Raw genomic sequence first — 144,179 nt, forward strand, 5'->3', positions numbered from 1 at the left:
ATACTGTCTATGAAATTGTGGCAAACTAAGTTGTTCATTAGTAAGAAAGACAAAACTTCAGATGGTTCAAAGAGCTAAACAAAACCCTCTACCAGTTAGGACTTAATAGATTGCAAATATGAGGGTTAAAAAAGGAAGAAATAATGAGAGAACAAAGGAAACTTACCAAAGAAAAAAGGAGATTGGGAGGGCAGGAGGAAAACAGAAGTGAAGAGATAAGCAGGTGGTGGGTCAATCTGAAGGAGTGTGCATGTTGGTTCAGATTTGCTCAGCCTCAACTAGAGATTAGAGTAGCATCAATTGCCTCCAAAAGATGAAGGCTCAGAGGAAGGGTGTGGTTGATGCTGGGTTTAAAAAAAACTAAATTTGCATTGAAGTCCTGAATGCCTGAATGCATATACCTGATTCCAGGTATACTCCAAGCAAACAATTTTAAATTTCCTCTCAGACACTCTGTGTGGTGTTTCATGGAGTCTCCAAAGTCAGCATGGCTGTTTCATTGTCTTTGTTTTCCCCTCAGTAAATAGCAAGACTATCTGTAGAGTAAATCAGCTCACAAATACAAAGTCATCTTAATATTCCCATGCCTTCTATACCCACAACTAATCCATTACTAACTCCATTTGGTTCAAATTCTAAGTAATTCATTGAATTATCTTCTTTTTTCCATTACCACCAGAATGTTCTTGCTGCAATCTTTTCTTTTTGTCCTGGGTTACCACAGTGTCACCCTAGCTGGCATTCCTGCTTTTATTTTTTCTTTCTCTAAACTATTATGTACTATCACCATACCACTAGACTTTTAAAGGAAAATATAAAATCTTAATTGTCTGAAATATATTTAAAATATAATAAAGATAAACACAAACTCTCCCATGTCTCCATTTATGACTGACCCTTGAAACTCCAGCTATTTGGTACAAAAATTTTCTAAATTGCCATTGTCACTAATGCCAACTTGGCCCAGGCTTTCCTCCCAGTCTGAAATGCCTTAGCCTCCAATGCAGTCTAAGTAACTTCTGCAGGCTTGAACTGAATTTGAGTTCCAGGCAACCACTTTGTTTTCTGCCTCCAGATGAAACTATGCCAAGTGGTATGTCCTCTCTACTCTGTCTACCTAAAGCTGGAGCTTCCAGCCTATGCGATTGTAACTGTATTTGCATCCATGTGTTGTTATCGGTGACCTCATTTACCTTTTCTCCTAATGATATCGGAGGTTCATCCTGAGGACCAATCACATGCCAAGTAACTGACCCAGAATGGAAACTCATTGTCACTGAATGCTGAATGTGTTGTGGATAAGTGCTTCCCCATACAAAGCTTTGTGACAGTCAGCAGCCTCAAGCCTAAAGGGCCAAGGAGCTTCAGGAAAAAGGCTGCCAGCAGCACTCGGTGGTAGCAGAAGCCCTCCCTACACCCCTATGCAAAGAAACAAAAAAGCAGCAAGCTGCCTGTTGCAAAGATGGCTGCATTAATCAGGGACAAGCAGAAAGTTTTTCACCAGGCTCTGTGGAGACAGACACTGGTGGACTTGACTGTGAAGTTCTGGAAGCTTTGGGGTAGGTAAAGGTTATTATTATTATTATTATTATTATTATTATTATTATTATTATTATTATTCCCCATGTGCTCCTTCAACAAAGTTTGGCAGCTCTTTTCTGATTGATTCCATTTTTTCACGTTGTTTGCATACCGCACCCAGCGAATCAGGGCCCTGGCAACTCCATAAATTCAGACCTTCTGGGACTGCAACTTCACAGATGCTGCTGGCCCTAAGAGAAGAAGAAAAGAAGAAGAGAGACCAGCTCCCAGTTTCTAGCGCCTCCCCAGTCCGACCCCGCCCCGCTCACCCCAATCCCTGGCCTCCAGCTCCCAGCCACGCCCCCAGTAAGGGTGTGGCAACAGGTAAACAAATTCTCTGGAAGCTCCCTGCAAGGTTGTGAGCTCACCTGTGGTATGGGAAAGTGTACCTGCTTGCTGTAGTGGCAATTACAAGTTCTCTGTGCTGGTACCGAGACCTGAAACCAAAGCTGAGCTGCCTGTAGTGTGTGTCCTTGAGGAGACTCACAAAGGTTTGCTGCCATTCTCTACATCATACGGGATGGCATGAGTCCTTAGTGAATAGAGTCTACCCCATGAGGACAGAAATGTCTGCAAAATTACTGATGGACCAGAAACTATTTTCAGTCCCTGAAATGAGTACTTACAAGACAGAGTCAGGATTGTAAGGATGCTATGGCACAAGTTGTGTGTTCACTGCTATGGCTGATAAAATATGCAATTAAGGCTGAACTTTCTGCCAAGAAAGAATTCCACACAGGGGAGGGGGAAAAAAGTAGGAAAAAAAGTGTGGATGTTGATCTCCTCATTAGTGTCTGGTTTAGCAGGGCAAGCAGAGGAAAAGGAAGGTGGGCTGGAGATGTTGGCTTGCTGTTCTAATAGGTGATCAATGATAAATGATAAATAGGTGCAAATTAAAAACGAGTACAATTTAGGACTGTGTTAAAAGACCCTGCCTTGAATCCAAAGGCTTGGAACCCATGGGAAGAATCAAACAGTGAGGAAGAGTGGAAAAACCTTCCTTTTGAAAGAGAAAAATCCATGATTCGGTGTGCAGATATATGGAGACCACTTTGGGCCCAATTGAAGGTAGAGTTAAAATGAGTTCACCAGACCCAAGATAAATGATAAATAGGTGTTTTATTGGGGAACAACTTACACAGATAAGAGAAAATAACTGCCATGTCCTTCCTGCTTCAGAAGATGACATCTCTGCCCTTTTGATGCTCTCTGTGACCCCAAGAAAACGTGCACCTGTAGCTCCTCTCCCTTTAAGGGGTCTCATCCGAACATGAAACCACGCCCAAAGAGTGTGGCCACTACTACAAGTTCACTGGAAAGGCAAGATGCGACTACTGATACAGATGTTAATAATGGTCCAGTACAAGAAGCTCTGCTAATCAGCAAACTCCGGATCAGGGCAGCTTGAATTGGGAAGGGCTTTTAAGACAGAAAAAACGGAATCTCTGACAGCTGGATTACGACACTGTCAGACATAGGGTGGGTGGGAGAAAGTTATGTGAACTGAAAGTGAATAAATTGAGTGATATAAATACTCATCTTCCCTCCCCCCCCGAGACAAAAGCCATACAACAGGAATCAATATGATAGACATCTATCCCCGAAAGATTGACTCAGATGCACCACTGGGGCAATTGACTGTATCTGACTGAAGTCTCCATAAGTATTAGGGACCAGTAGACAATAGTGAAAGAGTTGAAATTACTGAGAGCACAGGGCATGAAAGAAGGAGTGTTTGATACTTCTTCATAGGAATGTCTTTAAAAAATGAACTTAATTCAGCAGAGACCATGAGACTGCTATCATGTTTTTTCCAAATTGAAACATTTCTACCTGGAGAGAGAAGGAACACATGAGACACAGGAACCTAAGGAACTTAAGAGGTTCAGGAAATTCATGAAACTTGTAGGACTCAAGAAGCTACAAGACTACCAAGGATCCGACTCAAGACTGTGTAAGAACTGAATAGTTTCTGGGATGATGGTGACTGTGAGTGTTGTGCTACTGGCATCTTGGGAAAATAGTTACAAGGATGCCATTGCCCCAAGTCACTACCCAAGGGCTTTTTGGTGATGTAGCTCTCTTTAAGTCACCTGCTCCCCTATAAGCAATCTTCTGTCCATATTCCTCAAGCAACCTCAACAGATACACAACTTGCCAAGTAGATCAGAGAAGAACTATTTCTGTTGTCTTTCATTGGTGCCCTGTCCAAGGTGAACACAAACTTGTTCACATCTCCACATAATAATTATGGTTATAATTGAGTAACATGAACAGGTAAATCCGTTGATCTATACTATAGATTATCTATTGGCACATTGAAATGTAGTTATCACATTCCAAATACTAACCATCACTCATTTTGTTAAGAACTCCATTAATCAGAAGATATTTTAATAATACTTAGCTAATATTGTTATACATAAATTCATTAAAAAAGTTCAAATAGCTAATATTCATTGTACACTTACTACATGCTAAGCAGTGCATTAACACATTGCATTCTGTATATTATATTTCATTTAATGGTATTCATATTTAATTTCCTCAAAACAACTGACACATTTTCTATGTTCAACAGTATATTGGTATACCCTTTCTGAGTAACAATTTATAGTATAATCAGTGACTTAAAGCAATAGCTATTCTAGTGAACATGTCCACAGTCTTACTCAGATGTAGGCCCCGAATACTACATCATCTACCTGCTAGACAAGATAAGCCCACTGGGGAAATAGTATTATGACTCTAATGAGAGTAACAAATTGATTTTTGGTTAGATTTCAGCCCCATTCCACAGGAGGAAATGTGCACATTGTACTAAAAACCTGGTAAAAGGCCCAGGAAGCTACTACTGGGCACAAACCCACTTTGTAGCATGCAAAAGGCATCATCATCGTCTTTGGTCAAAAAGATTTGTTTTTGCAGTGGGTGAAAATTACTTCAAAGATTTATACCTGGTTAAAATGATGAGAATAATTGACTGCTCGATGCTAAATACTAAATGAGTACTCTATATAATATCTTCCCCCAAGGACAAGGGAAGGCAAGAGAGCCTTGGAAGAGTATACGGGCCTGTATAGAGATTGGGGGCATGTAGAGCACTGTCTTCTGGGAATGGAATGGCCACTGCACTTGTGAACTAACAGTAGATTTGACTACCTGAGTAAGACCTACACATGATAAGTTCCATCAACATTTCATCATGGAACTGGAAGAGAGAGCTATTAAACCCCATTCTGCATTTATACATAATTTATATATAATTAATAGATTCTAGGGGAGGAGGAGACATTTTATCAGTGGTGTAGTCATGAATAAGTTTCCCACGTCCTTGCAAAATAACCCCTCACTACGTTCCTGTAAGCAATCCTAATTAACCTCATTGTGTCACAGAATAAATTAATAGAATGGGGAAATTTGGAAAGAAGAAGGGGGTCGGCAGGAATGAGAGGAACAAAAGAGGGTGACAACAGTGTTATCATACTGTATCATGTGAGTATGTGAAACTGAAACTGCAGTGAAGCCCATGACTGTATGTATTTCATAGATGATAATAAATAGAGATAAGTGTGCATTCTGTATGTCAGAATTCTAAGCAGAGTATAACTATGTCCCTCGATAACAATTACATTTGAATCTTTCTGTTTCCTCCACTCTAACCTTTGGTCCTGTTTTTTATAGTTCAAGTGGGTAGATCAGATCCATTGGTATAAATTTTCCCATTTAGATTAATTCAAGATCAAGTGACAAATAATAATTACACTTTCAAACCCCGTTGTCAGGAAACATAATGGAATCACAAAGGAACATTTCATCCTACTTTTACCTGGTGATGACACTTGGCAGAGGGACTTACACAAGGGGAGGATCATTAAGGACTATCTTATGATCCTGTATACCAGAGCTAGTGAGGGACCTATTGTTAAAGTTATGTTATATACCTAAGACCAAACACATATGAAGCTCAGAACCAGGAATCAAATCTAAACCCATACTATTAAAAAATATACTAGTAATGCCAGTGTTGACTCTTGGCCCTCAAGAAAACCAGGCATGTGATGTGCAAGTGGAAATGTACACCTCTATTCCTTCATAGTAGTTCCTTCATTTTTAGAGAACTAGACATTTTCTCCATCTTTTAAGAAGTATCCAAGTGACTAACATCATGCTATCTTCATTCTCTCCAGAGATGCCAGATTGTTTTTCAAGTCTAGCTCATAGTAGGTTATTCCTCTACTCAGATTTTGAGTAATTTTCTCTCTTTTGCAGCATCTAATCCAGTCTGGTTCCACCTGACTATTTCACCTTTATTTCTGCTGTGTCCTACTGTGAGCGCACTGGTCCCTCCGCCTATGTACAGAGTAGCCCAAGAGCTGTGCAAATTGCTTACTTGGCCTGTGTTTGCCTCTTCCTCCACATTTCTCCTTAAGACTACAGCTTTTATCTCTTCCAGGAACCCTTCCCAACTCTTCCTGCACACATTCATTCTCTCCTAGGAATTCCTATTACACTCAAAGTCAGCAGCCATCCATTAGCATTTAATTATTCTCCAATTTTTTATGGATGTTTGTTCTGGTTTCTCAATCAGTTTTCTAAGTTGCTTTGAGTAGGGACTTGACTTTCTTGCTGTTGTCTGACTGCCTCCACACCCTTGAGAGCTATACACAAATCACAATGTAAGCACTCATCACATATAGGTTGACCAACTGATGGATGGAGTTCTCTCAAATTGGATTCTTCTTTCTCAACCCAGGGAATTTTCCAAATGTTTAGAAAACAGCTTAAACTCATCCAAAGATGCAAACTGTTGTCATTATGCATTCAGTCTGGTTTTGGACAGTACCAGGAATCTGTATGGCTGCATGCCTTTTCATTCTGGAATAGGCAACTTCTACCCTGGGGCTAACGGCACCAGCCCAAGCTTACAGAACAAACTTTTCCAACATTCCATTAGACTGAATGTTGTTCCCACCAATTACTCTGAGAACTTTGTTTTGATTAGGAGTAAGAGGACATGGTATCTGAGGATTTAGGTTTATGAACAAAGTTAAAACAGGGAATTAAAATTTGTTTGCTTTCTCAACAAAAAGATTAGGATATACAATGCTATATGTTGCTCAAAAGATGCTAGTATGAAGGACAGAACAATTAAATTTCTTGTGTGTGCTCCTAGATTCAAAATTTGTTTTCAGTATCCTGAAAAATAAGCATAATATTTATAAGAACTCAGAAAATAACTAATTCTAATTTCTCATTATCATTCTTTTCCAAGAAATGTATAGTTTATTAACTCAAATTTACTTTTTTGTGATAAGACCACCCAAAAGAATATTCCTTACATCATTTGATAAATTGTTTCAGAGAGAGAGAGAGAGAGAGAGGTAGGAGAGAGAGACAGCAAGGACACTAGACTACAAAGGGATTCCAACCTTTGAAATCCTCCAAGGCCTCCCTCAGTGTGATGACCCGTGTGAGCATCAGTAGGCTAACAACAAAGAATAACAAATCCATTGCTTACCAATCTGCAGGGATTCAATGCTGCTTAGAGATAGGGTAACGAGAAAGTAATTAACACTTTTTGGGATCCTTCTATAACTATAAAAATAAATAATACAGTCTAGAGTTCATGTTTAACATGAAGGTGAAAAGTATGTCCAATCCCAACCTCAAATGATAGCTGAACACTTTTTCGAGGTCCTCCAAGACATTTCTTCTTGCTTTTGTTTATTGGATAGCATTAAATTTGTCTTCATTTCTAATCTCTTTATTTCTAAATACTGCCCTCCTTCTAGCGAACTTATCATATTCTATTGATTCTAATGAGATGTTTTCAAAAAGACGCATACAAGCTACATTAGTAGAAATACAACGAGAAGATTTAATTCTGAACTTTCACACATACAGACTAGCCTTGGTTGCTCTTGGTTTGGGTCTTGGAGGAGCAGGAGGCAGGGTAACAAGCAGCAGTGGTTCCAACGTTTGTAAAATTCAGCAGGCACAAAGTAGTCTGGCTGTCTCATTTCTTCTTCCTGGACATTCATTCTATCACATGAAGTCAAATGATTGACATTTTGAGGACAATGAGAAACGAGACAAACATTTTTTTAAACATCTGCATATTGGACACCGTGGTAGAAACCTTAGTATTTTTATCTGCCGCCAATGATTGAGGTGGGCATTAATACGAACATATTAGAGATGAGAAGACTGAGCCTTATGGATGACTAATAGCATAAGCAATAAGAGATGGTGACAGAATCCGAACTCTAGTCTTCTTAACTCTAATGTGTCCCTTTTGACCATGTCACACTAATGAGTATGAGTTTAATGCCGAGCTAAGCTGGGATGCAAGAGATATGCAGCAGACAGAACTAAAGCACTATTTTTTAGAGTTAAATACTCTCAGCATACTAATGAACTCAAATAGTCCAGCATCAGCAAAATAGCACTCTTAGAATAATTATTCACTAGCTTGTCTGACACACAGTCGCTGTTAAATCCCCCGTCACTGAGTTCGGAAAGAAAAAAAGGAATGCTCAACTAGAAGTGCCATTCCTAGTCTCCCAAGTTTTCATTTTATTTTTCAGCTCTTCTCTGTCTATTTCTATTTATTTCTATGATGCCTATCACCATGGTGTCAAAGTATCCAGACAAACATATTAAACTAAAACAAAACATATGAGGGGACTGAAAAGTTAAGCTTCCCAGATCTCACTCCTCTGGGGCTCAGTTTTGTTGATGGAGAGATAACTGATTGTGCCAAGGTACCGCATGGCCATGCTGGCAGTGTTAGGAATGGGTCTTGCTGGAACTTGGCTACTATTTATCCACAGACATGCAATTTGCTTTTCTATTTTGGAACTAGAGATGGGGAAAGGAAACCCCAAAGAGTAAGATATAGAAAGTGATCCCTTATGATCTCATAGATGCTCTACCTCTAAAAATAATACCCAGAACCTTCAATATACCAGAGTGAAAGCAAGATGTTTAGAAGACTTGAAAGCTGCGAATCATCTTAATTATTCCATGTCAGCCGCTTATCTAGGCCATTCCACTGCTTTATTTATTTACATAACAGGTTGTTGCTAAAATAAAACTCTTCTCTGTGATCAGGCTACGTGCATGAAGTCTACAGAACTCTAAGGCAGAGAGTCCCAATATTTCTTCAATGGGGAGCAAAGAAAGCAGTAACAGCATGGAGGTCTGTGGTTTGAGAGAATAAAAGGTTATGTAGAAAAGGAAGATATTTACTATTTAAATATTTTATACAGTTAATGTCTTATCCCTTAATGTTTGATCTCATGTGTCTTCCCACTTACATTACTACAAGCATGATCAAACATAGCACACACTCACACACACACACACACACACACACCGTTCATTAAGCCCATTTGTCTTCTGGAGTTGTTACCGCTTATTTAATACTCTACTGTCTCATTTCAAAGTTACATTAGTCATGTCTAAATGGTTGAGATAGAGACGCCCAGTATTCTCACTCACTTCTGAATGAAGTACAAAAGTGCAATGATAATCTTTCATTAATTTGTTTGTTCATTCAATTTTGATGTGTTGTGACTTATTGTTTATGTTCTAATAAATCTTTCATGAAGACCAGAGAAGTGGAGCAGCTAGCCACTAGAGTCCTTACCTTTATAAAATCCTCTGACTGAAAAGAGACCAAGTTCCTGTCTCCTCATGCCTATATTCCTCTCTTTGCCCAGTCATCTCATTTCCTGTCTGTCTGTACAAACCTCCACACCTCTACGGTTAGCTAGTGGCTAGCTAGCTCCACCCTCTGATCTTCAGGCAAGCTTCATTAAATCATAAACAATGCAAAGAACTCTAGCAGAATGATATTTTCAAAACAAAAATTCCATCTTGCAGTTTCATTGGCCTTCTAGTTTGTAAGACATTTTTGATTTAAGAACTCTCTGTAGCCCTGTGGGCTGTGATGGAACCAATTTCTGCCTTTCCCAGATTTCTCTGTCCCCAGACAGGACAGTTCTAGGACAAGTCTCTTAGGTCAATCCATAACCAATTCATGAACTCCACCAATAATATTCCCCTTTGTGCCTGGAATCTCCCTTCCAACACACATTTGACAACTTTAGCTGACTTTGTGATTGTAAATGTAATGGATGCTCCTCAATAAATGTAGAAATCACTGTAGTTTAAGGAAGAAGAGAGAATAGTCTCACCTTTCAGATCCTCAGATCCTCGCTATAGCATCTCATATGTTTCCCTTTCCCCTGTCAATTTGCATTCCCCTACAGATTGTGACAATTTTCTATTTATCCTAACATATATAAACAGTCATGTTTGCATGCGTGTACACATGTGCATTTTTCCTTTAAATTTCTTTATTTATCCTTACTTTGGATTCGCAGAAACAGATTTTGATATGCATTTCCTGCATAATGAAAATCAGCTATGAACAGGTTTCTAGGGAACTCCTCCTGGTAGTTCTGCTATCTATCCTACATCACACCATCTTTCAGTCTTTGTTATGTGACCTACCGTTTTAGGATCAAAATTTATTGAGTTGCTATTGATACTAGAATCTTTCAAAAATAACAATTGTTATTATTTGTTTATAGCACTAGATACAATTATGGGGAATGCTGAATTTCAGCTAATTTAATGGTTTTTTGTTTGTTTGTTTTTTGTTTTTTGAGACAGGGTTTCTCTGTGTAACAGCCTTGGGTGTCCTGGAACTGGATCTGTTGGCCTCGATCTGATCTGCCTGCCTCTGCCTCCCGAGTGCTGGGATTTAGGCATGTGCCACCACCCGCCAGCCGATTTTTGGTGTGGGTGGTCATTATTATTTGACTTTTCCTTTATTTTTTACAATCTGTTTCTTTGTCAATCACCTAAATGCAGTATTAAATAACATATTAAGTTAGATTATTGATGTAATATTCATCACAGCCTATTCTTAAGTCATGACTGAGGAGTACCAACCTTTTTGATAAATCAAATACCTCATTTTGTCTGTTCTGTTCTAAAGCACAGCAAAATTGTGTTGTCATTGTTTCATGTCTCTGTAGTTGTTAGTATTATGGAGAAAATGTCTAAAATCAGACAAAATTTCCTCCTTCCTGTGTACATTATTCCACTTACTACAGCGATTTTCCTCTATCAAGATATTTTTAAAAGATTTTTATATGGATGTTATTTTGGTGTGGTTTCTTTCCTTTACTTTTATCCCAAACAAAGTAAAAATTTTCAAATTCTGTAATTAAGAGTTATTTCCATTCCTGGAACTTTTATTCAGTTAAGATTTCTTTGTAGTTACTATTGTGATCCCTATAGTCTTGTTCATCCCTTAGAGAGGATATTTTTTAAATCTGTTTCTTTGTCTAAATGGATAATTTTATGTATGCCTATACTGTGTCTTCATCAAATCTCCCCTGTATCCCTCCCTCCCCGGTTTTCACTTTGCTTGCCACATGTATGGGATTCTTTTTCTTTACGATCTCCTCTGCAGGTTGGGAAAAGTGCACAAGACTAATCCCTGCACCCCTGAATTAATCTCTGCTAAGTCAAGTCTCAATTCACTATGTCAATTAGGGGATGAGTGTCACATTTTAGGTTTCTTTGTAAAAAGCCTCACCCCTGCCATTTTAGCTTATGACTTCATTTCTATGTGTTCTCGTTCATACATAAAACTCTTCTTAAATTCTGTCCAGAGGCAGATACGTCTAATGACTGGGGTTCAGAGACACTCAGAGCCCCATTGCCCCTTTAGCCTTCGGAGCGACAGAATGTGTAAAATGTGGAAACACGGATCCCCAACTGTTTCTTCCTTTCCTTTGTGTTCCTATGAGGCTGTTAGTTATTATCCGTGACACAGTTTTACGCCACCGTAGGCCCACTCAGCAAACCCACATTCACCATACCTAGCTGCTTTTAAATAGTTAGAAGCAGTTGAAGAGTTGAATGTAGCCACAGAGGTGTTGACTCAGGAGGCATAACACTAAGTGAAACAAGCCAGATGACGGGGAGCAGACAGAGAGATATGAGGCAACATGATGTTCTTACTTTTCCTTCTCTCTTTTGTTTCTGTGTTGTTGTTTTGCTTGTTTTGTGAGTTCATTGGGCATGCCCTCATAATTCACAATTACACTGAGAAGGGTTGGCAATAGATTTTTGTCAATCATGGTTTAAGGGTTGTTTTACTTTTACCTTTCATGTTTGGCACATTTCTGAACTATAATAATTACAGGAGAGTGTGGAGATGCTTCAAGAGGATGCTAACTCGATGTCATTTTTAATTGAGAAATGTCTTCTGGTTTCCAAAACCAGCTAGATTTATCTTTCAAAGCAAATGGCTTACTCATATAAATGGATGTGTATTGCATTTAGTTTTCTTTATGAAAGAATTATATTTAATTATAATATTCCTGTAGATTTAGAATTTTGCTGTGATTGAAGTAGATAGGACTGTAAGTTATGTTAAATGTCTGTCAATGTCCTTTAAAATATGTTTTAAAAGTTATACTGCAACACCAGTTGAGATGATGCAATGTATTTAGGCAGATAGTCTATGTGAGATGTTCTAAAGATAAATGAGCAAAGTGTATGCCAGTTTCTTTCTTAGCTGAACATTTCCCTAAATGAGTGCATGTGATTATCATCACTAGTCATTTGGTACTTCCAAATCCTGACAGTAGACTAAGGAACTATGAGGAAATAAATATATGGTGTGTACATGTACAAAGAGACAGGAACGTCAAGGGTGAAGCTGAAGGAGCTGTGGCTTGGAGTATTAGGACCTGAAATCAGGCATTGCAAATCCGGTAGCAATTAATATAATCTGACCCCTTATCTCTAAGATCCTCACTTTCTTAATCCTTTAAATGACTTCATTATGAATAGCCATACCTCATGGTTTCTTTCTGAGGAAAATGAAAGTATATAATTATTCATCATAAGAAAGTGAGGTCATAACATCAGAGGTAGTTCTTACATATACTGCAGCACCGAAAACGGCAAACCGAGTGAAGTAAAACCAGACTTGGGAGGACAAATGTTGATTGATTCTACTTATTAAATATCTGCAATAGATGAATTCACAGAAACAAGAAGTAAATTCAAAATAAGAAGACCTTTAGGAGAGAGGGCTGAAGGGAGATTGCTTAGCAGACTGCACGACCATGCTCATGTAATTAACACCACAGAATGTTACACTTACAAATCATTAAAATGGTCAGTTTTATTCTTTATGTATTTTGGTACACTAAAATATATTTAATGTCAAATTTTACTTTTTAATGTACACATATACCTTCAACTATTTCCTAGAACTAATAAATGAATTTAGGTTGGAGTTATGGTAATTTGCATGGATTACCACAAACAAGCTAATCAAATAAGGGAGATAAATAGTTATTATAAATATCTTACAAGCACTCATGTAATGACGTTCATGTATTCAGTCATTATAGCTATAAAAATACTTACGGGATAATTATTCATCCAACAGAAGAGAAATCTCATCTATCATTTAAAAGCAAGTCTTCCAGATACGGAGTATAATTCTCCTGCCCTAAAGAGACGCAAGTGATTATCTATCAAAAACTACTCCATATGTGAGCATCCCACTGATAGCTAGGATGGGAATGAATGTTGCAATATATATCTCTGTGTTATCACCACTCAGGAAGCATGAGTCATGAGAGTAAAATGAAAGGCTCATCTCAGAGCCCACTCGGGATCTTGCTCTCACCTGAATTCCCTCAAGTGTGGTGAGTTCAGATCGTCCCCAGTTTTATCAAAGCCCTCTCACCTCATGAAACCTGAGGGGAAATGCTGTTGGTTTTCCCTTTTGGCTCTTTTCTTCCAAAATCCAGCATTATCACTCGAACTATCATGAAGCAATCTCATTCCCAATGGGAGTGCCTGACATCACCATCCCACTTCCCGTTGTTCAACCTCTCAACAGCTCGTGATAAATGCACATCCTAAAGCAAACACAAAGCTCAGATGGTTTCAAACTAAGACCGGAGAAGGAAAGAGTCACAGTCAATTCCCCAAACTCTCATAATTTTCATTTGCTGAATATTTTATCTCAGATGAATCATTTTATTTGTTGTAGTCACTTCTTTCCCAGTTTGATAAGTTAATTTAAACTTTATTAGCCCAGATTGTAGCTGATTTACTGTTTTATTTTTTTAGCTGTTCTCCTTGGTTCAAAAATGATCTCCTAAATAAAATCTTTTATAATACATTTAATTCAACACATATTTTGGAGAATCATATCCTATAAAAATAGTCTAGGAGATAATGTTATAGTGAAGGTGGAAATAGTAATGACTATTCTCAACCCTAAATATTTAAATCATAAGGGGAAAACATACTCAGATAGTATAAGTAATATAATTATGACAATCTTGCCAAGAAATGTATTCTTTATGATCGACTTTGTAGCAGGGTTATAGTGTTTATTATCAACCCTTTAACGTAGTCTATTAAAAGGTTCTCCAGGGTAAAGATAATCTTAGTTCTTTTCTTTTTTCATCCCTGGAAGCAATGAAATTGTTCAGACAGAATTTCAGACATACCTTGACTGGAACAAGTATGTTTTAGATTGTGCTCCCTAGTCAGAAAATATGTTCCCAGGTTGCAAAGATATTTTTAAGTGCTTATTCATAATTGTTGTATTCAGGCTGGAGAGATGGCTCAGCCGTTAAAGCCTAGGCTCCCAACCAAAAACATAATGTTGTATTCATTCTGCAAGATTGATCCAGTAACTGAGAATTCACGGCATGATGACTACATGCAGCTGGGTACTGCCAAATAGACCATGTTAGGTGCCAGTTCGAATCCAGCTCTCCTTAGCAACAGGGTACACTGAATGAGAAACTCATTTCATTCACTTACCAGGGTAGAGACATCAAAGCCTAACATCTGGGATTTTAAAATGATTAAATAAAATCACATCAAGAATTAAAAATATGCTCACTGAGCCTTGTTTAGTAGGAGACTTACACAGATACCCTGTTGCCATTAATAGTAGCACATACATAGTGACTGAAGATGGCTTGCAATTATAAACGTGCTTATGTTTAACGTATGATTGGTCCTCAGAACAACAGCAACTCTGAACACGAGAGATGAAGAAAATGAGGCTCTGATGCATGTGAAACCCTTGAGTGGAAAAAATAAGAGATAGCCTTGGAAGCTGACTGTCTAATCTTGAGCAACTTACAGTCATTCCACAAACACTTTTCCAATGAGAGGCACAACTGTGACTTTCTGAATCTGGCATAAGTACCAGATTCCAATTTATTTTCTACTGGGGAAGATGATTTTATTCCCAACAAGAATGTGGAGTAGAAAATCTGTCAAGTTTGGTTTTGCTATAGTTGTTGATGCTGCTGTTATTTGTTTAGAATAGTAGCCAGTTGCCTTCACCTCTCTCCATCTCCTCCAATGAGAAAAAGAATGAAGATGCCTCTGGCTGGTGAGGCTAAGGCCTAGGGTATAGCCTGTGCTGTTTGATAATGCAAACCTTCCCTCTTCAAACACAGTCACCTCTCTTGTGTTGAGAGCCTCTTTTGAGGAAGCTTGTTGCCCATCAGATCTGCCACCAGGTGGGAAAGTTCAACACAAGGAGAAAGAGGAAACGGATTTGATGATGCTTCCAAGCTATCTGAAATAATTCTAATGTGATGAATCATTTTTGTATCATATTTCATTTGACTTCATCAAAGAGCAGGCAGAAGAATGATTAGGAATTGATTTCAAGTTCCAATGATAATTGAGTTTAGCAAATTGTAAGAGTTTTTAAAGCTTCACTTGGGAAATGAATTGCAACAAATATATGAATGGCCATTTTGTGTCCAGAATCCATTTTTATTGTGTTCTGTTTCAGGTGTGTCTTTTGAAGCATAGCTATAGATGAAATACTCTGTGTACCATCTACTGTAATTCAGCTTTCATTTCAGGAAAAAAAGGGGGAAGCTTCTAAAAGTATTAGCTACTTCTCTGTTGCTGTAATAAAAATACCATGGCCAAATGCAACTTAAGGAAAAAAGGGTTGATTTTGATTTACAGTTCCAGAGAAGGCATGGCATGGGAGTAGGAAGCCAGCTGATCATATGTATTTGCAGACAGAAATCAAGCTACACTCTCTCCAAGCCCAATCCCAGTAAGTTACTTCCTCCAACAAGACTTCACCTCCTAGAGATCCAACAACCTCTAGAAACTTCCATCAACTGGAGACAAGTGCTCTAGTATCTGAGCCTGTGAGGGATATTTCTCATTCAAATTGCACATAGTACGAGTTAATTTTCAACATATAAGTCTCTGTGTGTGCCTGTCTGTGCATGTATAGATATGCATATATGCACACATGCAAATAAATACAAACTGAGGATTCATAACCTGGAAATTATAAATTCTCCTAAGCCCCAAAATTCTTGAGTACCAATGTGTTGCCACAAATGAAAAATTTTGCACTGAAGGTGACAGGTTTTAATAAAAATAAGCACAACAAAAATATTGCAGAAAACAGTCTCCAGACTTGTACAAAGTATATATAACATATAAGTTGGGGTAAGGCCGTAAAGATGATTTGCTGTAGAAAAGCCCTTGTTACTCTCCTAGAGGACCTGGGTTTGTTTTCTAGCACCCATGTAGTGGCTCAAAACCATCTCTAACTCCAGTTCCTGGAACACAACACCTTCTGGCCTAGGCAGGCACCAGGCACACATGTGGGGCACAGACATACATGCCAGGAATACATACACATATAATCTACAATAACTTATTATATACATTCAAATGTATAAATATGATGAAAATGAAATCTGAAGATTTATCACCCTAAGAACTTCAGATACATATGTAGCCTGTGCATAAACAGAAAATGACAGAGTGAGCCAGTCAGGGAGGGAAGGAGGAAGAAAAGATTAAAGGACAGTTTGTAACCATTTAAGTGCTGGCTCTAGAGTTACTAGCTATCCGATTTTTTTTTAAGTTACTAAACATCTTCAAGACTTAAGCACACATCTGTGAAGTTAAATGTCAATCATCCTGTGATTGATCTGCTAATAAATAAAACAACTTAACATCATGTTTCAGATACAATGAGAAGTCACTAGGGTTGTTATAGCATTGTAGCAACACAATTCAGTAAACTGGTCAGCCATTCTTGTCTATAAATAGTACAAAAAATAAAGTAATACAATTTAGTAATAATGAGGCCAGCAAAAAAAGCAGACTTTGTTTTTAAATGCATTAAACATTTTTGGGGGGGGGGGGTTCCCTGACAGGGTTTCTCTGTATTGCTTTGGAACCTGTCCTGAAACTCACTCTGTAGACCAGGCTAGCCTCGAACTGACAGAGATCTGCCTGCCTCTTCCTCCCCAGTGCTGGGAGATCAAAGGTGTGTGCCACCAATGCCCAATTAAAAAGAATAAACTCTTCCTTTTTTTCTTTTTCTTTTTTGTTTTTCTTGTTGTTGTTTTTGTTGTTGTTGTTTTTCAAGACAGGGTTTCTCTGTGTCACTGTGGCTTTGGAGGCTGTCCTGGAACTAGCCCTTGTAGATCAGGCTGGTCCTAAACTTTTGCAGGGCAGTGGTAGCACACGCCTTTAATCCCAGCACTCAGGAGGAAGAGGCATTAAATGTTTTTTTTGTTTGTTTGTTTTTTTGGTTTTTACGAGACAGGGTTTCTCTGTATTGTTTTTGAGGCTGTCGGTCCAGCCCAGCCTCGAACTCACAGAGATCTGCCTGCCTCTGCCTCCCGAGTGCTGGGATTAAAGGCGTGTGCCACCACCGCCCGGCGGCATTAAATGTTTTAATAGTACTTTGCATTACAATTTTATTGTCATTATTTTTCTTTGTTTTGGAATACTTTTAATTGTGAACGTGGCTTATAACTCTTTCAACCCTCCAATGACCATGATTATTACTGACCCTCTCAACTGTGGCTAATTTCAGATGTAGCAGTTAAGTGACTATCACTGCTTTGGTTCCTAATTACTGAAGATACTGTGATAAAATACACACTTGGTTGCTAGGATACACAGCTTTAAGGAAGCATAGATATCACCATTTATGCCTTGTTGGGCTCTGTAGACTAATGCAGAATAGGCATAGTTTAGTTGGCAGGTGTCAGAGAACCCAGCAGCAAAAGAAAAACAGAGACTGCTCTTGTGTTTAAAGCCAACCCTAGTTTCCTTTTACTCAGTGTTACTGTGTGTTTGAAGCCATATGATGAATCACACAATAGGGAGATTCAAACGCAGGTATTCAAAATAATATAAACAATAATTAAGGTATCTTAGGAGGAAGGTTACTCATCATGGAAATCCTTGCAACAGATGAGCCAGAAGAGCAGAGAGTTTGTTGTAAAGCTCTGTCTCCAAGTAATGTCAGAAACTATATCCACTAAGTCTTACAAACATGACGGCCTGAACATGAGCTGAACAAGGACACCAGCAATAGACTTGCTAAAGTGGCCAGGAGAAACGCCCAAGAGCCCTCAGGCCTACACAAGAAATAGTCTTCCCTAGGGAAGAGCACACCAATTGGTTATCCAATCCCAAATGCTCAGACTTGAAAACATACGTATGTGTAGCACTATACAGACTGAGAAGGCTGTAGTAAGACTATATGCATACACACATTTATGAATGTAATAAGAATTAATGAAAAAAGAGGCTATGAATTTTAAAGAGAGCCTTTTATAGAAGGGTTTGGAGGGAGAAAGGGGAAGGGATAAATGTACTTATAATCTCAAAAATGAACCAAAATGGAAACAGGAATGTTCGTGTCTGTTGTTGGTATCATGTTCCTGTTCTATGTCTTCAGAGAGACCCTACAGAATTACAAAAAAAGAAAAAAAGGTCATGTCTAAAGTTGATAACTACAGTGAAATGTTCTTACCAGACTTCAAAAGGAGAGTAAGCAAGAAGATAAATATTCCATAATAAACCATAACATGAAAATATTCTGTTTGCACGTGTGCTTGTTAAATTTTAGCTAAATTACAAGTCAGGTAAGACTTAATTAAAAGTTACCAAAGAAAGCTACAAAATTGAATAAAATGAGGAATGAACATACCCATTAAGTGTAAGATCATCTAAATTGCTATGCGAATTAAACATCATACAAACGCTTGACTATCCAGAGAGATATTTGTAAGCATTGAATGTCTATACCCCACTTCATATTTTAAAGAAAATTTGGATGATTCTCACAATGATCCTGTTTTCCTCATCTTCTCTCATTTGATGGGTTTCACAGCTCTGTTTGCTTTACAAATGGGAAAGCCAAGGAGCTAAGAAATTAATTCCTCATGATAGAAGTATCGAAGCTACAAGTCTTAAAATCTCAACATCCAACATTGAGATCCTTTTCTTGTGAGAAGAGGGAGTCTTTTGTTTTGCAAGCACAAAGGGAAGGACATCAAAACATATAGGTGTGTTCTACCTGTACAACTCTGGGTGGGTGTCGAATTTAGGATGCATGGGCTCCTCACTGACAGAGGCAGAGATAAAAAGTCTTCTGGTCTCTCTGGTGCAGGTTGTGGTCACTATCATCTTTGAAGTCAGAAGAGGAGGCATGGGCTGATTGGATCTCTAGGTTGATTTTTTATTTTACCTGATGTGGCAGAGCTAACTTCAGATCTTAAAAGGCCTGTCAGACCCACCTCATTGTGGGTGTTTTAAATGAGGCCCCAGCTGAGAGAAAGACATCATGCCATCTAATTTACTTCAGAGCAAAGAAAGATATTTTGGTGGTGGTGACAAGGTAGAACACACATAAAAATGAAATTTTGTTCTCTTTAAAATATTTATCCAAGTAATAAGTTTACAACAGTTGCTAGAAGCTCATTAGATTCTAAGACATCACCCATAAAATGCTAACAACATTATTCTTAAATATAAGAGATCATCTACTTCATTGATGAGTTTAAGACAAAATCAATTCGGTGCAGCCATCTGTCTTAGTCTATCCCTTGGGAATAGAGTTGGAATGGCTAAATACTAGTAGAAAAGTTAAAACTGCAAAGTAACAAACATCAGAGAATTTAACAAAAGCCAAAAAAAATGGTAGGTAATTAAAATTCTAGTTCATACCAGTTTTCACAGAATATTCTAGAATTCAGGTTTTACAATTGCCTAAAAATTATTTGGGCTAAATTGAAGTCTTCTTACCAGTTTCCTTTAGATTCTGATTGAGGCTGGGTTTGAGACTCAGAGGCAGGGTCAAACACAGAGTAAGAGTCCCAGACAGGATCTGAAGTAGGAAGGAAAAGTGAATGAACTAAGTCTAGCTTCATCGTTTTTCTGTACTTTTGAAACCAGCACAAAACATAAAAATTACACATTTTTAATGGGTGCTCCCAGTGATGTTTCAGTACATTTGTGTATTATGTAATGACTAAAGCAGATTAAGTACATCTCCTTAAACACTTATCACTTTTTCTTGTGAAAAATTTCAATTTCCTCTCTTACTGTTTCCTTACTGCACAATATTTAGTCAGCATCTTGAGATGTCCATGGTGAAGCATCACACCAGACTTCCCAGTCTTATAGAAAAATAACGTAACAACCACTGGCCAATCCTCAACCTTCAGTCTCACCCAACCCCACCCTCCATCTCTGAGACCCACCACTTTATTCATAGTGTCCATATGATCAACAATTTTAAAATCAAACATGAATGAAATCATGCAGTAATTCCCTTTCTGTTTCCCCTTTCTCCCACTGAATATCATAGTCCCTGTCTCTGTCCATATTGTAACAGATGACTGGCTTTCATTCACTTCATAACTAAATAACATTCCATACTATATACTTATTCATATGTCAGCTGATGAACATTTATGTTGATCCCATATTTTAGTGACTGTAAATATTGTGTCGGAAAAAGTACCTTTCAGCAAATGGCACTAGAGAAATTGTGTATCTTCTGTACCAGCCAATGACTAATGCAGGTCACTTAGTTTCCTTCAGATACAGGCAAAGATTCATTCAGAAATCTTTTTTCCCATATTTTTATTTAACTTTTTACACATGTCACTTTCAGTTCCCTCTCCCTCCCCTCCTCCCCTACCCCACAATCCTCCCAAACCCTCACCCCCACTCCATCCCCCCTCCACTCCCCAGGGAGGGCAAGGGCATCCATGAGGGATTTCCAGAGTCCGTCACATCATCCCGGGAATGGCCCAGGTTCTTCCCCACATGTCCAGGCTGACAGAGCATCCCTCCACATGGCATGGATTCCCAGAGTCCCTCTGTATGCCAGGAATAAATACTGCTCCACTCTCCAAGGTCCCACAGATTGCAAAGGCCTCCTCTCTCTCACCCAGGTTCCGTGAGAGGGTGTCTGGATCAGTCCCATGCTGGCCCTCCAATCATCAGTCTGGGGTCCATGTGATGCCCATTGTTTAGGTCAGCTGCCCCTGTGGGCTTCGCCAGTCTGATCCTGATTCCCTTGGTCATTGCTCCTCTTTGCAATTGGGTTCCAGGAGTTCAATTTGGTTCACAGCTGTGGGTGTCTGCCTCTGTCTCCATCAGCCACTGAATTAGAGTTCTAGGATGGCATATAAGGCAGTCATCATTCTCACCATCATGTGAGGGCATTTAAGGTAGCCTTATTGCCAGTTGGTGTCATTCCTGTAGATCTGTGAAGATCTCACTAGTGCCAGATTTCTCCTCCAACTTATAATGGCTCCCTCTTTTATGGTATCTCCCATTCGTTTCTCCTCTATTCTTACCCTGGCTCAACCTTCCTGCTCTCCTGTGTCGTCCTCTCTCCTCCTCTTCTCTCCCTCTCTTTTTCCCATCTCCTTCTGCCCTCCGCTTCTCCCCCTCCCCAATATAATTAGGAAATCTTATAGCATCTCAAATAGAAACAGAGGGAAGGGTCAGGCAAAGGGGTGATATTTTTGTCCTTAAGAAATGTATGAAAATAGAGCTTGAAGTCAGAGTCTGTGATGCCTCTGGACGTTCCTTTATTGTACAGGGTTGCCTTGGCTATCCTGGGTCTTTTGTTTTTCCATATAAACTTGAGGATTGTTCTTTTGAGGTCGGTGAAAAATTGTGCTGGTATTTTGATAGGGATTGCACTGAATCTGTAGATTGCTTTTGGTAAGATTGCCATTTTTTACTACGTTGATCCTACCTATCCAAGAGCATGGGAGATCTTTCCATTTTCTGGTGTCTTCTTTAATTTCTTTCTTTAAAGACTCAGAGTTCTTGTTACACAGGTCTTTTACCTGTTTGGTTAGAGTTACCCAAAGATATTTTATGGCATTTGTGGCTATTGTAAAGGGTGATGTTTCTCTGATTTCTTTCTCATCCCCTTTATTGTCTATATATAGTAGGGCTACTAATTTCTTTGAGTTAATTTTGTATCCTGCCACTTTGCTGAAGGTGTTTATCAGCTGTAGGAGTTTCCTGGTAGAATTCTTTGAGTCCTGAAAACAGCTTGGTATTGATACAAAAGCAGACAGGTACACCAATGAAATCGAATCGAAGACCCTGGTATGAACCCACACACCTTTAAAAACCTGATCTTTGACAAAGAAGCTAAAACTATACAATAGAAAAAAGAAAGCATCTTCAACAAATGGTGCTGGAGTAACTGGATGCTGGCATGTAAAAGACAACAGATAGATCCATATCTATCACCATGCACAAAACTTAAGTACAAATGGATCAATGACTTCAACATCAATCCAGCCACACTGAATCTCTTAGAGGAAAAAGTGAGAAGTACCCTTGACCAAATTGGTACAGGAAACAGCTTCCTGAACATAACACCAGTAGCACAGACACTGAGATCAACAATTAATAAATGGGACCTCCTGAAACTGAGAAGCTTCTACAGAGCAAAGGACACAGTCAACAAGACAAAATGACAGTCCACAGAATGGGAAAAGATATTCACAAACCCCACATCTACCAGAGGGCTGATCTCCAAAATATACAAAGAACTCAAGAAGCAAGTCTCCAGAACACCAAAGGATCCAATTAAAAACTGGGTACAGAACTAAACAGAGAATTCTTAATAGAGGAGTCCAAAAAGGCCAAGAGACGCTTGAGAAAGTGCTCAACATCTTTAGCCATTAGGGAAATGCAAATCAAAACAACTCTAAGATACCATCTCACTCCTGTCAGAATGGCTAAAATCAAAAACACTAATGACAGTTTATTCTGGAGAGGATGTGGAGCAAGGGGTATACTCCTCCACTGCTGGTGGGAATGCCAACTTGTGCAGCCACTTTGGATATCAGTATGGAGACTCCTCTGAAAAATGGAAATCATTCTACAACAAAATCCAGCAATTCCACTTTCAGGCATATACCCAAAAAATGTACCCTCATACAATAAGGACATCTTCTCACTATGTTCATAGCAGCATTATTTATAATGGCCAGAACCTGGAAAGAACCTAGATGCCCCTCAACTGAAGAGTGAATAGAGAAAATGTGGTACATTTACACAATAGAGTACTACTCAATAGAAAAAAAATGGAATCTTGAAATTTACAGGCAAATGGATGGCACTGGAAGAAACCATTCTGAGTGAGGTAACCCAGTTACAAAAAGACAAGCATGGTATATACTCATTCATATATGGATTTTAGAAATGGAGCAGGTCATTGCCAGCCCACAACCCCACAGCCAGAGAGTCTGGGGTTCAGGGAGGACCCTAAGAGAAATATGCATGGTAATCCAGAGACGGGTTAGGGGATGTGATCTCCTAATTGGATTGGGGGGTGGAGAAGAGGAGGGTAGAAGCAGAAGGGAGAAAGAGAGGGAGAAAAGAGGAGGGGAGAGAAGGACATGGGAGAGCAGGAAGGTTGAGCCAGGGTAAGTATAGAGAAGAAAAGGATGGGAGATACCATAAAAGAGGGAGCCAGTATAAATTGGAGGAGAGATCTGGCACTAGTGAGATCTTCACAGATCCACAAGAATGGCACCAACTGGCATTAAGGCTACCTTAAATGCCCTCACATGATAATGAGAATGATGACTGCCTTATATGCCATCCTAGAACCCTCATCCAGTGGCTGATGGAGGCAGAGGCAGACACCCACAGCTGTGAACCGAATTGAACTCCTGGAACCCACTTGCAAAGGAGAGTGATGACAAAAGGAATCAAGATTGGGCTGGAGAAACCCACAGAGGCAGCTGACCTAAACAAGGGGGAACACATGGACACCAGACTGATGACTGAGGGTCCAGCATGGGACTGAGCCAGACACCCTTCCACAGAACCTGTGTAAGAGAGAGGAGGCCTTGGCAATCTGTGGGACCTTGGAGAGTGGAGCAGTATTTATTCATGGCATACTGAAGGACTCTGGGAACCCATACCATGTGAAGGGATGCTCTCTCAGCCTGGACACATGGGGAAGAACCTGGACCCTTCCCGGGATGATGTGACAGACTCTGAAAATCCCTCATGGAGGCCCTTGCCCTCCCTGGGGAACAGAGGGAGGATGAAGTGGGGGTGAAGGATTGGGAGGATTGTGGGATGGGGAAGGAGGGGAGGGAGAGGGAACTGAAAGTGACATGCGTAAAAAGTTAAAAAGACTTAATTAAAAATAACTTAATTACCCTAAGTTCTTCCTTGTGGTATATAAATAAATGATTTTCTTTTTGGAAAAAAATGTAGGAAAATAGTCAGGCGTTGGTGATGCACGCCTTTGATCCAAGCACTCTGGAGGCAGAGGCAGGCAGATCTCTGTGAGTTTGAGGCCAGCCTGGTCTACAGAAAGAGTTTCAGGACAGGCTCCAAAGCAATACAGAGAAACTCTGTCTTGAAAAAAACAAACAACAACAACAAAAAATACAAAAAAGAAATGTAGGAAAATTATGCTTGAAAACAAATATATAGAAATGTATGAAAACATTTGCTTTTTTCCCAAACATTTGTAAGACCAATGTCAAACATAGGTACATAGCTTTGTCAAAAACCTATAGGCACACATGGACCTAGGACATCGGGATTACACTGATATACGTGCCTTAGTGCTAGAATAAGCAATTTTGAATGATTTTTTTTACCATAAAATGATAAATCTTTGAGTAGATCCATTTAACCTAATTTAAACAGCTCGTGATACATATATACTGAAGCATCACTGTAAATATGTACAATTTTAATTTTTCAATTATCAGTATTATAAGCAACAAGTTAAAGAAAGCCACATCTGGGCCTCGAAGTTAAATCTTAAGGCAACATTCAGCGAACTTAATTGAGCCCAGCACACCAAGGCTTAGCTCAGAGGAGGGGGATGACAGAGGAGACGTTCTCTCTGCTGCCTCTCACTGTGGGACTCTGCCGGCAATGACTTGCTGTTGTGTTCCTTAGTATCTGGAGCACATTTCAGTCATTGACCAAACATGCTCCACATGAATTATTCCAAACCATGTTTACTTACTTGGACGTAAAATCCAAAAGATGGACAAGGAACACATGGCCTCAGAAAGTGGAAAAAGTCCTCTCTGGAAGCCAACCCACTGCGTGCAATTTCTCCTCCTCCAAGAAGTTAAGTCCAGGTTTTAACCCTCTGGCATCAGATGTGGCCACACAACACAATATATTGAATTATGAGACTGATTTTGTGTTTTAGTCAAAGACATGTAAATAAATGAACAGGGTCAACAAACAAAGCTAATGTAAAATGGAGCTTGGACAATGACTTCATCAAGAACAGAAGGGGACTTCTATTGTAAGATAATAGTTCAAGCTTGTTCTTCCCAAGTTAACTAGGATGATCAGAGTGGTTTCGGTCCCTTGCTTTGCTTTATTTTACCCATACAGTATTAATGATTTCCTAGGTTTGGAAATTTTATTTTATTTTTATTTCTGTGTGCGTGTGTGAGGGCATGGGTGTGTGCATGCGTGCGTGCGTGTGTGTGATGTTTGGTGGAGGTATCAGTACCATGCTGAATGTGTGGACGTCAGAAGACATATAGGGGTCAGAGGACAATTTGATGAAGTTTGTTCTCTCTTTCTGCCTTTACATGGTTCTAGAAAACAAATGTAGGCTTGCACCACCAGGTGATATGCACCTTTACAGGCTGTCATTTTTCTGGTCCCCATTTTCTAGCTTTTTGTTTATGCTTTATTTTCCCCCTAAACACTTTCTTGTGGAACTGACAATAGAAAAGGTAACACACTGTGGTTTTTACCTGATTTCCAAGTTCATTCAACCTGAGGTGCCAAGGGTTATATTACTAATGTATAAGACCATGGTGAGAACTGATAATTAACATTTGCAAGATGTTCATATAGAAGGTGTGAGAGCAGCATTAAATCTGATATAGCAGAGGGGTCTTCAATAAGAAACCCTGTTTTATTAGTATACTTTTAATTCCAAGTAAAATTCTGAGTGGGGGCAATGGCAAGGCACTGTGTGGAAATACTTAAACAACAGACATCTGGTTCTTGCAGTTGGATATTTTGGTGGCATGCTGATGATACCATCTTCCCAGTAAGGCACTGTCAATATAGATCTCGGAGTGGAAGCATTTTCTTTAGAGTTTCATTCATTCATGTCAATGTTTCTGTTCATAGGCAGACAGTGCAAGGACATCAAAGCCATGTGGTCAGTCAGAAAACAGTCATCTTTCTTCTTGGGGTCTCGGCTTTGAACCAGTCTTCCCATTTTCCAGATCATCAATGTCAGAGATGAGTTTCTTATTTGGAATATATCTGCAGCCATAACCCCAGAAACTCCCCTCTAGAGCCTTCAAGCCGAAAACAGATTATTATTTTGTTGCATGGTTTCCGATGACTTTGCCTCTGTGATCCAACTCAGTATGATTTCTAAGGTCCATCAACTTCTGGTCCTAGTTCATTAAAGCTTCTATTTCTCATTTCAGCACTTTAGGGATGGGAAGTCCTGGGCTGTAAACATCAGTAAATTTACCTGGCTGAATTTCCTCTGTCAGATATCAGCAGCCTTAGCCACCATGTAAGGACTCCTGGTCCCATGTCATTAAAGCTCCTATTTCTCATCTCAGCAGTTTAAGGATGCGAAGTCCAGGGCTATAAACATCAGTAAACCGACCTGGCTAAATTTCCTCTGTGAGATCTCAGCAGCCTTAGACACCATGTAAGGGCTTCTGGTCCCATATACGCTTTTCACTATAAAGTGGAGAGTATAGATTTTAAGGGGGTCAAACAAGGCTCTGTACAAGGAGGAGGAGTTTCCCTAGTTGCTTTACACTCCACCCTTGCTACAGGGTAAAAAGGAGTAATGTCCAGATGAGCACCAACTTATTGCTGCTTTCCTACCATGTGACTGAAACCTGTTCTTGAAATTAGGGAAGCAGCAAGGAGTAGAAATGTCACTCTTGCACATGGGGAGGGAACAAAGATGTTCTTAGAACTCTATCTGTTAAGAGAAGCTTTTTCTTTGCTAGCCGCTTTGGTTTATCACCCGCCAGTCGCTTGGGCTCTGCCGCATTGTAGTCCCCAAATAACACACAAGACGCTGTATTAATTATGAAGCTGTTGGCCTTGCTTGTTTCTTACTGGCTAGCTCTGACTTAAGTAATTACTCCATAATTGTTAATCTAAGTATGTCTCTTACCGGAGAAATTTCCGGGCCTCCTACCCCATGGCGTTACATCTCGAACTCTCTTGTGTTTCTCCTTCCCAGAGTCCTCCTGGACTCCTAGTCCCACCTATCTAGATTCCTATTGGCTCAACAGTGCTTTATTGACATAAGACTTCCACAACAACTCTATAAGTAAACTTTACCGGATTTAAAATTGGGCCAAACACATTGCTACTCCAAAGTGAAGGTGAGCATCTTACCTCCCCAAGGTAATAGCTGGAAATTCTATGAACTCAGCTGTGGCTTCTCCATTCTCATACAGTCCTATTTAATCATGCCTTCATGTCTACCATGACCATTTTCTCCCTTTAACGTATAAGAGAATTTTGTAGCACACTGACTTGAAATTAATATGGAAAGGGTTATGGTCTAGTCACTGGAAGGACCATAGGAGCCCAGAACTTTTTTCTAAGAATGCCATGGTGTGTGTGTGTGTGTGTGTGTGTGTGTGTGTGTGTGTGTGTGTGTGTGGTCATTCAGGATCATGCATCTCCAACATTTCTGCGGTCCTATTGTCCTGGGGATATTCAACAGGGTGACCAAGTCAGCAAGCTTACTTCATGGTGACTCTGGGTTCAGAACTCTCAAGGGTGGTTATGTCACTCATAATGCTTTCCATCTACTGATTCAGTTACACGGTGAAGGAAGAAACATGTCTTACAGGGTTTGTCTTTATGAATGTCAACAGACCACTGGAGAGTCTCCATTTTTATCCCTCTTATGCTCTGAGGGGCCAAACCTAACAATGTCCTTCAATGCGTCACTCTTCACACATCTCCTACATATACTCAAGCATCTATAATCTTTTCTTGAACAAGCTAAGGTACCCAACCCTCCCAGCATTTTTAGACTGTCTATTACATTGAACTTGGGGGAATTTTATCCTTTAATTTTTTTAATTTCTAAGAGCTGATGTGTTCCGCCGATGTTGCAGTTTTTTATATGAAATTCAGATTCTTAATACTATGGAAAACCACATTGGCATATTTTGGGATTAATTTCCTAGTAACAATGGATTTAATACAAAACATTCATCTATTGTAGCAAAGAAAAAAAGCCAAAGGGAGCAATATGCATTTTGCAGATTCTGCCAAACAAGGCAATGTTTGTTTATGCTTTAGAAAAAATAAATTAATGTGTTTTGTTTACATTTGCATGCATCTTTCTAGAACACATGTATACACAAAACACAGTTGTTGCGTTATTAATAATACTTTTATGAGGCCTTTCCCTGTCAGTCCATATGGCTTCATCTGAGATGATTTTACCTCTATGCCCTAAGAATGAATCTTATAACCCTTTAAAACCCAACTGGTATCAGATCTGGGTCACCTGCTAAAAACCATGTACAGATTTGACTTACGCTGTGGAATGTCTCTGACACTTCATTTTATGACTGTGTGAATATGAATGCACAGACACATACAAGATAAATAGGAGCACATCACACATAAAGATTTATATGGAAATCAATGGGACAAATAAGTATACTATTTCTGAAAACCTTTGACTAATTAACTACTATCAAAATTTCCAAAATCCAAATTAAAGGTAAAATTCATATCTCCTAACTCTGACTTGGTGCATTCTAGAACTTTTTCAGAAGCATAAACTCATCTTGAGGCTTTGCTCAAAGACCAGTTTTCACTATACAGTGAAACAAAAGTCTTGTTTGTGTCACTATTCTAACATAATCCCAACAGTAAGTGCTGGTTACTTTTATATTGTTCTGTTCTTGTGGCTTATCCTCTTCAGAGAAATACAAGAGAGAGAGAGAGAGAGAGAGAGAGAGAGAGAGAGAGAGAGAGAGAGAGAGAGAGAGAGAAGAGAGAAGAGAGAGGAAGGAGGGAGGGAGGGACGGAAAGGGCAAACAGATGTCAGAAGAATTGATATTTGAGGAGGTGTAGGTGTCCAAATAAATAATGATAAGAATGAAATACCATGAGTTAAATTAAGTCTTAGTGTGTGAGTTAATAGGGATCTAAACAGCTAGGCTCAACAGGAGTAAAACTCTTTCCTTTAAAACACAACAGAAACTAATGTGTATCAGAGAAGGGGCAAAAGAGTACAACCAAGCCTGGAACAGTGGAACTTTTGGGTTAGGGCAGTATTTCTAACTCTGCTCTCAACTGCTTCTAGCTGTTTCCAAGTCCTCAGAATATTTCATTCCTATAGGATTTTTGGAACATTAATAACAGTTAATTCACTATTTGGACTCAGAACAGTGATGAGGCCACAATGTACTCAATGAGTAGAAGTAATTCTTAGTGCTTTAAAAAAATGTCTTTATTTAATTTTTGAGATTACAAAATTTTTCCCTTCCCTTTTCTCTCTCGGAGCCCTCCCACATAGCCTTTCATGATCTCCTTCAAATGCATGACTTCTTCTCACATATTATTATTATAGGAATATGTGTATCCATGTATATTTCTAAACGTAAATGCCTTGGTCCATATAATGGATTCATATGTATGTTTTCAGGGCTGAACTTTTGACATTGGACAACCAATTGATGTGATCTTCCCTCCCGGCTTTCCTCAGTTGTCTGCAATTCTTTGCGTAGGGTTGAAGCCTTGTAAGCTTTTGCCATCTGCTTTGGTGTGTCCGTTGTCATCTTTATTCAGCTCGTGTGCAAGCAGCCATGTTGGTGAGATTCTGCATGCATAGGTTTCTACATTATTAAGAGACACAATCTCACACAAAACTCCTTCGTCTCCTATCCCTTACAACTTTCTACCTTTCTTCTGCAACGCCCCCTTTCCCTTCGGTCTGGATGTGTTTGTAGATGTATCCATTGTGACTGAGTCCCACGACTCTGCATTTGGTTGGTTGTGGATTTCCCTAACATAATACTGTCTGTCTGTTGCAAAAAGTGAGACATGAATACTACATATATCTGTGGGCATGGAAACAAATATTTACATGTTTTTGTTAGGGATTATGCTGGTTTAGTAAATTAGTGACTGTAGGTGCTCCTCCAATAACCATGACTTCACTAGCCCTGAGTATTTTTAGCTAAGTTTCCAGTACCAGATACAGTTTGGCTGTTGCTGAGAAGGTCTTAAGTCCAATTAGAAAGCTTTTAGTTACCACCACTGTATTTGTTCATATTATACCTTTAGGGTTATCATGCCGTGCTAGTCACTGACGTGGCTCATAGACGTCATAGCTAGATACAAATGCTGGTTGCCTCCCTCCTTTGTGTATTACCTTTGTACAAAGATGGCAAGCATAAGGGTCCGATTCAGTCATTTCACACTAAGTACAGATGGAGAAATATCACACCACACACCACACATATGTAATTATTTGTCAGCCTCAAATAAAATACTTCTAAGGTGTGTATGGTTTGCATGTGCAAGCAGTCATGCTGGTGAGACTCTGTGGGTATGGCTTCTGACATTACTAAGAGATGCACTATCACACAAAACTCCTTGATCTCCTAGCCCTTATAGTCTTTCTGTGTATGCGTGTTCCCATGTCTGTGAGTACAAGTATATGCATGTAGAAGCCTGAGGTTGACACTAGGAACCCTCCATTGCTTACCACCTCATTTTTCAAGACAGGACTTCTCAGGAGAACATAGAGCTTGCTGATAGAACTAGTCAAGCTAGCTAGCCCTTTCGCTCTTGGGAGCCTTCATGGGTTCGGGGGATCCAAACTCTGAATTCTGGTAAATGGTGAACACTTTACCCAATGAGCTATCTTCCAACCTTCAAATAGATTTTAGGGGCATAGGAAAAGAGCCAGTGTTCAAGAGTACTTGCTGCTATTACGGAGGACAATAGTCCAGTCACCAGCACCGATGTCTAGCTGCTCATAACTGCCTGTATCTCCAGCTCCACAGGATCTGACGAGAGCTGTGCAGTACGGAAGTGCTGAATGTCAGGCAACTGACTTTTAGAAAGAAAGAAGAGGGTAACAAGGATGCTATCTCTGTATAAGCCATTCCATTATATACTCCTTGATTGTTGGCATCATAATCATCATTCCCAGCAAGAGAACACTGCTGTCCTCACTAGCATGGTGGCACATTTGTCGCGTACCTCTGGCATCTCATTTTTATTTCACCGCAATTATGAGATGGTACCTGTCATTTTGTTTCACTGAAAGTTTAAGTAACTTGTCGAAAGGCAAGGCTGAAATTCAAAACTACCGCAATCTGATCTCAAAGTTGGGGTTGCCAAAACACAATGCCCTTGTAGGTCATCTCCTAGTCTTGTCTTCCAAGATTGAAATAAAAAGAAAGTTGTGTCATAGTCTTGGCTCTCATGTTAATGTTCTGACTTAACATTCTTGAGCTGCACAGGAGAATTTTTAGGTTCTGAGATCAATAGTGGTTTTTCATCACTTGATAGGACTTAATGACATAAACAGAAGTCACACCAGTGTGTGTGGCATGTCAGGTTGCATTCTTAGCAGTGTACAAATGGCTACTACATTAGACCCTGAGGGCACTAGCTCTAATACCTTGAAATGGATTCCAGGCTCATGAGAGCAGAATACGTGTCTCAGTTGTTCACATCAGACTGTTCATATTACCAAGGGGAATACTAGATACAAAAAAGTGCCAGTTCAATGGTTGCTGGATAAGTAAATGTGCTCTTGAATCATTAAGTGGCAATCAGCAAGTGTTGTACTCTGAGGTATTAACCTTAAGCAGACATCTCTACCTCTAAGTTCCTCTGCTTTGATAAACTGGAAATAACAAACCTCTTTGGATTGTCATGAGGCTCAAACAAACACCAAAATAGCACTTAGGATGGAGCCTGATACACAATAAATGTTGGATGCCAGTATTACTCCTCTATTTCACCATCCAATCCTAAAGACCTGAACAAAGTAACCAGTAGAGTCTTCAACAAGTCTTGAATTGACAATCTAGAAATAAGACAGACAGAGGAGGGGACCTAAGCAGTAAGGTGATGTCATTCTCCCTAAAGCAGATTCACTGAGTATGAGGGAAGTTGGTCAAATTGGTTGTTAAGGAGAGAAATCAATAAAATCTAGTGACCTATTAAATGGAGGGGAGATCAGTTATTGTGAAAGATCCCAATGGAAGGTCAGGGTATCAGCAGCAGCTGACAAAATGGACTGGATAAGGAGACAATCTCTTTCGCCTTCTCACCTTGTCTACCCACTACCTTTGGCAGTTAATTTTCCAGCTCTCTCTCCTCTCTCAGAATCATACCAAATGTTTGAGATAGTTCAATTTTCACCCTTTACCAATGTGTGGGCCACAGCTGTGTGATCTGTGGATATCCTGATGGCTTACAAAAATGTCTAGACTAAATCATATCCATTGTCTCTATCGTGACACCTTTTCAAGAGTCACCATGTTGAAATATTTAGTGCATGAACACATCCAGATAATGTTAAATTGGTTGAAATAAAATCTGATGATAACCATTGAAAAAGAAAAAAGAGAATGTAGCATCTATCCCAAAGCAAAAAGCACAGATCAGCTCTTTCATACTTCTACCTCACATGCTACAATTCAACTCAATGCTTATCTTAATTCCAATTAATGTCTCATTAACATCAGTGAAAAGGCCGATATAAATGTCTCCTCTTTTTCTTTTTTCCAGTCCCTCTATGGTGTTTATCATTAAGGATAGCATCCTAGCAGCGAACATGATCTTAGCAGATTTTGTTTATCTAAATGTAGTCATAACCTCCTTCACTCAGATACACAGTTATCTTCTTGCCAACCTTCCCTAGCCCTTGCATTTGTATAAAGATGCCTTAGCATTTTCATGGCTTTTATTTCCATTTCTCATCATATGCTACGGAAAAATTGTATCTTCTGTCTAATTTTTTTTGAGAAGCTGATTGCCTGCCAGTTTTGGCAGAGAAAACTAGGAAATAGAGTTTGGCAACAAAAAGGCACCAAACAACAGGCAAAACTTGAGGTCTGCAAAGTAGTGATGCTCTTCAACCTGTTCTATTGAGTGTGAAATTAGATCCTATCAATGTCATACTCACCCCCGGAGCAAATGTCCCCTTGTGACAACTACATGCTGTGCTTCAAGGCAAATGACAGAATAAAATTTCCAATGATTATGTTTCTGGAGCAGAAACGCTCCAAAAGTGTTAACATAGCATTGATTGGCCGTTAGCTAATCTCTAAGTATCTATGGGAGCAAGTGCCCAAACCACCTTCAAGAGCATATGCTGTTGATTGCTGGATGAAAAAAAACAAGCAAAAGCCTTCCAGGGGTTAGCATGGCAGAACCCACGGAGATGCTGCTTCCAAAACTGGAGGCAACAACTCAGATTATGTAAGTAAGGAATATGAGACCATGTCTTTCAACTTCCTTTCCTCGCTCCTATCCTCTCTGCTTTGCCAGTCATGGTTTGTAGTCCATCATCATTTACTAGCCATCTATCAACTCCACACCAGAAGCTATTTTTAAAACTAGAAAACAGGGAAATATGAAGGTGGCAGAAAAGGGGATTTGTGGGCAGATGGTAAAGCCAATAGACTTCAGAGAGTGATGAGCCGCACCTTCGTGATTGCCCAAATTTCACATGTTCAGAGCGTATCACCAGTGTGGGAGTTAGATGGTTGCATTCTTCAGGGATAAAATGGATTAGGAGGGCAGACATCTTATGACAGGGAACAATTCCTTCCAAAAGAAGCCCCTAAAAAGCATCATGTGACAAGTCAGCAAGAAGGCACCATTTATGAGGGGAAAAGCTGGTACCTTACTCAAAGATACTCCATCCCTGGAATGATGAGAAAATATATTTGGTTTTGCATATGCTATGTAGCTGGTGGCATTTTTGTTGCAGCACACCAGTGACAGTAAGCACAGTGAGAAGCCGGGGGGAAGCCACATCCACAAGCGGAGTCCAGTGGATGGATTTATCTCTCAGACCTGAATCTCTGCACATGTGTTACAGGGGGTATCAGAGGCAGCACAATGAAGACCCAAGAAACAAGAATTCTTATATCTTTGAGTTTCCCCCCCCAAATAAAATTTTTGGTTGGGGAGGGTTAGGACTTGAAACATTTAGGAAACAGCAGTAAGCCCTGAGTTTTAACGTAGCTACATTGCCTTATAACACTTTAAAGTGGTGAATTGAACTCACAATAAGCTTCTGGTAGAGTGGTCCAGGAAAGAAGGAGAAATGGGAAGAAACACGGGTAGAGGAAATGTGGCTAGACAGAGAGAGAGAGAGAGAGAGAGAGAGAGAGAGAGAGAGAGAGAGCAGACACGCCGCCAACTGCGGAGTTCTGAGAATCATCATGCAATCATATTTCTCAAAAAATGTATTATCAAAATACTTCTAGTATCATCAGGCAAGGTTTTGAAATTTTGCTTCTGAGTCAAATGGAGCCGGTGTCTCCAGGAAAGGACTTTCCTGCAGTCTAAGAGGTTGTGCTCATCACACACCTCTGGGAGGTGGGTATAAAGATGGAGTGTGTCCACCACGCGAAATTAGTCCTTTCCTTTAAATTCAAATTGCCATACACTAACCCCTGCATTTTCACAGCTGTCCTTTAGGGAAGACACTAAAGTTGCCCAAAGCCATCCACCTGCTGCTTCAAATCCAGTCTATTGATCTTTCTCCTACTTATCTGAGTTGCCAATTTAGTAAATGGTTCTTTAATTTTTATACTATTACTCCTATTTTAATCTCTCTCCTTCCCTCAAAAAAATGTTCTTTGGAATGGCCCCAGCTACAAACAACAATACATGATCTTAGAAGGAGAATTCACAGCTCTTAACGCTGAATCTCTAAAGCCACACCCACTGAAGGAAAAGCCCTTCACATCACACCAGCCCCAAGAAGGTTTTAAACATCCTTTAAACCCATACTTTGAAAAAATAATTAACATGAGCGCTCTCTCTCTCTCTCTCTCTCTCTCTCTCTCTCTCTGTGTGTGTGTGTGTGTGATATTATTGTGTTATTAGACTTCCTGCTGTCATGTCTTGACCTCACCTTCTAATGTCTGAAATAATTTCCCAGGACATGGATTCATTTACTTTAATCATCGAATAATTCATTCACGTACAAATTCACCCAGGAAACCATGACCGAATCTTACTACTTTTGCTTGGTTCCTTGTAGGGACAAGGTCTCACACTGTGGTCCAAGTTGATCAATACTACCGTTCTCTCTTTTTTAATTACCCTCCCATATACCCTCCCTGCCGTTTCAACTCCACGACCTCTTTTTAATTAACTGCTATCACTCGTGTGTGTGTGTGTGTGTGTGTGTGTGTGTGTAGAGAGAGAGAGAGAGAGAGAGAGAGAGAGAGAGAGAGAGAGAGAGAGAGAGAGAGAGTCTGTATAATGTTATCAGTATGTATGTATGTTTTCAGGGATAGTCATGAGACATAGGAAACCCGGTGCACTCTTTCAGGAGGAAGTCCATTTCTCATGCTCTTAGCCTTCTTCAGTTCCCCCTTCCTTGTTAACACACCTGTTGTGCTATCCTTATCCAAGTCCCATTTAAGCAACCATGTGGGCAAGAAATTATGGGTGCAGCTTCTGACATTACAAGGCAACACAGTCTAGCTAGGATTTGATACCAGTCTCCATTCCTCCCAGGTTCCTAAAATGTATGCGTGTTTATGTGATGAAAACTCCAGGTTTGGCTCTTCTCTAGAAGGCCAGGCTGTTTCTAGTTCTGCTCACTTTGAGATAACTGTCTCTATAGTTTTACAATCTATATTGAGATGTTCCCAATATATTCCATTGAGCAAAACAGATAGGCAGATGTACACAGGGACAACATTGAGGTCGTAGAATAATTCATGTATACATATAGACATATACATATCTGTTATACATATATGTGTATATATGTATACATATACACATCAGTTATATGTATATATACATATATAAATACCAGCTATCTGTATGTATACATATATACATATCATATATATATATATATATATTCAAGTACAGAAGGTTGAAAATCGAATCCTCAGATTGGTTCTGACATAGAATCCTTAATTGTGCCAACTGTTTAAAGTGGCAGAGTACTTACCAGAATTTTCCTGACTACCCTTTCTCCACCCCATGGTACTTCCATATGTCACCTACTCCTAGTATTTCAGCCCATTTTTTAGTTTTTGAAATCATCTTTTTCATTCTTTTCCTTTTTGCTTTCTCTTTGCCTGTCCTATGCCCCAGAATTTGTGCTTTTCAGGGTATGGAAATTATTTGCCTATTTAATTAGAATTCTATTAGCATCTAGTAACACATCAGTAATACATGCTGCATGGAGGGATGCATGGATGGACGAAATAGCCTAAGACCTTGTTTATTATCCTACCCCACCCATTTTTTTACTATTAAAGCTTTTAATTTAAACTAAGCAATCCTAAAGTTAAACAAAATTTCTCCAAAATTTTATTGTCAGTTCAAAGGAAATATATATATATGTATATATATACATATATGCGTGTGTGTACATATACATATATAATACAATTATACTTTATCTGTGAAGGTGAGCCAATAAGAATATGTGGAAATAATAACCAGCCTTTTTTATTTGGATAAATACCAGAATACAGCATTTATATGAGAACCCATTTATATGAGAACTTTCATCTTCATCAGAAATTGTCCCCTTGGTATAATCAATTTAGTTATCAACTCAGGGATCTTTGTGAATTTGCCTTGCTGGCCTAAGAGTCACTTACGTTTGTTCTCTACATCTCTTCACAAGGGATGAAGATTTCTAAACTGCATCTCCACATGCTTCAAAAGCCATCGTGTGGACAGCCCACAGTTATCTCTGAAAAGAGTGAGCAAATGGTGTAGATTTTTTACCAGCATTGAAGAAATGCTAGATGCGGTCTCTGTGGTCTTGAAGAGAGGGTACCTTTTCCCAAATAATCACCGAGGACAGGCTTTGATCGCCAAGCACCTGCTCATTTCCTCTCTCCACAGTCTCCATCAAGTCAGCCACAAAGCCCATTAGGGATGCAGGTTTGCGTTTGTCCGGATGAAGTGGTTAGTAATTAGTTCCTTTTGCATTTGGTAATTCTGTTAACACAACTCAGTAGGTGTCTTGTTAATTTGTTCATTACTAGGTGGATGAGAGTGTGCATCTCTTCTGTGAATAACAATTATTCCTAAATGAGGTAATTTTACCAAGACGGTGAGATGTTCTCATTCCTCCCTGGTTTAAGATTATTACTGTCAAGAATGAACAGCTCCCAACAAAGCTAGCCGTGGGAGGCGGAGCATGGTGCTCTCTGGTGGGAAGTGGTGGAGGCAGCTGAATTCTTGTTACCGTCTTAAAGGGAAGTCCACTTAGGAGTGCACAGGGCTTCGGGAGTAAGAGGCTGGACATCTCTGGTGGAGGCACTTCTGCTTCTCACTCAGGTAGCCCAGGCTCTATGGAGTCTCTTTGCAGGATCAAAGAGACATGTCGCCAAAGGGATGTGAGAAGAATGAGCAGTTACCACATCATCCTTGTGGTGGGGACTTGGCCATAGTCCATGGAGTCTTACGCTAGTGGATACAAATTCTCAACATTCTCAAAGTCTCCAAGATCTGTCCAATCACATTGCTGTCTTCTGCTTACTTGCCCATCTGAATCAGAATAGCTACATTCATTCTATTTTTTTTGCTTAGTTGGATTTTTACAGGGTTAGAAAAATCCTCTAATGTTTTTATCAACTTTATGGGTTAGCCCATGAAGTGGGGTAGGAACATCCCTGAAGAAACTCGGGACAGAGTCAGTTTGTAGCCATTGAAAGGGGAGAGAATTCTTCCTTTTTTATTAGAAAATTGCTTTTCATTTTACATATCAATCCCAGTTCCTCCTCACATTCTCATCTTTCAATGACACATGTTACCGCAACCCAGAAAACACACGTGCAGGCTCCCACCTCTTCCTAGACGATCCTACTCTACTATTCCCATATTCTCTGAACAAAAATCCCAGGGGAAATTAATTTCTGATCTTCAGTCAGTGGAGTCCATTCACAATGCCAAATTAAGGGGCATTGACTGCCCATTCAGTGATAGTAGAAGATCCTGAGAGACCTTTTGTCATTCCTTCTACTTTGTCCTTATTCCCAACTACAGAGGAAAGGCTGGCTAACCTACTACAAGCTTTCATGACTTTCATTGTCACAGAGAGGCAGATGAAATATGATTGCCACTGTCTCCTGTAGCATAAAGAACAGGTTAACCCACTGACAAGTCTCATGACTGCTTACAAAGTCCTAGCAAAGTGGGGAGACATGATTGCTTCCATCCCCAGTAGAAGTCATAAGCCAGAGAATCCCTGAGCATCCTGTTTTGTGCCTGTCTCTCTCCCCATTCGCTACTCCAAAGTTAATTCCCCTGTATCAACTGCAACAGTCTCTCTGCTCCCTCCACCTTGAGTACCATTCAGTTTCTTCTTAGAGGAGTTAGAGAAGAGTTTTTGCTTAACTTGACATTTTATTTTGCCCCACATAAAAGAATCACCTTACAGAAAGCTCATTTCCTAACTGTTAGGTCATTTGTTTGAGTTATTTCCACTCAAGGGAAGGTGTAAAAGACAACATGCACTGACTATTTCATTCAGCATAGATTGCCTAGAGATTAACAAAGGGTCTACTTTATAGAAATTGAACTATAACTGTTGCTATTCACAAGTAGTGCATATTTTAAAAAAGGAAACATCAATAAGCAGCTCTCAGGCCACCAAACATTATCCCAACTATTTTACATACTTTTTGGAACACTTAACCCACACCTCCAATAGCCATAAGAAAGAGGAGATCTCCTCTGTTTTAAGAAGGAGAATTCTGAAACACGTAAGTTCGGTATCATGTACAACATGTGTCTCTGTCAGACAACAGCACAATGACGGCTTGCTCCTTCTAGTACCAATAGTATTTAGAGGTTAGGATTTGTTGTCATATTTCCCTGCTATCTCTCACAGTGTTTAGCAAGACATCTTTTGTCCAATCAGCATAACATCCCATTAATGATAAAGATTGAGGATTTTGAGCAAGACAGCATACATCCAATTCCTGATCTTGTAACATTACCTTACACCTTGAAGATTCCATTTCCTCTTCATACAATGAAAATAATCACTCTACTACCTCTAAAGGGCTGGGAGACTCCTGCTTAGCCCAGAGTCTAGAAAGGACTTAGCAACAACTAGATATCAACAGCATAGCTCAATGGCTAACCTGGAGCAGGACAATAGAAGGCCAGTAGTAGGTGAAATGACATTCGTTGTGTGTGAATTTTCAAAGGATGGAATTCTTTTGTTTCACTATTTCCTTCTCAGACCAAGCTAGGAACAAAGCTGTATTCACACAGCATGGCTTGCCACTCACGTATCTCAGTTGTGGGTTCACACTTTAATAGCACTGGAAGTAACAATGAGCGGGAGGTGTTTTATTCCACAGGGCACCGCTAAAAGCAGAACTGAACTCATCTGTGCTTTTGTTGGCCGAGACCTGATGCATAGGCTCCTTGGCTTAAATGGGGAATGGGAATGTGTAAGGGGGAAAGCAAGGCTCGGAGTTGAAGTCTTTACAATGTCATACGCCACAGATGTCGGAAATCTGCTGAGTCCAGCGAAATGGGGACACCTGAGTCAAAGACAGGCTCTGGGAGACATCAACTCTGTATGTTTTCCATGCTGGACAAGAGCCAAGTCCTTGAGAAACTCTGCTGTCATTTCTTTTCACAGCCACTGGCAAACAAGTGTAAAATCTAGCAAGCTGGAGAGACAGGCATGGTGGCAGAGGCTTAGCACCAGAGTTAAGCAGATGAGACAGAAATGTGCTGCAGGACCCAAGGGAACTGAAAGATGGAAGACAGCGAGCAGAGGCCAATCTGCACAGAGGCCTGAAACACTTAGACGTGGCACTCCCTTCCAACGAAAGAAGGAAGTCCAGCTAGGTACCCTGAGTGGGATGGGAGACATGTGGGGCCACCGGGTCTATTTCTCTTGGGTTCCTTCCCACTTTACCATACTGGAAGCCTGCAGCTGGGCCTGAATATAAACTCAAGTTCTTCAGAGGGGGCAGATGTAGAATGTAACAAATTAATGCTAACACATCCGTTCAATTTCTATTTATTGACATGTCATTTTTCATTTTGACGTTTTTCATCCCCAAAAGGGCTGTCTCACCAGACACGGAAGAAGAACGGCCACAAAGGAGGATCTTTTTATAATGCTTTCTGGTTCGTTCAATAGCTGTGCCAAGACCAAACATTACAAGGAGGGCTTTATCCAGATGGATTCAGAGACAATGTGGTCCCACCACAGAAGCCTGTCCCCACGGTGCATGGCACCTGGTCCTATAAGGTGGTGGTGGCAGGGAGGGAGGCAGGCTTTGTGATAGGTGAGAAGATTTCTTTTGCAAAACCACCATATGACAGTCTTAAAGAAAATCATCTGTCTTTGCCAATATTGGAACAGAACTCCAAAGGAATTTGAATTTCCTTACCGATGGATTTAAAAGACCTCCAAAGAGAGGAGCCCAGACTTGGAAACAAGAGCAGCAAAGCCAACTCTAACTTCCTGAAGATTTCAACCAGATAGAACCTCAGTGCTTAGAGATACCTACTCTCAACTGACCAGTCATGACTATTAATGCCCACACCATTAAATATCCCTGTCAAAAAACTGTGTTGATTTCTCTCGGTTTTGCAGATGAATAATTTGGAGCACACAGAGAAAGATGAATAGGTTTGCCTGGGGCCCTTCAGTGAGTCATCTCCAATCTAAGAATTACAACTCTGAGCTCCAGCCTTGCAGCTCTGAGCTCACACCATCACGACCAGTCTTCTTAGATCCCCCAGACAATGGCTTCAAAGTATTTATGGCAATTAGAGTAGGAACACTGTCTCCTATTAGGACACACCTACCAGATTCCTCTTTTGGACCTTGTCACGGTTGTTGCCAGTGAGCACAGAGCAGGAGGCAGAATTTAGTGCTTGAAGTCTTCCAATCTCTAGGCAGACTTCTAAATGGCAGAGATCAGGCCTTATAAGGAGAAAAGTTGGAGATGGGAATTCTCTCTCTGGCATAACTTGGAAGGAGTAAAGTTAGGATGGGGGAGCAGAGAACTAGGCATTGCAACGGTTTGCTCCTTAACTTGAAAGTGACGTTGACTGAGTTTAACTACCATTGTGCCATAACATTGTTCCTGGTGTGATAACCCACAGTCCCTGTGTCAATTCTTTTTCTTCCTTGCAAATGTATACTATATATTAAGAAGCACTTAAGCAGATAAAAATAGAGCTCAGAGATTTCTGCTTCATTTGCTGCCCTCTGCCAGGTAGGTAAGTGGCAACGACATTCACAGAGACTTCCCTGTACTCTAGACAAGTTAGGTTCTAAGGGACAAGGCAGAGGTAGTCACAAACAGTATTTCAAATCTAGCACCAACCTTGACATAGGTTAAAATAAATTCAGTTGTAAAGAAATGCAGGTAGGGACTATGCTTCCTACGTCCTGGAGAGTTTCCATGGTTCCTTCCCAACCACCCTCAGATCTGTGTAGAAAGTACAAGTCCAAAACCTGGACCCATTCCTCAAGAACAGCCTTAGAGTTGGTGTTAGGTTAAACTGTTACACCCTCATCATAGTCTTACAAAGGGTTCTTTAGTATCTGAAGACCGGATGGGTTCCTCCTAGGAATAGGAATTTGAATAGCGTGCCTTCAGACCTCTTCTGCAGCACTCCCAGTTTTTAGAAAGGGAGATAAGATTTCATGTTCCACCCCAAAGAAAGTTCCTGTTACTTTATCAGCTTTAACTTCTCACCTTCTTTTTAATGGCAATTTTCTCTAAAATGAAAATCTTCTTTGTCACTATTTACTACAACTGTCTAAATCTTGCTTCTAGTGCTTTGAAATACAGTAGCCAAGTTTAAAGGTTATATTTCTTTCTCTTTTTTTCAAGACTTATATAAGCAGTGATGAGAAGGTTGGATTTAGTATTCACTGAGAACAATTTGGAGGAAGAAATTCATGACTCAACTCTGGCTGTACCCCAGGAGCACTTTATACTTTGAGCTTTTGCAACCGGGTGGATGCCTTCTGCTCCCAGCCCTCAGAATCAGCCAGCCAGCTCTCCACAATAACAGCCAGGCAGAACTTTATCAAAGAGGCAAACAAAAAAGGCCTGAGAGACGATGCTTCCAGCAACCAGGTTAGCTTTGTTCTGATGCCATTCCGTCAGGCTTAACAAGCAGATATTAAGGAAAGTTTATAGAACATCTAAATGAAAGGGTGTCAGTGGAGACGAGAGCTGCCAGTGGGCACCACACATCACAGCTGGGTGTAGACAGTGCTGCCACTGGCTGAGAGCGAAAGAAGTTTGATACGAGAGCAGCTGCTTCCAACCCCCGCTAGAAGCAAAGCTTAATCATCTGGCCCCTAAGAGTCTGGAGCACAGGCTGGCGCGAGACATGGCAACTGAGAGTACCTGGGTGTGAGCCTCATCATTAGATTAGATACAAATGATTTATTTGCAGAAATTGGTTGCTTGGCTGGTCCTAACCTAGAGTGCCATTTCACATCCAGAACCTGCTTACCTCAGCATGGAAGGACAAAACAAGGAAGAGCTTCAAGGAGGAGATTAGTGATGTGTCTTAAGGCTTGAGAAAGGAGGGACCTGAAAAATCATACAAGTCAGGGCACCCTCTGAAAGAGCAATATAAGGTTACGTGGTTGGGCTGTGGTATGTAGGGCAAGCCGATAGAACTCTTTTATCAATCTGTAGTGACACTAAACTCTTCCTGAGTCCACATTCCTTTCAAGTGAGTGGATTTTTTTTTAATGTGTATGAGTCAAGATGGCTTTAGAAAGGCTATGTGTCCTTCCTTAATGCACCAAAGTGGTGTTTCGGGCTCCATACCATGATACTATTACTCATCCATTCATTCCTCCTCCACCGCAACTTAAAGTCAGCCAGGAAAACAATTGCTATGTTTGCTTCTAAAAGAAGAAGACGAGAAATGGCCCCCAAATGCACGTCTTCCTCTCCTGTTTCAGCTATCCGTCTTTCATAACCAAGGCTGTTGATGCTTTTTGAAAAAGTAGAGGTGTGAAACGCAGGCATCTCCTCCAGAAATCGCTATAAGCCTCATACAGAGAACACTCTCTCGGAGCCCACGTGCAGAGAGCTCTTTGTGCTTCAATCATGAGCATGTTTTCTTTTATTGAGGGAAAAGGCAGGACATAATATTAACCACTTGAAGTGAACAATTCAGTAGCTTTTAGTAATCACAATGTATTATAACCTGTGTCTCTACCATAGTTCCAAAAGCTGTTGAGCTACCCCAAAAGGGAACCCCATACACGCCAAGAAAGTTACTCCCTGACGCACCCCACCCCATCTTCCTAGACCAGCCTCAGGCACCAGCATACTCATTTGCTCGCACTTGCTTTGTTGTGGTGGTTCAGTATTGCTGTTCCCAGTGCCCCCCCCTCCCCACACAGTCATATTGGGTTAGGGGTTTTCTCATGGTCCGACCACAATTAAGATCTTGGGTCTAGACACAAATGCTCCGAAAGACAAGGTCCCCACCACTACAGGATTGTATTACAGCGATCAAAGCCACCACAGTCATGAGCCAAGTTTTCCACAGTCTTTCAAGACAATTGTCATTATTCTTTCTTTTCTGCGGCTGCTGGGATTTTCCTTGAAGCCAAATGATAAACCTGAAGTTCATTTTCCTGAGACTCGCTTAGCAGGTCCATTGGATAGGTAAGAAATGCAGGTGACCACATTGGGTTAAACGCTTGCTTTGTGTCTACAGAAAGATTTCAAATCACAGGCTCCCAAGTCTGCAGCCCAGGCTGCCCCAGCGCCTCGGGGATTTTACACGCATGCACACTAACTTCCATTATCTTCCTCCTATTTCTAGCTCCTCAGAACTTTTAAAAAGAAGTTTCTCTTGGGAAGTTTGAAGGTTTTCTGCAGTTATTTTTGAGATTCTTCAGGAGGAAGACCTAGCATTCCCACCTCAGAAGTGCCATTTTTTTTTCCTTTTTAACGTTTCACTCAAATAGCCAGATTGCAACATACCCTAATTCCTTCTCTTGTGCCTTTGTCTTCATTCAAGGCCAGCGGTTACACAGAATCCAAAAGAAAATAAATCATTTAAAAATATCCCCCCCTTAGACTGTGAAAACACATTGTCTAATAAGGTTCATTTACATTGTTACCTGAGGCCATAGGGAGTTATGCAAAGTATATTGTATAATTCCTGCAGGCTGTTAGTAGGTGTATTTCCTGCATATGTGGAACAGGGAGAATTTCCAAAGAGATCAAGATGCTAAAATAAAAAGTAAAAGATGGGGGGCGGGCTATAAAAATCTTGATTCTGATGCGATGCAGAGGTTTCTCTGTCCTTTCCTATCTATATTTCTATTCGAAACTCTATATTTTCTGCACAACATTTGCACACATCATCAGTAAGTGCTGCTGACAAGACCTAATGTCCTAAGTTTGTGGACTCAGGAAGGATGTTCAGGTCCCAGTTCCTCCCCTTCCCGTTGTCATAGGAAGTTACCATTTTCACACTGTTAAAGCAACATCCAGGGACCCAGCAGTGAGGATCCTTGAAGTCGTGGCTAATTGACAGTTCAGCCATTCACCAGCTGTTTCTAGCATTTTATTCTTTCTTTTGATTCTCAAACACACTGTTGGTGTGTGGAGGTATGGAACAGTCTCTTTTCAACTAGGAAATATCACCAGTCCTTCAACAATTAAGAAAAGGCTGTATTCATTCAGTTTGAGGTTCAATGAACTCAAAAACATAGTGAGAACCTAAGGAGATCCTGGAACTATAATGAACTGGATATTTCCCTTTTGTAAAGGGTAGAAAATTTGAAGTCTCCTGCTGCAAATTCAGTACTTATATATGTGAATGTGAAGGCAAACATAACTATGCTGACTAACACTTGTACTCCAAAACTCTAACTTGAATTCTCATATGAACATGTCTTAGTGACCACAGTAGAACTCCAAGATAATAATTACAGTGATTTTCAACCTGTGAGTCGTGACCCCTTTGGGGGGGTTCAAATGATCCTTTCACAGGGGTTATCTAAGACCATTGGAAACACAGATATTTTCATTACAATTCATAACAGTGGCAAAGTTATAGTTATGAAGTAGCCACAAAAATAATTTGATGGCTGGGACAACCTTGAAGAACTGTATTACAGGGTCACAGCATTAGGAATGTCGAGAACCATGGCTGTAAAATAAACTGAATTGTAAATGGAGTTCTTAATTGGTCTAGGTAATAAAAAGCCAGAGGCTGATATAGAGGGAAATGCTGAGAGATCAGAGAGAAGAAGGAACAAGCCACAGCACACCTTACCTCCTTAGTGTCTCAGCAGACAAGAGAGCCATTTCCTGCATCTCCCTGCTTATATCCTGTCTCTGCTCAGCTACCTCACTTCCTGTCTGTCTGTACAGACATCCAGACCTCTATGGTTAGCTAGTGGCAAACTCCATTCTCTGACCCCAAGACAGGCTTTCTTTGTTCAAGTAAGATATCACACTGGATTTCATGTGGATGAACAAGACAAGGAGAGCTCACAGAAGAAAGACAGACAGGAAGGTGCAGAGCAAAGGTGAGGTGAATCTAGGATGTGCTCAGTAAGTCAGTGTCTTTCAGCCAGTCTCTAGCTCCTATTTCTAACTTAATGTTGACTCAAAGAGTGTCTACACCACCTCCAAACCAACACTCTCATGACTCCACACCCTTAAAACTTAGTTTGTTTCCAGTAGCACATTTCATTACTGGAACTTCTCCTGACTGTGTGTTGTTTGTTTGGATTTTGTTGAGTCAGGGTCTCATGAAGGCCATGCAGACCTGCCCTGGGATTTGTTAGGTAGCCCAGGTCATCATGCATCTGATATGTTAAATATCTTTAAGATATATAGTATATCTTAAATATCTGATTTTCCTTCCTCTACCTCCAGAGCGAGGGCGTTACTGGCATGTGGTATGAGCCACCATGCTAGTTTAAGTGATGTTGAGGATAAAGATGGGGGAATCATTTGTGTTGTTAGCTAATAGTGAACACACACATGTAGAGATTTGTCAGAGTGCAAACGGAGATGAAATTGTTTTGTCCTTGTGAAGCAGGCTAGAGAAAATATTGCTTACCTGGTCTCCAAATATTTTTTTTTTCTCAGCTGATGATTCCCTCACCTTAAAGAAATATCACCAATGGTGGTGAATGTGCCACACCTGAACTGCAAAGCCATATGGTGTCTACATCTTCCATACGGTGTGACCTACCTGATCTAATATGCTAGCTATTGATTCTTAGGTGGAGGGAGAGACGACCCTGTGAGACTTCCCTTGGCATATTTTGCATCTCTTGCCTAAAAGTAGAGTTTCAAAATCAAGTTAGTCAGCATGAGAGAGAGACAAATCAGTCAACACACAGTCTCACTTCAAAGCCCTCCAGAAATGCAATTACCATTTTGCTTTGCTTTGTCTTTTACTCAGTCATTCTTCCTGCCACTCTTTCTTGACTTCCCCTTTTCTTTCTGCTTTCAATACTTTTGTTTGTTAAAGAATATTGATGTGTTTATCTAATTGCTCTTTATCAATAAAAAATGGGAAGTCAGATATAGGGGTAAGAATCTGAATGATCAGAGAAGCAGAGAAATCATCAGTGACCTCCTATCTCTTTGTTTCCTTCCTCCAAAAGGGCCAAGATCCTCTCTAAGCCCCATCTTACTACTTCCTGTCTCCTATCTGGCCTCTATCCTCCAAAATCTCTATGGTTAATTTTGGTCAGCTAGTGGCTAGTTCTGCCCTCTGATGCAAAACAAACATTTTTGTCATAATGCAATCAAAATATCACATAGCAGAATATGCCTAGCATGTTTTTATAGTGTCCTTTAAACATAATTTGACTGCAAATCGGGTAGAAATCATTTGTTTGCAACCCCAGATACCTTCTGAAAACATTAACTTCGCATAAAAAGAGAACTCTGTTACACAGCATGCTCTTCCAGGATGCAATTTGATTAAGTTTCATTAAAATATAGGAAACTACTTCTAATTAACCTAAAAATAAGCATCTGATTACCATCAAGGTGCACCAACTGCACAGAGATAGTACTCAATGCTGGGCTGGCCTTACCCCAGAAGAGCAGAAGGCTGACTTAAAAGGTACAACCACAGATGGCAGCCAGGCAGCCTGACTACTCTCTCTGTCCACACCCACTAAAGTAGCACATGTAAACCAACATGGGTGGAGTACTGGGACAATAATAATAGAAAAGTCACTTAGAAGAAGGCACCCTTTGTCTATGACACGCATGCCTTATTACCCATGCAGAAAGTGAGAAAGAGAGGAGAACAAGTAAGAGAGAAAGTGGGGGGGAGACTATTGACAGTCACTCATCCCATTTCATGTGGTGTGGTGATGATATTCAGGCTAGTGAGTATTGACACACTGGAGACTTTTGAGTCAATGTGGAATTTGACCAGAAATAGCTTAAATTATTATTTTGATAAATAGTATTGCCAGATGCTATAACTAGAAAGGAGTGAGCTATTTTAAGTCCTATTTGTATGTGTACCCCAATTATGGTCATCATGTTTAATATGATGGTAAAGGGTGGAGGGGTACCTAAATCTTTGAAAAGTTTTTTTTAAATGGGAAACATATGATTTCCTTGACTCATCTCTATTTTTAAAACCCTAAGTACACATTACCCATTTGCTGCAGAGATGAATCACAGTGGACATTTCATTTTCAATGAAATCCCATGTATCTTTAGAGCAGGATTGGTACATCAGCAACAATATCAGAAAGGCCATGAATACAAAAAATGTCTCCAAGTATTTCTCCCAATATGAAGTGGGAAACTAAATCCAATGGAAGAACTTGTTAAAAAAAAAAGCCGGGGATATTGGGGGGGGATTGGTGTGAGGGCGTGGGAGGAGGGGAGGGAAACAGAGAGAGACCTGGGATTGACATGTGAAGCAACCTTGTTTCTAATTTAAATTTAAATTAAAAAAAAACTAAATACATAACATAAAAATGAAAAAAATGCCCCAACTTTGAAAAAAATAAGAAAAGAAGGTGTGGGAAGGAGAAGGCAAGTAAAAGAAAGTTAAATATCCTCTTGACTGCAGCCCTCTGCAAGTGTATTGATAGCCTACTAGAACGCAGTATGGTTTGTTGTTAGAGGATCTGGGTACCACTTCTGACTCAGGTACCTAACAACTGGGTGGCCTTCACTAATTTCATCTTCTCACTAGCTGCACTTTCTCTGCTTGTGAAAATGGGTCAATTGCATTGCGTGGAGGTTTTTTTTAGAGGATTATAGGGACTATACAAGGACACAAGCACCATAACAAGGCTACTTATCTATTGCTGCTCCCCAAGAGCCAAGAACCAGTCCTGACAGGCAGGCATAGTGGCGTTTGTTACAATCACTCAGCAGATGTTTGCACATGATAAGTCCTACCCTCGTGATTTTCATATTTAACGCATGTCTTCCCGACAGCTATTAATAGATGATATTATTACCCTATTATGTGGCATGAAAAATAAGGCACTGAGAAATTGAGTGAGATATTCAAGGTTATATTGAGCAGAGGGGCCAGGATCCGAACCTCGGTTCTTCAGAGCCATGGAGAAGCAGTAACTACTCAACAAATACGTTTAGTGTGAACCCAAGAACTCACACACACACACACACACACACACACACACGCACACACACACACACTGAGTCACACTCAGTCACAAGGTTGGCACTTCGATGACTGTCCCCCCTAGCTTTCCTTTTGCCTTCATATTTTTTAACACAGAAGCCAAGTAATAAAACATAGTTTCTACCTCAGATATTACTGCAGGAAGCAGAACAATTATGCTGGATTGAGAATTACATGGAAGTATATTGAAAACTAAGTGGTTCAACAAAGAGCAGTTTGCTATATGAGTCTAAAAAAGCATATCATCAATTGAGTAATTTAATGTGAAAAAAATTAAACAGTTTCTGGTTCTGGAGGATAGGAAGTTCAATAGCATAGTACCCCAAAACACCCTCACAATAACAACAATGATCTATTCAAGATAGGACATCCCATTAACTAAATTTCCTATTAGATCTCACCTCTTTACAGTGCTGTGCCTTTAAAAACATATGCTATGGAGGAGCATATTGAAACCATAGCACTAGTGTTCCCAAGTGAGAACCATTTTTTCTCCCGTAAAACCCTTGTCAGTATCTGAAGGTTTTGTTGACTTTTACAACCGAGGGAATGTCTGCTACTGACATTCATGAGTAGAAATCAGGGGAAAGGCTTAGCATTCTACAATGCACCAAGCCTGTCCCACAATAGTGTTGAACGTAGATACCATGAGTACTGAAGCTGCTGAGCTTGACAAATCTTGATATACAATGAGAGGTTCTAGAAGTTCCATGGTGAAAGAGACAGACACTTGGGAGCCAGAAGAAGCATGGCTGATTTGGCTCATGAGGAAAGGTATTTTTAGGATAAACAGGTATGGAATGCAATGGTGAAGGAAGAGGAGAAGCTCATCACCATTCACCTGTGTTTCTAAGCACCAGTGTACACCTACACATAATGGATACCTAGACACAAGTACACTAGGATCAATGGATGAATTCTAACAGTTGGAATTGTGCTCATTCTCATGAAAGCAACAATCACAACTAGGAATAATTTGTATTACAAGAGAGTGGATGACATTTTTTTTAGACATCAAAATGAACAGGAGGGTATTTCTTCTTTTTATCCACTGCTTTGGCTGGAGATTCAACAGGAAACATCGTGGATATTCGGGCATATTTCTTTCCACTCCAAATCCATAAATGGTTAATTAAGGACCTCTGCTGGACCCTCAAACGAGAGTTAGGAATCCCAGGCCACGTATAATGAGAATATAAGGCTCATCACAGCATCTTTCCAACAAATTGTGTATATATGAGAGAGAGATTTTTTCAAAGAGAATATGTTCAAAAAAGTCATACCCAACCATCTTATCCATAAAACGATGCCTTGACCACCACAAAACACTTAAGCCAACTCTTGTTATCCCCACTACTGCAATGGTTTCTTTTTGGTGCATTTGAAGGGGGTACTCAGTATTCCCAGGGGACTTCTCTAAAATATGAAGTGTTACATCCTGGGTAATGTCTAACAGTTCGTAAGGGCAACTTACGAACGATGTCATAACTTGATGAGTGAATGAAAGCAAGAGGCTGGTACCATTAATATGATCTCATCTATTAGGAGTAGAGCCATTTTCCCCAAAATAAACTTTTAAATACTAAATGACTTACAGAAAGCAACATTAACATAATAAATGATAAAACTGGGACTTAAAATCCCTCAGCCACGCTTTGAAGCTCACACTGTATATCCACTGTATTCTCCATTTTCATTATCACAGACAAGGCTTTGATATCTCTCTAACTGCTCTGATATCCACATTTCTTCATTGAGAAATTACTCTTACATTCCTAAACATCAGCTTGGCTGAAGTCAGATGCAAAGTAATAAAAAATGGATCGATTGGGATAATTTTGTAATATGTAGCAGGCACATGACTCAAACTAATTCAAGACAATAAGAAATGTATTTATTAGGCAAGTGAATAAATATCCCATATGTAGGCTCTAATCTCTGCAGAACTAGCCTTAGTAAGCACAGCTGAATTGAGGTGAAAGGACCATACAATCAGTGGCACTAGGGATGAAAAGTGTTTCTTGTATATGTGCAATTGCCAAAAGAAGGCATACTGTGTTACCAAAAAGTTATCATTTCTGCCAATGGATAGTGCCAAGAGGGATGAGTATATCCCATGACACATGAGGAAAGATAAGAAATGCAGCTACACCTGGAATTCCAGCACCTGGGAGGTAGATTCCGGAACAACTAGAGTTAAGGTTATGTTGGGGGGGCTGGTCATTTTTTTAGACAAACCTCAGCTATATGAGACTTGTCTTTAAAAAAGAAAAAGAGAGAAGACAGAAAGAGAGAGGGGCGACGGGGAGGGAGGGAAGAAAGGAAGAAAGGGGATAGGAAGGGAAGAAAGAGAAAGAATGATGATAAATACCTGATGATACATACATACATACATACATACATACATACATACATACATACGAGACAGACAGAGAGATATGCAGATACATAGATGTATAGATACATAGATAGAATTAAAATAATAAATACTGATTCAGTCTTTTTTAATCATTCCATACCAGGGTGACAAATGAGTCACACTGATAAGTAATTCTCTCTATTTAGCTTTGCCTATCAGTTCTTCAGTTCTTTTCTTAGCTGTCAGATCTTCCAAAAGGTCTCATCTAACTTCAGCTCCCACCAAAAATGTGAGGCACCCCATCATAACTTGTGTCCTCTTATTCATAGCTTTGTAACACAAATGATTCTTTATTCATCTATTTTATGCTATTCATTGAGGGAAGGACAGGTTTGACTAAACAGCTACAATGCCCACTGTAAGTCAACATATTTTAGTTTCCAAAGACCCAAAAACATGAGGGAGAACACTAATAAAGAGTATGACTCACTGTGGTATGTTGTTACTCATGGTCATTAGGATCATAATTTATAAAGTAACAAGTGATGAGAACGTAATTTTCAGGCATTTTTAAAAAAATTATCTGTAAGTTTTCTCAACACAGCTTATTACTAGTATTTAGTAGATGATGCAATATTATTCAAAAGTCACTAATGAATTTAATTTTGTTCTCAGATAAAGACAATCTAAAGCTTCTCCTAGAACTGTATTTACCACAGCCTCTGACATTCTGCATTGTGAATCACTACAGCTACTGTTTCTCATATAACCACAGAGTAATGGGAAGTGACATGATACAGTTTAGGGTGTGCAAATTTCAGGAACTTGCAAACCTTAATTTGACACTTAGAATGTGTGAGTGCGTGTGTGTGTGTGTGTGTATGTGTGTGAAGAAGCTGCAGGGGAATTGTGAACATGATCCCTGACTTGGGTAAGCAATTATACCACTTTAATTACTATTTTCCTACCACTGGGGTCAAATGCCTGATTGAAACAACATAAAAGAAGAAACAATTATTTTGGCTCATCATTTTAGACATTTCAGCTCATGTTTATGTTTGCTTGCTTGCTTGCTTGCTTCTGAGTTCACGTGAAGCAGAATATCATGGCAGTGGGAGTGTGTGGCAGGGCCTACTCACCTCCTGGCAGACAGGAAACAGACAGAAGACAGAAACAGGATATAGGGCCAACATGCCCTTTAGGACCTACCAACAGTTGTCTACTCCAACTAGGTCACAACTAAACCTTACAGAATTTCACAGAATAACACCAGCTGAGGGCCATTTGTAAGATGTGCCTATAGGGGACATTTCATATTCAAACCATTAAAAAATGATTGTAGGAGAAAAGAGCAGGCCTGTCTGAGTCTAGAGTCAACACAGAGGGAAAGATTACAAAGAGGGAAGAGAATCCTCATCCTGATGACATTACTCGAGCTCCCAATCCAAAGGCATCCATGATTAGATCTGCCCCTGTATTCTTCATTAATATGAGAAGTTTTAGCTCCAACCCACCTTCTACTTTGCTGAAATATTATATGGTAGCTGGTTGCAACAGGCTTGGGTTTGCATAAAGGAATATTGAATGGCACAGAAGCATGGGAAGTTCCCATAACATTCCCTTCATACAGTAAGTATTGATAAACATTACTTAGTTCAAACACAGCACACTAGTGTGGTCTAGGAATAACCCTATCTACATCAAGAAATATTTAAACAAAGTCTTGGGGGAAAAATCCTAATTCTCAATGAGTTAAAGAGATTTTAAAAATCAAGAGCAGTTTTATATCCAAGAATTCTGAGGCCTCCTAATTCTGAATCTTCTTTTTCAGATCATACTCAAATGAAACTTGGACAAGGTTGGGATTTCACAGAATGCCCCCATTGAAAAGAATGTCCCATTCAGATTTATCTACACTCCATTTTGGCAACTCCTTTTATTTAAGAGAACTGGCAATGTTGATGACCACCCACTAAGAACTGGGTAAGTGGTTTGGAAAGACTTGTTATTGAGACTCAACAGAGAGTTACTGTCCTCTTGTTCAATTCTTTCTTTGATATATGTCATGGGCTTCTCTAAAACATTTCTGCCTGTTATTTGTGCTTTGGGGTGTTTACATGCAATAAATATCTTTAAATATGAAAAAAATAGCTGGTGTGTGAACAAGAACTAGTGAGACAGATGGGTCGGCAACAAACACATTTGGCCTGTTGCAACACATAATTTCATCTTTAAGAAACTGCTATATAACTCACACGGAGTACTCAACTGAAATACAACCCAGATAGCGCAGAAAGAATTGGCAGTGATGGATGATGGAATGGTTGTTCACTTATTCAACATACGACATTTGCACTCACGGATTTATCTCCCATTTGCGGAAAGCAATGACAGTTCTATCGCCACATTTATCATTAACTTGCCCTAGTTATCTCTTGCACACAGGTCCACTCCCTAGCTGCTAGCTCTTGAGATTTTATCATCCTATATGCAAAGTGGATTTGACAAGCTCCATAATCTGCACTTGAAAGGAAAGCAAGTGAAGTAACTTGTTCACGGATGGTATCTTAAAGCTGAGGTTGTATATAATTAATCTAACACTGGTGTTTTTTAAATGGATGTGCACTTGGATGTAACAGGAAAAAAACCCTAGAGATTGATGTGAATAGAATATACAACTCCTACAGGAAACTGTTGATGATCTGTATAGGATCCGTGAACCTTGTCATTAATAATATTATAAAACAGGGAATTGTTTACTAATATTTTACTTTTCGTCTTAAAATATAAAATGGCCCCAATGCCTCACTGTGGAATATCCAGAAAATAAGCATTCCTTAGTGAAAAAAACAATCACTTACGAGGTTTGCCTTCAGTTGAACAGTGTTCATTATCAGGGCAGACAGGAAAATTCTATCTGACCATAAACTTTGGTATTTAGAGTATACACAATGAACTAGACAGAAGATTTTATTTCCCATACAAATCGCATGTTAACAGAGAACCCATTTCTTCAGAGAACGTTAAGGGTCTCCTATAAAACAGAAAAGTTGGTGCCAAGGCTCTAAAAGAAAACAGATCCACCAAACCAATCAGTCTATTTAGATAGACAACTTGTATGTTCAACAGTTAAATGCACTCAGAAGTAAAATTTAAAGAATATACTCATCAGTAAAATTAGATAAGGAAAGAATCATGGGTCAAAAGGGAGATCCAAAACTTGAGCAAATATGCTTCCTACACATGAGGCTACATGATAGGAGACTCCCATCTCAAACTACTGGAAGGAGAAACTTAAAAAATTTACAAAGAGAATAACTCAGCGGGATTTTTCAGAACACTTTTTACTTTTTCTTGGTCATCGTTTCCTCCTCTTGATTTTCAGAGTTGTTGATGTCTTGCACAAACGTTGGTAAATTATGGATAGACCAGGCCACCTTTTTCCATAACCAAACCAATATATTTCAGGCTGTTCATCCATGTACGTATCTTCTATAACTGCATTCATGTTGCGATAGCAGAGCTGCGTGGGTGGAGTATAGATCATGTAGTCTGCAAGCCCAAAGCACTTGCTACCTGGCCCTTTGTAAGACATTTTTCCAGCCCTGATCAGCCCTACAAAATTAGAACCTCAAAAAACACTGTGATTTGGGGGGGGTGTTTTTTGTTTTGCTTGTTTTTCTTTTCTTTTTTTGTTTTAATTTGGTTATTTGCTTTTTGTTTTGTTTTTTATTTCAGTATATGCTTTTATTTCCAAAGGATACTGCTTGAATAGGAAAAGTGCAATTTTTTTTTTAGGTTAGAAACAATCTTGTTTCACATGTCAATCCCAGCTCCCTCTCCCTCCTCTCCTCCCCCGCCCTCCCCACAAGGTCCCCCAGTCCCCCACCCAATCTCCACCCTCCTTGGTGAGGCCCTCCATGGTGGATCTCCAGTAACTGTCATTTCATCCAGGGCAGGGCCTAGGCCCTCCCCCAAGTGTCCCAGCTGAGAGAGCCTCCCATATTGTGGCATGGGCACTCAAAGTCTATTTGTACACCAGGGGTAAATACTATCCAAGGCCCCATAGATTACCTAGGCCTCCTCACTGACATCCACATTCAGGGGGTCTGGGTCAGTCCCATGCTTTCCACACAGCCATAAATTTGGAGTCCAAGAGCTCCCCCTTGTTCAGGTCAACTGTTTCTTTCTTTTTTTTTTTCTCTAGTGGGTTTTACTGACTTTTTATGTTTCTCAATCACACCAATTAGACAATAACATAAGACAAAGGGAAATTGGGGGTAAACTGGCCCAGGTTAAATAAACTATTCAGAGTTTCCAACCATTCCATCTGAATTAGTTTATATCCTGAAAATGAGTTAAGATTAATACCTATCTATAACATTTACAGATATTGTAGTTGATGCTAATATATGCATATGTCTAATGAGCTCTTTTTGATGGCATGTTTTCACCTCCTAGATATAAACTGTACTTAAGGCAACAACAATGTCTTACCCATCAGCATATGCCCTGTATGAAATATGAAATATAAGGAGCACCCATGAGCTAGGAAGAAGGCTCAGTGGGCAAGGAGCTTGCTGTACAGGCAATGGAACCTGAATTCCCAGTGTGCACTTAAATACTAGAGGCAATGGAACCTGAATTCCCAGTGTGCACTTAAATACTAGATATAGCAACAAACACCTGTAAACCTAGTTAGGGGAGCAAGGGATAGATGAATCCAGGGCTCACTGGACAGAAAATCTAGCTGAAAGATCAAATTCTAGGTTCAGTGAAAAATTCTGTTTTGCAACATATGAAAAGTAATTTGTGGAAGGCATCCTGATGTTAACCTTTGGCTTCTGCAAGTGCCTGCATGAGCAAGCACACATGTACAAAACCCACACAGACACAAAGACCAGCACACACACACACACACACACACACACACACACATTACCACCACCACCACACACCCCAAAATGAAGCACCCAAAGTTCTTGATTGAGATAATAAAAATGAAGGCAGAAGAATTGACTAATGATTCTGAGAGACTATTCCATATATGCCAATCAACTGTGAAAATATGGATTATTGCAGTTTTAGAGGGCTGAAATATACCCTGGGCAGCATCTTAGTTGAATCTTTCTGAATAAATCAAGCAGCACTCACACATTAAGGGGTCAGCTATGCTCACTCCTCTTCTTGTGGTAAGGCTTATGTTTCCTGTTTTGCATGTCCCAATCTAGACTAGAAGTTCTCAGAGGCAGAGGTTTCAAGTTTATGTGCCCAAAAGTTTCTTCTGGGCACCTGTGTTGTTCCATGACTAATACCTAAAAATAACCAGGCAATACAGCATTGTTGGTGTGAGGCTTGCCTCATGCCTCAAAATATATTCTGAAAACACTGATTATAAACTTTCTTTAACCAACTGTCTTCTAGAAACCAGAAACCTGGTAAGAATTACTCAAGGGAAAATGACATGATTGTTTTGGTTGGAGAGTTTCTCATGACTGGTATATAGCTAGCTATGTACATTGTCAACACTGACTGGCTTAAAAGTAATGCTGTTTTTCTTTAAAGTGAATAGAATTATTGAAGAGAATAATTCATGGATTAAAAACATAGAGTGCAGTTATTCTCACCATTAAAACATTCCCCAGCATGGACTTGAATTCCTAGCAGAAAGAGAAGTCCTCTGTCTGCCAATGGAGTCAGGGCTCTCTTCGCTTCATTTATTAATGGCTGAAGAAATATCAAAGTACCTCATAGATGTTAGAGAAGTTGTTTGTTTGGAGAAGAGTGAAGTCACAGTAATTATAGAATGTATTAGTAAATTTTGTTTTTTAAATGTGTTTTTAATTGAAATAGAATGACGTCACCTTCTCCTCTCGCTTTCCTCCCTTCCATGCCCCCACACTCTCTAGATTAGTCTCCCTTTTAAATATTATTGCTGTGCTATATATAAATATATACATATATTGTATATTACATATGTGTGTGAGCACAAATACATAAATATAACCTGTTGAGTTCATTTGAATTGCTTGTGTACACATGGTTTTAGGACTGACCACTCTTCATTGGCCAAGAGAGTAAATTTTTTTAATATACTTGAAGTCAAAGATTTGAATCCATTTTCCGTGTGATATCTCCTCAGGAATTTCAGAGGAATGTCACCTTCATCAATCATTCTCATTTCAACCTGGACACTTCCATTTCCTTGAACCCAACTGCTTATGTGAAATGATTTAATGCCTTCTCCATACCAGTTTGCCTATAGCCTTCCCCAAAATAAGATCACTAAGAGTATTGTTCTGTATGTACTTTGACTACTTGAAAGTAAAGTCTGCCTCCTTCATTTATGAAGGTAAAATTAGAGGACATCTATGTTTTGAATGGTAAAGGTCTGTATTTTTCCTTCTGATCTAATGTGATTAGTTCATTTTTAACTTGCCTGGATGTATATTCATCTAGAAGCCACTCCTATATAGAGGCATCTCTGTGAGGAACTTTTCAGGAAGGAATGATGACCTTACGGAGAAGGCCTTTCTTGAATCTGTTGACACACCATCCTGGGTAGTAGGATCCCACACAGAACAAAACTGAAAAAGGGAGAAAGCCAGCTAAGTCCCATCATTTTTGTGCCTCTATGATTCCTGATCCATGGAGAAGAGAACAAACAATCACATTCACACAACCTTGGGGCAACCCAACTCTTTGATTCTCCATCATGATGGACCATGGTCTCTCAGCTCATGAACCAAAATAAATTCTCCTCTCTTAAATTGATTCCTATCAAATATTTAATTGTGGCAATAAAAAATAACAAGTGCAACTAATAATTTATTCTAAGGTCTTTATGTCAGATTTGAATGGATTGCTCTAAACTATGTACTATTATGAATAATTTTAACAGCCCAGCTGGGTGGTGGTACTAACAGGACAGGGCATGCACACTGGAGTAATGATGGTACAATCCTCAGGGGAGTAACCAACCCCACTCTGATCACATTTAAATCTCATTCTACAGGCTAATCTCCATAACTTGCAGCATTACAGGGGCAAGAACCTATGGGTAAACAGGTCAAGTAAAGTAGGCCTAAGGGAAATCCTCTTACTAGTACTCTGCTCAGTGGACATAGACTTAATTTGACATGCAGTGACTTATTCTTACACCCATAGATCAATTCATCTCTCCACCATCATCTGAGAAGCTTATTTTTACAGTAGATGGTACTTGACACAGAGATACAGAATTGGACAAGGAGTGGAGACTAAGAGACTAAAGAATGTTCACACCTGTATGGGGTATATATATGTTTCACCCCCTCCTCCCAAGGCTCAGAGACCACGGCAGAATGGAACACAGAGAGAATGTAAGAGTCAGAGGCAGCAATGACTACAAGGAAACAGTGTCTTCTGGACAAGGCTCAGAAGCTGCACATACAAACTCATAGCAGTTTTGACAGCATGAACACTACCTGTGAAAGCCCAAGTTAGACCAAATGCAAGCTTAGAGATGGGACCTAGGAAAAACAAAACAGCCAAACAAACAAACATACAAACAAACTGAGCTCTAGCTGTGGAGCTATTGGCAATTGTTAGCTGCTGGAAAAGCAAGGGGGGGGGGCTTTCTGTAAGCACGTAGCCCCTGGTAAGTTGATCACATTTCATTAGAAACAGTTTTGCTCCCTGTCCAGATCATGACAAAGTCCCTCTCATTGACGGCAGTGCCTATCATGCTACAGCATCAGCTCAGTAAGTTATTTGATAGTGGGGAATCAGGGTGAGGTTCAAGAGGTGAGGCACTGGCCTGTCACCCATAGATCTAACCTATTTGTGTCTGCCTGCCCGTACCATGCACACGTGGAGTGACTATTCTTAGCATGTGACAGAATCTCCAGCATGATTCTTTCATCTCTGGGATGGGTCTTTCATTAGACTAAAAAGGCATGGTAAAACGCTTTCAGATGGCTTTCAAAGCTCTCAGGGATGAATAGTAACCCCGCTCTAGAGAAAACTCTTTTGACACTGAACATGTTAGAACCAGGAAACTCATGGTATCACAGGTACTTATAACCATATTGCTAGCCAAGGAGAATTAGTTTTAAATTATAAAACACCTCATAGCAGTAGTCTAGGGCTTAGAGGGTATGGAAATATCCATTGTGAAATGAATACAGTCAGACCTATTGGTCTAATATTCAGATATCCAAATGACCTGGGCTCATGGTCACATGTGACCACAACATCCCAGGTATAGACACAACATAACAGATATATAAAGTAACCTACTCGTAAAAGGAAGACTATGAGGCAGTGGAAATGGGACCAGAGGCAGGTAGAGAAGGAGAGAAAGTGACAGAAGAAGGGTGAATAGATCTTATCAATGTGTGAAAAGTGCACATATACAAACATGTTGCATTGAATTTCCCATGCAGTTCATATGTGGTAATGATTAAATATTTAAAATACACCAAAATACAAGTAAAATGACCCACTTGAGGCTGAATATTGAGGTTCACACAACCTTTATATGTGAGATAATGTCATTCGTGATAGACTTTTCCCAGTACAGAACACAAGGTACATACCTTTTTTTTGCTTCTTCTTATTTTTATTGAGTACAAACTGACCACCAGACTGTACAGGCATGTGGAGCTATGGCTGACAAAAAAGATCATCCAATTTTAACATAAAATTACAAGGTTCAGAAGACATAAAATTGACCTCCACCACAACACCATCATGCTAAACCTCCTTTCGGGTGTCTGTATCCTTAAATTAAGTGGAATACCTCCTGTTCAATGTATGCATTCCACCTACAGTTTTATCACTCATTTAAGCTGGGTTTTAGTGCTCACACATTAGCTTGTACAAATGACACTACATATTTTTACAGTAAAAATAAATGTATTTCTGGCCAAACAAAATGGAAGCGTCAAATCTCAGTCAAACATCAGTGTCCCACTGAGAAAACATGGTCCTTCAATTCAGGATATTCTTTCAGCAGCAAGTATACTGGTAAGGGTAAAGGGATCATCTTGGCATGATAAGCAAGCTCTTATTCTCATGTGATATCCCTGTGGGTAAGCAGAGTGGTGTGCAAGGAGCAGCCAATGTGGGAGTCAGAGAAACCGAGTCTGTCCCAAATGTGTCTTGGAACAACCTAGCCTCTTGCTTTCCCTCATCTACGAAATGGGACTGTCATTATACTAGGCAACACAAGTAACTTAATCAATAGTATAAGCAATGCTTGTGAGGAATGAGGAAACTACTATACAAAAACTTTGAAAATCCCATTGTTCCCAGAATACAACAAACACTCAACAAAACAATAGAAACATGTATTTTCCTTGCTTTTAAATTGCAGGCAGGTTGATACTATAACTGCTCCTTTCATTTAAAATGTCTAACAGAGACACACAAATACAGGACGCAATACATTCACCATTTCAATGGATCCCTTTTGCAAATTTTAAGTTTACTTTGAAAAACTTTTTCATAATAATTAAAACTGCTGAAATAATATATGCATATATATCAGTTATTTTGATGACAAGTTGTCTCAATACACTGTGTTTGACTCTAAGCTTTGTTTTCTTTCTTTTCTACAAAAATTACTTTATATCGAATTCCATATATGTCTGTTTGTCTGTGTGTGGGTACATACACATGTAAATAACCCCAAAAGGCCAGAGGCAAAAAATACCCTGGAACTAGCATTATATGTAATTGTGAGCTGCCTGATATAGGTGCTGGAAATTGGACTCAGGTTCAATTGCAGGAGCAGTACATGTTCTTAACCTCGGAGACATCTTTCCAGCCCAGCTTTGTTGTCAGTGTAGAAGACTTAGCAGTTAATCAATGAAGTCATTAATCTTGTATTCTAATATGGTGTGAGGAAGAACTGGCAATGAAAAAATACAGATCTAAGGTGACCAAAGTTGAGCACTTCCATTAAGAAAGATGGAGTTGGAATCAGGAAACAGAGAAGGGGATGGCTATTTTTCATGGAATCTTGAATGATTCTGAATCAGCAATACCGACAGATCACTAAAGCAAGTGAGTGGATAAATCTTGCAAGTGTCAGGGAGCAGAGTTCTTTCTCTAAGAGCGTAAGTGCATTGTTGCCCATGCTAAAGAAAGAGCCAGGAGAACAGAGGTAGTGAGAGGGACACAGACTCCCGGGAAATAGATCACGGTACGAAGGAAAAGGAATGAGCAGAGAGGCCACATATTCCTTATAGGGACTTTGACTATTATTGTGAGTAAGAACGGGAGGAAGTGGAAGGTTTCGGGAAGAAGAAACAAGATCCACATTGATTTGAAATGCACTATTCTACTTTCTGCTTTGGTAATAATGCCCAAGTAAAACTACAAGGGTCGCAGTGACGCTACTGCAAATACACGGGGAAAATGTGTCAAGGACTCGGGAAAGACGGAAGCACGGGGAAGTCTCCATCAATTATCATGACACAAAAGACGAATAAACAGGATGTGATGAGACTAGGCACAAGGTGTAAGATGAGTTCAGTGGAATCCAGTGTGGTCAGAGCAACTAAACAATTATCGGAGGTGGTCGGTGAAGTGAAGACGGCTTCTAGAAGAGCAGCTTTAAACATTAATGCATCTTGAAGCAAAATGCTGTTAGAGATTGGGAGTTAAGTCCCAACTGACAGAGCAGCCTAGTGGAGATGAGTATGTGAGGTAATCACATTAAATATTTTCTTAACTTTAGTTTTTTTTCTATTTTATACAACTATCAAAGCATATTATTGTGTGCTAGCAGCCTTCAAGGTGCTCAGTAGACTCTCTCTCTCTCTCTCTCGCTCTCTCTCTCTCTTTCTGGCTTGCTCACTTGCTCCCTCTCTCTTTGATTTTGAGTTTTCAAAATAAGATGTGTGGCCCTGGCTGTCCTGGAACTCTGTAGACCAGGCTGACCTTGAAAACAGAGATCCACCTCCTTCTGCTTCCCAAGAGCTGGGACTAAAGTTGTGTGCCACCGCCACCACCTGCCTAGACTTTATTTCTAATAATTTTTATGGTTCTGTTATCTATTACTTATTTCTCAATGATTCTATAAGCAGCCTGATTTCTAGTTACTGGTATTGACAAGGTAGGAAACTGGTATTGTTTCAATATTTTTCCACATGTGATTTCCTACAATGGTAACTATATCCTCTACAAATGGAAATCACGGGTTTGGAAGGACAGATTGAACAAAGCTGTCTCTGTTGAGGATTTTGACTAGACTTTTGAATAATGAATTTCCAATAGTTTTCTGTTAAAGCTCTTTTTAAAGACTCCTCTAATATAGCATTTTATCATCATCGTCGTTGAGTTTTCTTACAGGGGAGGAAGAAGGGGAGCCATCACTCCTTGGTCCCAAGATCCCTGAATGTATTTAAACTGACATCATGAATGCTACATTTTTGTCATTCTATTGTCTTCCCAAACAGAGAAGAGCTGGTTTATATTTCTCCTTTTATTCAATGCTTTCATTAAAAGAAAATTTGGTCAGAAACAAGATGTCAGTGGAAGTTAATTTAGTGTGAACAGGCTGATAGAAGCTCAGCTCCAACAGTTCTAGAAAGTTCTTTTAGAACATACGAGAATTTGTATCTATCTTATGTGTTTCTAACAAAAAAGGAGAACTTAGGGCCACACTTTCATTTACGTATGTAAATCAATAGAGAGAGGAGGCAAAGTGTTAAGTAATCATACCATGTGTACCACAGGTGGATGTAGGAATAAAAATGTTACCATTGTCTTGATAGGAAACACAGTAAAGGTTGGTTTGTGTATTATGAAGAGTGAAGAAAAAAAGATGCTTGAGAGGAATTAAAGCAAATAAAATTTTATTGATGGAAAAGGAAAATTATCCTTCTTCTACATAGGAAAAGTTAAAAAAAATGCATGCCCCAGAGAAAAGTGGAAAACAGTTGATAAAAATTCCACATGCGTCTACACAGATGACTCAGCCAGTAAAGGACTTGTTCTTCAAGAGAGAGGGCCCAAGTCTGAATACCCAGAACCCAAATGAGAGATGAATATTGTGGTGCATGATATGAAATCTTAGTACTCCTACAGTGAGATGTGAGATACCCCAGGAGACTCCCATTCATGAGTCAGCTAGCCTGGCATATGTTTCCTTGAGTGACAAAAGAGATCCTGTCTCAAATATGGTGGAAGACAATGACCAACACTCACAGCTCCACCATGGCCACACATACACACACATACAACTATAAACACATAACCACACATACATACAACCACACACACATGCACAAAACCACACACAGAACCACACATACATACCATCACACACACACAGAACCACATAGACACACAACCAGAAACACATACACACACACATACAACCACACATACACACAGCTACACACAAAACCACACATACATATAGACACACACACACAAAACCACACATAAGCACAACCACACACACACACACACGCAAAACCGCACATATACACAACCACAAACACATACATACAACCACACACCAACTCACACACACACCAGGACTTTAAAAATTCTACAAGTGACCAAAATATGCTCAATCTGTAAGAAAATTTAATTAAATTCACACTTGAAAGTGGATCTTCACCTCCAGCTAACTTTTCTTTCTTGCTGATCAAGTTGAAGGACATTTGCTGTTCAGGATAGTACTTCAAAAGAAATACGTCTTTGAAATTGAATGAGAACTAAGAAAGGACTGTGTATTTCAAATAGGGACATAAAAATTAAAATAGGCCCATATAAACAATAAAATGCATAGACATTTTATACCATAATATTTGTGATCAAGGAATTACATTTGAAAAATTGCTTCTAGACCTTCTGAGCTGTTCCACTCCCAAAATATGAAATGAGGTGTAATATTAATAACCAATAATTGACATTGGCATCTCAATCACAACATCCTTCAAATGTACAGTTAGTTTATATTTCCACCTACTGATAGATTTGTGTACAATATTAACCTCACATATTCAGAATCAATAATTAAAAACAGATGTAAGCAGAATTACTTCAAGCCTTTTCTGAAGGTCTTGAATGACTGAGGGTTTTTCCAGTTCACCACACATGAAGAAGATACACCTAAGTTTATCCAAGATTAATAGCATGCAAGACTAAATACAGTAAATTACAAATTTCAGAGTTTAGAACAACCACAAAAAAATTGTGATGAAATGAAGGAGATGCTGCATGAGCATACCACTTAGGATATTATTTAACACTCTGAAAAGGTAGCTACTATGTCATTATTTAAAATAATAGTATACTTGTCCCCCACCCCCAAGCACACACACCATCAGAATGATGATAAGGTGAAGTACAGAGCAAAAAGACTAGATACTTAGTATTGATGGTTGGGACTGAATAATAAATACTTGAAAGTGTCATTATGTAATGGATGTGTCTATGGAATTAACATATGTAGCACCAGGAAAGATTTGGTGGATAGAGCAACTATGGTGCAGCATGTTAAAGATGTCAAAATGTTTGCACTAGATTTATTACTCCTTAAAGAAACAACTTGACTGGCTACTGTAACATGAATAATGAAAACCCAGAGACAGATATTGGGGTTCAAGTTGAAGAGCAAAGAAGCAAAGCAGCCAGCCAGTAGCTCTTAACTCTACCTCATACTGACATAGGTAATCCAGGCTTCACGAATCCTCAGAGTGTAGTGCTATCCTTGTCTGGAAACTGAATCTCACGTGAGACCCTTTGCTTCTTCCTTATATACCTCCCTAGTCCTGGGATTAAAGACGTGAGCTCTGTACTCTTTTAGACTGATGCACTCTTGCACAGCCCAGGATGGTATTGGACTCACAGATCCATCTCCCTTTGTCTCCTGAGTCCTGGGATTAAAGGCGTGTGCCACCACTGCCTAGTCTCTATGGCTAGCTAGTATGCCTGCTGGGATTAAAGGTGTGTATCACCACTGCTATATGGCTGTGGCTAGCTTTGCATTTTGATCTCCAGTGGCTTTATTAAATCATGAACAATATAACACCACAGGCTAAGGGATGCCCAAAGAGCTAGAAAAACACTTCTGTGTTAATCTGTAAAAGTATTTTTGAAGCATATTGCATTCAAATTGATGGACTGGGTGAAAGAGATCTGTCTTCACTAGGGTCTAATGTGGACAGGTACCATCCAATCCACTGAGGGACTGAGTTGAGCAAATACGTAATGTGTGCTTTTTCTCTCTCTGTGTTCTTGAATGCAGAAAAAAAGTTTCTCTTACTCTCAGTAATCACAGCCCTAGTTATCAGGCTTTCAAACTTAGGCTTAATTATGTCATAAGCTTTATTAGTTCTTAGCTGAATGAGACTCCTCACTCTCTATAATCATGGACACCCTCCATTATGGACTTCTCATAATGAATAGCCCTATGTATCTTTAAATAATATATACGAATATATATTCAAACCATCGATAATCCCTGCCATTTGTTACTCCCTTACCTACATTTACCTATATTTTCATCCATAGTATCTATAGTATTTTCTATTAGTTCTGCTTTTCTGAAGAACCCCTCCCAATACATCTTCTTTTTAATTTTTTACAATTACCTTTATTTTATGTGTGTGGGTGTTTGGCCTGCACAATGTTCAGGTACCACTTGTATGCCAGGCACTAGAAAAGGCCAGAAGGATTCAGATCCCTTGGAAATGGAATTGTAAGTTGCCATGTGGGCACTAGGAATTGAACCCAGGTCCTCTGGAGTAACAACAAGTGCTCTCAAACACTAAGCAATCTCCTTGGACCCCTAAAAAATCTTACATGGTAAGTTGAAATTGGTGAACATTTGCCATGACTATGACACACCTTTAAGCCTCGGGAGTTTGGTCAGTATTCAATTGCATGAGAAGCCGATTGCAGAATTTTCTTCAAACTGTTGTCATCAGTCCTCTCAAATGAAAATATCAAGTAATGGTTTTAACTTCCCATTTCTCCCTCACATCTCTGATATCCCATGTCTTTTTATGCTTATATATGATAAATTCTTAGTGTTTACTCTTTATTATTATCCCTTCGCCTTATTGCTAGCTTTACTTCCAAATTTAAAGATCTGAAAAAAATTTAGCAACAATTACATGCTATTTAATACTTATTTATTATTAATTTTTACAATAATATTTATTAATATGACCAGCTGAATACCTAAGTGAAAATTTCAGTTCATTAAGAACTCCAACACTACTCTTGGGTTATTGAGCTTAAAAGTCGAGAAAAAGCCTTTGTAAATTGGACATGGTGGCACACAACTATAATTCCAACATGTGAGAGGCAGGTAGGAGGAAGAAGATTATGTTTTTGTTTTTGTCTTTGTTTTTGGTCAGTTTAGGAGGGAAGACAACAAGATGGAAGGGTGAGAGGGAAAAAAATCAAAATTATCTTTCTCCTTTTTTTCTTTCACTGTATTCTGTGTTTTCAGCTTATAAGGTACACAAATACATGAACTGCTCTTGGAATTATTTTTAGATAAATACCAGTAGCTTCCAAAACAACAATGGCTGTAAGAACCATGAATGCTAAAACCTATTGACTGCCACCTCCAGAAACTGTCCAATATCACTATTACTCAAAGAGGCAACTATGTGGTACAATATATTTTCCTACCTATTTTCTTATGAGCCTAAAAGATCATAGGCTAACTTGTGAGTAAAAGGAAGTTGAAAAGAAAAGAGAACCAGACCTTGAAGAAGTACTTACTAAACATACCAGATCAGTAGAAACTGAGCCCAAGTCACACAGCAAATCACTACACACACACACACACACACACACACACACACACACACACACACACACAGAGAGAGAGAGAGAGAGAGAGAGAGAGAGAGAGGCACACACAGACACACACAGAGAAATGTCTTGAATACTTGCTCCTCTTGATATGAAATCCAGCTTTGGCTGCACTTCTCTGGAAAGTAGGGGCCATGTTTGCCATGTTGATTTGCCATTTGATAGTCAACATGATTTCATTAAGCCCAAACTATGTGTTTTTCTAGTAGAACTCATGCTAAAGTGTATGGAAAGAAAATGAGACAAATACAGATTTAAAAAAAGGCAAACACTGAAACAAGAAAAACTTCTAAGGTTCAGAGGATCAGGTCTTTGGGGAATAGATCATACGAAATGGCACGCCTTCGGGTCACACTGTGGACATTGGTGGGAGGAAGTTTCATAGCTATCCATTTACTATCCTTAGCAGCATTTACAAACAAGGGCATCTAGAAAGAAAACATAAGCCCATAGCAGAAATGCTGTATGTGACATGCACATCTTTCCCCCCTGTTTACTATTTAGAGTTCTGTGTCTGGTTGATTTAAAGAAATGCTTTCTCTGAGTGAATCTTCTTTACTTGAAATTCTAGTGGTAGTTTGCTTGTGATCACACATCCTGTGAGCTAGATCTTTCTATCATTTTCTAAATTCAGGAAAAAGGGAGGGAAGGAGGGAAGAAGGGAGGGAGGGGTGTGGAAGGGAATGATGGAGGGAGGATAAAGAGAAAGGAAATTATAACAAAAGAAGTATAAAAAATCCTAAAGTATACCAAGTACCTAGTAACTGATGGCTAGTGTATTGATTAATAGCATGAAATAAATAGTGAGTAGTTAATGCCATAACAAACCCCTGGTTTTTATTACAACAATAATTCTGCGAAACTCCCACATTTCAAGAACCTGTAGCTGAAATAAACCATGCTCTTTAAGACCCTCCTGCAGTGGTAGTTATATACATTAATATATTTTCCCTTCTTAAATAAATTGCTTATGTGGGAAACTGATTGTTTATATTTACTTAGACACTTGAATATCTAAAAAGGGTCACTACTCAACCATGTGATCATGCAAACTTTATGTGGTTAAAAAACCCTACAAACTAACTTTGTTATCTCTCAGCCACTCTACCAAGAACAAATGCTAGCACAGCTGAGATGTGAACTAACCCCCAGTACAGGGCTAGAAGAGTCTGCTGATCAAAGAACATAAACTTGAACCTGACCTTGAAAGGAGATCATATGAACGACTAATGCATTAATCTGCTAAGCCTCTGTGTCAGCTAGAGGGAAAAAAAGAAGAAAATGATTTTTTTCTGTGGAGTGCCCTTAATAGGATAACACAGAAACTAAACTTGAACTTGGGAGGCAGCTGGAAGAAAACAACGCCCCCTGAAGCTATGACTACAGTGGTCAGCACCAGGGCATCCTAATCAGAGCTACAAGGAACACAGAAGCTCCCCACAGTGACATTTCCAAGGAGGGTGCGTACAGCCATTGATGATTTTTGCTACATGCTCTAAGGGCTTTGGAAGACATATTGGAAAGTTCAATAAAAGTAATGTTTTCAGTTATTCTTAAACAACACCAGCCCTTCTTACCTCCCAGTCTTGTGTATTTCTTGTCTTCTCATAACTTCCTTAACCCTCCCAGTGGCCACTGTCATTTTTTCAGTTCCTTCCATACATACCAACTTCAAGGCCCTCTTTTCATCCTCTCTCCTCCCCTCCCTTCCCCCTCTCCTCCCCTCCCCTCTCCTCCCCTCCCCTCTCCTCTCATCTCGTCTCCACTCTTCTCTCTCTCTGGCTCTCCCTTTCTCTCTTTCTTTCTCCCCCTTCCCCCCTCCCATACACACACACACACACACACACACAGACACACATACACACACACATACACACACACTTTCTCTTGAGAAAGATAGTGTCTCACACCTCCCAGGCTGTGCTTGAAATTTCAGTACAGCTAAACATGACCATTTTGATCCATGTACCTCCAACTCCAGAGTGCTGGGAGTAAGGGTGTATACCGTCAAGCCCAGTTTACATGGTACTGAGATATAGGCAAGCATTCTACCAACTGAGCCATACTCCCAAATCCCCTTTCCCAATTATTTCTTCCATTTCTAAAAGAAACGTACTCTGTTTCCATCACTCTGTCTTCTGTAAAAGTACAAGTAATTAGAACTTATGACATATCTATTACTAGTACAAAGTAAGGATTTGTACAATATCCAAACCTTATTCACAATCTATGGTTTTTCTCTAGCTGTTAGCATTCTTTCTAGAACCATTTCCTAGCCACACTGCAGTGAACCAAAAATCAGTTACTATGGTTCTCACAAGATACCTGGTGAGGGATCTTCTTTGTTTGTATGTCCATATAGTGTGGAAAATCACACTGGAAATACAGTTTAGTAGGATAATGCTTGTCAGGCATGAACTAGGCCCTGTATTTGATCTCCTGTAATTGAAGAGGAAAAAATGTTTACAGTTGAAACACAAGACTCTGCCATGATCTTTGTCCTTATAACCTACAGAGTACTCCTGACATACATCTTCACAGCTCTCTCTTAGTTTTTACCCATTGCTGTATAATAGTCATAAGGAAAAATAATTGTATTATTTTATATTGTACTTATATTATTTTTATTCTATGCCAGGGACTATGCTGAGCCCTTCAAAGACATTGTCCCCTTTATTCTTCAAAATTACCTCATGAAACACATGCATGTATCTTGCAATTATGTCAAGAAGAAGCTCCACAGTAGGAGTAATCCACTCTGAGACCATGCAGTTGAAAAAGTGACAGCAAAAACATGAATCTATGCCTACCTACCTGACTCTACGGTTTTAGACTTCCAGCTACCAGTGATCAGGGCATTTTTCTCAAGAGGTTAAAAGCTGACTTTGAGCTTCTTATGGACTGATGAAACCTCCCTTTGTTTTGTGCCTATTGTATGTTTAATCGAACTTCAGAGATTTGGAGTTACATCCTAAGACCTGGGCCAACAGCCCAGTGTATACCAGGACTTCAGCCCAGTGACATAAGCCTTACAGTGTGGTATGTTCTGTATATTCTGTCAAGGTTCCCTCAGTACCTGTGGGTGAGACTGAGTACTGACGGTTATTTGTTCCTTCTCCCATTTTACCTGAGATGCTCTTAATATGGAGGGCTCCTCTCTCCCCATATATCTCAATCCAGTGTCCCAAAGGAATCGCACATGAAGAATTCTAATGAATACAGTGAGTTGACTCTTTGTGTTGCTATATTTCATAGACCATAAATATTCTTGGAACTAGGATGGAAATCTCCCTGGGTATATCTTATGGCTCCAGTACACCAGCTCAGAATTGATATTCAATATATACCTGTAGATACAAGTAAAGGAAAAGAAGGGAACAAGGAAATGAGGTAAATTCAGCAGGCTCACAGTCTGATGGGATCAGTAACATTAAGAGACATGTACCAGATAAGATCTCAATGTACCCTCCAATGCTAGTACAGATTAACTTCAAAAATGAGACAGCTGGAGCTGAAGAGATGGTTCAGTGGTTGAGAGCACTGGCTGCTTTTCCAGAGGACTTGGGTTCAATTTCCAGCACCCACATGGTATGTATCTATCTGTAACTCCAGTTCCGAGGGAGCTGGCCCCCTCACACAGGCATACATTCAGGCAAATCACAGATGCACACAAAATAAAAATAAATATATGTTTTTTCAAATTGGAGAGCAAAACGAGAAGAAAATAAAAAAATTAGGAAATAAGATTCAGTTTCTTCCAGAGAAGTATGCAATCTCACTCTTTATGCCCCTACAAAGTCTTTAGTCATCAATTCATTCTCACAAGCAATCCCCACCCAAAGACATGGAGGACTTACAGTCTTTCTCTATCATCTTGCTGTTGCATATCCCCTTCCCCCTTTAAGCTCAGTTTCCCCTCTAAATCATTTCCACGAGCTGTTTCCATTACACAATACACACAGTTCCCCAAAAGTTGAGTCAATAGAGCAAAGCTCCATCCATGGAATCATGGGTACCTTATGACATCTTTAATCTTTTTCTTTTTTTTAAAACAAGCTATTATATGAAAATGATGTATACATTAGACTGGTTGCAAACTTTTAACAATACGACTGCTTCTGACCTCAAGAGCAAGGATCACAGTTGTGTGATGTCATACCTGACTGATTTAGGTAATCGTTTTAGGAATTTAGGGTGTGACTCTTTTCACCCAGCAGTATTTAAATCAAAATCTTCTTTAATAGTTTGTGGGATATAAAGCAATTTAAAATGGTAGAAGAGATCCCTATTCAAAATTCTGATCAAGAACTATATATAACGTTGAAGCAGGGAATTCGTTTCTACCAGGGGATTCAGGGGAAGAACCGTGGGGAGTGAGGGGGGCTGGTAGATGTTAAAGACGAGTCATAGGAAAGGTCCCTTTAACCAATAAGCATGAATTCTGGTGAACCAAGAATAATCTAGAATACTCTTTAGGTTGTAGATACTGAAGCACCTCCATAACTAAATTCTGATTTAGTAGGTTTGGGATTGGGCACAAAAACACACCTTTAGGAAGGATTTCCTTTTTAGTTAGAAGACCACGCTGTGGGAATTACGAAGAGTGTTCTTTAGCCAGTGCCTCTCAAACTTTGACCTGTCTGAGCATCCTTCCTTCCCCTGAGACCTGGATAACATACAGATTTCAAGTGTAGCTGACACTCCAGGTCTGGAGATCTAAGACACATATTTTAACAAAACCATTGGTGACATGCTTGAAACTGGTGTAAATACAGGAACAATGCTTTTCAAACACATAAAGAATCCCCTAGGAAGTCCAAAGAAAACGGAACTGATACCTAGATACTGCTCCCAGACGTTCTGATTGTGTCTGTGTATCATGTTTTAGAAAGAAAACTCCGGAGTATCATAATGTGGAGCATATGAATATCGCTCATACAGCAAAAATTTATTTTATACTTTCTGATCAAATACATTAGCCACTTTAAGAAAGAAGACAAATTTCAATGACTCAATGCAAAAAGTGTATATATACACTCCAATGTTGGTGTCCCTGCTAGCATGACTGGCCAGGTGACTCTTCCCCGGGTAAAAACTTGGAAACACATGCGATTAGCATCTCTGGCTACAGGGTCACTCTGGTACCACATAGTGGACACACAGGAAATGATTGGCCATGCCCTTGAGGTTCTTTACAAGCTTAATCATTCTAGTAGCATGAATAATCACTCAGATGAATAATCCTCCTGTCAATAAAGGTGGGGAAGATAGGTAACATGAACAGTCTGTCTTCTCTGAGTGTTTATCAGGTGCCAGGTTAGAAGCAGAAAGAGGCTGCAAAGAACATACATGGAGATGTTGAGATTAGTTGTTTTAACAACAACCTCTTGGACCAACAGCACACACTAAGCAAATCTCAAATTTGTTGCTAGACGCTGAGACATTGTCATCATCCCTATTTCCATTTTTACCCAAAATATTATCTTCTAACTTAGCAACCATTAAATGTTGACTCATCTGCACTCAGTGCAACAGAACGTCATAGTTGATGTCAAAAGCTGTTAGATCTACTTGCTTTTGATGCATGGTTTATAGTGTGAGCCTTGATTTTATTTAGGAACCAAACAGAAAGACTAGTGTTTTTTTTTTTTTATTCCTTCAGGTTGGTTTCAAGAATTAGAAGGAATCTACAGCTGGCACATTACATCATTCAGCAGGACTTCGATACACCACCTGTATTACTTTTTCATATTCTTCCCATCACTATAGTACCATGGATGAATTGTTTTTGTTTTTGTTTTAACATGAGTACTCAGTCTGCATGTACACCTGCACACCAGAAGAGGGCATCAGATCCTGTTAAGGATGGTTGTGAGTCACCATGTGGGTGCTGAGAATTGAACTCAGGACCTCTCGAAAAGCAGTCACTGCTCTTAACCACTGAACCTCTCACCAGCCCCACTATTGATGAGTTCTTAAAACTCATCCCAGAGTTTCCTCCAATAAGACATCAAGTCTCAAGAGCATAGTCATCACCTCACAATTTTCCCACAGAGCCCAGAGAACCTGGTAAGTGCTGGACAAGGAGAAGTCCTTCGATAAACATCTGCCAAATTGGATTTGCTAGGAGGTGAGTGTGACACTCTGGATCTGGCTGTTGCCTCAAGAGTATCCTGTGAGAATCATTGTTCCTAAACATGCAATTCCTATGAGACAAAAAAAAAAAAAAGCACCATAAAAATCCCCAAAGAACTCACTTGAGAAAGTGAAATTTTGCAAAATGGGAGTAGTTTCAGAATCATGAAAAGGATGAAGCATCTTCAGAATGTTTGTGGCTTTAGAATTTAGAATTCCCCATTGATTCTAATAACTACCACCACCACCACCCTCTCTCTCTCTCTCTCTCTCTCTCTCTCTCTCTCTCTCTCTCTCTCTCTCTCTCTCTCTCTCTCTCTCTCTCTCTCTCTCACACACACACACAAATCCCCAACTGCAGATTTAATTACCCTAGCACTCCATTTTACAAATGAGGATCCACATTTTACAAAGGTAAGTGATTTCACCAGTTCCAGTAGCTCTTTTGTTTGTTTGGTTTCTTCATCCGTATGATTTCTTGTGTGTGAGTGTGTGTGTGTGTGTGTGTGTGTCTGTCTGTCTGTGTGTGTGTGTCTGTCTGTCTGTGTGTGTCTGTGTGTGTCTGTGTGTGTGGGTGTGTGTCTGTGTGTGTGTATGTGTGTGTGTGTGTGTGTGTGTGTGTGTGTGTGTGTGTGTGTGTGTTATACGTGGGTACCTACGTGCATGTACAGAGACCAGAGAAAAATACTGGGTTTTCCTATCCTATTTCTTTCTATCTTATTCCCTTCAGACAAGGTTTGTCAGTAGAGTGAGAGCTAGGCTGGTGGCCCTCAAGCCCCTTTCACCATCTTGTCTGCCTCCAGCCCCATAACACTGGGATTAGAGGTTCACACAACCATGTCTAGCTTTTTACATTGGTTCTGGGTTTTGGGTTCTTATAGTTGTTTGCCAAGCACTCTTAACCATTGTGCCATCACCCTTGTTTTGAAAGAAAAATCATAATCAAAACTAGTTTTCCTATTTCCAAATCACAGATATCTGTGCATCAAAGTCAATAGTAACAGCACTGATATGCAGGGTAAAAATAGTGCACTGCCCTGCAACATCAATTAAAATCTTAAGACAGTTTTGTACCTAAGAAAAACACTGATGTGTTATGATGTGGAATGCAAATTTTCCGTACTATGTGGTTACAAAGAAATTCAGAATGTGTGGTGGACTGCTTCAGGCAATGCCACTAGGCCCCTGAGGCCATTCCTGTTTGCTTCTGAGGAAACATGTAAGACACATTGCCCCCTCTCTATGCCATAAATGGCCATTATGAAATGCCAAGTCAAGCCATTATTGGAGCCCATTACGGGAAATCTGTCTGCAAACTCTGTTCAGATGCAATAATGATTTAGGCAGGTCAGACTTCCCAGAAATGAAGAAAAGTGCTGAAAATAAATAGAAGACAATAAATCTCTCAATGGTACAAAGGGGAAAAATAAAGAGATTATTATTTTATCTGGCAAACATATCATGGTCCCTGTTTTTGGTAATTCTCCTTTTTCCTTTCTGTAGAAAAGAAAATTCAGGTTATAGTTTAGAATACAATGGCCCACTTCAGTTTAATCTAGGATATAGAAACCAGCCATTTGCAGAAGCCTGTGGGTCAATGGTCATTCTAGGAATTTATTTTTGAGTCCACAATGTAAATTATGTGAGCTGCTCATGCCACAAAACATTCAAGTTAATTCCCGAATCTATAAGGTCTCTGGGGGAATTATTGTCATATGGAAAAAGGGCAGAAAACAAATGAGCCTCTTATCTAATTACGTCTTAACCCAACATCAAATGCAAAGCTCTACTCAAGCTAGTTTGTGACAGTTAGTTGGCCTCAAAACCGATGAAGGTTTATACCACCCTCCGACAAACTGGTGACAGTTGAAGTAGCTGAATGTATGGCAAATCAAAGATGAAATGATGTATATGCTTACAGTGACATGTACAAAAAGAATGAAAACAGTAAATAAATAAATAAATGCTTAATATTTACTGTCCCTAGCCACTCCTATAAGTCAACTTCCCCGTGTCCTGAATTAGGGTGAATTTGGTTACCAATTCCTCCTACAAGATGTGACAACTCTTTAAATTGAAGATAGATTTCTTTTCATGCAATGTATTCTGATAATGGATCCCTCACAAAAGATGGGAGAAAGGAATGGGCACAAAGGTAGAAAGGTAGAAAGCCATGAAGGAAATAGTCACAAGCACAAGTTTGGGTTCTACAGAAAGAATTAGGAGGAATGAGGACAATGGGGAGTATTCAGAGATACTGTGTGTTCTTGTCTCCTCCCTGCTCTCTAGCCCCCATTTTCAACTAAGGGAAAGGTTCAGCAAAAAATATTAAAGAATGCATACATTGGAGTTTATGTGGGGTTCTAGGCACGATCAGTACTATCCTGGGATTCAAGTAAATAAGATAACATGGAAATTGGGAAAACAGGAGAAGCATTACCCACCCTGCACTATCCCTGTCTCAGAGTTTTTCAGGCCCCACATCAATGATTCATATAGACAATGGCTGTGTCCAGAGGTACAGGGTATTGTCAATGAAGACATATGTTGAAACAGTAGTGATCGTTTCAGCAAGGAAGATGCAATAGACAATGCATGGCTAGTTCCTGAACCTAAGTGACATCCCTTCATATGTTACAGAAATTTTTTGAGAGACCCTGTGAAAACCACAAATAATAATGAACAAGTGTATATTATTTTGTAATTTACAAGTCATGTTTTCATATATCATTAGTTTCTAACAATATTTGCAATAGCCTGACATGGCAGAATTATTAGTATTAATATTTATTAGTATTATTAGTATTTGCATTTTGCATACAAGAGAATTGATTCTCAAGTTTAAGAAAGCTGCCCAAGGACATTCATCTGGTAAGCATCAAGGCTAGGAGCTCAAAAAAAAAAAAACAGAACTTCTGGCTCTAAATTCAATGCTTTTCCCATTGGAATGCATTGCCAGGTTGGAACTGTGATGCTTTGGTTAATCAGTCCTCATGAAAAATATTTATCAAAATGTACTTAGCAGGGAGCTTGGAAGAATTAATTTCTGAAGTTGCAAAATTCACAGTGGTGGGCTGCAGAGATGACTCAGAGGTTAAGAGCCCTCCATGCTCCTTCAGAGAGTCAGAGCTCTATTTTCAGCACTCATTTGGGGTGGCTCATAACTCTAGCTCCAGGGCTAGATACTGTGTTCTAGCCTCTGAAGGCACCTGCTTATGCCAAAGCACACTCAAGTACGTACACAAATACGCAGGGATAAAAATAAAGCCAATTTTTTTAAATGACCATGCTTGCCATAGCCCAAATCTAGATGGATTATGGGAGATGCCATCTCAGGAGTCATGGCCTGTTCTTTTAAGAGGGCAGAAAAACCTGCTGGGGCTTTATGTCTATGGCAAGCTTCTACAAAGCACAGGACTTTTGGTAAGGCTAAGAGAAAGACTGTCCTAGTTCATAATACAAGGTTGTTTGTGTCTGTTCGTGCAATACCTGTGCAGAATGTGCAGTGGCTTTTCTTGCAGGATGAAGACATTAGTGTATTATGCTAGCAAAGTGTTCCATTTTGACCACTGTGCACCTATATCTTCGTCCTGGACTCTTAAGTATGATGATTTAGAGCAGGAGATAACAACCTTCTCTTTGTATAGCTATATAGTAAATTATTTCAGTGATGTAGGCCTTATGCTTTTTCTCCCAAAGAGTCCAACTTTCCATAGCAAAATAAAAACAGCTATAGACATATAGGCACATAGGTATGGCTATGCCCCCACTAAACTTTACTTACCAAAGAGTCTGTAGGGTAGGTTTGACTCAAAACTCCTGTTCTTTCAAATATTGAATTGGGATAAAATGATATCCATGTAGCCATGTGAAACCTTGAGTAATCTTACCACAATTTCTAAGTGACATTGAATCTTGGGACATGGTATACATCACAGGCTGCTGGCTACCAACTTCAATGACATTAGTGTGTTTTTTGCACATGCATTGTGGTGTTTTGAATAAGAATGGCCTTCATAAGCTTATATATTTAAATGACTGGTCCAAAGGAGTAGCACTATTGGAAAAAATTAGGAGGTATAGCTTTGTTGAAGGAAGTGTATTATTAGGGATGGCCTTTGACGTTACAAAAGCCCATGTCAAGCCCACAGTCTTTCTATTTCTGCTGCCTATAGTCAGAATATAGCTCTCAGCTACTTATCCAGCATTATGACTACCTGCATGCTGCCATGCTCCCCACCATGATAATGGACTAAACCTCTAAAATTATAAGCAATCCCCAATCAAAAGCCTTTTCTTATAAGAGTTGCCATGGCCACAGCAATAGAACACTAACCAAGACATCGCTCCCATAAGAAATGTGTTTTTCTACTTGGTAATAAATCATAATGAAGAACATTATTTTTCAATGTTCTCTATGGAATGCTCCATTTCAGACTTTTTTCAGGTTTGGTATTCTTGAATTCATCCATCCATCAGATGAGCCAACGTCTATTAAACATACATCAATATCACTGCAAAGGTTTTAATACAGTTTTATATTTAATCCCAGTAGTTTTATGTCTACCTCACTTTTTCCCCCTGTGCCTTCTATCGTTCTCATTCCTGTTGCATTAATCTTTTTTAAAGTTTTTCATCAATTTGTTTTATTTAAAAAGATGAAAGAATTCCAAAACTGCACATGTGACACCACAAAACATTTTTATTTCCCCAGAAGAGATGACGTCAGCTAAAGTATGCAGACGATTTTCACTCCATTTGACAAGTTGGTGCTAGCCAGATGAAATGGGGAGAAAGACAAATCTTGATGGGAATCTTCCCATGAGGGATGGAAACGTTCAAACATTAGTGTAATTGTCTAGCTCTGAGCTAGACAAATGGTCAACAGAATGGATAAGGACGCCAGGAAGCATAAGCAAAAACAAATGGAGACTTGATTTCTATTTTTGTTTATTCAGGCAGTGGTTGAGTCTCTGAATGGAAAGAAAAAAAATCCAACTTCTTACTTAAAACAGCATATGCAACTAATTCCAAATTGTGACCTAAATGTGAAAAAGTAAAAGTATAATATTTTAATTATGTAAATACATCTTCATATTATCTGAACAAAGAACACATTCTTGAAAATAAATTTCCTATAGGTACAAATAAAAATAATGTTAATGATGACTTCATTAATACTTCATACTTCCCATCAAAATACCATAAAGCAAGGGCCGGTAGCATGACTCAGGGGGTAAAGGCACTTTCCACTAAACCTAATAACCTGGATTCAATTCCTAGAGTCCATGTGGTAGAAGGAGGAAATGGACCCCAGCAGGTTGCCTGTGTCCCCGACACAAACACTGGGGCATTTACATACCCCTTCCTCCCATCACTCATACACAATATGAAGTGAAAGTAAAAGAAAAGAATTAGTGATGAAGAGAAAGTATTTATGTCCCACTATAAGATTAAGTATTTGTGTCCATAATATATAAGGAATTTTACATTAAAAAACAGCCTAACAGAAAAAGGAAAACATAAACAATAAACACAAGAAATATGCTGAATCTCACTATTAGAAAAACATTTACAGGGGCTGGAGAGATGGCTCACAGGTTAATAGCATTGACTCCTCCTCCTACAGGATCTTGAGTTCAATTCCCAGCAACTACATGGTAGCTCATAACCATGTATATTGAGATCTGGTGCTCTCTTCTGGCTTGTTGGCAAACATGCAGACAGAACACCGTATATATAATTAATAAATAAATCTTAAAAAAACATTTACAGTGAAACAAGAGGTATCGCATAGACTGACAACTTTAGAGGCATGTGACATCAAGTTTTTGCAAGTTAGTGAGAGATAAGAATGAGTTGATGGTGGATATGTGTATTGGTTGACACACACTCAATGCAAAATTTTCTGTTTTGTTTTGTTTTTCTAAATAGAAACAAGCTTTCATCACATGTCAATCCCAGCTCCCTCTCCCACCCCTCCTCCTCCACCTCCCAACCTTCCCTAAGCCCCCACTCCCCAGGGAGGGTGAGGTTTTCCATAGGGGATCTTCAACATCTGTGATATCATCTGAGGCAGGACCTAGGCACTCCCCCATGTGTCCAGGCTGAGAGAGAATCCCTCCATGTGGAATGGACTCCCAAAGCCAGAGCTAAATACTGATCTACTATCCAAGGCCCCATAGATTGCCCAAGCCTCCTCACTGACACCCATGTTCAGGGAGTCTGGATCAGTCCCATGCTTGCCTCTCAGTCACCAGTCTGAGGTCCATGACCTCCCTGTTCAAGTCAGCTGCCTTTGTGGGTTTCACCAGTCTGGTCTTGACTCATTGGCTCATCACTCTTCCCTTTGTGCAACTGGGTTCAGAGTTTTGCTGAACATAATAAAAGCAATATATAGCAAACCAACAGTCAACATCAAACTAAATGGAGAGAAACTCAATGAAATTCCTCTAAAATCAGGAACAAGACAAGGCTGTCCACTCTCTACATATCTCTTCAATATTGTACTTGAAGCTCTTATTAGAGCAATAAGACAACAAAAGGAGATCAAGGGGGATACAAATTGGAAAGGAAGAAGTCAAACTTTCACTATTTGCAGATGATATGATAATCTACATAAGTGACCCAAAGAATTCTACCAGGGAACTCCTACAGCTGATAAACACCTTCAGCAAAGCAGCAGGATACAAGATTAACTCAAGAAATAAGTAGCTCTATTATATACAGACAATAAATGTGCTGAGAAAGAAATCAGAGAAACAGAACCCTTACAATAGCCACAAACAACATAAAATATCTTGGGGTAACTCTAACCAAACAGGTGAAAGACCTGTATAACAAGAACTTTGGATCTTTAAAGAAAGAAATTAAAGAAGACACCAGAAAATGGAAAGATTTCCCATGCTCTTGGATAGGTAGGATCAACATAGTAAAAATGGCAATCTTACCAAAAGCAGTCTTCAGATTCAATGCAATCCCTATCAAAATCCAGCACAATCCTTCACCAACCTCAAAAGGACAATTCTCAACTTTATATGGAAAAACAAAAGACCCAGGATAGCCAAAACAACCCTATACAATAAAGGAACTTCAGGAGGCATCACCATCCCTGACTTCAAGCTCTACTCTAGAGCTATAGTAACAAAAACAGCTTGGTATTGGCACAAAAACAGACAGGTAGACCAATGGAATTTAATTGAAGATCCTGATATTAACCCACACACCTATGAACACCTGATCTTTGACAAAGAAGCTAAAACTATACAATGGAAAAAAGAAAGCATCTTCAACAAATGGTGCTGGCATAACCGGATATTGGCATGCAGAAGACTGCAGATAGATCCATGTCTATCACCTTGCACAAAACAAGTCCAAATGGATCAAAGAACTCAACTTAAGTGCAGCCACACTGAACCTCTTAGAAGAGAAAGTGGGAAGTACCCTTGAACAAATTGGTACAGAAGACTGCTTCCTGAACATAACACCAGTAGCACAGACACTAAGATCGACAATTAATAAATGGGACCTCCTGAAACTGAAAAGCTTCTACAAGGCAAAGGAACAGTCCGCAAGACAAAAAGGCAGCCCACAGAATGTGAAAAGATATTCACCAAACCCACATTTGACAGAGGACTGATCTGCAAAATATACAAAGAATTCAAGTAACTAGTCTCCAAAACACCAAAGAATCCAATTAAAAATTGGGGTACAGAACTAAACAGAGAATTCTCAAGAGAGGAATCTAAAATGGCTGAAAGACAATTAAGAAAGTGCTCAACATCCTTAGCCATCAGGGAAATGCAAATCAAAACAATTCTGAGATACCATTTCACTTCTGTCACATTGGCGAAAATCAAAAACACTAAGGACAGTTTATGCTGGAGAGAATGTGGAGAAAGGGGAACACTCCTCCATTGCTGGTGTGAGTGCCAACTTATACAGCCAGTTTGGAGATCAGTATAGAGTTTCCTCAGGAAAAATGGAAATCAGTTTTCCACAAGACCCAGCAATTCTACTCTTAGGCATATACCCAAAAGATACACATTCATACAATAAGGACATCTGCTCAACTAAGTTCATTAGCAGCATTATTTGTAATAACCAGAACTTGGAAGTAACATAGATGCCCCTCATCTGAAGAGTGGATAGAGAAAATATGGTACATTTACACAATGGAGTACTACTTAGCAGAAAAAAAAAATCAATGCAAAATTTTCATCCATCATAGTAACCCTGGATTCTCAAGGTCTGGTGTCAGCATCAGTTTTACTAGAAATTCAGATCCTTGGGTTTTCAAGCCTTTTGTGAATCAGGAGCACTGTGGGAAAGACCTAGCAATGTGTTGGTGCAGTCTAGCTAGCTTGGGATAGAAATGTCCACACCAGGGTAACACACTGATGTCTTTTCCTGAATACTCATACACAAAGGAAGGTTTGCATGCATTCACCTTATTTGTTTGCCTTATATGTAAAGACAACAAACTGCCCCCATTTAGCCTCTCATGTCATATGACACAGATATGCTGTTTAATTCATTCCATAGAATGCTTTGCAGCCATAGATATGAATGAACTAATTTCTATCCATTTATACAAGGAAATTTTAACGCAAAGGTGGGTGAAAGAAAATATAACCAAGTAGCCAAAGAATATGCCACATGTTGGTACTCATGCCAAATTTGTAACTGAAATGTCAGTGAATATGTTACTCTTAACTTGAATAATATTTGTAAAACACTAACATACACATAAAATTTCCACCCTACCGTCAGGCAGACAGTTATTTCTGGAAGGCTAATGGCTAAAGTAAGGCAAAGAAACCAGCAACAGGATTTTAGGCTTACCTGAAATAGTTGCACTGCCTATGAAAATTATAAAGAAAGCATGCTAAAAGACATTGTTTACAACTAAGTAAGGGAGTCTGCTCCATCATCTTTTGTACATCTTAAATTTTAAAGCAATTCATGATTTTTAAAAGTGTCTTAAGGATTAAAACATCCGAGAGATAATTAAACAAAAAGTGGCCCACTAGAGAGTTTCTTCTTTTAATTCCTTTCCTTCTTTTTAAACGTTTACAGGAAAATCTATATTGCAAGTAGATTTAGGTATTCAAATATCTATTAGATATGCAGTTAGTTGAACTGCTTAGGAAATTAAAAAAGGAAAGCCAGAAAGTCAAAGACAATGGACAGAGTGAGGAGTGGTAATGATTAAAATATAGTAATTAAAAGCTTGTATTTATGGACTGACACAGGTGTATTGTGAATCAACTGCTACTGACTCCACAGCCAATCACTAGCTATCAGAAAAGACCACTCCACAATGCCATTCACAGGATGCGCTTAATGAAAGGATATAAGGTCAGTGCCATTGCACCACCAAATCAATAAACTCCACCCATAAATAAAGAATTTACAATTCACTTTTACGTGCATCAACTTAATTAAAGTATTTATACAATAAAACTTTCCATGGCCAATTTTAACTCTACTGCTTGGTGAGTTTTGACTGAAGTGTATGGTAACACAACCACAATCACAATAAAACCTAAGATTGGCCATGAGCAGAAATGTCTACCCATATTTCTTTACATCCAAATTTTCTATCAGTCCCTGGCTGACATCCATTAATCTTCTTTTGTCATGATAGATCTGCTTGACAAAAACTTCCTCTAAGTACAAGTTTGTGGCCTCCACCATTTCTTCCTTCTTTTAGTGTAACGCTCGGGAGACTCAATAATATTGTTCGCTCTGGCATTAATGTATTCCTTTTCATGCCCAAGAATTTCACTATTTAACTAGACTGCAGTACAAATTCATTCGTCTTGAATGGATTGCTAATGCAGTCTCACTACAGTAACTACAGTAGTGAAGTTTGGCAGTTTCCAGTCTGATGAATGAAACAGGAGGAAAATAAGACATAGAAGAAAGGGGCTCCGGAGACACAAACAACCTTCCAAAATATTTGAATTAAGAATGTCAGAGACATGAAAAAAATTTTAATATAGCAATAAGAAACTACAAGGAGAGGACAATTCATGAGAAATCGCTCCTGAAATTTAAAACATCATTTTTTTTATTAAAAGACACGAGGAATAAATGAAATTGCTGAGCGTTAAAACGGGGAAGTACAGAGGGAGAGTGGGTATGGTCAATTAATGAAGTCTAACATCCCAGGAACACAGATGCAGTAAGGAAGAGATGGGGGTTATAGGAAAATTACAGTAAAGAGGCTTAGCAGTGAAGGAAGGCTGCAGGAAACCCATCTGCTTTGGAAAAGAAGCATGGGTGCATAGGAGAGTGACCGAGACCACGTCTACACCACACACTTCACTGGAAATCCCCCAACACTGAGCTAGAAAAGAAATATACAACAACTAGAAAAATCAGTTAATTAATTAAAAGGCAGGGGTCGGGGGGAACTATAGAATTCTTACCAGCAAAACTATCTTCAAAATTCAGAGGGTAGGGAAAGACACTAGCCAAGCACTGTGAAGTCAATCAAGCTGATAGCTAAAACCTACTATCGTGACTGTATAGATACAAATAAACAGAAAAATCAAACCAGCATAGTCTTTCTGATAGAACTCCCATTCAAAAGTGTGCTCTAGCAATAAAAGAAAAAAAAAGAGGCAGAGAAGATAATTTCAAATGTGGAAGACAAAATTATCTCCCAGGAAAATCATCCTAAATTATTATGATGATGCCATAAAACACATTCCAAATATGAGTACTGAGGACCTAGCAAGGAAATATGACAGGTTGTTTGAGATGAACATTTGAAAAATAAGTAAAATCTGTGGCCAGCAACTTAAAAACCAGACCCAGCTAGAGACTTGAAGGAAAACAAAGCTCTTTGAAAGAAAAGCAGGCAATCACAGCGTACTATTTAGTTCAGCAGAAAATAATATTTATGAAGCATGATGACAAAATAACCCACTATGATTTAACATGATTAAGATACAAACAGCAAGAAATCAATAAATCCTATACCAAGACACCAAGCTGAGAAGCAACAATTAGAAGTTAAAAGTGATGTTGGCACATTAAAAAAAACCCTCCCAGCAGCCCCAATGTGTCAGTACAATTCTTTTGATATTGCTTGATTCTTAAATGTAAATACACTGTGCATGAAAATTCAAACAGTAAACCATTTTAGAATAGCCTTAGTTTCACAGTTACACCGACAATCAGAGCAAAGGGAATACTGCTTTATAGAAATTTCAAAATAGGCATTAGTGTTAACAGTCATGTTCAGAAAAACAAGTATTGATTGGGTATTTGTTTGCCACGTCTCATTCTAAGTGTTTTCTGAAATGCAAAGCTAAAGAAAATCTGCTCTTATATTTTTTTCTGTTTCTGCCTTCATCCATACCTTTCCACCTATCTCCTTATGTACTAAGCACCAATCCCCAGAGTCACCCATTCTCAGTTTATTTGATGCAGAATTTTCAGATTAGTTTTCCTAGAACAGTAGCTTGAGTTGATTGTACCCTTATTTTAAAAAACACCGTGTCTGTACCGTAACTAGTGAATCTGCCGTGAACCCCAATAAATCTCTTCTGGATTTCCCTATGAATTATTTCACCTGCATATCTCCAATAAACTTCAACAAACCAGTCCTTTTATGGCTATGGAAAACATTTGTTGGTTACATTTGCCCAACGCACTCCCTGAGCTGTCATATCCTGAATACAAAATGCTTCCACACCAGTGACCTTCACTTCCCAAGCTCTCCAAAAGTACAGGTGGATGCCGCATCTCTGCCTAAACTGTCATCCTGGGCCATGGAAGGTACTTCTCCTTCATTTGCACAATGTCCCATTTCTGTGTGTGAACCCCACACATTCTGGACCATGTCCCCCATCTAGTTGGTGTCACCGACTCTAGCACATGCGTCTCATTGGCGTTCTTGTCTACTTCCTGCTCAAATGAAATGCCTTTGACCATAGCCACTCCCATCAATGACCCAAATAGTGGTTTCTCTTGATGGTTCCAGTTCTCTCTGGCCTGGGTTGAGAGCTTTTTCCCTTCTTCTCTGAGCCCTGGGACATACACTGCCGTTACAGTCTTTTGATTGCTTTCATTGTCCTTTGATCATATCTGTACCTCTGTAAGAAGCACACTCATCAGTGCATTTGGGGGCATGGGAAGTAGTGATCAACTCTGTGACTGCCACCAAGAAGAAAAGCTCGATGAGCCATCTGGGGTGAATTCTCTGGGCCACCAGGACGCTGGCCCATATGACATTCATCTGTCCCTTGTCTTCTCTCCTAAAGTATGCCTGCTTTACCCCAGACCGTGGGCTTTCTGAGTAAAGAGACACACTGGATTCATTTTTATCTAGGTACTTAGAAAATTAATCCTACTGTGTCTATTCCATATTTCCCACAAAGATCTGGTCCTGCACAGTCCCTGGATGATAGAAGAGTTTTGCAGGCATTTTCTGTTCATAGATGTCACTGTGATTAGAATTACTGAGAGAACACAGTCCTGACAGCAGTGAACAAAGGGAGAACAGAGGAGATTGTGAAGATGAGAGCACTTTGAACCAGGGATGTGTGAACCCAGAAGCATTTTGAGATTGGCATCATGTCTTGAACTAGTTTTCAAAGGAATCAGACTTGGCCAAAGCCAAAGAGAACTTTGCCAAGCACTTTTCCCCTTAATTTTTAAACCCATGTGTATTTTAAGGGAAATTCAATCCATATGTTTCTGATTCATTTACACTTAACTCATCAAAATGTTGTTTTGTAAGAGTTATTTGATGTCCCTGTCTTTTGAGCTTTTGTAAAGAAATGTTTTCCCTCTTTAGAAATAGAAACTCTCTTTGGGCAAGTCACACACACACACATGCACACACGCACACATACCCACACACACACTGATCACTGCAAAGTTTAAAGTCACTGCAAACCTCATGGCGCACAAGGTTCCAGTGATATCTTTCTATCTGATGTGACTTCCATCTCTGTAGAAATCTCAAGGATCTTGTCAACAAGGCACAGAGTCGGACAAGGATGGAGGTCTGACTGACAAAAACTGCAAGACAAGCATAATTAAAGGGCTCCCCAAAAGGGAGATGTGCAGGCAAAGGTTGTGGAAAGATGAGAAGACGCTATAAATCAATCACAAGAAATAGACGGAGAGGATAAATGAGCGAAATTTCTGTGTACATAAGTTCAAAGAGAGGCAGGGAAAGAGGAAAATGTACACAAATATATAGCACGGAACACATCTATCAGAACTCCAGGATCCTGATTGAGAAAAGCAAAGGCTGTGGCCATTAGGGAAGCAATTACCAAAATATGTTCCTACTTACTCTGATTTGAATGTGTTCTTGAGCGGTGGCCGGTCTTACCACTCACTCTACAGACTTCCTTGCTCTACTTCTGTCGCTAAGGCTGGTGCCACCCGCTGATTTCTGCAGACTTCGCATGTTTCTTCTCCCACCTCGGTTTGTTGAACTTACACACATGCAGTCAGGAACAGCAGCCACCAACGTGTCAGAGAAGTGGACACCTAGGAGGTTGGTGAGAGAAAGCATTAACACCCCCAGCAAGTCTTGACCTTGATGTCCACAAAGCAAAGCCAAGTCAGAATCTTACTGCTTGGTAAAACACCTATTTAAGATGCTATGAAAGTCATAACGTACAAGACAGCATGAAGCACTCTAGATTTCCTACAGAAGAGTTTAATATGAACACCAAGCATGCCAAATGTGAGAGAAATTTTGGCTCTAATTTCCTGAACTTATAGGGAAGAGGATGCAAGCGGACTAGGAGAGAGGCAAATAAACAACAAAACCACACCAAAATTCTGTTGACACAATTACCTGCGCACGCCTACCCCCCACCCCACTCCCGCCCCCGCCTTGGCTGTGGTTTTTAGAGACAGAGTTTCTCTGTGTAGCCCCCTAGCTGTCCTGGAACTAGCTCTTTTAGACCAGGCGGGCCTGGAACTCACAGAGATAATGCTTCTCTATCATCCTAGGCTCTGGCTAGTCTGGCTAGCTGCCTCACCTTAGGGCCTGGGTAGTTTTGGTTTATTTGCTTGCTTGCTTGCTTTTTGTTTGGAAGGTTGGGGTTCTTTGTTTTTGTCAACTTGATGTACCCAAGAGTCACCTAGGAAGAAGGAATCTCAGCTGAGGGACTTCCCAGAGCCAATGTGTCTATGGCCGTTTGTCTGGATCACTGGTTCATATAGGAGGGCCCAGCTCACTGGAGGTGTGTGCTCCTGAATTATATAGGAAAGCAAGATGTGAATGAGCCAGAGGGAGCAAGCCAGGAAGTAGCATCCCTCTATTTCAGGACCTCTATTTCAGGTCCTGACTTCCAGTTCCTGCCCTGAGTTCCTGCTCTGACTTCCCTCAGTAACAGAAGATACGCAGAAGTGTCAACTGAAATAAACTTTTTCCTCCCCAAGTTTCTCATGGTCGGAATGTTTCATCACAGCCACAGAAAAGCAAACTCTTAACACCCTAGATGCTGTGCTGCCCTCTGTCTGGGAATTCTCTGCCTGCCTAGAATTGAGCCACAGTTACCCAGCCTCTGCTGGGATTCCTTATACTAGCCTGCTCCTCCTCTCATCAACCTTGAAGTGTTTCTCAATTTCTGCTTCTGGTTTTTGACACTGTTTCCTCAGCTGTCCTGCATGCTATGAAGCCAGCCCATGTGGACAATGCTTGCGAAGCAATGCCACCCAGCAGCAGTCAGTCACTGAGCTGTCTGAAAGGGATGTCTGCCTTCTGACACAGAAAATTGCCAGCCAGTACCATTGGGAAGGGAATAAAAACTTGGCTACAGGTCAAGCCAAATGACAAGTTTCCTTTTGTTCTCTTTTTTTTTCAGTTTTTTGTTTATTTGTTTGGTTTTTGTTTTGTTTTTCGAAACAGGGGTTCTCTGTGTAGCTTTGGAGTCTGTCCTGTGACTCACTATGTAGACCAGGCTGACCTTGAACTCACAGAGCTCTACTTGCCTCTGCCTCCAGAGTGCTGGGATTAAAGGCGTGAGCCACCATCACCCAGCTTTTTGTCCTTTTCTACTTAGGAATTTCCAAAGGAGAGTGTAAGTAAACAAGCATTTAGCATCATTTTAAAAAATGCAGAATCCCAAGGGCCATCTAAGAATGATGCTCAAAATGTGACTGGAGATGAAATCTCTGAGATTTCATGGAATCCAGGAACCTTGGTCATGCAAAGTTATCATAATTTTCGAACAGTGGACTGCCTATTAAGAGCTTGGCTTTAGTGGTCAATAAAGCAAACTGATACCCTCCATCATCGATGAAAACACAGCATGTTAATGTCAGTGACATCTAAACTGTCTTCAAATATTAAAAATATTAACATAAATTTATTTGCAATGCTTGCCAAATGTCAGGACCTATATCAAATGCTTTGCCTGTGCCTTTTAAAGAATTCTTGTAACAAAACTGTTGGTTTGGCATCAAATAACCTCCCAATGAAACAGTGACATTGATGAGGTAATTGGACCTAGGAATGCAGGGCGCTATTGTGAGAGTAACACAGTGTGTTGGAGAATTAAGATCAAACTGTAACTGTCTGCCTCTGTGGGAAGTTGGTGAGGTTATGACTCCCAAGTACCAGTTGAATATTGCCATGCCAACACTAGCAGTGCCTCAAGACTGATGCTCATGGGTACCTAGCACCCACAATTCCAATGTTTCTGATGCCTTTTCATGAGAAGGCAGTTAGAAATTGCTATGGCCCAAAAGAAGTTATGTCCCATCTACTAACATCTCATTGGCCAGAATGAATCACATGATCAAAAGAAAGGGAATAAGAATTGCCGTCGAGCCAGGTGTTGGTGGCACAAACCTTTAATCCCAGCACTCAGGAGGCAGAGGCAGGTGGATCTCTGTGAGTTCGAGGCCAGCCTGGTCTACAGAGAGAGTGCCAGGACAGCCTCCAAAAGAATACAGAGAAACCCTGTCTCGAAAAACCAAAAAGAAAGAAAAATTGCCATCATTGTGAGGCAAAGTATCAGAAAATTGACTTATTATGTAATTTAGTCATGAGTTTTTATAACAATACTACAATCACAGTATGGGGATTAACCCCTGCCAAATGTCATTCCTCACTGCCTGATCCCATGTACCTCAAGTTTTATATCATGACCTATTTGGGATGTTGAAATAGGTCTAGATTCCAGATGCTTGCTCATGACCCATCTTTAAAACATAATAAATCTCAGTGTAAGGTTTAAGTTGGGAGGCAGTTTTAAAGGTCATCAAATCTGAATTCTCTTGCCTGCTGATCTTTCCCTGCCTTTTCTGGAGAAAAGAGGCTGAATCTTAAAATAAGCATACCATTTGTTGCCTTACCACAATTCATTGCAGCAGGGCTTCTAAGTCACCCTTTTACTACCCAAATCATTCTAAACTGGAAGCATGAAGTAATAGAAGAAACTTCCTTTGGACTTTGATATCCTCAAATAGCTGCGGATTTTTGCAAACTGCGGGTGTGTTTCCCATCAACCAGCTCATTTGGTCAGCCTCGCATGTAGAAATCATTTCCTTTAGAACTCTCTACCTGGAAAGATGGGAGACCAGCATGCTTAAAAGAAAGATCCAAACCCAATCCTCAAAAGTAGCAGACAGCCATGCTGCTGAAAAGGGGCTGTGTAAATGGACTTCTCAATTGGTCTAAATAATAAAAACCCAGAGTCAGATGTTGAGGAGAATGCTGAGAGATCAGAGAGAAGAAGGAGCAAGCCACGGCCACCTTTGTATCAGTAGATTCCCAGCAGGAAAGAGTGCCAGTTCCTGTTTCTTCCTGATTCTGTCCTCTGTCTGCCCAGCCATCTTACTTCCTGTCTCTGCCTACCCGTCTCACTTCCTGTTTCCTCCCAGCTATCTCACTTCCTATCTGTGTGTACAGACCTCCTCTATGGTTAGCTAGTGGCAAACTCCATCCCCTGGTCTTCAGATAGGCTTTATTTGTGCAAGCAAGACACCACCCCAGGGCTGCACTGAGATTCACCTTCTCTTATCATCCTCAGAGTCCTTCCAGTCTCAGCTCCCAAACCTTTGTGACAGTTATCTTGAATTGCTAATGAAAGCTGTTACAGGCTGTGCTCTCCTTCGAGCAAAGTCATCTGAAAACAAAGGGACTCTTGTCCCAAAATGGTCTGACAGAGGCAGCTGTCCCGGGGAAGGGGACAAGAGAGAAAGTTAATTTCTTAAAACTTAAGAAAAGGTTTCATTAGCAAGTGACTAATAAGAAATAGGCCCCTGAATGGGAATGGTACAGAGACAGAAGAACTTTGGGTTAGGGACCACCTTCTCTAAGCCTCATCCTTAATACTGCTTGAGCAGTACTGCTTGATGGTTGACATCTGTGCAAGACTCATTCTGAAAAAGTTCCAGGCTAAAACAGTTTACATACATTGTTACATTTGACTTCGTAACAGCACCAGAGTGTGCACATTGCCATTGTTCCCTTTCTGCACACAAGGAGCCCAGACCCTGGAGACTGCCTGCCAATGCCATAACACAGCTGACAAGCAGCCAGAGTGAGATTTGAACACAAACTCTCCCTTAGTGAGACTTAACAAGCATAGCGAGCATAGATACCCATATTGTTTCTCCCTTTGCACCTGTGGAAACAGCAGCGTAGGGAAGTTATGGGACTTCTAAGTTGTACAGCCTGAGTGCTCGAAAGAGACCCTGCCTCAAAACTTTGTAGAACTTAGAGAGGACTGGAGTTTTAGCTCAATGATAAGGAAATTGTCAGACCCACGTGAAGCTCTGGGTCCAATCATCAGTACCTTTAAAAGGTGAAAAAGAGAAACGAAAAACTATCTGCATAGCCAGCAGAGACAAGTGAGAACGAACTCAGATTCCTCCCATGGCAAAGGCCGCTTACAGCAGGAGTGACAGGATGGTCTCCTCTGTCGTTTTGCTCTTAGAATGTAGCTCAGCAGAGAGGATACCACAGAGATTAATCTCTACAAGATGGCACGATCATGTCAGCTTTGCTTCCCTACCGTGGTTCCTGGTCCATTGGTCCATACACTGTTAACCTTTGGACTTGCTGATAGGCTGATAGAGGGGCTTCCCACTGGGTACCAGAAGACTTCCAGGCACCTTCCATGGAAGACCAGCACAGGGGGACTGAGACGACCTCTCAGGGGTCACTGCTCTTCGTAACCATTCCATTTCTCAGGTTTGTCTAAGGCATGCCAACTGAAGCCCTCTCTAACACTCCCCGGGATCAGCACTGCGATGATCGTTCCATCCGTAAAGACAATGCGCTTCTTATATTTCTAGGGCTACGTGCGGCACCTTCCAAAGAATGTGCCACCTGAAGTTTGGCTCTCTGTGCTTTTCATTTCCCAGCAGGCAAGGGGAATAAAGACAGCCAGTCACTTGTGAGTCTGGCAAACGTACAAGAACCGTCTTAATAGCTGAGGAACTGTCGAACAGCAGTGTTGAAACATTTCTCTGGTTTAAAAATACTGCACCGATTGCCTCCCAAATGTCCCGCCTACGTAGGAGAGCGAGCTGGGCGATGCAACTGCAGCAAGACAGCAAGGACAGCAAGAGAAAGCAAGGGGTCCCATAAGGCCAACGTGATGGAAACACAACCCTTCCCCGCGGTTCATGGCACTATGCAGACAGAAGCAGTGAGTACGCAACTCTGCCCCATAGTTTACATACTGGAGGAAATCTGAGAAAAACGAGAGGAGCCCAGGACTTAGGGAAAAATTAAAAATCACACCCCATAAAAGGTGAGATACTACTTTCAATAAGTAGGTACAGAATGTACATACCTCTGTGATAAACTTACCATCTCCAGGACTGTGGATTTCGCAGTCATGGCAGTGGTGGCTGCTAACATTGACTTAGATCCTGACTGCTCATCCTTCTGTGATTTTGATCATCCTGGGATACCCACGCTGCTATAGCAGCAGCCTCGATGGTGAGTCACTGGTTCCTCCGGCATGCTGGGGAGGGGGGTGTGCTTTCTGCCGGTCTCTCAGCTACAAGAAAGTAAAAGTGATGCTGGCCCTCTGCTGTCTTGTCTGCCCCCCCCAACACCTCGATGTTACACAACTGTAATCCCAGCATGGAGAAGGCAGAAGCAGGAAGAATGCCACATATCTGGGACCAAGCTGGACTCTAGAGTGAATTCCAGCCAAAGATACATGGCAAGACCTTATCATCAAAAGAAAGAAACAAAAGCCTACTCACTCGGGAAAATGAATAAACCATCAACTTTGAACTGCACTATTCCTATTGCCCAAATAGGTGCACCCTTTCTAAATAGCCTGGATCTTTCCACCACATGGATCAATGTCCCCCTCTTGGAGAACACAGTGACTCCTCCCAAGCCCGTGGTAGACTGTGCTCAGCATCTCCTACTGCTGTCTTTTGGCAGATGTGTTTTATTTTTTGAACTATGATCTGAATATCACCAATGTTCGCCAAACTATAAGTAGGCAGGTGCTAAAGAAAGGCTTGTGTGCAATCTTTAAAATGCAAAGCCTGATATCTCCGTTTGTTTGCAATAGAGACATTTACTCTTCCTAGGGATAGAGTGCACAGAACTTCGCCAAGTTATTTGGAAGCAATTGATTTCTTCCATGAGCAATTGCTACATGTACTCAATCATTCAGCTAATACCTTTTGAGTTCCTATTACATGATTCTCAGCACTGCAGTTACAACTGTGTTGAGCCTAATAAAAGAGCAATTTTTATACTCCTATGGGACTTTATCATTCTGCAGAAAAAGACTTAGTTTCACATTGTACAAATGAAATATAAATGTAGAACAAATTTACATTGTAAAACAAAAAGAAATTGTAGAATGCATGTTATTTTTTTAAAAAGGCTAAGTGGTGTAAGGCAGTTTTTATGACAACATTCAGTTGGTGGTGAAATCAATATAATAGGATGTTTTCACATATTTTTAATGAATCAAAAGAATCATAATTAGAATGGAATTGTAGAATGGAATAAAGAATCCCTGTTGCAGTTATCTCTATGCATCAGAGCAGGTCACAACCAACAGTGTATTTCCAATGGTAGGTATTAGGCAAATGATTTTAAAAACTATTGAGCTAAGAGGATGAAAAGTGTTTTTCTTATTCTATATGCAATGGCTGAGAAAGGTCTGTCTGAAGAAACGCCATTGAGAAAAAGATCTCAGCGTACTGAGAAAGAAGACCCAGACATCCAGGAACTCGGGAAGCTTCTGCCATATAAGTCCCGAGGCTCCCGGCTATACAGAGAACTCACGAGTCCCGGACCACACCTCCCGCCATCAGTGTAGACTTTGCATGTCCAGCCCTCGCTCTACTCCAGATTCCAGTGAACATGTTTGTACAGATTGCCTTGTTCCCTTCCTTATCAGGTGCCGAGGTTGGAAGGAGGGGAGAGAAATCATGCACAGAGTAAACCAAGTTGAAGAGTAAGAACAACTGACATTGCAATATGCCTCTCAGTTAAACCTCAGCCAAGGATCGCGGCACGGATCACAAAGACCCAAGGTAAATCAAGACAGCAGCAGGACTGGACTGGAGCAGCACCTAACCTTGCAGGTGAATCTGGGCTAGTGGCCACACCCCTTTGGGCGTGGTTTCAGGTGAGTAGTGACCAGAAGATGGAGAAGCGAAGCATGGGTGGGCTCCCCCTCTTTCTTTTTCCTCCTCTCCCCTCCCACCATCACTGCCCCCAGTCACGGATCGGAACCGAAGGGCAGAGACTAGCATCTTCTGCAGCAGGAACGCCGCGAGGGTTCTTTATTATTATCTGTGTAAGTTTTTCCCCAATAAACCACCCATTTATCATTTATCTGGGGTCTAGTGAATTCATTAATACCCGGCCTTCACTGGAACAGATATCACCAATGCAGACCTGACCTGGCTTTTGAAGGGGACTTTGTGATGCTTTTGTACATCCTCGAATTACGTGAAACCACGGTATCTGGCCTTGCTGAATATGAAAAACCGAATGTAGAGTCCCTTGAAAACTGCCTCAGATGCTGGGAAGAATGCCAGAAAGAACAAGAGATAGACAGCTAGACTTGGTGGAGGACAAGAGGTCTAGAAAACTAAATAATAAAATTAAAGAATTTGCCTGACTTAGCAAAATGCACCAACCCATTTACCATTTGTTTTCCCTACAAATGAAGTTCAAACAAGTTCAATATACAAAGGGGAAGTGAATATTCATAAAGTTTATTTTCCTGAAAGCCTGGTGTTTGAAAGGAAGTCAGATTGAACCATTCACAAATCAGGTGTGTGAATCTGGGTCCCCTTCCAAGTGCTCAGTCTGGTAGGAATTTGTACTTCAGAGCTCCTGGGGATCACTGGCAAGCAAAAATTTTTGAGAGGAAAAATGAACATAGCATCCACCGCTCTGCTACCAAAGCAATTCCCGAGGCAGATAATTCAGCTCTAGGGTGCAAATGACTCTATCTACGTGCTAACAAACCCTCACAGGTCCAAACGAAACTGTGTCCGACCTGAAAGTTACTAGTGCATCGACCAGGCCACCTGTCAACTGGAAAGGAGAGAAACTAAGTGTATTCATGCATTGTCCATGTTCAGAGGAGTTGTGACTCTGCGTTTGACTGTGATTCAACGAGTTTGAAGAGATATCAACTAAGAGAAACACAGAGCTAAGGCAGATAGTTTTCCATGGCAGCAAGCAAATGAGTTCACTCTACTTCCTAGACCAACATAGAGCTCAAAGCAGCATCAGTCTAGGACACAGAACTTTTCACGATCGTCCTGAAGTTACGCACAGCAAAGAGTTATGGCCTGAAACCTAAAACACTGGCATGCAGAAGTAGCAGGACAGATTCTAGGAGAGGGGACATCTGTTTTTGTTATTCCCACCAAGAGCTGTCTTCCAGGCTGTAGGTTGCATATGACTAGGGTTTGGCTTAAATAAAGTAACAAAGGTACAAATCTTTGACAGTTTCTTCTTCAGGAACTGAACACCCTGGGATCTTTCTTACCTCCTTCCCAGAAAATCCTTGAGTTGAGAGTTTAGAAACAAACAGTACCTGACTCTGAAACTTCTTGAGGACCTTGTTATAGCATCCAGTTTCTGTACTGAAGGAACAATGCAGATATCATGGTGCATTGCACTATTGAAGATTTACAAGGTAATATAAATGAAGGATTTAGCATGACACATGGCACAAACTGTGTACTATTCAAAACAATGTCTGTTTGCTATTATTACCAAGATGATTCTTAATTAAAATGCAGACACAGGCTTAAAGAAAAACTCTGTTGCAGAGTTGACAGACATCACTGTTGGATGAAGTGTTGAGTTGTGTTCTGGGATAGGAGCTTTTGCTGGTGCCTGGTCGGGTCATTATTTAAAATGTATTTTTAATTTTTTCTTTACTTTTGAGAATATCATACTGGGAAACAATGAAAGTTAATTCTATCTAGCCCAGTCCCATTATTTCTAACTCTACCCAGAGAGTTGCCACTCCACCAGTTTTTGACTTATTTTTTACAGGGCATTAAGGTCAGCTAGTGCTACCTATTTGTTTATGGATGTGGAACCATCCCTGGGAACATGGGAAACCTATCAGTGGTCATAGTCTCCAAAAAGAATCATTCTTCCCCCCCTGGATGTTGCCCACTGCCAACAGCTCCTTGGTAAGGGGTGTGAGCTGGGAATCATCTGCCCAGTCTACACAGGTTTCATCTTGCATGGGTCTTGTACAAATAACCAGGGCTGATAGGAGTTTGTGGTTGCAACAGGCGTGCTCTGTTCCAAACATGGTATTTCCCAGCATGCATCCCATCCTTCAGCCTTACGTTCTTTCCACTTCCTCTTCTGTGATGTTCTCTGAGACTTAAAGCTAGCTGTAGATAATACAGATGCCTCATTCAGGGATGACCACTCTGTTTCTTGTTTTTAGCTTGCTGTTTGTTGGTCAAGTCTCAGTACATAGAAGACCACAAAGTCAGAACCAGCACGCATTATGTGCCTATTTGGATAGGGTTATATGCTAGAATCAGCTAAAAGATAGCACAATATGTTCATCTTATTATATGCATGGGCCATTCCAGGACCCCTCAAAGTAACAAACATGAAGGGCGTCCAAGTTCTACATAAAAAATTAAATTATATTTGTGTACATACTACACACATTCTCCTATTTAATTAAATTGTTTTCTGGACTATATATAATATCTAATACCATATAAAAGCTATGTAAATCATTGTTATGATTTATTGTTTATGGAAAAGAACAAGGGACAACTTTGTTCATGCTCATTACATTTGCAACTTTGCAACTTTTTCCAAATATTTTCAAACTGAAACTGGTTAGTTATGTGGAAAGATGCCCATAGATATGGAAGACAAACTGTTTGACTCTTTCTCTTAAAACTGCTAAAAAAGAAAGTACAGATTAATGGAAGTAGAAAATATATAGCTAATTTCTATCTACCAAAGAATGAAAACTGAATTTTAGACAATTCAGTGTGAGAGTCTAATATTGGTGCCTGTTTCTTGACTCACTTCCTTCTTTCTGAAGCAATTTGCTAAACTAAGTAAATTCCATTGTCTTATTCCTAGTTTTAGATTACAAAGAAAAAATATTTCTGGTGCAAATGAGTGTTCCCTTCCTTCAAGAATAAGTGTTAAAATTTTGGGTACAATCTGTGTGGACTTAAAATAGTCTAGTCAGGTTTTTTCTGGGAAAACAAAATCAGGATGTCATATGATTAGGTGAATGAGTTCTAGAAAATGAAATACCTGAGATGGGTTTAATAAAGGATTCGTCTTCAGGAAGTAAGCATTACAAACGTTGAAAAGATGTTACATTGTTATCCATATGATTATTCTCACCAGTAGTCTTAATATCTTTTCCTAATGTATCCTATTACTTTTGTCATTGTCTTAATTAAAGGGCTATTGTTGGAATAACCATATCTCTTGACCCCATATTCAAAAGCTTATGACTAAGCAGACACATAATGTCAAGATGGAACCAGGGAAGGATTGGGAGAAGATACTGAAGTTTCAGTATTGCATGTAATATTATTTATTGTTTTAGTATCATGAGGAGGGTGCTGGAAGTTCAAGCCTAAGGTTTTTACTTGGGGCAATGGCCTTTCCATAGTTGCACTGGACTTGACTATTTTTATGTGAAGGAGAAAGGAAAGAGAAACAAAGATCCATGTTGAATATGCTCATTCTGATTGCTTCCCACTGTCAAGGTTATGGTAAAAAAAAACCAGAACCCATGTTATTTTAGACATATTTTTATGGATATGAATGTTTATGTTACCACTCACCTATTAGCACACATGGAAGAATTTCAAGAATGATGATATCAAGGTCATCCAATTTTTCTTAACAATAACTTTTGATATTTGGCATAACAGAATAAATATGGCTAGTCTCACTAATACTTGTAGTTAGCATTTAAATAACTTAACAATTCTTTAGGCGGTTTCCTGAAAGTTCAAGAGCTGAATGTCAGTAAGTGAGAATTACTTCTGTGCCAACAAATATTGAAAATGAAGCTTCTGCAGCCTGGTGTGCTGAATGGAGCATTCTGGAACTGTATCATAAAGAATAACTAACTAGCCAGGTGGTGGTGGTGTATGCCTTTAATTCCAGCACTAGGGAGGCAGAGGCAGGAGGATCTCATGAGTTTGAGGCCAACTCTGGTCTACAGAGCTACTTCCGGGACAGCTAGGGCTACACAAAGAAACGCTGTCTTTAAAAACCAAAATAAATAAATAGCTCTTAAAGTCAGTTCCTTCATGAAAAAAGATCCAATGCTTTCTTGTAAATGGAACCACTCTTCAGAACCAACAGTTTGGAAACATAAGTGCTTATCAATAAGTACAAACTTGTATTTTATCTTATAAAGCATTTTATCATGTCTCTTTCTTACTATAATTCTGTGACATGGATTTTTGTCATCCTGTTTTTCAATGTACTAGGGATTGAACCCTATCAGGCATGCACTGTACCACTGAGATACATTCCTCCAGCACTATTCATCTTCCTTTGAAGATGAAAAGGATGGACTTTTGAGTTGGAAAGTTGCTTGTGGTTTCAAAAGCAATCATTTCAGAACTGCTATGCAAACTGGTTCTTCTTTTTGGAATCGGGGGTTCCAAAACAGGGTTTCTCTATGTAGCCCTTACTGTCCTGGAACTTACTCTGTAGACCAGGCTGGCCTCAAACTCAGAGATCTGCCTGCCTCTGCCTCAAGTGCTGGAATTAAAGGAGTGTGTCACCACTGCTACCAGCAGTATTTCATTTTCTATATACCCAGACTGCAGTTTTCCTTCCCGTCATTCCTCTCAGTCCCCACCCCAACACATCCAACTTCCCCTCTCCCCCAAATCCACTCCTCTGCCTCCCCCAGAAAAGAACAGGCCTCTCAGGAACATCCACAGAACACAGCATAACAAGATATAACACCAGGCACAAAATGCAAGTTGTGTCTTACACGTTAGACTCTGGTATAATAACTTTGTTCAGTGCTGTGGTTAAAAAAAAAAGATAAAGAAAAAAAGACAACCACAAAACCTTGAGAAGAGAAAATTAACAAAGAAGGTGCTATGTTTTGGCACCTAGTTCAAGGGCTACTCCATCGCTGTAGGGAAGTCAGGACCACAGATGGGTAAAGCAGCTGGTCATGTGACATCTGCATCAAGATGGAAAGGAGGAGTGCACAGATGATTTTTTCTTCATTTTTGGTTCTGGATGCAATGTCACCAACTGTGTTAAGCTCTTGCTACCTCAAGTTCTCTACTGTGGTAAGAGACCACTTTGAACCATGGTACAAAATCTACCCTTCCTTAACTAAATTGCTTTTCTCCAGGTGTTTTTCATAGCATATCAAGGTGGGCCCTTCAATTATCGAAATGAAGACAATCCCTCACAAGTATGCCCAGAGACATGCCTCTTCTTCATTCATTCCAGATCCAAACTGACAACCAAAATTAAGTGCCACAAAGTCTATGACCAAACTTATCTTACCAGTTCAGAGTGAAGACCTGCGACTTACCCTAACCACTGTGCATGCTTAAATATTAGGATGCTTTTCCCCTGGGTGTTACTATGAGAACCTCTTTGTGAGCCACAGAGGAAAATATGTCTCATGACTTGAGAGTTGCAATTTAGTGTTTTGACCACTGTTTTTAAATTATCCAAATGAATGACGGCATCATCAAGTTATTCCATCAGATAAAACACAAAATTCTAACTTCAAATCATGAAGATTTGCCACTCTGAAAAGGTTCAGATAAAATACAGCTTATTCCTAACAAAAATTCCAAAGCTGGGGGTCTAGACTGGTTTTGACCAGTCAGAATAATAAAAGTAAACATCTAGGCTTTTAGAGGGATATATTGGAATTACTCAAAATTATCTGTGTCAAAACTAGCAATAAATGACCTCCTATAATTTTTATGCATTCTTTACAGTTTTTGTAAAACTTATATCACATCTAGGCATAAACAATTATTGTTCAGACAAATTCCACAAGTGTGTTGGAACTTAGTGGGGTAGGGAGTACATCCAATTGAACAAGATATTTCTTCTTAAACATAACTGAAACTTTCAAAAAATCAGGTATTTAAAAAGGAATCATGGATGAAATTGACTAAGAAGGGCAGAAACCTACTAACAGAACTAATTTGTAGTGCATGTATACGAACTACAATGAGTAAGCAGCCTTACAACAATATCGATGTCATCTTCATCCTATTTCCCATTCAGGGAACTAGCCACATCCACATTATTTTTCTTTGAATTACCTAGCTCAAAAGCCAAAATACTAAGGCAAATACTACAGTTATTTGAAGCTGAATTGTTAGCATAGGGTAATTCTCCAACTGGGTCTCTATGGTTCATTGCATTCAGTTTCTCTACAACTCATAAAGCAAAACCAGAAAAAACAGATAGTGCTCAATACCTTCCATTTTTTTCCATTCTGTGCTCAGCAAACAGATTAATGTTGGTATATTCAGAGTTTGTTAAAGGTGGTGTTTAAAATGTAACTACACGGGGAGTGGTGATGACCGCCTTTAATCTCAGCACTTGTCGGAGGAGGGGAGATAAAGGCGAGTGGATCTATGAGTTCCAAGACTGCTTGGGCTATGTAGAGAGACCCTGTCTAGAATAAAAACAAAAGAGTTCAATTTTAACCACACATACTCTCAACAACAGTTTGGAGTCAGTCAAGGACACTTTCTACTCATGCCGAGCCCCTACATCACCCTTGAATGATGCAGAAATAAAATCCTCTTGTCCATACTAGGTTAGTACACAAAGTGGAATGAACTCCTCTTATTTTTCTTCTAGAAGATTACTTCTCAGATGAAACTAATTCTCCACGTTATCACTGTCTCCACCACAACCAATTAACGATGCCGGAGGCTCCTTGGTGGCTCACTCCCTTGCCTCTTGAACAAAAATATTTCAGAATAGTGTCTTTCTGATCACTGATAAATTTTCCATTAATTAAGTAACCCCTTCTGAGAAGTCGCTATCATGTTTTCCTTTGCAAGCATCTTGGAAACATTTGCTATGCTGTACTTTTTATCCTAAATATAATGGAGTTCAACAATTATTCTAAGTCTGTCTCTAGATAGCTGGTGCTTCCAGCTTCTTTTGTGGCTTGATAAAAGCATGTAGATAAATACCTGGCAGACTAATGGAAATGTTAAGAAAACAGAACTTTCCTAAATATGGCGTCCTGAGTTTTAATAAAGATAACATTCTCTACTACTTTATAATCTGTCCTTTGTGGGATGACTGTAATTGGACAACTGGTGACTTGGATCCCTAACTCTGAAAACCATTTATCGTGAGCTGCTGAATGAGAGAGAATCTCTGTCATTTGACTTCTTTCTTTTCTGCTCTTTGTTAGGATTAATGAAAACCCACTCTTCCACTGGCCTCAGACTTACATACTAGAACTGGCTTAGAAAGCTGCTAAGTACTCTGGTTTCTTTTTCTTTGATTTTTCAAGCTGTCAATGTTCAGGAAAAGCAGGAATGTAGGAGATAAAGAAATAATGAGTGAGAGTTACCTGAAGGCCTTTTGGTCCTGTGCAAGCCTCAAGTGAAGAATTTCTGCAGGGCTCCCAACAAGAATGCATTGTTAGCCAGGGTCAACAGCTTGCTCTGACACGCTGCCCCTCCGGTGCTGCTCTCTCTGCCCTTCATTCTGGAGGGGTGGCTTTCAGCATCTTAGCTATTGCTGAAAGGAAGGCCTTTGGGGATCAGTATGCTGGACTGGTGTAGTCTTGTACAAGTTGTGTTTTGTTGGTGTTCCCTTTGAGTATGCTATAAGTCAAAACAGAAACAAACACACAAAAACACTTGAAGGAATCATTAAAAGAAAATGAACTCCTAAGCATGCCAGACTAACCCCATGCTTTGCTGTGGTGTTGTGATTACTAAAGTTCTAGTACAGTTTTACTGACTCCCTCTTTAACACTCATCGTATAAGGAGGAGCAGATTCCTCCACAACCTTTAGCTGACTGCCAGGAGCACATCATGGAAGTAGTGTGACTGTTGCATCAACCTGAGAATCTCCACATGCGGCTGCAGTCTACAGAGAAGACCGAAGCTTAACCATTTTATACATTTTGGACAAAGAAGCATAAATTTGTGAAAGTATTAGACAAGCTATCTTTGTACCACAAGCTACTTGAATTCGTGAGGGAATGACAGGATAAACTAATATGTAGTTTTGGATAATCAGTTCTACGTTGTTACTAATGGTTCTGCAGGATAGGAAGAGCTGGAAAAACTAGAAGACGCTTATGGCTACTTCACCGTCACCGGTGTCTGGTGGTGGGTGCTAATTTCTAACCTTGGGAAGGACATTGCCTGGAAAGACTCATTATGGCCCACAACATTCAGGAAATCACAGGACATCTAGCTTTTTCTCAAGTTACAGCTCTCCAGTTGATTTCAGTTTGAAATAATCAATATACTAATTTGGCATGAGAATGTACACCTTTAACTCTTCCAACAGTTTAAAGCAGCGGCCGGCAATCTAGAGAGGACTTTCCTAGCAGGGTGCTCTAACAATCTCAGATTGCACATACAAGATGAAAACTCTAAGAGGAGTCTCTGTGCTTTCTGTGTGGTGTTGTGTAATTAAAACCATCCTACGAGTGAGGTTAATAACTTAAAAGGACCAGTACCAAAGTGACATACAAATTACAAAACATGCTACCCTGCTTCCTGAAATTTTATCAACTGTGAATTCCTTAATTTCATCCGGATAGTCCTGCTGGTCTTGAGATGGAATTTCCTAGGAAAAACTGAATGCAAACTCTCGTTGCCCTTTAAGTAAAGCTGGACTTCAGCAATACGACCTGGGTGTGTGCATAAATGAGGTAGAAATGCCATTCTGGTGTGGAACGAGAAAGAAGATGCGAGAGTCACCAGAGCAAAGTGAAGCTGTCAGAGATCAGAGGCCAGGCAACCAGAACTCCCCTAAGACTTGCAGAATCTGACAGTGGATGAAAAGTGACTCGGAAGTATTAGTTTTATCAATACAAAGCATGCAGAAATGTTAACCTTGGGAAGCTAGGAGAGATCATCTCCCCTGGAAATGCTTTGAGATGTTTGTGAAAAAAGAAGCTAATTAATAGAGAGTTCTTGCTTTGTTTGTTTGTTTGTTTGTTTTGATACAGGATCTCCCCCTGCAGGACAGGCTGAGCTAGACCTCAAGTTCCTCCAGCATCTACCTCCAGAGTTCTGAGGTTGCAGATATTACACTGCCACACTCAGCTTGAGAATTCATCTGTATTCACTGACAAATACTGAGTTCCTGTTAATGAAGGAGTCATCTCTGTGCATCACGGTCTACAGAGCTTTACATCACTCTGATGTCCAGGTCACATCCCCCATCGGCTGTCTTAGCATGCCTGGGAGTGGAAACAAGGCTTATACAGTGATGACAATCCCAGGTTATCCTGTGTGGTGTGCAAGCAGAAAGACACTTATTTATCCCAAACAGGTAAGTTGTTCATGCGCTCCCCTTTTGGGCAGTATACCACTCTCTGTGGTATACTACACTTCAAAGGCACCATCTCCTGTTGAGGTTGCCTTGACAGAGTTTTATTTCTCCAAGCCAGCATCTCGCTTCCTCCAGCAAGCTCTGTGGGGAAAAAATACATATCTGGAGCAATGCAGTCATTTCTGGTAGGCATCTTTCCAGAAAGAGGCAAACTGGAAAGTGCTCAAAGAATATCGAAATGATTACAGGCCTGAGGGGATGGACTTACGGGGAAAATGAAAAGAAATAAATATGTGGACCCAAGTGATGACTAAGGTGGGGAGGGGTCACTATAGCAACCGGTTGATGCCTGATGGGCGGGAACATCAAAGGCAAGAGTGGATGGCTCTGGGTCGTGCAAAGGGTATTCACCAGGAACAACAGGACAGTATTAGGAAAGAAAGCATGAAGGCACATGTCGGCTAATCCGTGCTGACCACATGAGCCAACGAGCCACGCAGCTGGCTCCGAACGAAAAGTAGCAGCAGTGTCATTTGAGTTCCCATGACACACATTAGGACGGACACCTAGGAAGTCGGTTATCAAGGGCCATTCTGTGTCCTGGACGAGGACAAGAGTTGTGAGCAGTAGAAAGAGAGAGAAAACTCACAGCATTTCATGATACCATGGAAGTTCAAAGGACACAGCAAACAGCCTTTTTCTCGAACTGCAGTTGCAGATGAGGGGATGCATACATGATATTTTACATTCATTTTTATGTGTTGTTTTGTATGCTGTCATACCAACTTCTTGCTTTATTTTTTAATGCAGATACATGGCAATATTGAAAATACACTTAGAGACTTCTGCTGTAGTTTTATATTTTTATATTTTATTTTTAAATTTACATTAAAATTAGAAACAAGGTTGCTTCACATGTCAATTCCAGGTCCCTCTCTGTTTTCCTCCCCTCCTCCCATGCCCTCCCACCAACCCCCCCCATATCCCCTCATTTCCCCAGGGAGGGTGAGGCCCTCCATGGGGGTGTCCATAGTCTGTCATTTCATGCAGGGCAGGGCCTAGACCCTCCCCCAAGAGTCCAGGGTGAAAGTGCATCTCTCATTGTTGGATGGGAGCCCAAAGTCCATTTGTATACCCGGGATAAATACTGATCTACTGCCCAAGGCTCAATAGATTACCTAGGCCTCCTCACTGACACCCCCATTCAGGGGGTCTGGATCAGTCCCATGCTGGGTTCTCAGGAATCAGTCTGGGATTCAAGAGCTAACCCTTGTCAGGTCAGCTGTTTCTGGGGGTTAAACCAGCCCAGTCTTAACCCCTTTGGTCATCAGTGTCCCTCTCTGTCACTGGATTTCTTGAGTTCAGCTCAGTGCTTAACCGTGGGAGTCTGCCTCTTCTTCCATCAGCCACTGAATGAAGTTTCTGTTTCCCAGACTCTCTGGCCATAGGATTGTAGGCTGGCACTCCCCAGATCTATGTCTAAAATCCATATATGAGAGAGTACATGCCATGTTTCTCTTTTTGTGACTGGGTTACCTCACTCATGATGGTTTCATCTAGTGCCATTCATTTGCCTGCAAATTTCAAGATTCCATTGTTATTTTCCACTGAATAGTACTCTGTTGTGTAAATGTACCACATTTTCTCTATCTGCTCTTCAGTTTGAGGGGCATCTAGGTTGCTTCCAGGTTCTGGCTATTATAAATAATACTGCTATGAACATAGTGGAACAGACATCCTTGTTGTATGAATGTGCATCCTTTGGGTATATGCCTAAGAGTGGAATTACTGGTCTTGTGGTAGACTGATTCCCATTTTCCTGAGGAATCTCCATACTGATTTCCAAAGTGGCTGTACAAGTTGACACTCCCACCAGAAGTGTAGGCGTGTTACCCTTTCTCCACATCTTCTCCAGCATAAACTGTCATTGGAGTTTTTGATTTTAGCCATTCTGACAGGAGTAAGATGGTATCTCAGAGTTGTATTTTTTATTCTTTAAAATTTTCACACATTTATAAAATGTTTCTTGATCCATATCAATCCCCAACTCCTCCATCGGATCCCCCCAGAAGCTCCCCCATCACCTCTCCCTCCCAACTTCTTGCCCTCTTTTTTGTTCTAAACAAGGTTATCTTATTTCCCTGAAATAAGAAAAACTGTTGAAATCAAGAATATTGGTGGTCTCAAGAAGAACCAAATTCAGAATGATAATAACAGCTAACATTTAGAACATTTCCTATATGCCCGACATTGTGTTATGATCATTTCTACCGACTGTCTAACCTAAATTAGTGATCACCACAACCTCCAAAGAAGACTTTCCCATCACTCATATGAAGAGCGACACTTTCAGCTGCCAGATGATCTTATTAAAGTCACACAGCCAGTAACAGTGTGGTGAGAGGTGAGATGAAAACCAACCTGTGAAACTCCAGAATTACCCCTTTCTTCTTGCTTTTATGGAATGCACAAAACTGCAAACTGAAATACACATTGTTATCTCACAAATCCCTCTCATAAACTTCATCTATAATATTACCATAAACTTTATCTATAATATAAAGGACTTAATCTCACAGAGTTATTATGTTGAGTAAATAATTTTTAAAACACTTACAATGATACCACTTTATAAGATGGATGTGATGATAAAAATAAGATCATTTAAAACAAAACAAAAGCTATCTAGCCCAACCCGACACTCAGTACACTCTGAAGAAATAAAACACATCACAGCCTCAAGTCCATAAATCAGCTATTTCAACATTAATTCCTCCTCCTACTCTTTGTATAATTTTTGCAATCACCATTTACCTCCTACTCTTTGAATTTGTACTGGGATAGGTTTTTTTTCATCCAGGAAAAAAGTAAGCAGATAAACTAATTTCAATAGGCTTTCCTACCTTAAGAACCACACCTTAAGCATTAAAGTATTAAATCTTAACTGCAAGTATATTTTCATCTTTTTTTGTATCCTTGTTTCCAAATTATCACTGACAAGACACAGGCTGCCTTTCTCAGGGCTAGCTAATTCCTAGAAATACTGAAGAATGGCCTTCAACACCCTTTCCTCATCTAAATCAACCTGCTTAGAGTTCACTCTCCGGCGAGACCTCCTTAACCTAACCAACTCCCTAGTTAGTGAACAGAGCAAGGTTTCAGGCAGAACTCATGTCAATAATCAAGAGTTGGCCCAATTTACTCATGCTATTCAGCCCCAAACTGGCTCGGTCTGCCTATCCTTCCTTGCTCATTCCTTCCTATGAAAGTCATTATAAAGGATGAGACCATGTTGCCCAGTTCTTACCTCCTCTAACCGCCCTATGACCCACTTGTCCCTATAGTTGTGTGTGGAGTGACATGAGGAGATGCCACCTTTTAATATGTTGATAAAAATAATCTCACGGCCCTAAATAAAGGAGATCATTAAAGGGAGAAGGGAACACTAGAGCAGTAACTAACAGAGTCCTTGGGAACTAAAGAAATTACCATCCGTGCTTCAGATTCCAGGTCATGGGACAACTGCATTAAAAAATAATTATTATCAAGCTTTCTCATCACCCCACAAATCATGCCTCAAAAGCTGCTGCCAACTCCTCTTTAGTGTAAGGTAGATCCTGTTTCAAAATGAGTAATCTGCATTAATCCCATAAACACGGTGAGTTATGGTCCCAGAGAAACAGAATAAAGGTCAAAGTCATCCCTGGGAGAACACACCTAGGATGCAGAGACACTTGCAGCACAGAAAGTCCCTTTCCAAGCTACTGATAAGACTGGAAAACTCCAAAGTTAAATTCTCAGGATGACACATCCCCAGTGAGTGCCATTGAGACAGGGAACTGAGAAATAGAATGTATCTTCTACTCAGAGCAGAGCACTAGTATATGTTTTCTGCTGTTCAGATGTGTCTGTCTGTCCATCCTCTAACGAAATGGTTGCAAAAGTAGATTTTTTGATTTGGTCAAAATAAACAACCAAACAACAGGAAGTCCTCTACAGCCAAGTCAATTTTTTTACAAGTATTTCCAGGGACTGCAAATTTAAGAATTCGGGGACTGTTAATGAAACAAATTTTAAAGATCCAGATGTTTGGGGGAAATCCCTTTGTGAACAGTCATCCAGAACTGAGACTTGTGCTTCGAATTTCTATGGGAGGACATGTCCCAAATACGGTTTCTCAGACCCACCTGTCATTGTGGCGCTTCCTCTAAGAGGTCGGCTATGCATGAGGGAACACTACAGGGGTAGAGAGGATTCACAGACATCTTGAGCAAAAATGTGCATTTTCTTCGATGCCGGCAAGTAAGGACAAAGGTTCAACAGTGACTCATAAACAAAATGTTAAGTTGGAGTCGAGATTTAATGGTTTAAAAGCAGTCACTCCAGGCATGTAGCTGCAGTCACTCTGAAAGCACGTTAAGCCAGTGTTGATGCAGCAAGGAATGCCACATGGACTTTACATTTTCACAAGGAAATATAGCTCTTTATCGTTTCTCCTTTGAATCCACTCCAAGGGGTGGAGTGATCGAAAGCATTTGCTTGTTTGTTTGTTTTTGATAATTCCGGTAGTAATAATATCGAATTTCTGGGCGTGTCGTCCAAGAAGTAGGTCAGACTCATTTGTTTGGATACTGACTAAAGAGGATTATCTATCTGGTCCTGGGGAGTTTAGCACGGGGAAGATAGTCAAAGGGACAAAAAGTGATTCGTTATGCTACAAATGGGGAAGCCTTTCTTTTCCTATTGGGGGTAAGAGGTCACAATATTAAATTAACACTGGGCATTTTATTAGATGAAAGGTAATACAAATTAGAAAGAATTGTTCTGTTTCTTATGGAGGAAGTAAGGGGGAACCTGAGAGGCTGGCTCCAGAACCCCAAATGTAACTTCCTGTTTACCTACAGTTGCAACCGAATCTAGACTATCAAAGTAAAAACGAAGACATTTGCCACTGGCCTCTAGTCCGATGGCTTCTCCAGCATCTCCATCAGAAAGAACGGAGTACTATTGTATTCGCATACTGTACTAAAAAAGAAAAGATGGCTCAGTCTGTAAAACTCTTGCCATGTCAGAGGGAAGATGTGAGTTTATAAGCACAGTTAGAGCCGGCTATGGCATCCAAACCTGTAATCTCAGTGCTAGAGAGGCAGAGACAGCATGTCCAGGGAGTCCCCGCCAGCTCCTCTGTCTAAGCAGGGAGATGCAGTCTCATTGAGAGAATCTAGCTAAAACAGTAAGGTGGGTGCGCCTGGAGAGATGGTTCTGCAGTGAAGAGCACTGTTCCAGAAATCCCGAGTTCAATTGCCAGTAGCCACGGCAGGCAGCTCATGACTGCCTACAACTCTAATTCCAAGAACCCAAAGCCTTTTTCTGGCCTCAGACACCCTCTTCTGGTTTCCAGTAACACCCACACACATGTGGCATACACTCCCACAGGTACACACACGGACTCATGAATTAAAAAAAAAACTCTTTAAAATTAATTAATTAAATAATAAGGTGATGAGCGATTGAAAAACACGCAAGGTCAGTTTCTGGCTTTCTCACACGTACACACATAAGCACACACTTACTCATTGTAAATCCAAAACAATTAACAGTAAGATCTATGTGTTTCAAATTCAGGGGAAAAAAAGAGACCAACACAAAGTCATTGTATCTTTTTTCATTTTTTTGGCATTTAATTATTTTGGAATTAGTTAAAGTGTTTTGGGTTTTTTATATTAAGCAAAACTGAAGTATCTCCTTCCAAATAATCCAAGTTCAAAGACTCAACATTTAATTCCCACATTGACTTGTTTGCTTACTGTAAGATATGGACAGGAAATATTTCCTTTTTTAATGCTATTTATAGAAGGTCAGTTACTTTATTATACCATTCAGTTTAAATAAATTTATATGGAGGAGAGCCCCTTGAAATGTAAGGTCTTATTTAAAAAACAACTTTGTTTTTAAAGGAATCATTGAAGTAGTTGGCCACAGTTCTTCTGGTCTTCCTCTGGCTTTCCAGAATCATCATGAAGATGGAAGAGAAGACAAGATTCGGGTTTCGATTTGTCCCAAAGCCATTGTTGTAATCTTTCTTACTATTACAAACATCACTCTGAAGAAACAGCCCTCTCCCACGCCAGACGACTAGATCTATAGTGAAATCACCATATGTGTGCATATGGTACCTATGTATACATACAATATGTATAAGCAAATGGTAGGAGTATTTAGCTACAGTAGCTTGCCTACATTACAGATATTTTATCAAATTACAGTCTGCATTTAGAAACCTAGCTAGTAATTAGAATACAACGGAAGGCAGAATGTTGCTTAAATTAAAATAGCAATGAAACCTCTACAGTTTCAGTCAATGATTTCTCACCACCCTCCTTAATCAGAAAGAGTCAATGTTTTTCAATATTATCAAGGAGTAATGTTGCTGTTCTCCCCAATTCAAAGATGAAAAAGAAAGAATTGGTTCAGGTCATGTGCAATCAATAGAGCAGCAAAAAAAAAATGAAAAGAAAAGAGTCTTGTTATTCTTCAGAGTGTTTTTTCCCTCACCATACTGGATTTATTTCCTGGAGACAGCCACATCAAGCATTTTTGGCCATATAAAACCCAACTCAGAGACAAACAGGAAAATTTGGTGACCAGATGAATACAAAGAATTGATCAAAAGAAGAAGAAAAATTGCAGATCACACGGCGGGAGTTCATCAGCACTGCCCTGCGGTGTGTCCACAGGACATGACCAACATGGAGTTTGATAATGTCTGCAGTCGCTCTCCTTTCATTTATCAAATGCAGAACCTTTGACAGGCAGACCATCTTTCAAACGACATCTCTATAGCATTAAACCTCTTAGCATTTAGTTAATGATAATTCCTTCAGTGGTTTCCACCATCTGATCTAAATTTAAGTGCCACCTAACTCAAAACCCCCTCTTAAACAGATTATATGTAGAGATAAAATAAGCCTATTAAAATTCCCAAAATTATTAATTCTCCCATATTGTTCAATGTTCAATTGTCCACTGAAACCCCTATTACTTTGAATACGTTGATACAAAGTCATTTGGCTTCTGAGACAACCACAAAGACATTTCCCCCGTGATCTGTACCCAAACTATTTCACAGTGTCATCCCCTAGAAGCGTCCACAGCTGTGAAGGCATGCTATTGTCATTATATTGTATGTATTTCAACATGTCTAGGACTTCATTTTCTTATTGCAAATGGGTTTTTCTCTCATACAATAGATCCCAAACACAGTTCCCTTCATCCCTCCCAGCTCCCCACACTCACCTCCACCAGAAAAACCCTCACCCCCTCTGTCTCCCTTTAGATAAAAAGCCTCCAAAAGACAACAACCAAACCTGACAAAAATACAACAAGACAAGGCAAAAGCCTTCATATTGAGGCTGGAGCAAGGCAACCCCACCAATGGGAGGAAAATAGTTCCAAGTGCAGGCAAATGAATCAATGACACACCTACTCCCGCAGTTCGGGATCCCGCAGAAACACAAAGCTAATAACCACATCATGTGTGCAGGTGAGCTTGCGCAGACCCATGCAGGCCCCGTGCTTGCTGTTTCAGTCTCAGGGGCCCATATGTACCCTGCTTATTTGGTTCAGTGGACCATATTTCTTGGTGTTCTCCATTCCCTCGGCCTCCTGTAGTCTTTACTCCTCTCTTCTGTAGAATTCTCCAAGGTCTAAAGGGAGGGGCCCGATAGAGATCTCCCGTTTAGAATCGCTCTCCACACAATGTCTGTCTGTAAGTCCCTGCATCTGCTCCCATCTGCTCCAGACAAGGCACTGGCCTATGAGTATAGCAGAATATCTTTAGCAGTCACGCCATTGATTTTTCCGACCATTCATCTTTGGTTCTACCCTAGGTCTTTGCGCTATCTGGTCTCTGGTTCCTGTCCATCCAATCAGTGTTGGGCATGGATTCCCCCTCATGGAGTGGGCCTCAAGTTACATCAGGTGTTAGTAGGCCAATACCTGTATTTATATTACCATTGCCCCAGAACACTCTGCAGGCAGGACTGATTGTTAGTCATCGGTTTTATGGCTTGGGTTAGTGTCCACATTTCTCTGTCAGAAGCCTGCAAAGTACCTTCTCTTACCAAAGAGACTAAACATAGGGGTGAAGGGTCCATGCAGGCCCAGATCAACTTCTACACATTCAATAAGCTATGTGGATATTGTACACAGCAATGAATCCCTACTGTCTGTTTGCAGAGAACAACCTTCTGTCCTAGAATCAGCCTGGGTTGTTTGGGAATTTCCATGGGAACTCCTTGACCAACAACTCAACCAATGCAATCCAGTCGCACAACTGGAAGCCTTTCCTGGCTAAAAGAGAAGGTCCTCACTAGGGTCACCTTCATAGATTCCAAGAAATTTCTACTGCACTGGGTTTCTACACTGACCAACAAATGTCCCCCAATTCCAGGTGTCTGACCCTACACTCTCTCCCTCCATCCCTCTCCACCCTATCAGATGCATCCTGCTCTAGTTCCCACCCAGCCCTAGTGAACCTACAAAAGAAATCTATTATGTCCCCTCTTCATAGGCAGATCCATAGACCCTAGAGCCCTCCTCTTTACCTAATCTCTCTGGATCTATGGTTTATAACTTGGTTTTCATTTACTTAACAGTAAATATCCAGTTACAAGTGAATACATACCACATTTGTCTTTCTGGGTCTGGGTTATCTCACTCAGGATGATTTTTTTTTCTAGTTGCATGCCTTTTCTTGCAAATTTCATGTTGTCATTTTTTAAGAGCCAAGTAATACGCCATTGTGTAAATGTACCACATTTTCTTTACCCAGTTTTCAATACAGAATTATCTTTTTGGAGTCTGTAAAAAAATGTGTACGAATTTTGACGAAGATTGGATTGAATCTGTGGGTTACTTTTGGTAGGATGGCCATTTTACTCTGTTAATACTACCGAACCATGAATATGGGAGATCTTTTCATATTCTGATGTCTTCTTCAATTTCTTTCTAAAAAAACTTGAAGTTTTTTGTCATACAAGTCTTACACTTGCTTGGTTACAGTTACTCCCCAACATATTTTTGTTATTTGAGGCTATTGTGAAAGGAATCATTTCCCTGATTTCTTTCTCAGTTGGTTTGTCATTTGTATATAGGAGGGATACTGATTTTTTTCTTTGTTAATCTTGTGTCCTGCCACTTCTCTAAAAGTGTTTATCAGCTGTGAGGGTTCCCTAATGGTATTTTTGGGGTCATTTATGTAGATGATCATATCATCTGCAAAAATGATACTTTGATGTTGCGAAGTGTTTGATTATACTGTGTGAAGATATGCCACTCTAATTGGTTTCATAAAATGTGTACTGTTCTGGAATAATCTTTTTGTACACTGTGAAGATGTGTCACTCTGATTGGTTTAATAAAAAGCTGAACTGCCAATAGCTAGGTAGGACTTGCAGGCCCAGAGGATACCGGGAAGAAGGAGGGCAGAGTCACAAGGCGATGCAGAGGAAGCTGACATATAAGAGAGGAGGTAGCAAGCCGTGAGCCACGTGGCAGCACACAGATGAGCATAAGTGGGTTAATTTAAGTTATAAGAGCTAGTTAGAAGCAAGCCTAAGCTATCGGCTGAGTTTCATAATTAATAACAATTCTCCATGCCATGATTTGGGAGGTGGCTTGTGGGACAGAGTAAGACATGCTATAACCGATAGTTAGGCAGGAGGCATTGGTGGGACTTCCAGACAGAGACAGCTCTGGGAAGTAAAAAGGAGAAGACACAGAGCAAGAAGAGTGGGCAGGAGACAAGTGTAGATTAATATTAATGGGTTAATTTAAGTTATAAGAGCTAGTGGGACAAGCCTAAGCTAAGGCCAAGCTTTCATAATTAGAAAGAGATCTTCATGTTGTTACTTGGGGCTGGTGGCAGAAGAAAAATGTGTCTACGTTTTGACTTCTTCCTTCTCAATTTGTATCTACTTGATATTCAAAAGACTGTTTTATTGCTCTAACTAGAACTTCGAGTACTGTATTGAATAGATGTGGAGAGAGTGGACAGCTTTGTCTTGTTCCTGATTTTAATAGAATTGTTTTGAGTTTCTCTCCATTACATTTGATGTTGAAAATGGGCTTTTTGTAAATGGCCTTTATTATGATTTTGTATGTCCCTTCTACAGGATTTTTATCATGAACGGTATTAGATTTTGTCAAAGGCCTTTTCTACATCTAATGAAATAATCATGTGGTGTTGTCTTTTAGTTTGTTTATATGGTAGATCAAATTTATTGATTTAGGTATTTTAATGCATCTCTCCATATCTGGGATGAAGCCTACTTGACCATGGTGGATGATCTTTTTGGTGTGTTCTTATACTCTGTTTGCAAGTATTTTATTGAGTATTTTTGCATCTATATTCATAATTGGTCTATAAGTCTCTTTCTTTATTGAGTCTTTATGTGGTTTTGGTAACTGTGACCTCAAAACATGAATTATGTAGTGTTCCTCCTGTTTCTATTTTGCAGAATAATTTGGGGAATATTGGCATTAAATCTTCTTTGAATGTCTGGTAGAATTCTGTGCTATAACCACTGTCCTTGGGCATTTTTGTCCATTTGTTTCCTGACCTTCTTGAAGACACTTACTTGTTTCTTCCTTTTGTTTGTTTCTATTTTCCTACATTCCCTTAAAGGATTTATTCATTACCTCTTTAAAGACATGCAAAATCTTCGTATAGATGCTTTTAAGGCCATTTTCTTGTGCATCAGCTATACTGGAATATTCAGGGCCTGCTCTGGTAGGATAATGGGGTTCTAGTGGAGATACCTTGACCTGGCTGTTATTGTTTGTGTTTTTATTCTGGTGTCTAAGCATCAGGATTTTGGGGTGATTATAGGTCTAGGTGCTGATTTCTGGAAGTCATGAGGGAATCATCTGTGGGATCCACAGGAAGGGGGGAGATCAAGGAAGGGAGGCTGCAGCTGGGACAAGCCTGAGGGTAGGTTTTACTCTTTCTCAGCTATGATGATTGTGAAAATTAAATGAGATAATGAATGAGTAATGTAACATTTAAATCCTGACACCCAACAAATAATATTTAGAATTGAAAGGCACAGGTCACCATGCAGTACCCAATAACAACTATTATACAATGTCACCACCACAGTGACCCCACTAGCAATGTACATTACACCTGGAGGTTGCTATTTTCTTATCTTGATGAACTGTTCTCTAAACTCTTTTTCTCCAAAAATTACTTTCAAGGATGAATAAAATTAAAAATAAATGAAGTCTACTTGTGCTAAAATTTCAATGGGAGTCCATTAAGTTGGCATAGCCATCTTTACAGCATATTTCATTGTAGACTGATTTCTTAGATAAGGAATTCACTGTTATTTGTGGGAATTTCAAACAAAATGGCTGGTCTTATACCGAGGTTTCCACACATTCCTTTTCAGACCCTGCTAATGAACTGTGAGTAGGTAGCTTTCCCTGCCAACAGGAAGACTCATCCCCACAGCCAGCACTGTAGCTGAGATCCAGGTTTGTATTCCATGAATTTTTGATAAACGTGGGTGAAAGCTTTATACCACCATCCAGTCCTTTCTTAGTATATGTGGGCCAAGCGTTATACAGCATTATGAGATGTCTACGTGAATCATAAGGCTAAGATCGTATGTAAGGCCGTGTCTAACTGAACTGTACTGTTCAAAGGTAGAGTCAATGAAGCCGTGAGTTCTCACAAGAAGCAAGCAATAAAGTCAAGCAATTTTTATAAGGAAGTTAAGACAAATCAAACTGGTTCTTCCAACATGGGAAACTCCAAACCTCACAATGCCCAAAGGCCTTGGGGGGCCCTGTGGTTGCCAACTCATCTTTTTATAGGATGAGTGGATATCCTTGTTGCCCACAGTGCATTCTTCAGTGGCAACATTTCCAAAACCCCTGGGAGTCTTCTAGGATCAGATAAAGGAAGTTATGAGCATCTATAAATAAGAACTTCTTAATATGGTTATGGTCCTTGCCCACTTGGAAGGTGGGAGGGATGCAGTGTAATAGCCCTCAGCCTAGGTCATCAATTTCATATGGCTCAGCTACCCAATGTTTATCTGGGCAGCCTCCTGCCCCACAGCTTCTGCAGAAATCACTTGGGAAGTCAGAGAATGTGGCTGATGGATACTGTGATGGGTGTGACTGGCTGTCTCTAGGTGCTTTGATTAAAAAAAAAAACTCGATCTAAAGACACTATTCATTATAAGCAAAGGGTGTGGTGCTCCAGTGTTTCCATGTTTAGCAATTACAAGCAGAAACTATTAAGTACTTTGAAACCAAGCCAAAAAGAAGAGGGCCACACCCCTCTTTATGGACCTCCTTCCCGCCCTCCCCCCCCAGCTCATCTTGATTTATAGCAATGTGCTAGAATCTCAGCACTGAAACCGTACACGAAAACAAATGCTCGGTTTGATAGCATCTGCTTCGAACAAAATAAAAGCAGCATTAAGGTAAAAGCAGTAAACTGTCAACATAAGTGGAATCAAATCTGCCCAGGAGCTTTTATTTTAGAAAGGTTGGTATTCAAATTTTGATTCCCCTTGTCGAAACAGATGGGCAAAACGGTATTAATTCTTACAGTATATCACTTACAAATTCGCTGTCTATGCAGAGGGTTTGCGTCTCTTAAGTATTAGCAAATGCCTATGTTCCTCATTTCCCACATACACTTGAACATTTCAACTATGCTTGTTGTCCCAGCTATCACCCCAAGGTTAACTGGGTCTATACTCCTCTCCCACTCACAACGGTTTGACAATGATCCTCTGGCTGATTCCACCGGCTGCAGCTCACGTTAACCTCAACCTTGAGCAGGGAGAGATGACTCATCCTTTTACCCTGTGCATCAGCAAAACTTTTGGACTTCAGATGGTTCACAGTGAGATCTCTCTGTCAGAACTCAGACTCCCAAGTCCTAAAGCACCTGTTCTCTCTCTTTTCCTCTTCCTCTACGGTAGAAGCTTTTGACCCCTGCCCTGTTGGCATAGACCACCTAAAAATTGTTTGTTAGACTTGTTGTGGATACTTTATAGTATTTGGCAGCACTGCTAGCCTCGTCCTACTGCGTGCCAGAAGCAATATCCACTCCCCAAGTTGAGGCAAACAAAAATACCTGTAGACCTCAGTTAATTCCTATGAGGTAAAATCACTCGGCACTCTCAGGGCATCAGCTGACATTTGAGTCGTACCTGTTGCTCTTCTACAGACTTCTCAAATCTACCTGTGCTAAAGTTCTTCCTTTCATTACTGTACAATTAACCCCCAGACAACCAAAGAGTTGTCTACAGTACAGTTTTGAGATGTGATGTATTAAGATATGTCAAACTTAATAATGCAGAGGAAAAGGAAATCTTATAAAGAAATCTAGGGAGGTCTGAGCAGTCTACAGGGCCTCTGGCAGTGGAACCAGTATTTTATTCCTGGTGTACAAATGGGCTTTGGGAACCCACTCTCCATAAAGGGACACTCTCTCAGCCTAGACACATGAGGGAGCACATAGATCCTGCCCCAAATGATGTGACAGACTTTGATGATCCCACATTGGAGGCCTCACCCTCATTAAGAAGTGGATGGGAGGTGAAATGGGGAGGGGTGGAGTAATGGGGAGATGTCATTGTGTAAATACGTTTCTCTTATTGGTTGATGAATCCGGGAAGCAAGATAGGTGGGTCTCAGAGATGAGGAGGATTCTGGGAACTTCATACCCAGAGAGATGCAATGTAGATTGAAATGGAGTAAGAGGCCCAGACCTTTTCTCTGGTAAGATAAGACCACATGGAAATACTTAGATTTATAGAAATGGGTTAGTTATTGGGACAGAACTGGTCAATAAGAAACCCTAGTCAACAGCCAACAGTTTATAATTAATATAGTGTCTCGTGTATTATTTGGGACCTGAAGTCATGGCAGGACCTAGGCAGATGGAGGGAAAGAGTACACATAACAGTGGGGGGAATAGGAATTGGGATTGGTATGTAAAATAAGATTGTTTTTAATTTAAATAAAATTTTTAAAAAACAAATCTGAGAAATGGTTCTACTGCCTCAAAGTCCTAAGTTGGTTAGAAGAAAAAAAAGTTTGTAGTCTGAGGGCTTCATATTGACCTCATCTTTTAAAGTTCAACATTATGACTTTAGAATAGAAACAATCACATAATTGTTATTTAACCATTAGGTAGTCTTGAAGTGTTGTGGTATGAAGGATATTGGGCTACTTCAAGAAATAAACAATTGAATGGGCACAGGTATAGTTTGCTATATACACTCAGAGTAAATCTCACTTTAGCTAGTGTGATACTGGGAAAAAATAATATCTAAATGTGCAGACTTGTTCTAAAGACTGGAGTAATAAATTACTATTTCTATATTCTACCTTTTACCAGGTGAAATAATCCAAAATGTGGAATATGCAGCACATAGCCAATACTTAGTAAATGTGCTCATAATATGAATATTTCTTGACAATATCATAATGCTCCATGTTGATGCTGTTATGACAGCTGTAAGTTGAAACTGGGGTGACACTGTAATGTTCTGTGAAAAGTCACACTACAATAAAAAATAGAGTTGAGAAAGAATACAACATATTCTAGCAAAAAAAAAAAATATGGACCAGGAATAGTCTTGAAGTGAAGCAGCAAACTTCCATAGGTCCAAATACCATATAAATGGATGATTGAAAACATAATGACTTTTAAGTTTCTGGGTGTCCTATTAACATTCACTGATACTATTTTAAGCTTCTGTTAGTAAGGGGATTGAGATCGTTTGAGAGCCCATCAGAGTCACCTTTCCATGAATAACAAGGTCAAAAGAAGAAATAGTAAGAAAGGGAGAAAAACAGCGCCCTCACCTCCCAAGGAAGTGACATTATAGAACCTAAGAAAAGTGTTTCAAGTAGGGTCAAGTAGTCCATTGGTAAGAGGAAGGGTAGGAATAATTTTAGATGGTAACAGCCGTACTTCAGTGTCCCAACAGGGCATGAAATGCTGGCTGAGAAGGACACATGATGTAGGTGGCAGGGAACACTTAGATGAAGTTGGGAATATGAATTAGGGAATATTTTCCTAACACTGAGAAAGATCACATGGTTAAGCATTTAACTGAAAACACCAAGACCAAAAGGAATAGCACAGAATAAAGCTCTTGGGACGGTGAGAAGAGATAATGCTAAGGCAATCTCGGATGTTAGGCTTAGACGACAGACTGAAGAAGACCAACATATCCATGGTAGCAAGTGGGAAAGAGGAAGAGGGTGGGTACCAGGGCAATGGCTAAGTCCTGGGTCATTCAAGGTGGTGCTGTTTAAAGACTTCCATTTAGTTCTTGAAAAGGTTAGTATACCACTGATTATTCTGCCTCGTTTGAAAACGGACACTTTTCTAAACTCCATTTTTCATTTAGAAAAAAAGGACAAAAAATGACTAAAAAAAGCTGTGATTCTTTGTATTGTTTTGATAATGCATGGTTCTTTTTAAACTTTATGAACCTACATACAGTGTAGGAGCATGTATGCATACATGCAAATGCACAGAAATTTTCTAAACTGTCCTCTGATTCCTTACAATGTTCTTGTGTTGGTAACAGTTATATTTACAGTAAAAATCGATACAGAATCTACTCAAATAGCACATAACTTTCCTGAGAAAACTCTGAAGTAAATGTGTCATGTAGAGATTTAGCATTTTTTCTTTCTTAGCATGCTCAGAATGTTCTCTCTCTCTCTCTCTCTCTCTCTCTCTCTCTCTCTCTCTCTCTTTCTGTCTCTCTCTCTGTCTCCCCCTCACTTTCTCTTTCTGTGTGTGCAGATTTGGAGCACAGCAAATTATCTATATACATAGTTGATACTGTACCTGGGTAAAGCTGCCTAGCCAGCCTCTCCCACAACCCAGTTGTTTCCCAGGCCTGTGGCAGACTTCAGAGGCGGAGGGGACCAAGCCTGCCAGACTAGTTGCAAAGTGCAGAACATGCCTCGGGGCATCCATTCACCATCCAGTTCTCCCTTAGTCCCTTGCCCAGCCTAAGCACTGCAAAGCTGACCTTTCCACACAGGTAAGTTCAGCAACAATCATTTGGCCCAAGCCATTGATTCTTCTGGTGCCAAGTTCTGCGGTCACTCGGTTGACAGCCACTTGGCAGCAATTTTTAGGATCTCCAGGTAAAGCTGTTGCTGCTGCTGCTGTGTGTGTGTGTGTGTGTGTGTGTGTGTGTGTGTGTGTTCGTGCACGTGCACTAGCTCTCCATAGTCACTGTGCAAAGCCTACCAGAATGGAACATGATTTACAAACATGCTCCCTTTTCTCCCCTCCTGCCCATTGTCATCGCACTACAGCTGTGCTGTAGCGTCTGCAGCGGCCTCTAAAGATAGAGAAAAGGGAGGGGGGAAAGGGAGAAGACAAAATGTATAATAAGAGGAAAATGAGGGCAAAAATAGATAAAATATTCTGAGTCAAGATATGAAACAAGGCCAGCACGCCTTGGAGTTGATGCCATTTCATCTCCTCTGCCTCCATTCTTGTTCAACTCAAATGATAGAGTCACTGGAGCGAGAGAGAGAGAGAGAGAGAGAGAGAGAGAGAGAGAGAGAGAGATAAACAGAGAGAGACAGAGAGAGAGACAGAGACACAGAGAGACTTCTTTTTGTTACAATTATCAGACATTCCTTACTTATGGTCTCTGAGATTAATTTCTTCATATCGAGTGGAGTAGCGTAAGTTCATTGAAGAACTCTTTAGAGTATTTTTCACTCGGACTTGCACAGCACAGGGATAAGGTTTAGGTAATGTTACCAGTTAGACAGCTAAATAGTGGTACCTTTTCCAGGTGACCAAGGGTCCATTTCCCCCTGTTCTGGGAAGCATCAGAGATGAACTATAATCAAATGTCAGTCCATTATTATAAAACAAATTCTTTCCTCATCTAATTTCCAAATGTGCTTCTGCAGTGACTGATATACACAAAATAGTCAGAATGATTATCAATTAATAACTACTTATTAATAAACATTAACAATGATTAATCAGAATGATTTCATTCGTGAAAAGAAGCACTGATGCTCTCTTTTATGTCATAGAACTTCTGGAGTTGGTGTAATGAGAAAGGCATTGGGGTTAACTGCCCTAACCCAAGCTTGAAGCACTCCTTGCTCTAACCTCAGCTAACCAAATTCATATCCAAAATGATGCATTAAGGACTATATTTGTATATATACTAAACATTGGCTAAATATTAGCTGCTTTCCTCCAATTAGGGAAAACGCCAGGAAATCTGTGCAATTAGCTTCCTACCACAGTCGTAAGCGCTCAAGGTAGGTCTATTTAAAAAGAGGACAAAGTGTGGGGAGAACATAGCTTCAGAACATTCATGTCATGGTGGGCTGACACTGATGCTTGATCTAGTGTAGACACTGTGTACATCAGGGTGGGAATGGAAGGAGAAAATGATAGGAGTCAGGATCCCACCAACCCAATTAAGGGAACACTCACACAAACCTAAATTCCAACCACTCTGATCGCTCCGCTGAAGTCTCTACCACACTACAACAGTGTCACAAGGAAGTGACCAAGCTTTTAACACGCGATGCTTGTGAGGGACTTCCAAGTCACAGCAATATTAAGCAAGACCTAAGATTTACACAAGTGAGAAAACAAAGAACAGAAACAAAGGAAACACCAATGGATATTGAAATAATTAGTGATCATAAAAACATTAAGTGAGGAATACAAAATCTAAGTTCTACAAAAAAAAAGTAAAATTTACATGGAGTAAGACAATCGAGACATTTAGTAACTACTCCTGAATTTGTCCCCACAAACATCCTGGAAGAGGGGGCAGGAAGAGTGTAGGAGCCAGAGGACCAAGGAGTATGCTGCAGGATTGAGTCTTCTAGCTACAAGGAAGCCACATCCATGAAATACCAACAACATGGCTGCATAAACAAAACCCCAACAATGGCAATACCAAGTTGACACGCCAAGGTGGATGGGAGTAATCTCCAGGGACTCCACCCCTAAATGAAGAGATATTTGCATAATGACTATGGAGACAGGGAAAATGAGTCTTCTTCATGGATGAACCCCCAATACCAAATGATCAGCTCTAAAAGCAACGAAGTGCATCAACACTGAACAGATTCAGCCGGCTTTATTTAGATACTTCTTCGTGTGCATGTGTGTGTGTGTACATGCGTATGAGTGTTATAACAATGATTGTTAAAGAACAAAAGGTCTTGGACTTGAGAGAAAGCAGGAAGGACATGGGGAGGGTGGAAGGAGGAGGGGAGAGAAGGTGATATAACTATTTTAATTTTAAAAATATAAACATAAAAATAGAAATTGTAATATGGACACTCTGTCATAGAATCCTGGTTTAGAGTATATTTGATGACTAAATGCTAAGATAACTAACCCTTCTACTTCAGTAAACACTTCCCTCTATTTGCACACACATATAATCACATATGTTTTATTTATTGATGAAGAAAGGTCCTTATATGGGTGTAATTCAATATCAAATAAACCATTGCATGGTCTCAGAAAGTATGGAGTCTTTTGCAGTCGTTTGTTTTATGTATTTTTGCAGGGTCTACTCAAGGGAGTTTGATCTCTTCTGGATATGATGCCTTTTCCAAAGTTACACTGCTTCTTTTTCCAATATAAACTACTCGGTATTTTATTATATGTTTGCATATCTTTTATTTTCATTTCTTTGAATAGGCTCTGCTCAGAACAGTTTCTTGGGACAACTTCTGGATCTGATCCAAGTCCCCAGTGCTGGTAACCTATCATCGTGTTGTTCAGAATTCACAGATGATGCTCGCACCGCCTAGTTTTATGTCAACGTAACACAAGCTAGAGTCATGACAGAGGAGGAGCCTGTCTCAGTTGAGAAAGTGCCTCCATAAAATCAAACCGTAGGCAAGGTTGTACGGCATTTTCATAATTAGTGATCTACGGGAGAGGGCCCAGACCATTGCGGGTGACGCCTTCCCTGGGCTGGTGATCCTGGGTTCTGTAAGAAATCAGGCTGAGAAAGCCATGATGAGCAAGCCAGTAAGCATCACCCGCCCCCCCATGGCCTCTGTGTCATCTCCTGCCTCCAGGATCCTGCTCTGCTTGAGTTCCTGCTCTCACTGCTTTTGATGATGAACCGTTACATTGAACTGTGAGAGAGATAAAGTCTTTCCTCCCCAATTTGCTTATGGTCATAATGTTTCATCAAAACAATAGTAACTGTAAGGAAGGCAATGCTTAAGAATTGAAGAAGAGAAAGATATGACTCAGGTAATGTGTTTTTCCTTATCCTTCCAATTGCCAGATTGCTAGATTAGGTTTTGGTTTTGTATTGTTTTGGTTTGGTTTTTTTTTCCTTATCATGCTCCCATCGTATTTTTTAACCTAGTATGCTTTTGTTACTATTATTGTTACAATCTCACCATGTCATTCATCAACAGACTTTAACCATCTGAAGTAAATTTTAAGGCCACCAAAATATCTGCCTGCATTCACCTGGCATCCCATAGAAATGTTCTTCTCATTATATATATGTCCCTGTCCACCACTTCCAGATTGACTCCTCACTTTCCTATTCTCTCCTCCTTCTACAATTTCTCCAGTGTAAATTTCTCTACATAGAGTGGAGGATGAGGTTACTGTGTGCATTATAAGAACAATTTCAGAAGATAACAAATAGAAAAGTCATACCCTCTCAATAAACTTATTCCCTTCTTTTCTTGAACAGAGTCCTTTCCACTTAGTCATAACACTGTTTAAAGTATTTCATAAATAAGCATGTATATATACAATTAATAAAATACAAATGTTAACAATAATTAGTAAAAAATAATACAACAGTCAGAATATTCTATAGTTTCCCTCTGTATTATATAAGCATTTTCATGACAATTAACGGTAAGTGACTTTCAAACCTATGTTAATGCTGATATATAAACCACTATGGTTGCCCATTTAATAGTTCCAACTGTTACATAAATTATGTGGGTACCCACAGCCTAGTAGATACAGATTTTCCCCTGAAAACTGAACTATTTTTCTAAGATAATGTGTCAACAATGAAATTAGTCAATTGAAGACCTATTTGCAAAGTGTGCTCCAAAAGTCATATGCTCTTACTTCTATTATGTAGTAGTTATGCTTCTATAATTGATGGCTACAATGACTTCATTTCTAATGCCTTTTGATTTTCTAATGCAGTATGAATAATATCGTATCCCATAGATGGTTGAGCTAAATTTGTCAATGTGGTGTAATTTCAAACTTCAACCACATTTATTTCTTTGCTCTGCAAACTCATCTTCAGAATATTCTCCCTATACTAGTAGAGTAATTAGGGCCAAAGACAAAAGATAAGGCCAAATAAAGTGCTGCAAATTTATTAAATTTTTTAATTATAAAGATGAGCTGCTGATTATCTATCCGTAGCTCTAGAATCTTGTTATTGCTGTGTTCTTTTCTACCTGGCTATTATGGAATGTAAAGCTCCATTAGGTCACCATTTCACATTTAAATAATCTGGCTAATTAAAGCTTTATCAGGAAGATATGATCGATGTGGTATGTTTAGGATAAAGAAGCTATAAAATCCAATATCCCTAAGTCTGTCATAATGTTTTATTACATGAAGGCTCTAGATGGATCTCTTAATTGTTCTGGAGGCATTTAAAGGTCATTAAACCTATAAGTGTGATCTTTAAAATTGTGGCCATTTATTAACCCAGCGGTCCTCAACCTTCCTATTGCTGTGACCCTTTAATACCATTCCTCATGTCATGATGACCCCCAACCATAATTATTTTCATTGCTGTTTCACAACTGTGATTTTGCTACTGTTATGAATTGTAACATAAATATCTGTGTTTTCCTATGGTCTTAGGTGACCCATGTGAAAGGGTCATTCAACCCCAAAAGGGGTCATGACCCACTAGCAATACAGCCACTGCTAAGTGGAACAAGACTGTATCAAGAGCATTTACATTGTATATTTAATCTCACAACAGCATCTGAATCGAGGTTCAGAAATTCACTTCCATATCTCTCTGCATCAACTCTTTGAAATGGAGTAAACAATGGGGCTTGGTGACCAGAAATACATGTTGGGAAATTCCTTTGAAAGCTAATTGACAAGCTGAGAGATTTTACCATGGGTATTAACAAATTTGACTACTTCTTAGGAACTGTGTCAAGGATACTTAAGGAAACAACTGGAGGAAATTCTACATGTTCACAGAGTTGATGAATTTTTAAGAATATGTTAATATTATTCATCTGAAGATACAAATAATTGGCCAAGTTACAACCACCACATAGACAGCCCTGGCACCAGAAAATGAACAGATTCAAAAGAGTGAACTTCTTCTTGTTTTGCAAGAGACTGAAAATCATTCCTCCTCAGATTTGGATAGATCTTTGTCCCTTTTTTTGGAGCTAACCTTGTCTGTGTTGCAACTACTTCATGATCCAGCATAGATAGCAACTTATGCTTTAATTTTTTTAACCTTTCAGTACACTCTTATTGACAGTTACCAGACAAACATAAGACATTCACTGCAGTTGTTTGTTGTTTTTTTTTCCTCTTCGGGGGCCCACTACCCAGCTCCCAAATAAATACATGGAGACCTATTCTTACTTATGAATGCCCAGCCTTAGCTTGGCTTCTTCTTGACTTAAATTACCCTGTTTCTCCTTAACTCTGTTTTGTCTCTGTGTTTTTTACCTTTCTTTATTCTATGTGTCTTTCTTTCCTTATTACTCCGTGACTGACTGTGTGACTGGGTAGCTGAACTCTGGCATCCTCCTCTCCTCTTTTTCTCATTCCTTTGTCTTCGATGTTCCCTAGATTTCTCCTTTTATTTATTCTCTCTGCCTGCCAACTATTGGGCATTCAGCTCTCTCTTAAACCAGTCAAGTGTTTTAGGCTGGCAAAGTACCACAGCTTCACAGTTAAACAAATGCAACATAAAAGAATGTAGCAGATCTTTGCATCATTAAGCAAATATTCCACGGCATAAACGAATGTAACACATCTTAAACTAATATTCCACAACAATTCACACAGCTCTGAAGTTAAGCACAGAAGACATTCTCTGGACAGCTACTCTTTTTTTGTACCTGACGCTACAAAACATCCCTGTGTGTTTTAGTAAGTACCGCTCTTGCCTGTTAGAGCCTGTAGACCATGTTTCGGGGACCACCATTGTCTCAGAATGAGAGCTACAGGCTAAGTCACTAAGACATCCCAACTCTCACAGACACACACAGGTAGAAGACAACCACATCTGCTTTTTCAGCTGTGACTGCAATTCCAGTAAACAGAGAACATGATGGAGAACATTTACTGTTCCTTCATGTTTGAGAGAAAGGGAATGCATTCAGGGTTCATGTTTCTATATTAACCACTGCATACATGCCACTTAAAGATGTCTAATTATTGAACAAATGCAGTTACAGTTTGTTTACAAAATCACAATATGAAATCATATGAATCACTTTACAGAAAGGGCAAGCTTGTGCTGATTTTAATACCAAAATCTCAGAATGCTCTGATGCACACATTTCCCTTTTGGAGTGGTCAGATAAGGAAAGAGAATGATGGTGACTGGTTCTATCTGTGCTTTTGGGCTGAACACTGAGCTAGCTATGTTCATTTCCAAGCACAGGTTGACTGGACTCATGAAACTAGGACAGTTATTCAAGGGTGCACTCCATGTGTGGGGCTGCTGTTTCAGGGCTTTAAATGAAAAGTCTTGTCTCATACTAATTCTAAAAATATTTTGTAATGTATTTTCAAAATTTGGGTCAATTGGATCAAAAGTACTTAAAACTTTTTAAGGAATGGGGATGTAATTTAATGGTAGAGCATTTGTCTTGCATGGTTCAGATCCTGGGTTCAATATCAGTACTGAAAAGGAAGAATACATGCATATATATATATATATATATATATATATATATATATATACATACATACATATGGGGGATTTCATGAAGAGATTTGAAGCTTTTGATTTCTGTCAGCAATTCTTTTTGTTTGTTTTGCTTTTTGTTTTTTTGTTTTCAGACAGGGTTTCTCTGTGTAGCACTGGCTGTCCTGGAACACACTCTGTAGGCCTGCTTTTGCATCCCTGGTGCTGAAATTAAAGGCATGCACCACACCACCTGACTCTCAGTAAATATTTTAGCAACACGAATTACTAAAATGTGACTTACTCAAGCCTGTTTTAAAAAAACAAAATTTTCAAGAACACTTAATTCCAAGTAATTAAAAATAAAAGGTAGTCCTATCTCCCTTGTGAAGCTACTAGAAAGCTTTTAAAACAGAAAAAGAGAACCTACAGTTCCAGGTAGAGAAGTGATGAGTCTGGGAATCGGTACAGTCCACTGCTTTGAGACTCTCGACAGTTTTTCCCAGAGGCAACTACTCACCTCAGAGCTCGCTTGCAGCAGACCAACAATGTAGGACTGCGATGACACACTATCTTACAAAACAGAACACGTGTGTTCAGTACAAGCCTCATGCAATGGAAACCCCCCACTGATCTACAAGTACGGCCACAGCTAAGACTCCCAGCAGCACCAGATACAAAGCCTGAACTGGCCAATTCCTGGGATCAGATTGGTGGCTATCCCAGTTGTCATTGTAGAGCCTTTATCCAGTGATTGATGGAGGTCAAACATTGGGCCAAGCTCTGGGAGTCCGGTTGAAGTGAGGGAAGAGGGGTTGTAGGAGCCGGGGTCTCAGGGACATCACAGAAAAACCCACAGAAACAGGTAGCCTGGCTCATGGAAACTCAAAGCCTACACAACAACCAGGGAGCCTGTGTGGTATGAGCCTAGGCCCTCTGCATATATGAGATAGCTGTAGAGCTTGGTATTTTCGTGGAACTCCTTTAATGGAAGCAGGCACCTTGGCTGGCTCTTGGGAATCTATTCCTCATGCTGGGTTGTCTTGCCCAGCCTGCGTACAGGGGGAGCGGCTTGATCATTTGATAGCTTGATATGCCATGCTTTGCTAATGGCCAGGGAGGCCTGTGGCCTTTCTGAGTGAATACAGAGGAGGGGTGAATTTATGGAGACGCATAAGGGAGGTGGGGGAGGTGGGGGGAAGATGAAGGAGGGTAGACTGTGGTCGTTATATAAAATAAGTTAAGTAGTTTTTTTAAAGTCCATGACTATCACCTGCTAAGGTACATGGTTGGAACCACCTTAAAGATTTCCATTTGTTAGCTTTGTGCTACACAGTGTAAGAGTTTTCAAATAGTTGCTGTTTTCATCCTGGTAGCAGTCCATTGTTGTTATTCCAACTCATCCCACAAATGAATGATGCATTAGTGAAGGGTGACCAGTGGCAGTGCCTGTCCTCCACTGGATTGGGTTGACCAGAAAGGTGCAGCAAGTTGCTCTTCCGACAGAGGTCTCCACTGCCACAGGTGGGACACTTCTTAAAGCAGTTAGTGAGACTTGTGCCCACGTTTTAGCACACACAGGTTTAGGAGTGGGGGGGGGGTTGTTTGCTTGTTTATCACATGGTACATGTCACGAATTTACATCTAGTGAAGGACATCTTCCTTTTTCTGGACGTTGGATTTGGATAACGGGCTAACGACCTCCAAGGGTGGAGTCTGTTATTTTGCATACATGGGTGTCATGTCTGCATGTCTGCCTGTTCACCACAGTGGCCAGCACCCATAAGTGCCAGAAGAGCCCATCTAGTTCCCTGAAACTGGAAATGCAGACAGTTGTGAGCCATCATGTGGGTGCCGGGAATCGAACCTGGGTCCTCTGGAAGAGCAGCCAGCATTGATCTTACATATTTGTAACCAATTGCTCCATTCATAATCAATTTTGAACTTAATCAACTGCAAATCTCTGAATAACAAGGATAGACTGATAGTAATTAGCCGCAGAAATACTGTTAAATCATATCGCAAAAGACTCTACTTTCATGGATTGTTTCTACAGTACATTAGATCATGAAATAGACCTATACAGACCTTATGAGTCCTTTTCCAGTGAGGTGCTTTGCAAGTAAAGAGTCTGTTATGTTTCTTGTGTAATGATTCCTCCAAAGGACATTTTTAATGTTTTTGTCTATTTTCTGTTCAATTCTAATATTCAATGTTGAAGATTCTCTAAAGATGCAAGACTATTACAAAAACAGTATATCATAAATCCCTACCATCTACCTGTGATACTTTCCTCTTTCTCACAGTAACAAAAGCCCAGGGGAACTACCTGACGAATTAATTCCCCTTTTTGGTAAGCATAATCTATTCTTAAACCATTCTTGGACAATTTGTCCTCTAATCTCTGGTAGGAAATTAAACAGTGTTAAGAATATGACCCAAAACAGGTTTTTGAAGGGCCATTTGGAGCAGTCTGAATTTTCTCACACTTTAAAGTTGATGAATTTAGAAAGGCAACCTAAGTGAATCCATTGGTATTGCAACATTGGAGCACCTACAAAACTTAAATATCCCAGGAACAGCTGATAAAAAAAAACCCTCGAGATTCTTGTAGTTTTCATAAGGCGATAAACATTCTAACTCACTAATCATGGCTTATTTACACATATGACAATCTTCAGAGTGGCCAACATGTTGCTCAGAGAACTCAATCAACTATTCTTCCATTTCTTACAAAAGACTGGGGATGCTTTCTTTTTATTCCTTGCAGTGAACAGTCCTTGACAATACATGATGCCTACTTAATAGCTAATTTGGTCTTCTTATCTGCCCGTAGCCCTGGTTTTAGGAAAAACTGAGCATGCACACACATGGGTACACATGTGTATGTGAGTGTGTGTGTGTGTGTGTGTGTTATGTATGCATGCTCAAGCATCCTAGTATCCTTACATATATGTTACATATATGTATTCATTGAGTGTTTTCTGGAGAAAGAGGTGCCAAAATACATAATATTCTTCTTCCTTATTTGGCTGTCTTGAGCATTTGAACTCTGTAATTGGCTGTGCCATATTTTTAGTGCAGTATTTAGTTTTGAAATGAGACAATGGATATATGTCAAACCATAGAAATAGAAAGATAAATACAAAAAAATGTACAGTGATTTTTCTCAACCAATTTGTTTCTACAACAAAGCCTTCACTCCACACCTTAAAATACTTAACATATATTTTCATAAATAAACTAGGTGAAGTGAGAAGAAATCAATTACATTGTGCAGAATTCCATGTCAGTTCTTAACATTCTTCAGTGGTCAGAAAAGGACAATATTCCATAAAACTCCTCCACATGGAAGGGTTGGTTAAAAATGATGTGCATATTCGCTATACTCTCCAATCTAATCAGATAGCCAAGAATATTCCCATTGTAAGAGCTATAAATTGGAGCTCAAAGAGACAAAGCCTCATAGTCCACAGAAAGTCATCCAAGTGGGCTTAAGGACCATATTTCTTATTTTGTCAGCCACCGGATCATTTCCCTTCCCATATGGTTGGCTTGGTTTCTATCCAAGTGAAGCAGGATCTCTTACCTAAAAACATCATTTTCCAATTAACCATATTTATAGTAGAGGAAAGAGAATCTTCAAGGAGTCAGGCCTGATCTCTCCTGGAGGCAAGCTACTGGGTTTGATGGAGCAGAGGCCAAATGGGTACTGACAAATTCCAAGTTTTTATGTCTTGGTTCCTTGAGTGCCTAAAAGCATATGGAATGAGATTCTTTCCCAAGACATCAGAGTGATGACAGAGAGAACATGAATGTTCAGACACACAGGATTCAAAGGAATGAAATATAAGGGATCTTTGTGGAAGACAACAGTAGAAAGAAAAAACAGGAATGTAGGGTCTGTCAAAAGATAACTTCAACTTCCATGCAAGCTGCCTTTTGCAGAAAAGCAAACTTGATTCACAAAAGACAGTTCACAGAAATAGTAACTTGGTATAGCACCAGAAAAAAAGATAAATTATAAACATATTAAAGAGGGGGGATGATTTGAAATGAATAAAGAAAATGTAGTTTAGAGGAAACTTTACAGTTTCCCAAGTAGACAGAACTGTGTGGACACAAGCTCTTTTAGGCTTCTCTATAGATTTTGTACAAATTCTTCATCTTCATCTTAACCTCTTCCCTGTTGTGACAGCTAGGCTATTTGGAAGGAAAATATTAGGTATATATGTGGAGAATTTAGTTAACATGCTTCCTGTCATCCTACACATTGACCAACAAATGCCAGTTTTTCTACAAAACAAGTCTAGCCTACAATTTCATCTACAGAAATATAACTAGTGTGTGGCTGAAAATATACAGAAAGACAAGCCTATATTAAAATAACTGGTCTATCTACTAAGCATACAATAAATGATTCCAAGTTTGAATTCTTAATCCTATAAAGTTTGACACATAGTAGATAATAATTTTATTTTTAATAAGAAAGCAGTTTTAGATACAATTCTGGACCTCTCATAACACACTTACTTCATGTATTACTCTGTCTGCAGAAATAAGCCTACTTAAAAGGCATTCTGTAAAATGTTGTTCAGAATTCTTCACTAGCTTAAAAACAGACACATAAACACAAGTTAAATAAAGCTAGTTGGTATTAGTAGCACCTCAACTCAACCTATTCATAGCCAAGGAAATATAGGTTAGTCATTATTATTACATCTTGTTTTTCTACAATAACATAGAAATTCTTAGTACTATGTAAAATATACCAGATTAAATATTTCTTCAAACACCTTATATTTCACAGTATAAATAACTGTTCTGTAAACCCTGGTTTGACATTATTTAAGGAACAATGGGCTCCCTGATGTTGGGTAGACATTCAAGATTATCTATCATTACTGTAGATAGGCCATGGAGTAGCAGCAGCCGCCTTTGAAAAGGAAAGGTTAACAATGGAAAATTGTTTGATTGCCCCCAAGGGAAATCTCAGTAATTTATTTTGCTTGTAACTCAGCATATATTAATTATAAAAGCTCCTCTTAGCCCAGAGATCTGCCTAACAGTCTATGATCTGCCTTAAGTAGTCATGGTTAAAACAGTCAAACTATGTGCTATCATTACTGCTCACCAAGAAATACCTACTGTATTCATATGAATCTATAGTATGCCAGTACTTATGAAAGTGACCATAATTGCTATAAACATTAAGTATTCTTACTATTCTTTGCCCTTTTCTGTGGCCACTCCAAAATTCCCCAAACATTATCAATGAATAGCTCCTTTATGTTGATAAATTCTTCTCATATTCCATACTAGTTGCCAACATGTATTAATGTCATAGATCAGAATCAGCTCCCAAAATTTGAGTTGGCCAATGATCTGTTCATCATTAGTCAACTAGTTGAATTAACAACTGGCTGAACTTTCAATGTCTTCCCAATGATTGTTAGTATTGAATACCATATGGATGCCCAAGATTTGGAGCCACATTAATGTCTGAAGGCCATGGTATCAGTGGATCAGTAGGGCTTTACTGATCTGAGTGACTTGCACTGCCATCTGGGACAATGGTGACATGTCTAGGTCTTTGGTCCTACTGCAACCAGAGTCTGTGTTGCTACCAAAGGTTATACAGAACTTCAGGGTCAGGGCCACAACCTGTGTCCTTATTGGTGTCTGGGGCCCTGCTGCCACCACATCCATCCTGATCTAAGTGGCCTATGATACACCAAAAGGGAACCAAGATATCATCCGAGCCCAAGCCACTGCTGAGAGCCAGGTCTGGGTCCATGGTCCTGCTGCAGCTGGGGTTTTATTGATGCCCATGGCCCTTGTCACCTAAGGGGTCCCTAAGAACCATGCATGATGAAATCAGAGGACCATGCTCAGCAGGCCCACCCTTTGCTGGCTCAGGGATAGCTAGCCCTGCCCCTTGCTTGGACACTGAAGCAAGAGAGTTGACCCCATTTCTCATGGAAGTGCTGCCCCCCATACTCATGCATACCTCCTCTTCTTACCAGAGTTGAAGGAGAACTGTCCCTGATGGCATGAGCTTAAGGGATCTGGCTCTACACCTCACCTGAGAGATGCAGCCCCAGTGGCCTGGACTGAGCAGCCCACCCTAACATCTAGCCCATGTTGGACCTGCTGGGACTTATAAGGGACTGGTCTTGTAGAACAATACTCACGGGATCTCCGTGACTTGGTTTGGCCACAGGATGTCTGAGACGAGTCTCGGTGAGGATCCAGGGATGATTGTGTACCAGAAACCAGAGGCCTTGAACCAGACCAATGAACATTTGGAAGTAAAGCTGATTGGACAGGGGTGTATACTGTGTGACACACAATGGCTCTCAATGCCTCCGGAATGTATGAAGAGGTGTTGGAGAGGTGGGAATGATGGCAGAGCTAAGAGATTATCTTTTGTTTTGTTTATTATTGTTGTGGGTTTTGTTTTCCTTTAATTTTTGTTTGCTTGTTTTATTTTCGTTTGACTTTTCACAAATTTTCTTTTGTGGTGGCAATTCGGGGGTTAAGGGAGGATGTGGGGGGCCTGGGAGTTGAGTGGAATTGGGGTACATGTTGTGACATTCCCAAGAATCCAATAAATAAATTATAATAAATTTTTAGAAATCTGATAGAGAAAAAGTACTGCTTCCCATAATAATGAATAGAAGTAGTTTTCCCAATTTCCCCATTGTTCCAAGCAACAGCCATGAATATTATATATAAAATCAACAAAAGAAGACATTGAGAGGTAGAGAAATGAAGGCAGGTTGGTGAGGACTTTAATATGGTAGTGAGCTACTTATACCTCTCTGTGCCTCATATATTCTAGAATGGCAACAGAGGTAACAGCAGAAATAAGGGCAGACAACAGGAAACAGCCCAAGGAAGCGTACTCTCCCAAAGCAAATGACCAGAAAGGAAAAGCACATTCTAGAAAAACAAAAAAGCTTTGACATTGTCCCAATACCACAGAAATACATGTGGTTATGTCTGTACTTCTGCCACCAATGGCCCAACAGCTGGAAGTCTAGACTTCCAATGCTGAGAAGACAGCAAGGAGGCGTGCTTAGTGGAGAGGGTCAACGGAGGATAACCACCAAAGTCCAGGCAGAGAGTCTAGACTTCCAGCTCCAAGAAGACAGTGAGGAGGGAGGCACCCTCAGTGGAGAGGGACGGAGAGGACAAGCAGAAAGCCACTGGTGAGATGAGGCTGGAAGAAGCCATGGCATTAGGGGAAACCATTTGACTAAGTGACCTTCTCCAACTCCTTATAGTTGTGTGCAAATGCATGGCCATCTCAACCTATAAAATGGAAAAGTTCTCTCCTTTTTTTAAATTCCTTTCCTATACAGGGAGTTATTGGACGAAGCCGCCTCTTTCAGCATTGTATGTGGAAGGTGGTGTTTACATCCCAGAAGCAGTAGCCAGGATGACCTACCAACAGCAGTGGGAGAAAGACCACAATAGGATGCAAGAAAGAATAGACACAACCCTGTATTAACTGTGGTTTGCTGACATAATGAGGGAGTATGTAAATCAATCCTTTAGCAGCTCCCCTAAAAAAAACTAGCAAATAATCTATCCGTAGCCATTTTGAACTAATGTAAGTTTATCCAGTCAATAGAAGCAATTGGTATTTAAGCTTAAAACCATGGACTAGTGAGAATAATGTTCACTTATTTTCTACCATTCATCTAAAACTTATACACTTACCTTTTTGAATGCTCAAAATCATTCACAAGGAACATTTCTAGACAGAGATGATAAAGACTAAGTTATCCACAAAGATTGGGACCAGAGAGGTATGAAAATGGAGCTTTTAAAAATTTTTTCATATATATAAAATAGGATATTAGTAAGGACAGTCCCATATTTAAACTCAAAATTCATTTGTCAGAACATCTCACACACACTGAGGGCATCATTTTATACACTCTTGTTAACGAACCTACACTTTGATAGCAGTCGTCACCTGAGGTCAGGTGTGGCATTTTCCACATGTGGTGTCATATTAGTGCTCAGAGTGTTTCTGATCTCACAGCATCTGGGGGCTTCTAGTTTTCAGATTGAAGATGTTCCCCCTGTACTATAGAAGTACACAAATACCTCAAACCAACACCAGCGTTGTCAGTACTCCCCTAAACTGTGTCCTTCTCTCTGCATGTTGAACTTGGGCCTCATGCCCTCCATTCCTGCTTAATCCCACTGGTCGCCTATGCACTATGGGGCTACACTACCCCATCTATACTGCATGCCTGAAGCCACAGTGGGGAGTACCACTGTGCCCACGGGATAGTTCCTAAAAGTTTATTGTGTGTCATTTTCTATGTCTAAGAGAGATGACTACCTCTCTCCCGTCTTGATGTACAACAGACTTGCCAACAAACTGCAGTGCGTGTCAGCTTCTATGGCTAAGAGAGATGTCTACTGCTCTCCCGTCCTGGTGTGCGGCAGACTTGTCAATAAACAGCAGAGCAGAGTAATTAGCGCATCAGGGCAGAAGCAGAATAGGCAAGGCTGAGGTGAGACTTAAAAAGCCAGCATGTATCCATGTACATGAGCACCTGTAATACGTATGGAAATACCCATACAAACAAGCACATGCACACTACATGTAGTCACGCATGCCCAAAGTAGCAATTCTACTGTACAAGGAACATCCAAACTATGGGCATTACCACTAAACTTTTAGCAGCATATTTCTTTGAAATAACAGGAAGAAAGGGAACTGTCACTGCTATGACATCCATCCAGGCCTGCCTATTCCCCAGGGAGGATATAAGACCTAAATATGTAAACTTCATTACCAAATGCCACTAATTTATCTGTAGAGTTAGTAAAGCTTACAGGTTCTTCACATAAGAACAGCAAGTATACAGCTCCCTAAAACTCACCCAATCTCAAAGTCATCATTAATAGCTATACGAAGGCAAACAAAAGAATCCTAGCTACTCCATTTTTAACCCTGTGGCTTGGTGCAAGGCTCGTCTTCTCTATTTTCCTCAATTCGCCTCATCTGGCTTAATAACAATAAGATGTCCCATAGTACTACCAGCAGGATTCAATGAATACTAAACATAAAGGGTCCTGGTCACATGGCTATAGAGTACTGACTACGGCTGTGTCTTATTATTTCAGATTTGCAGTGATGCATGGGTATTCTCCTTTAGGTGTAAAGTTAGTTAATTGCAGATATACAAAGTGTTTACATAGTCTTCCAGATAGTTCTCTTCGAGTGGTCTTCAAAAATTGTGTGCTACCCCAGGAACTGTAATCCCAGCCAACTTCCAATGAGAAAGCCAGCTAGCAGGATTGTGAATTTGAGGCCAGCCTTAGCTCACTAGTGAGTTCCAGGTCAGCTTGAAGTATATTCGAAGACCTCTAGATCATAATGATAATGATGAAGGCGATGAAAACAGTAATGATGATGACATGTCAGATTGTGTCAAAAGCATATCCCTCGAGAGTAAGAAGAAGACAGGAAGACATTACAACTGCCGGGGTATTGCCACATTGTATAGTTTTCTCCTAACCATGAAAATGTGTGAAGATTCCCAAAGCTTCCCAACATGAAAATGACCCAACAACCTTAGGATCCACTAGAATGGCCCTTGCTATTCAAACACACTGTAGAAACCATGGTCATGGGCACTTGATTTAGAATGTCATATCTGGGAGCAAGTTTCTGCATTTCTAGAAGCCTTTGGGAGCTGCCTGCTTGTCCATAAATGGTACTTTCAGGATCAGAACACAAGGCTGTGACAGTGAGAAACAAACTTCTACGTTTTTGCCTAAGATGATTGAATTAGTTGGACCAAGGTCCTGTTAATTGACCAACTCCGGAAAATACCTTACTTGACACAGTATACAATCGCAAGCATGTCCTCATAGTCCTTTAGAACTTACATGGAACTCTAACATGAGTACATATGTGCACACGGAATGCTCCATACATATTGATAAACGTGCTTCTTAGAGCTGAATTTATATAATAAAATTTGTGCAGTGGCAGAGATGAACTGGCAGAGTCTCCACAAACAGGTACGCGTGACAGGGGAAGCAGCTCCTGGTTTTAATTTGGACCTGTGTTCAGAGGTCTTCACTCCCGTTGTGTTAAAATGAGATTGCAATATTGGCGTGGTAGAGGATAGTGACTTGTGAAACGTTTGCTAGTTTTTAAATTTTGGATAGAGCTTGTATTCTGCCATGAAGTAAATGACTCTGTCCCCACACTGCTGTTTTTCTACCATAACCTGAGCAAGTTCAGACCACGGATCAAATCACAACAGCTGGAAGCCAATCCTGCAGGACCCTACTTGCCATAGGAAATAAAGCCTTTCCTAAAACCATTGGAAAATAACTTCGTGTGGTGAAAGTGCCGTGGTAGAGACACAGGTGAGTAGTTTAACAAGAAAAGCAAATTATTCCTTCCAGGACTGGGCACGTCACAAAGAACTCTGAGGGGGAAAAAAGGCAAAACCAAAAAACAAAAGACAAATGCTCATCACCTCCCTGAAGATGCAGCAGAGTTAACGGCTCTCAGAGAAGCTGGGTGCCAGCGATGCCTGAAGAAACCTCCCTCCAGCCCTGGAAGACATATGACTGCAGGATTTCAGAGCTTTCCAAAAAACACCCAAAGACATAGAAAACACTTCCTCTCTTTGCCAAACACAGCAGCCCTTTATTTATTTCTGGGTTAGAAATAAGACGACCCTCCATCGATAAGACTGCGACGCGGAGTGAGGGAAACGGGAGGCAGCTCAGTCGAGGCTGTCTTGGCATCTTCGTTCACACCTCTTTCTGAAATGTAAATATGGACCGGGTCCAGCTTTCCCAGTCCAAATGATTATGGCTGAAGGCGGTTGGTATGGAAGTCATTTCCCTTCTAGGTGCAGTAGCTGCCTTCTATAGACTCAACAAAGACATGAAATATCATTAACATCTGATTCGGAAAAGGTTGACAAGCACTTCTTTGTCTGAGCCAGCAGTCTGGGGAAAGCTGCTGCAGATTACCTGATCTCGGGCGAAATTAGACCTATTAGGCCCTGATATGAGTATTGGAATATTTCTCTCGTTTATGCACAGCGCCGAGCTTGAATACGCCTATTGTTTTCACGGTATCCATTACATATTTTAAACGGCATGGAAAGATCATATATGTAAACATGACTCCAGCTGAAGCTGAGTGATGCTTGGCTAAGCTAGAGAGGCTGTCGGACCTCCTTGGGCTCTGGTTTCAAGGAAAGGGGTGCCGGGGGATTCTGGGGGAAAGGCTGATGGTAACAAAAAGAGTGAGAGGAATTGATCAATGGGTGCCCTGCATTAAGGAAATCTGGACCCCTTCCTCTGACACACAGCACACACAAATCCTGGGGGCTCGTGCAGAAAGAGGATGAAAGACAAGCCAAAGGGTCTGAAACAGCAAGAGGGAAGGATCGAGAAAAAAAAGAGAGAATTCAGGCTGCGTGCAGCTCCAGGATTTGTGAACAAAACTAGAAGGGGGCAGGGAAATGCCTCCAAACCTAAAAGTGTTTCTAGAATAGCCGTTAATAATCCCATTCTCTAAGATAAAAGCTAGAATTCTAAGCTCCCCCCCCCCGTTTTTTTTAACCACTATGTTTTTCTTTCAGTCTTCAGAATAGGAAATGGAATTAGCCTGAAAACATGAAATCAACTGATTAAGAACTCTTGAAGCTTCCCCGGGGTCAGGCGGCACACTCCATGCGGCACCTCCTCTCTGGGCTGTCACAGGCCTTGCAAGCAGAGACATTTCTGTACACAGGAGGGGGAGGTTTCCAGAAACCTGTAATCTTAATCACTTGCAGAGCTAAGGACAAGCTTCCACCCCAAGATCTAAGTCCCCCGGAGCCCTGAGTCGCATGTTGGAATGTTTATTGACATTTTTCTAAGAGCCACTCTTGAATTATCCTTACATTTCACTCACCATTAGGACCATATTTAGAGTGCATTTTCTGCCTTTTTAGATTAGACTTAGATTTCCCTGATAGCCAGGAACATAAACACAAGGAATAAGTCGTTATTTGAAGAATCTGGGCCATACAGATAGACAAATTTTTTTCATCTAGGCCAAATGTACACTAAAATGTTTATTGTGTTAAATAATTCTGTTTTCTTGATAGATGGCTCACACTCACTTTTAGTCTGAAACCCTGGCCTTAGGCAACCTTAAAATAACAAACTAATGGCTGTTTATTGCCTGGGAAGGGAGCAAGATTACTTCTTTAACTCAACTGAAGTTATCCAGTAACAAATCAAATCAAAAGACATAGTTTTGAAACATCAGCAAGTCAGAGTTCTCACACAAAGCACGACACACAGAGAGGACTTCCCCTCCAGGAAACGGTGAGCTTCTTACAATGTAAAAGTGCAAACAAAAAAAAAGTAAATGATAAAGAAAAAAATAAAAAGATGGCAAAAACATGAGAGTCATCGGCACATGAGTTGCCCTGGACATTAGAGCCATAGAGAAACCATCAACCCTACGGGACAGCTCTCACGAGAGGCACAGAGCTCTGCCTCACCTCAGTAGCCTCGTTAGTAGAATTAAAGCTTCGGCAGTGGGTGGAAATCTTTCCAAACCCAAATTATAAACCGTTTTCTTTGAATCTGTCTTCTTTGCCTATGATGATTTTTTTAAGTATCCACCCTGCTTGTCATTGGGCTGTCTCTTTTTGAAGGTATGAGAAGACATTTTAAAGATCTCTCTGTCCAGTGACATTGAAACGGATAGGTTATGGCACTAGCCATTTAGGGAAAGCCAGCTTCCCTGCCTCCTGCCTCTTAGGCTGAAATCAGAGACAAGCTGTTCTTACTAGAACAAAATATACTGTCTGTGCAAAACCTCCCCATCATGCTCTGGATTCTAGCTCCCCCTCCCCCAAGCTTCATTTATTCTTTATAGGACTGTGTGTCTACATACCTCTAGCAACACAGATGTGAACACACACACACACACACACACATGCTTATACACACATGCACATGTACAGTATAACCTTACCAAAAAGTATAATTTTTTCTATTAGTAGTAGAATACAGCTTTTATTTTTCCTCCCTCTAATGCAGAAATGACTCAGTTTATGCAAGAGTCCAGTGGGTAAACACCAGACTTTCCATTGGGGTTACGATTTTATTAGATCCAAATAAAAGGTTATTACACAGTAACTCCACAATTAGCTCACACCACAGCTGGACAATGGTGGCAGTGTTTTCTAAGATTTGATGAGGATTCCAGGTGTTCAGAGCTCTGACAACCCCAGTCACTAGCCAAGCTGCTCTTTTAAGTCCTGCACACAGAGAATTTGTTTATAATGTTTAAGGCAGCACAATATCTAAATTATTTGGAAAATACTTTATTGTGCAAAGAAGAGAGAGACAATTTGCAAAGGTTCAACAGGTGTGAAATGGAAATGTCCATAATCACCTATTGGATTCATCTGTCAACCCATTGTGCCAGTCGCTGCAAGAACTGTATAAAAATTGACTGCAATTCGGAGGAAATAACCCAAGGAGTTTGTAAATCTTCACTCGTTCTTAAGCAATCTAGTTGTATTTAGTAGTTCATAACATTGACTGATCTCTTTTCCATGAAATGAAATCTGAACCAAATTCCATTAACACCTCCTCCCTAAGTCGCTGTTTCTTCTGCCTCTTGGGTCTCCCTCATTCTAGCTCTTTCTGTAGCCCTAAGTAGAAGCAAACAACCTAGGTAGTAGACATGATCAAAATTCACTTTGGGACAAGGTCCTTGTCCAGCTTCAACTATGGCGATGGAAGATTGTTTTCTGTGCCACTCTAATTTGGATGGCCTCCTCAGGTCTTTGTCACACAGTCCCTTTGTGCTTCCGCACCTCCCAGAGAAGCAACAGGTCTTTGTCACACAGTCCCTTTGTGCTTCCACACCTCCCAGAGAAGCAACAGGTCTTTGTCACACAGTCCCTTTGTGCTTCCTCAACTCCCAGAGAAGCACACTTTCTCCCCTCACTGGTTTCCCTTTCTTGGGACCTCCAGACACCAGAATACAGCTGTCATAGCAATCATCTCATATACCTGGAAAGCCAACATGCTCTTTGCTCAGATCTGAAGTAAAATGCATAAATTCAGGGCGACAGCAGTGCCACAGGTATAAACTCACCCAACACCAGCATATGCAATTAGTATATTTAAAAAACAGTAATTAAAGATAAAGTTAGATTATAATGTTTTAAACCGTTAAAGAGTGAAAGCATGTAAATTTCTGAAGACAAGCTGTAACAGGAATTTGATTTATTGCATTAGAATCAAGTCAAGTCTCCTATACTAAGAAGTCAGTGGTTATATATCAGAGAAGTCAGAACCCAATGCCATGTAACACAGAAGGGGGTACATAGTTAGTTTATTTTCTCAGATTAAATATCCAGCTTTTCAACTGATGCAATCATAATTGACATTTTAATAACAATTTAGACAAAGGACCCTTTCCACATTGGATAATATACAGTCATTTGACACCACGGGTGATAAAATGGTATTTAAATGCCATAGATGCCAAAGAAGAAGAAAGTTCCCACTTAAAAGTAAATGTGAGCCAGGAAATAAAAGAAAAAGAAAGTTAATTTCTCTCAACAAAGGGGCTTGTGTTTTAACTTTATGGGGGCAAATGATTAGAGACCTTTATTTATGTGCAATATTATTTTCTAGTTACCTTATATTATTAAATATAAGATTTCTTGAATTTTCTATATACAATAGAAGAAGGCAGATGCAACGGATATTATCTACCCTCACTCAAAGAATTTAACTAGTTTGCAAGTTCCTAAGAAGGCAAACCTAAATGTTTCTCTTACACTGGAGAGAAAAGGGAAAGGTCAACCTCAGCCTTGTACATTGAACACCTTCATGGAAGGTTATGGAATCCAGATTTCAATGAAGTGGCTATTGCAGTCACAGAAATTCCAATTTACACGTGTTGACTCTTCACTGTATGTAACCTGTTCTTCATTCCATCGTCAAAACTCTCCAGGGGATGCATTATGCGTGTCGCTTCTGACATTCCTAGGAAATACAGTCTCATAGCAAACTTCTTGATCCTCTGGCTCTTACAATCTTTCCAAGCCCACTTCCCCAGTGATCTCTGAGACTTGGGCACAGGAGTTGTATTGTAGATGCATCCTTTGGGACTGGGCTCTCTTGCTCTTCATTTGAGTTTATTACTGTTTTCTGTCATTACTGACTGGTCTCCACCTGTTGCAAAGATACAAAGAGAAGTTCCCTGGATGAGAGGTAAGGACTACACTTATCTGTAGGTATAATGAAAAATATTTAGAACATAGTTATGGATTATGCTGGTTTGTTGAATTGGCCATTGTAGGTTCTTCTGCAAGATTCTTGACTTCACTAGCCCTGGGTAGTTAGCTAGATTTCTAGTACGAAGCTTGATTTCCCTCTTGTTGAACAGGACTTACATCCAGTTACAGCAGTGGTTTTCAACCTTCCTAATGCTGAGACCTTTAATACAGTTCCTCATGTTATGGTAACCCCCAACCATAAAATTTTTTTCGTTGCTACTTCAGAACTGAAATGTTCCTACTATTATGACTTGTAATGTACCTATGCTTTCCAATAGTCCTAGATGACCCATGTGAAAGGTTCATTCAACCCCCAAAAGGGTTATGACCTACAGACTAAGAACCTCTGAATTAGAGAGTTATTGGTTATTGTCAAAGTATGGGTACCTTTATAGTTTTTGTGCCAAACTGGGCATTATTGCAATTCGTAGGTGTCACGATTCTGTGGGATTGTTGGTTACTTCCCTGCTTTGTAAGCTGGCATGGCACCTTCCGGTATCAGGAAAGCTAGTCCTCAGAGAGGGGATTTCAGGTAAGTTCCAGTTCAAGGACCTGTGGTCCTGTATCTGAAATGCATGGAGTCTTCAGCAGTAGTGACTGACCTTTCACTTCTAGAGGCAAACAAGGACAATGACAGTATCCTGTAATATTTTTGGAGTCTGTTGGAAAACCCTGACCAACAACTCAAAAGAGGACTTTCTCATGCCTGGAGTTGGAGTTTTTGTTACACGATCTTTGGCTGTTGGAGAGAGCACTGTCAGTCCAGATGAAATTTTTTTTCATTTAAATTTTACATGTGTGTTTATATATCAAGTCATAAATATTATAGGTATTTTATGTACATAGGGAATAGCATGGTCCCTAATTACTTTTTCAGACACCTGTCTGCTATTTTACCCTCCTCTTTCATTTTATATTTATCTCCCCCTCCTTAATTAGAGCCCCCCATTTTTTCCTATTTCCTGTACCAGCCACTGGTACTTTGATAATCCTCTTCCTATTGGTCTCCATCTCCCATCCTGATAGACTCTCAACAATATCACTATCTAAGCATGAGCTGAACAAGGACAGCAATGGACAGGCAAATGTCAGAGGTGGGGTGGGGCGGGGCAGAAGTTCTCAATACTACAAAAAAACTACAACCAACTCAAAAACGCCAAGACGCTTAGAAATAGTCTTCCTCAGGAAAGAACACACCAACTGGTTATCCAATGTCAAATGGTTAGCCCTGAAAACATACATAGAAGTAATATTGTATAGACTGAGTAGGTTGAACTTATTATATGCTTAGGAATATATGTATATTTATGGATATGTGTGTATAACAGCAATTAACAACAACAAAAAGAAAATGTTATGAGTTTGAAAAGGAATGAGAAAGGGTATGAAAGGAGCAGATGGAAGGGGAAATTTGTTATTACATTACAATCTCAAAAAATAAAAGACAAAAAACTAGCACGTGCACGCACACACACACACACACACACACACACACACTGGAAAGAAGATAGCATTTGTCTCATATTAAAGATGAATTAAGATCATGAGAACACTGAAAGTATCTTGGTCCTCTTTAACTGGTCAACTACGTAGTTACACAGTCCTGTAACTTTCCAACCTTGGATGTAGAGCTGCTTCTGCCACACCTTGCTGAATCTACTCCATGGATGTGACCAGGAGTCATGGATTCCCAGGCCCTCCACCACTGGAAAGAGAGATGCTCTTGAGTAACCCTTACATGACTGGTTAAATCCAACTCAATCATATGATTTCTCGCATTTTTAGAACCTACCAGATCTGCTTTATAGGAGTAAGAGTGTGAATGAAGCTTTGGAAATTTAGGAGATGGAAGATGTTTTAGGAGCTCTACAGTAGGCGACTTCAAGTTCTTTTTGAAGGCCAGTTACCAAAAAGAATTAAATGAATAGACATCACTTAGCTATTTGTCTCCACTGACAGTCCATTAAGAAAAGTGTGAGTCTGCATTACATGTAGAACTTTGGCTCCTTTTGCTTCTATTTTCTTATAAGATCTAAAAAAAAAATGACTATATCTGAAAAGCATCTTCAGGTAGAGTCAGTCACACACATACACCTTTAACTTGTACCACATTCTTACCCCAATGCCACCACCGTCACCAAAATTACCAATAATTACAGACACTCCCCTTTCCATCCACCTGAATCTATTATGTTTGAAATCTTGTTTATACTACATAAGGCTCCCTCAACTCCATTCTCCAACTTCTTCTCCATCTAACCAGCTCTCAAGCTCTTCACCTCCTTCGAGGCAGATGTCTTCTGTAAGTTTCAGTTATTTCAGTCTGATGCCTTCTCTATTTTCATATTAGACAATTATATTGTACATATTGTTCACATCCCTACACAGTGGACTTGCTGATTGAAGGACGCGCTGCTCCGGAGAGATTTAGAAGTGGACCACCCCAGGGATACTGGCTTCCTTCGCCATAAACATCTGGGCACAGGGAGGAGTGGATCATCCTGATTGCAAAGGAAGTTGCTTACAGTCAAGGTGATGAGTTCTCTATTTCTTATCTCTCTCTCTCTCCAAAGTGAAGGATAGGCACATATAACCAATAAGCATGATGTCTTCTCCTGTGGCATCCTCAATCCCT

The 144,179-nt window shown here is 40.0% G+C and overlaps 1 long non-coding RNA gene across 1 annotated transcript; it reads right to left on the reverse strand.

The window, feature by feature from the left end:
• Window positions 1-19,755: 19,755 nt before the first annotated feature.
• On the reverse strand, window positions 19,756-92,196 carry LOC121133703. The gene is made up of 3 exons (XR_005870673.1): window positions 92,025-92,196; window positions 86,535-86,734; window positions 19,756-19,837 (listed from the first exon to the last, which is right to left on the reverse strand). It is a non-coding gene; the product is annotated as an uncharacterized LOC121133703 (long non-coding RNA).
• Window positions 92,197-144,179: the final 51,983 nt, after the last annotated feature.

Source organism: Mesocricetus auratus, unplaced genomic scaffold, assembly GCF_017639785.1.
Source record: "Mesocricetus auratus isolate SY011 unplaced genomic scaffold, BCM_Maur_2.0 Super-Scaffold_100023, whole genome shotgun sequence".
Lineage (NCBI taxonomy): Eukaryota > Metazoa > Chordata > Mammalia > Rodentia > Cricetidae > Mesocricetus > Mesocricetus auratus.